General features: G+C 35.8%; 9 protein-coding genes and 1 pseudogene across 23 annotated transcripts; 7 read left to right on the forward strand and 3 right to left on the reverse strand.

Annotated features, from left to right (window-relative positions):
- Positions 1 to 8051: 8051 nt before the first annotated feature.
- Positions 8052 to 18909, reverse strand: LOC133853852 (aspartic proteinase-like protein 1). Of its 3 annotated transcripts, none has more exons than XM_062289879.1 (10): positions 18479 to 18907; positions 18201 to 18339; positions 13149 to 13390; positions 12775 to 13002; positions 12503 to 12641; positions 12354 to 12424; positions 12172 to 12271; positions 11704 to 11764; positions 11019 to 11090; positions 8052 to 8503 (listed from the first exon to the last, which is right to left on the reverse strand). In XM_062289879.1, the coding sequence occupies exons 1-10, from the start codon at positions 18775 to 18777 to the stop codon at positions 8247 to 8249; spliced, it is 1608 nt and encodes a 535-aa protein (XP_062145863.1). In that variant the 5' UTR covers positions 18778 to 18907; the 3' UTR covers positions 8052 to 8246. The 3 variants fall into 3 exon arrangements, with proteins under 3 accessions (XP_062145863.1, XP_062145873.1, XP_062145867.1); XM_062289889.1 differs by having other exon boundaries at positions 13149 to 13424; positions 18479 to 18617; XM_062289883.1 differs by lacking the exon at positions 11019 to 11090 and having other exon boundaries at positions 18479 to 18909.
- On the forward strand, positions 15895 to 17025 carry LOC133858354 (trans-cinnamate:CoA ligase, peroxisomal-like; annotated as a pseudogene).
- Positions 18910 to 22480: 3571 nt separating the features above from the next.
- Positions 22481 to 25033, forward strand: LOC133868277 (large ribosomal subunit protein eL30). Its single transcript, XM_062305125.1, has 5 exons — positions 22481 to 22619; positions 22714 to 22819; positions 22956 to 23057; positions 24579 to 24647; positions 24740 to 25033. The coding sequence occupies exons 1-5, from the start codon at positions 22599 to 22601 to the stop codon at positions 24778 to 24780; spliced, it is 339 nt and encodes a 112-aa protein (XP_062161109.1). The 5' UTR covers positions 22481 to 22598; the 3' UTR covers positions 24781 to 25033.
- A 7636-nt stretch (positions 25034 to 32669) lies between these two features.
- LOC133863259 (uncharacterized) lies at positions 32670 to 33473 on the forward strand. Its single transcript, XM_062299219.1, has one exon. It carries the CDS (start codon positions 32675 to 32677, stop codon positions 33281 to 33283), a length of 609 nt encoding a protein of 202 aa, XP_062155203.1. The 5' UTR covers positions 32670 to 32674; the 3' UTR covers positions 33284 to 33473.
- Positions 33474 to 41421: 7948 nt separating this feature from the next.
- Positions 41422 to 42000, forward strand: LOC133860905 (uncharacterized). The gene has a single exon (XM_062296569.1). It carries the CDS (start codon positions 41422 to 41424, stop codon positions 41998 to 42000), a length of 579 nt encoding a protein of 192 aa, XP_062152553.1.
- Positions 42001 to 48272: 6272 nt separating this feature from the next.
- Positions 48273 to 51077, forward strand: LOC133853868 (F-box/kelch-repeat protein At1g22040). Of its 2 annotated transcripts, none has more exons than XM_062289894.1 (2): positions 48273 to 48520; positions 49334 to 51077. In XM_062289894.1, the coding sequence occupies exon 2, from the start codon at positions 49433 to 49435 to the stop codon at positions 50852 to 50854; it is 1422 nt and encodes a 473-aa protein (XP_062145878.1). In that variant the 5' UTR covers positions 48273 to 48520; positions 49334 to 49432; the 3' UTR covers positions 50855 to 51077. The 2 variants fall into 2 exon arrangements, with proteins under 2 accessions (XP_062145878.1, XP_062145880.1); XM_062289896.1 differs by having other exon boundaries at positions 49351 to 51077.
- Positions 51078 to 60809: 9732 nt separating this feature from the next.
- LOC133853914 (membrane-anchored ubiquitin-fold protein 6-like) lies at positions 60810 to 62919 on the forward strand. 2 transcript variants are annotated; one of them, XR_009896759.1, is made up of 4 exons: positions 60810 to 61464; positions 61707 to 61877; positions 61964 to 62128; positions 62580 to 62919. XR_009896759.1 is itself a non-coding variant. In XM_062289939.1 (3 exons), exons 1-3 carry the CDS (start codon positions 61335 to 61337, stop codon positions 62633 to 62635), a joined length of 357 nt encoding a protein of 118 aa, XP_062145923.1. In that variant the 5' UTR covers positions 60810 to 61334; the 3' UTR covers positions 62636 to 62919. The 2 variants fall into 2 exon arrangements, 1 of the variants encoding a protein (XP_062145923.1); XM_062289939.1 differs by lacking the exon at positions 61964 to 62128.
- Positions 62920 to 63351: 432 nt separating this feature from the next.
- On the reverse strand, positions 63352 to 85011 carry LOC133853882 (uncharacterized). 10 transcript variants are annotated; one of them, XM_062289909.1, is made up of 13 exons: positions 84798 to 85011; positions 84140 to 84269; positions 83330 to 83434; positions 82122 to 82269; positions 78912 to 79112; positions 78605 to 78727; positions 78344 to 78381; positions 78140 to 78269; positions 72361 to 76890; positions 66760 to 66915; positions 66437 to 66538; positions 66215 to 66357; positions 63352 to 64003 (listed from the first exon to the last, which is right to left on the reverse strand). In XM_062289909.1, exons 4-13 carry the CDS (start codon positions 82197 to 82199, stop codon positions 63721 to 63723), a joined length of 5784 nt encoding a protein of 1927 aa, XP_062145893.1. In that variant the 5' UTR covers positions 82200 to 82269; positions 83330 to 83434; positions 84140 to 84269; positions 84798 to 85011; the 3' UTR covers positions 63352 to 63720. The 10 variants fall into 10 exon arrangements, with proteins under 10 accessions (XP_062145893.1, XP_062145896.1, XP_062145904.1 ...); XM_062289912.1 differs by lacking the exon at positions 84798 to 85011 and adding an exon at positions 84548 to 84651; XM_062289920.1 differs by lacking the exon at positions 84798 to 85011 and adding an exon at positions 84447 to 84537.
- A 7001-nt stretch (positions 85012 to 92012) lies between these two features.
- On the reverse strand, positions 92013 to 98109 carry LOC133869535 (probable LL-diaminopimelate aminotransferase, chloroplastic). 2 transcript variants are annotated; one of them, XM_062306594.1, is made up of 10 exons: positions 97985 to 98109; positions 97845 to 97870; positions 97460 to 97536; positions 97125 to 97241; positions 95214 to 95276; positions 94514 to 94618; positions 94343 to 94393; positions 93907 to 94227; positions 93516 to 93722; positions 92013 to 92439 (listed from the first exon to the last, which is right to left on the reverse strand). In XM_062306594.1, the coding sequence occupies exons 1-10, from the start codon at positions 98059 to 98061 to the stop codon at positions 92146 to 92148; spliced, it is 1338 nt and encodes a 445-aa protein (XP_062162578.1). In that variant the 5' UTR covers positions 98062 to 98109; the 3' UTR covers positions 92013 to 92145. The 2 variants fall into 2 exon arrangements, with proteins under 2 accessions (XP_062162578.1, XP_062162650.1); XM_062306666.1 differs by having other exon boundaries at positions 92014 to 92439; positions 97460 to 97527.
- Positions 98110 to 105097: 6988 nt separating this feature from the next.
- On the forward strand, positions 105098 to 108893 carry LOC133853919 (tRNA (carboxymethyluridine(34)-5-O)-methyltransferase). Its single transcript, XM_062289945.1, has 3 exons — positions 105098 to 105234; positions 106524 to 107630; positions 108310 to 108893. Exons 2-3 carry the CDS (start codon positions 106546 to 106548, stop codon positions 108395 to 108397), a joined length of 1173 nt encoding a protein of 390 aa, XP_062145929.1. The 5' UTR covers positions 105098 to 105234; positions 106524 to 106545; the 3' UTR covers positions 108398 to 108893.
- Positions 108894 to 111946: the final 3053 nt, after the last annotated feature.

Genomic DNA, 111946 nt, shown 5'->3' on the forward strand with positions numbered 1-111946 from the left:
GGAACACGGAAGGTGAAAGTAAACAGCAGTTCAGTTTGAGAGCTATGGTTGTGGTCTGTGGAAAGAGATTCGTCAAAAGTTTGAAACATAAAATAAAAAAGTAGTCTATAATTAAATAAATGCACAATAGTAGGGGTGGGATGGATTTGGCATGGAATAATTAATCAGCTGCCGCGCAGCAAGTGATCATCCAGGTGACACTTGGATAGGAAGAAATCGAATGGCAGAAACCGGAGTCAGGTGGCAACAAATATTCTATCGGGGCAGGTGCATGGTTGCTTCAACCTGTTGACATGGGTCTCGTTCGCTGAATCGCCGCCAATACAAAAGGGACGTTGTTCCATTTGTTTCAAACTTATGGGTGATTGGGAGTAAAAAAGGTCGTATGATGGGGCGGTGGGACTGTTGAGAAAAATTAAAAAGAATAAAAAAGGAAGATAAAGAAGAAGAAAAAAAGAATAAACAAAGCCGCAGATGGGGTAGGCGGCTGTGCCAGGTGGCTGAAAGCTAGAACATGAGTATTTTAGGGTGCGTTTATAACACTACAAAAATCACAACAATTGGACGCGTGTCTACAGTACTCGGTACTGTAGACACGCGTCCAATTAGACACGTGTATATTAATACACGTGTCTAATTGTACCGTGTCCACAATTGGACACGCGTATTAAATACGCGTGTCCAATTGGACACGCGTATTTAATACGCGTGTCAAACTGTTATTTTTTTTTAAATATAATTTTTTTAATTAAATAAAATTTCAACAATTGGACACGCGTATTTAATACGCGTGTCCAATTGGACGCGTGTATTTAATACGCGTGTCCAATTGGACACGTGTATTTAATACACGTGTCAAACTGTCATTTTTTCCAAATATAATTTTTTTTTAATTAAATAGAATTTCAACAATTGGACACGTGTATTTAATACACGTGTCCAATTGGACGCGTGTATTTAATACGCGTGTCCAATTGGACACGTGTATTAAATACACGTGTCAAACTGTTATTTTTTTCCAAATATAATTTTTTTAAAATTAAATAGAATTTAAACAATTGGACACGCATATTTAATACGCGTGTCAAACTGTTATTTTTTTCAAATATAATTTTTTTTTAATTAAATAGAATTTTAACAATTAGGGACGTGTATTTAAATACACGTCCCAGATTGGGCACGTGTACTGAGTACACGTGCCCAATTGTTTGGTTTCTCCCGGTTAAAAGTTTATTTTTCCCGCTTATATATATATATATATATATATATATATATATATATATATATATATATATATATATATGTACATACAGATCGGAACCGAAATGGGTTCCGATCTGAATTCTCTCTCTCTCTCTCCCTCTCTCTCTCTCTCTCTCTCTCTCTCTCTCTCTCTCTCTCTCTCTCTCTCTCTCTCTCTCTCTCTCTCTCTCTCTCTCTCTCTCTCTCCCTCTCCGTCACAGTTTCGCCGGCCAACGTCCGGCCACCGCGCATCAGCCCTTCCCGCCGGTGAGACGCCCTCTCTCCACCTCTCTCTGCTCGGTACAGTATTCTCGGTCTCTCTCTCTCTACCTCTCTCTCTCTCTCTCTCTCTCCCTCTCCGTCACAGCCGCAGCGGCCAGCTTCCGGCCACCGCGCATCCGCCCTTCCCGCCGGTGAGCCGCCCTCTCTCCAGCTCTCTCTGCTCGGTCTCTCTCTCTATCGCTCTCTTCCTCTCTATCTCTTTCTCTCTCTCTTCCTCTCTATCTCTTTCTCCTCTCTCTCTACCTCTCTCTCTCTCTGTGTATCTCTCCCTATCTCTCTCTGCCTCTCTCTCAGTATCTCTATGTCTCTCTCTCTACTCTCTCTCCCTATCTCTCTCTGCCTCCCTCTCTCTCTCTACTCTCTCTCCCTATCTCTCTCTGCCTCCCTCTCTCTCTGGATCTCTACGTCTCTCTCTCGAAAATAATAAAATTTGGAAAAAAAAAAACAAAAATTTATTAACCCAAATAAATTTAAATAAACAATAACAAAATTAAATTGAAAAAAAATTCCAAATTTAAGTTTTAAAAATTCAATTTGGTTTTTTTTTTTTAAAAAAAAAAAAACGTTTTGACACGTGTATTACAAATACACGTGTCAAACGGTTTGACACGCGTATTTAAATACACGTGTCAAATTTGACACGTGTATTTCTGTACACGTGTCAAAATGTGCAATTAGAGTCTTGCACATCTGACACGCGTAAGACGCGTGTCAAAATACTCGTGGCAAACATTTTGACACGTGTACAGTGCCGTACACGTGTCAAAATGCACGTGGCAATTTGACAATATTTTTGTAGTGTTAGTTCGTAGTGATATTCAATATTCGAACCGGGTTTTTATTCAAAAACCCATACCCGGATCCAAGTTGAATAAAACTCATGGGTCACTTGAATAAAGTTTGAATAGTTTGAATAAACCCATCATATATTTTTTTTAATTATTTTTTACCATACCAATCATTATACACAACTTTTCATACAATCCAATCATTTCCAATCATTTTATACTATTATAAAACACTTTTTTAAAACTCATCATATATTTTTTATTATTATTTTTTACCATACCAATCATTATACACAACTTTTCATACAATCAAATCATTTCCAATCACTTTATACTATTATAAAACACTTTTTTCTAATCTTTCAAATTCAACACCCAAACACATATTCAAAAGAATCTAAAATTATATTCAACATCCAAACACATTTTCATTGCCTTGAAATCCGTGATCAGATTCTGAATATTATTCATATTCGAAATATTCAATACCCAAACACACCATTAAAACTCCATCTTTCAGAAATACGTACAATTCAAAGTCTCCTACTTCTCTCTCTTCTCCATGAAAACGAAGGTTTCGTTCGTTATGATCTCGATCTGTTCGTGAGAGTCAAGTACAATACATATACTGATATACCATCGAATTCTTATTTTACGTACTATAGAATATTAGACTATTAATTAAATAATTAAATTAACTTTTTTTTTTTTATAAATCCAAACCTTTTAAATAAATAATAATTTAACGTGATATAATATCGATCATAGCAACTCCCAACTTTATTTTTCACCTTTCATTTTAATTAAATATTAATTGTCAACCAAATATTTTTAAATAAAGAATTTATCTTAATTGAGTTTCTCTCTCTCTTTATATATATATATATATATATATATATATATATATATATATATATATATATATATATATATATATATATATCACTATATATTTATAACTAGAAGTACTTTGCTCATAGTTTTCTCCAAATCACCAGATCTAAGAGCAGTCAACCAGAAGTGTACGTTTGCTTGTATGCCTGCATATTCGTCCTAATTGATGACTTTGTAGACATATCTATATATATATATGGTGCTCCCGTAGATATGATCATCTGATGGGCTATAAACACAATAATATTAGATTTTCAATTACTCATGAGATCAGGTAGGTCGATCAATCTGATTACTATGTCCTAACCACCTGATTTAGATGAAGCTAGCTGCAGTACTTGTCTTGACAATCATGCATATATGCATGCATTTGCAAGCAAACGTACAAATCATAAACATGTGTATTTAATATGTATTTGTTACCATCACATCATTTTTGAACAAGACCAACATCGATGAGAACACGGGTTATTGTTATATATATCAGTGTGTTGCTTTCTTTGAATATCTATTTTGTTAATTACTAGCACCTATCACATAATTTTTAAAGAAGAAATACGTACATTTAAGATCGATCAGAACGGGTGGAGATTATTGCCACTAGTAGCTTTCTTAATTGGTGTTGACCAGGCCTGGCGGTGCCCATTTCCAAAGACACATGACATGCCGCAATCGAAGGCCCCAGCCAACAGTACTGTACCATATATCTACAGGCAATACGCATGCCATGCCTTGATATAGCCATACATATATGCATGCAAAAAGAAAATCACAACAGGGATGCCTGCTAGTAGTTGGTGGAAAAGCTTTTGATGCTTAAGTCAGTAAATTTGTTAAAAAATATAATAGAAAAAGAATTTTAGAATAGAAGAAGATCTTATCTTATTTGAAAATGGTTTATATCTTTTATATTAGACTCTTTGTTTTATTGGCACGTGGTGGCCCGGATATGCAGTAGTGATATATATATGTAAGTTCAAACGAGTTCCGAACGCCACTCCAAACAAAACTCTTTGGACCTAGCTCATCCAGAAGCCTTCCTAGCTAAGACACTCGATCTAAAACTCGTCTGGACACCAATGTCAAAAGCTGTTTTGTTTATAAACTCAAACACAGCCCGATTTAGACCATCCTCCTCAGGTTGGAGGGATTTTGCCCTTGAATTCACATTCTCGTTGGAAGTATCTCCTGTGAACGAAACAAGATGCTTGACATCGAATACATTAAACGTCTTGATCATGTGGCTTAGTAACATCAACCGGCCGTATGCATTTGAATTGATCTTGTCTATGATTTCCACCGGTCCAATATTGCGAGCAGCAAGCTTAATTGTTATACTCCCCAACTAGAAAGTTATCTTTTGTCAAGATTGCCCATACAAAGTCACCTTCCTCAAACTTCATAGCTCACCTCTTCTTAATTATATACACTTTTGCCTTATGTTTTGCTACTGAATCTTGCAAGTTCTTAACCTTAACCTTCACCTTCACCTTGTACGTGAGTTGTGAATTAATATCTATGCTCTAAAAGTGTATAAAATGTTGATAAGGTATATAAAGAAAAATCTTAATTAGGAATACTGTCTTCGCCTTTAGCTAAAGGAAGTACTTGATCAAATATTCGGCACAGGTCAACACATGAACTTGTGTATGGCTAAAGTCGTCAATTGTGCTATGTGTGTGGACTATGTTCCCAAACACAGAGAATTGTTGTCACTAACTTGGAATATAGAGAGACGAAGTCACCTATATATACTATCGGTGGGAGAGCATATGGTAAAGGGTGCAGTCAAATAAAGTAGTGACAAAGTGTGCACACATATATATAAGCAAGCCATGATCTGACGTTGATCAGTGTTTTCAAATTGCAAGTAATGGGGTGCATTTTTTAAAATGTACAATTTTAAATGTTAAAATACGATTTTAAAGATCAAATTAAATTATAAACCCAAACAAACTGGGTTATATATACGTGGAATATAAAAAATAATAATAAAAAAAAAAATAACGACCAACTGAAATCCTCATCAATTAATAAGTGGATATATATAGATGGTGATATATATATGTGACCACCGCCGCTGAGCTAAAAAGTCCTCAGCCAGTGAATGACAATTGCTTAGATCCGGTGCACCGACTTACCGTTGACGCGTAACCACCGCCTAATCCTGAAAAAGTGGCATCTGCCATGGGCTTGGTAGACACAGTCCGTACCTAATCGTCCAATTCAGTGGATCTTTGAACCATATCTTTGCCGCCGTCCATTTGAATATTATTCAAGATTTCAATTTTAATATTTTATTGTGACTGATGATAGATAAACCCTTCCCTGTTTGCTTCCAAATATGCTATAATAAAAGAATAAAATAAAACCTGTCCCCATCCAGGTAATTGGGGGTTTGCATCTCCTTAGATTCGCTAGGATACTATCTATATCTATATCTATTGCTAAAATATTTCAACAAATGCTTTCACCTTTTCAACAATAATTTAAACATAAACATAAAAGCATAGATTAATTTAAACGTCGGCTACATTTTTTTTATAAGTGCATTTGGCCTCGCAATTTAATAACCCAATCGAATATAGTGACATATTCTTAGAACATGTGCTTTTATTAATGTTATTAAAAAAAATATATAAATATATAAGAAGCACTTACTTTCTTATTAATGCTATTAAAAAAAAAGTGAAAAACACATGTTATTAAAAAAATAAGTGTTTCTCTTGTGGTTGTTTGCCCTCCTCTATTGTCATCTCCTTAGAGGTGGGTGCATCTTCGAGAGGAGGTGATTTTGACGGGGTTGGTGGCTCTCCTGGAGCCGCGACAGATGTTAGGTTTTATTTCCATACTCTGGGGGTCTCCCACGAGGGGAATGTTAAGAGATTTTTTGGATTTATTGGCCCAAGTTAATGAGAAGCAATGTCAAGAGGTTTCAGCCTCCACTCCCAAGTTTAAAGGAAGTAGAAATGTGAAAAACTTATAGTGTTCGATTAATTATGATGCTAGGGGTTTTAGTTCTAGCCGAGGCAAAGGCAAGAGGGCCCTTGCTGTGATGATATGGTCTCTGGGTTTTGTGGACTGGTTCCTGTTGAGATGTTTGGGCTTTCTATTGTTTTTGAGTTTTTGCGGGTTTTTTTTTTTTGGTTAAATATTTCATCGGTACCTGAGTTTTAAGTGTTTTTAAATTTAATACCTAAGTTTTCATTTGTATCATAGATAGTACTTGAATTAGGAGTAAAAACACATTTGGTACATCTGTTAGATTTTTCGTCCTAAAATTAACGGTCTGCCACATGTCAACCTCAAAAGGTTGACATGTGGCACTATATAAAAAATTAAAAATTAAATATATATATATATATATATATATAATAAAATAATACAATTTAAAATAAATAAATACATAAATAATTTTTAAAAAAAAAATTATGAGTTTTGGCCCTTGGGGTGGCTGGTCCGTTTGGGTGTTGGATTTTTTGAAATCAAAATTCAATTTTAATTCATTGCGCAAATTTTGAAGTCTGACTTTGTGAGATAAAATTTGAAAAAATTTGAAAAAGTCGAATAAAATATGATTTATTTTTTAAAAAAGTAAAGAAAATTAGAGAAAAATCAAAATTAAAGTCTGTTCCCAAACAGACCATGAACCACCCCGTGGCCCTTCAGGGTGGTTCGGCCACCCCCAAAGGCCAAACCCTCTTAAAAAAAATCGGGAGGGTTTGCCCATGGGGTGGCCGAACCACCCCCATGGGCCAAAACCCAATATAAATTTATTTAAAAGGCCGAACTATGAGGATGGTTCAGCCACCCCAAACCAGCCAAAAGGTTGCTCAGCCACCTCTCTTTTTTGTTTTTTTTTAAATTTTTTTAAATTTTTTTTTTAAAAAAAAAAATTGTATTATTTTATTATTTTTATATAATTTGTTAAAGATTTTTATTTTTAATTTTTTATATAGTGCGGTTGACACGTGGCAAACCGTTAATTTTAGGACAGAAAATCTAACAAATATACCAAATAAATTTTTACCCCTAACTCATACATCACCTATAATACAAATGAAAACTCAAGTACAAAAATTTAAAAACGCTTAAAATTCAAGTATCAACGAGGTATTTAACTATTTTTTTTTCTTCTTTTTCTTTTTCTTTTTCTTTTTCCTATTCCTATTTTGATGTTATTTTTGTATACTTCTTATATGCTTTGGGGCGCCTTTACGATATTTATATATTTCTCTACTTCAGTATGTTCTAAAACAATAAAAAAAAAAAAAAAAAAAAAAAATATTTCTCAAATGTTAAGAGACATATTACTTTGTTAAACTATGGTTTGTAAGAATTAATTACAAATTAGTTTGTAACAAATTTATGTCCTTTTAAAAACCATATCTTCATTAATTACATTTTAAAATCCAGTAATGTTATATGCAAGACTCTTGTCTCTTTTTTATCCCCCCAATTATGACATGACTCTTAAAATCACTATTAGAGCAAAATCTAATAATAATTTTAAAAATCATATCACATTTCAAGAGATAAAAGCCTAATAAAAATCTAGATATATCATTCTTCTTTAAAACCGCTATTTTTAAGAGATATGATACATCCACAACTTCTATATAACTTTTGTACAACTCTAACCACCTTTAAAAAAATTAAAAAAAAAAAAAAAAAAAAAATCCAATAATTGTATATGTAAAACTCACGTGATCGAAAACAAATTCAATAATTAGTTTAAAAAGAAGTTAGAGTTGTACAGAAATTATACAAAGATTGTAAACGTATATCATTTTTTAAACCACATGTTTGGACTCGTTAAACCAAACAATCACTAGGTAAAACATGTGGAGCACTCAAGATGATTTTGTAGTATTAGAACCATTTAAATAATATATAATCATAAAACAAAGAACACCTATAAACTGAAAGTAGAGACCAAAAAAGATGGACTATTCCCATCAACCACCAATCAAAACAATAACCTAAAAAAAGTGCATCCATTCAGAGTTTTAGGAGAGGCTTGACAAGAATAGATAGGATTTACAAGTCAAAGAGAGATTTGATTAGGTGACCGGCACACAGAAATAGTAGCACTACTAACGAACTCATCAAACAGAGCCTGGAGGGAATTTGACAGTGCACAGCTACAGAGGAATTCGATGAAGCCCTCCCAGCAAGAGCAGGCGCAACTGCAGGAGTCTTGGGAATGCTCTGCTGCTGGGTGGTTGGCAACGGGTTTGGCGATCCATCATTTGGCGGAGGTGTGAGATGGACTTCCTCACCAATCATATCTTGACCTGTAGATTCAAGGTGGGTTACCATTAAAGAATCTGAGATTGAAAAGGTCGGAAGATGAGGACAGATCAAGATTGGTTTCGCCCTAAAATTATAGAGGATCAATTGATGCAGCGAATAAATATATTAAAAGAAAAAACCGAAAAACGTAACACAAATGATAGGGTTCTGCACAAAATTAAGTTTTATTCAAAAAAAACATATGCAATGCACTTGGCGATACATAAGACCAAGATTACATATAATGTTGACAGTAGGTCAAAGCAGAGAGGGCTTTGGCTGATGTATTCTTATTTAACATGTACATGGCCTGATGGCCATTATAAATTTCCACCTCTTCCCAATATTTGCTTTCTACCTAAATAAAGAACACTTCAATATCAAAGCATTACTTATTAGAATCATTAAATAAGCCACTTAAAATACATTATGTCAGCCGTTGTGAAATATGTGTGATAAATTAGTGCGAAGAATAATAGAGGGCCCAACTACCAACAATGCCTTTAAAAAGAGCAGTCCACCAAAATTGCCTAGAAGGCCAGCGGCCCACGAGCCAAGGGCCTATGAGGCCAATGGCCTACGACAAAAATATAAAGGGCTGACAAGACAAATTCAAATTCTTATGATTTTATCAACACACTAGTCAACCAAAGAAATATGGGGACTACTAGAGGGCTCAACTACCGATAGCACCTTCAAGAAAGGCCACCCATCGGAAATCATTGGAAAGATCAGCGGCCCACAAGCCAAGGGCCTATTAGGCCGACATCCTATGATCGGAATTCGATGTGCCCACAAGATTATAGCCCAAACGACCCAACAAGGACTTGGACGCACTGTTTCCTAAATGCAGCTCCTAGCATCTGATAAGGGACCCCCCCAACTCAGCCAACAGCCTGCTCATGCCATACATCCCCCCACACGCGCCCTTCTAACAAACCTAGGAGGAATCTCCACGTCAATAACAAATTACTGGCAGGAGGTCTTAAAACCCTAGGAGAAAGGATGAGAGACGAGGCCCGAAAGCCTATGAAAAGAACCAAGGGGTATTTGCTGAGGCATGCCTTTTACTCTTCCCTTACTTTGCCTAAATTTTCCCTGCCTTCTAGATGCTGACTTGAGCATCGAAGGGGTTCTGCCAAGTCCACCACCGGCCACCTCTAACCTCTTTTTCTTTTTTGCAGCTCCTCCCCTGACTGGGGGCGTGCGGTCACTGTGTGAACAAGTAGCATTACTCTTTGCCATATGCTCCCACGTAACGCATTGGCATAACTTATACCTTTAACAACCCTTCCAAGCAACAAAAGACAACAGCCACAAATAAAACCACGCAAGCAAAAGTAATTCAAACTAACCATCATAGATGAACCCCGCCTAGACATGTAAGACCTTCCTTCTACACCCCAAACACTCACAAAGCTAAGGCATAGAACAGTAAAATCCAGACTCCAATTTAATTGCAGCCTGATAACTGATGTTTGAAGGGCCCATTAAAAAGTATAGCATATATTAATGGGCCCGCCTCTTTACCCCAACTACCATCATGGAAAGCTGCGGAACAGGCATACATAGCAGAAGCACGCACACAAGCTTAGTCACCCAATCTGCCCAAAGGGACTAGCTACTTGCGCTCTATGAAGAAATTCAAAGCTCTAAGAGCAGATACTGCTCTTTTTTCTCTTTTTTGAAAAAATACTCTGAGAGCAGATGCACTCAACTTGACAAAATTGAAAACTCCTGCATTCATGTTTGCTAGTAGAGAGAATTTGCACCCAGCCACCAGTCACCAAACACTCCTTGATTTGTTAAGATTTCAGAAGTTTTCTATCTGCAACCATACTTGTGGGATGTTGAAAACAAGTATTGTTTTTCCTATTTTGTTCATTTTTCCTTTTTCCCTGTTTTTCTTGGAAGATGGAGAAAATATGGACAGGTAAAAGAAGAAGAAGAAGAAGACAGAGATGGAACCTAGCAGATCATAGCATGGGTGGAGGCTGCAGGGAACAACTCGTCAGTTTAAAGTTTGCTTTATTTACTGACCTATGAAACTCCCTAAAATTAGAAGTGTTTATTGTTTGAGTATTTTATTTAGGTACTCCGGGGGCAATGCCACCCTGAACTAGGAAACTAGGAAGTCTAGTAATGGCCATATGGTGTCAAAGTTGAAACAGACTTTGAACGGCAATAAAAGAGGAAACACTGTTAAGATTTTTACTCCAAGCCTCACACAGAGAAGACCCTATCCTTCAGATAATATCGCTTCTTCACAAGCACTTTGAAATAGAAAAGAAAAAACTAAGCAAATCAGGAATTCAAAGGATCATCTCAACAGAATTTCTGCCAATGCCCTGCTTCAACCTTCAGAGCAATCTCTAAACCATAGTCACAAACTCTGCTTGTGGAAATCAGCTTAGGAGTAAATGAGAAGCAAGTGCTCTCCTCAGAAAGGATTAGATAAACCAGTGCTTAAAATGATCATAATCCAGAAAGTTCTATCCAAAAAGCTTCAGTACTTACAATTGGATTTTGACCAACCCAACTTCAAATTTTCCCTATCAAAAACCAGATGATAACCCATCATGAAGTTTTCTGCAACAGATATGTTAAGCCAGAGTCATCAGTACACTGTGTATAGATATAAGTGTGCATGCATGTGACACACAAAAAATGCAATAATTTGTCATCACACTCTCTGTGACATATATGTTAACCTAGAATTACCAATACATTGTAGGTGATATTAGAATATTAATTAAATAATTCAATCAAAGAGATAATGTTAAAATATTAATTAAATGATTAAATCAACAATTTCCTATAAGCTTAAGATTTTAAGAAGCATGATATCAAAACAAAGGTTTTAAGTTTGAACTTTGTCTCTGTCATACACCTCGCATTCAATAAAATATTCTATGTCTTGAACCTCACATATTAAGTAAAAGTTTAATCCTACACGTAAGGGGGAGTTAGAATATTAACTAAGTAATTAAATCAAAGAAAAAGTGTTAAAATATTTATTAAATTATTAAATTAACTATTTCATATTAGCTTAAATTTTTTAAACAACTGGTGATTTAACATGTGCACACAAGTGTACAATTGTGTGCCCATGCACCACGCACATGGACGCACCCACAAGGCAGAGATGGACAACAAGATGGCAAATGATTCAGTTATGCGAAAACCAGAGGGGTATACTCACGGCCAATAACACCATAGTCAGAATCTGCGCGTTGTAGAGTTAAGCAGAATATAGTAAATCCCTGCACCACATTCCAGAAAATTGATATGTTTCCATTACAACCACATCCCATTATATGAGCAGTCCCTGCATCCAATCAGTGCAGAATACTTGTAGAAAAAGGATAAAAGGATATTTGTCACACTTCCTGGTTTCTAACAATGGAGATTTTTTGAGGTTCTTTTTGGACACCCCATTGACATGACAACTTATTTAAGTGACGTTAACAAACAAAGATTTTAATTGAGGGGTAAAAGAATCAATATCCATTTCCTGATGGGAAATGCATGAAATGATTAAAAACCACAGATAGTTCAAAATCAGGAGATAAAGGGTTAATGGCTCACAACACAACCCACTAGTGCTTGGACTAAATAGCCCCATAAGTTTATGTTCAATCGAAGACAAGTTGGAATTTAGGATTATTACCTGATTCACGGGGAAGGAATAAAAAGGATTATTGACTATAAAGCTTTGGTTCATAATAAACATGAGTCTCATGGTAGGAACGCTATGCAATTCCTGTGAACTGTTACACAAAGGAATAGCGGACTATCAGTTAGGAAGAAATAGGTAAAGAATTTCAAAAGCTCTCCTCATTAGCATCCAACCTGACATTATAGCAGTACTCCCACGTGCTTTCAGATTGATTAATCCTGGTAGCAGTCACTTGTTTGTCAAACTGTAATTAAGAAACAACAATCTTTCAGGCCATATTAGAGAAAAACTTATACCTCATAAAATTAGAAACAGGAAGCACCTCCGAAACAATTTTTTCATAAATTTTGGCTGGAAGATAGGTGAAGGATGAGCCACTGTCAACCAGTGCTTGGAACTGGGTTAGCTTGAGACAGAAACTCCCAACACAATAATGCTCTAATCCAACAAAATAGGTGTCACTGAAACAAGGAAGAGACTAATTACAGAAGGCATAGAAAGAATTCAAAAGCGTCTCTAGGACTAAGACCTGCTAAGAGAATTCACTTAGCTAATAGAATTAACAACAGTGAAAAGGGCATATAGATGGCATACAATTTTCCTGCAATAGGCAAGAATGGCGTAGATTGTTGGGTGGCAAGCCCTACATCCCCAAAGAAAATTCTCCCAGAATCATCCTCATCAAAACAAAGTGAAAAAGAATTTTGAACCAATCCTGCTTTTGCAAGCAAACTTGGAACTGAAATGGCCCCAGGTCCCAATCCCATTACACCATCAGGGGCAGCTCCATCCAGATAGCCACCACTTTGTTTCCTACCACAGCTGCATTAATAAGAATGGCTATGAAATAAGGAAATATAAAAAGTTTAAGCATCAGTAAGCAAAAAGCTATACATATCAGGTCCCAGAAAAAATAAATAAATGAAAACAACAACAAAGAGAAAGGAAGACAAAAAATATAAACACACCCCAAAATGACTGAAGCCTGCACATGATTTTGTGTTGCATGATCGCTAACGGATGCCAAATGTAACTTGTCCTCGACCAAAAATCCAGAACTTGATGTATTTTCAGTTTCATATTCAGCAATATATGGGCAGGGCTCTTTCAGACCTTTACAATTGGTACTCAGTTTGCACAAATTATGACTGCAAGGTAGGTGCTTGCTGGTGCTTGAGAAAGATGGACTATACTCACTCAGATCCTTATCCTGCATTATAGATGCCCCAAATACGAGGGAGCACCTGCCAATCAATCATTGGAATTAACTGCTAAACCTAGCTGAACCACCGCACAAGCACAAAGCGAGTACATTTAAAACCCTTTCCACATCTATTCAGCAATTCGAATACAGAATAATAAGTCTGAAGGGCGAGAGTAAATGGAAATTATAAGGAAATAATAAAAAATATAAATTAGAAAAGACATGTACACTTCAACAGCACACGAGTTTTTCCCATTCAGCCTCCTTTACAAAATAATGAATACAGTGCTCTTATTGGTGAACAAAAAATGTGTAACCCTAGAATCAAATGAATCCTGAGTGCCACTGACATGAATAAGCAACTAGTTAGAAATTATAACTTAGAATAGAGGGAAGAAAGTATATAGTATTTAATAAAGAAAAAACTCAAAGACAAAGAAAATCATATACAAATAAACTTAAAGGATTTTACTTGTACAGCCTTTTCTTAAAATATTAATCCATAAATTAAATTGTTCGGTATAATTGTGCTTTTTAATGATATTTCTCTTACTTATCAAAAAAAAAAAAAAATTTCTTAAACATCATTGTGTGAGAATGGAGAAAAAAAAAACCTGAGATTTATCACCAACTCTTGCAAGTAAAATCTCAGGTTTTTGATGGTGATAAATCTTTTATTTTTTGGGGCTCATAGTTTTTGAATCAGGATAGGATTTTCCTTTGATATTAGAATACATCAAAAAGCTGTAATTATCAATAATCTTCATGTTTTTCTTTACAGGACTTAATCATAGTAGTAAGTGTAGAGTATTTAATCTTAAGTGTACTTCACCTACCACATTTGTACTACTCTACTTCACCTGCCACACTATCACAGCTCTACTGCACTTGTATTACTATAGTACAATATATTGTCTATAAAAATCCCAACTGTAATACAAACTATATCAAATCAACAATATGCTGCCCTCTTGGCTTCATAGCCCATGGATGTAGGCCACTGAAGTTGAATCACATTAGTCTTAAGTGTAGAGTATTTAATCTTAAGTGTACTTCACCTACCACATTTGTACTACTCTACTTCACCTGCCACACTATCACAGCTCTACTGCACTTGTATTACTATAGTACAATATATTGTCTATAAAAATCCCAACTGTAATACAAACTATATCAAATCAACAATATGCTGCCCTCTTGGCTTCATAGCCCATGGATGTAGGCCACTGAAGTTGAATCACATTAGTCTTTTGTGTTCTCCTTTTTTCTTCTCTCTTCAATATTATTCTATCTTTTCTACATTTTATTGTGGGGTCAAAACCATGTTTTGCGGCCTCCATCTTTTACAATACACCATTCTTGTAGTCTAGCAATTCCGCCAATGCACCTATACGTCTCATAAACATTTTTGCGTAACCCAATGTCCTTTCCAATCACGTGTCTGACCAATAAACCTTGTTGGTACCGATCTACAATCCAACATCGATGTCAAGCTATGAACACACATGCACCCTCTTGTGCCTCCCAAAGCTTTCCACACTCTACTACACATGCTCCATGTGTCACCTCCAAATCAACTTCCAAATAATCGGTTCTACTTCTCCAGGAAGCAACACCAAAAAAAGCTCAAGGGCCGCCAGTCTACCAACTCTGGATATGCTGCCATCAAAGCAGCCACATGCGCCCTCATGTGTCATCTATATTTCGCCACTGTCAGCCTCATGTGCTACACATGCCTCAATCAACAACGCATCACAACCATCTAAATCAACAACACATCTCAACCATTGTCCTACTCCACGCACCTCACATCTTGAGGCACAACACGGGCACATGCTCCAAAATGTAACAAGCACTAAACATGGCCCCAACAATTTGATGTGCCTCACACACCAAGCTCAGGATCCAATTCTACCCATTCCTACCTGATCCTGCCGGCCCTGCCCTTGCCATCCAACCCAGCTCACTCAATCCTCTTAGCCACACTGTTTGACCCGACCCAAGTCGTCTTGACCTGTCTCACACAGTCCTCTAACTTTCTACCTTGAGTTTGTGAGGAATATTAATATATTCAATCCTACTTGCATTTCATCTTTCACACTTCACATGTTGGTGCTGCATTTGTATCATATTTCCTATATATATGTCAAATCAATGAAAAAAATGTAGGATATGTTTAATAATAATTTTGAAAAGTGTTTTTTGGTAACGTCCACATTTGATAAAATATTTTCTATGGGGTCCATTTAAGAAAATTCTTTAGTTGTGCTTTCAAAAAAAATAAGAGATAACTTCACAAAAGGGTATCGAATTATTGCGTTTTAGACAGAAGCATACCGAACTAGCAAACGTTTCAAACTGGGGTAGCCAAGTATCCAAACCCCTCATTTAAGGGTATTCCGTCAGAATTCGCTGTTTAAATCCTGACGGAGCCCCCATCACGTGCGACACACGTGATTTACTTAACATTAACTACCTGTTATGCCCCTCTACTAAAAAAATAAACTACTATGGACACTTCCATGCTCCATTGCAACGGGTGGGGCATTGCGGCACATCGCGGAACCAACGTGTGCCTCTGCAACACCACAGCCACTGACATCTACTGGAGCATTGCTATGCACAAGGTCACCCACGTGATGCGCGCCCATCATATTCAACATCCTCCTTTAGGCAAAGCCGAACGAGATAACGTTAACATCTCCGGTCCAAATACTCATCGGAGGAGCACCCCTGCCAGCTGCGCTGCTTGAAAAGATCGAGCTGCTGGGATTCCATGTCACGCATGCTTATGGCCTCACCGAGGCTATCGGGCCGACGCTCGTGTGCGAGTGGTAGAGGGAGTGAAACCAACTGCCGCGCGACGATCAGGCGAAGCTCAAGGCACGTCAAGGGATTAGTATATTGACGCTGGACGACATGGATGTAAAGGATTTGAAAACAATGGCAAGTGTGCCCCCACGATGGGAAAACTCTGGGGGAGATAGTCCTACATGGGAGCAGCATCATGAAGGGTTACTTCAAGGACCAAAAGGCCATGTTGGAAGCTTTCGAGGATGGGTGGTTCGTAACAGCTGATGTCGGCCTTGTTCATCAAGATGGGTATTTGGAAATCAAGGACAAGTCCAAGGTAGTCATCATATCTGGTGGTGAAAACATTAGCAACGTAGAAATGGAGTTAGCGCTATATAAGCATCCGAGAGTTCTGGAAGCGGCGGTGGTAGCAATGTTGCACCCTCACTGGGGAGAGAGTGTTGTATAAGCATCTGGAACTAGACTTGGCAGGTAAAGCATCCAAGAGCCACGTAAATCATTGTCGAACTGAACTTGGTATGTATTCTGGAAGTGGAGTCGGCACTGTATAAGCATCCGAGAGCCCCTGCGCCTTTGTCGCCATCGGGAACAACTCAGTAGGTAAAACCGACGACGTGAGAGAGGCAGAGATAATCTCCCATTGCAGGAAAAATCTTCCCCATTTCATGGTTTTGAAGAAGGTGGTGTTCCTGCTAGAGCTGCCAAAGAACTCAACGAGAAAGATTCCGAAAAATGAACTGAGAGCAAAAGAGCTTCTTGTCTCTGTGAATCTTTCCAACAAGCCCAGCCATGTCAATCCACAACCAATTCCTCCACTTGGCGAGTAGACTCTACAGGCCTTTTCCCATCTCTAAGAGTTTTTTTACTAAACTCGGAATTAAAAAATAAAAATAAATAAATAAACATGTACAGTGTGCTTGCTTGTGGCGTAAGCACTCGCCCTTCGACATCATCTTGCAGGAAATACCCATGGAAGGATTTGGTAGCCTTTAGTATTCCATTAAGCTTGTTTCCAACTCGATAGCACAACTTCCATGAGATAGAGATATTCACCGAACCTTCGAGTAGTTTATTTTTTTAGTAGAGGGGCATAACGGGTAGTTCAGGTTAAGTAAATCACGTGTGTCGCACGTGATGGGGACTCCGTCTAGATTTAACAATGAATCCTGACGGAATACCCATAAATAAGAGGTTTGGATACTTGGCAACCCCAGTTTGAAACGTTTGCCAGTTCGGTAGGCTTCCGTCTAAAACGCGTATAATTCGATACCCTTTTGTGAAGTTATCTCAAAAAATAAATACTAGACACGTTTATTTTGAGAAAACGTATGCAAGTGTAGAGTTGACTTCTTCTCTATAAAAAATAAATAAATAAGGGGTAGTGTGGCCACCATATGCGTTGCAGCCACCCCAATCTGATTGCCATCTCTGACTTGTTGCTGTGGCCGTACCCCTAGCTAGTCAGGGCAGCCGCATGGTGGCCGCACAGCCACCAGTCTCATCCGTTGCGGGTGGACGTGTAGCCACCCATCTCTAATCTTTCTTATCTTTCAATTTTTTAAAACTTAAGTAATAGATTTGATAAGTAAAATTTAAGTAATAAATTAGCCCCTGCATCTGAAAAAATTAAAGTACTTGTTCTCTCAAAATATTCTTAAGGTGTGAAAAATTTGCTAAAAAGTATTTTGTATTTTGAAAAATGTTTTAAAAAGTATTTTATGTTTCGAATTGTTTGTTAATGGCTTTTAGAAAGTGTGATTTTAGTTTTGAAAACCGTTAGCAATCGAGGCCGTGGCCTTTTGGTTTTATAACTTGTGAATGTCTCTAAGATCGAACCACGTTAATACCCCGCACTCTTTCTCCAAATATTCTTTAATTTATATGTTATAAATATGCATACAAGAGCCAAAATAAGAACCTAGAAAGCTTACAAATTAAAATTGCAGAAATAGAGCTGCAAAGAAACAATAATAGTAATAATGGTTAGTGATGGTAAACGTACCAACATACTATAGTAACTGGCAGACAAGGGAGCACATTGAATGCACTCACAAGGGACCCAAAGCAGATCGCTTCCAGCATCCAATGCAACAAGAAACGAAACATTCGGTGTCCCTATATCAATCCATGTGTAATGCAACCTGGAAATTAAAGATCGATCGGAAGATGAGGTAACTAACATTATGTTCTTAATTACAAATGCGCATTTCCTCTTTTCTTTCTTTCCTTCACTTTTCCTACGTTTTCTCGGGAACCAAACAGGCACAGAACGTGACTTACCAATCGAAGTCATTCCCGAAGAACAAGGTCCCGCTGCCCTCGGAAGGGAACAGCACCTCGTACTTCGAGCCGAGCTTCAACCTCTGCCGCTTCAAGTCGTTGCTCAGAAGCAACTCGAAGTACTCCAGGCTGTTCCTCCTCGGCCACGATCTCCCCTGCACATTCCCGCTCCTCGAGGCCCACTGCGCCTTGGCCTCCTCGGAGAACCTGTGTATGAGCTTCGACGAAAACGCCAGCCCCGCCGAGCCATCCACGAGCAGCCAAGCCACCACCAACAACAGCACCGCACGATTCTCCATGTAGAACTCGAAAAGCAATCCCTAACGTTCAAAATGTGTAGCGGAGCGAGCGAGAGAGAGAGAGAGAGAGCAGTAGCAGTGAGTGTGAAACCCGGGGAGTGTGCTAAAGTGAGCGAGGGGGTGTAGTGCTCGCCGAGTCTAATATATATTGCGCCCGTGAACGTGGCAGACCAGCAACAGGGGTTGCTACATCGAGACGTGTGTGCATTGCCCATCACATGCCAAGTAGTGTGAATTTTTTTGTTTAATAATTAAGTAATGGAGACTTTGAAAAAGATTGAAAAAAGATAAAGATGGTTGTTAGGGAGGTGCAACCAGGGAGCGCCGCGTAAGGCTTTTATGAGTACGTGTCAGAAAGTATGGTGGGGTGGTTGGTACCGCCACGTACGTGGGATTCGTATTTTCCGGCTTTTTCCAATTGCGCGCAATTAAGGGTCCGGCTTTTGGTGGGAAGTAAAGGTAAAAAGGAATTTGAACTTTTTATAATTATTTGTCTTAATTTATAATAAATTGAATAAATAATTGTGAAATACTACTTACACGATTTACGTGACCAAGTAAAAAATAGGTTGTTTAATCACTTATCCGCTCAGGTATGTCTCATAAGCAGTCTCTCACAATCATCTCTCTAAATTTTCTTAAATAGACTTTCAATTTTCACATTGTTTACTGTTTTTGAGATTTATATAATTTAGGTTAGTTTAGACTCACAAATAAGACAATAACGATGCCCGTTTACACTTTAGTCTTTAGTAAAACGCTCCGTTTCAATTATAAGTCTTTAGTTGAGTTACATTGACTGAACGATGACAGCTTGACTTTGAGACCTTAGCTTTATTATTGTTTTAAGAGAAAGATAAATATATTTTTCAACTGATCACAATTTAGAGAGAGAAAGTCTCGAGAGCCTTCTTAGAGAGATAGCCCATTTGTAGTGTTTTGGTCGCCGACGCCTCCCCCTCCCAGTGTTTGGTCTCCCCCTAGCCCTTTTCTGGTTGTTGTTTTTGTTCTCTCCCTAACTTGTTTTTATGGGGTTTAGCTTTTCACTCCCAGCCCTTAAGGTTGTGGAGGTTTTTGTTCCTCCCGATCTGATCTGGAGGAGGTTGTTTTTCTCCTAGCTTCTAACTATGGAGCTTGGTTGTGCTGTGCGATTCTCCCCTGTTTGGTGTGTGGGCATGTGCCATGGATCTTTCTCTCTGGTCCTGCGTGTGAGGGTCACGACCTACTTTTCCAATCTCAGTTGGTGATGATTTGGATTGCAAGAGAGTGTATGCTACAAGGAGGGATTTCGGAGTGGGCGCTTGCCCAACACGCGTCGACTCCGGCGTCAACTTTCCCGGAGCTGGTGGTTGTGAATTTTTTGCTTGAGTAATACTACATATCATCCTTTTGTCCTCCTTTTATTCCCCAAAATTGATGTGCCTTTTAAAATCACCATTGGATTAAAATCCTATAATGATGTATCATAAATCCAATGGTGATTTTAAGAGCCACATCAATTTTGGGGGGACAAATGGATGATATGTAGCATTACTCTTTTTACTTTGTATATTCTCCTGTGTCTACTGTTGCTCACAATGAGTCTACCTGTAATGCATAAATGTTTCATGGGCTTATTTGTTGTATGTGATAGACTAGATCAGCCCTCTAATCGTCTCTAGTATGGGCCTAATTGTATAGAGTGACTCTAATTGGTGTCTTTGTAATATTTGTATATTGTGTTTAGACACCTGCGTCAAGCCATACTTGGTTTCTGACTTAAGGTTGTTTAGAGAGGTCTTGTACCTCTATTATTGTATTCGCCTTCAGGCGTTTTCAATAATATATGGTAGCACATGCTATCTTGTTTTTGTTTTGTATTTATGTTTTTTTTTTAAAAAAAAAGAAAGCCAATTCACACTCACCCTCTCATATGGGTTAAGACCCACACCACATGGGCTCCAGCCCATGTGAGAGAGTAGGTGTGTATTTGATGTTTTTGTATCATTTCCCTTATTTTAAACTCGTGATCGTGAGTAATGGGTGTTTTTTTTTTTTTTTTTTTAATGGGAGTGTTTGGTAACCAACACCATCGCCCCTACTTTATTTTCATTTTTTTTTAATAATCAACTGAAAATATTTTAACATTTTTTACTTTTTATATCACATTAATAATTTTTTTTTTTTATTATTCAAATAAAAACCATCAAAATGCTTGGTACCATGATTTTTTTTTTTTTTTTTATGTTCCTTTGTATTGTTCAATGTTATCTTAATAATTTTTTAGTAGTTTAAATCTTTACATTGGATAACAAACTTGAAACATATATCATTCAATGTGTTATACTAAATAATTCACTACCTTCAAAGGGAACGGAAAACTTGCTGAGAATATGGTAGATATGAAAAATTATATTGTGTATTGATTGGTGATATTATCATTGATTATGCCAGCTGCAACATTAACTATTGCTTAAAGACCATTTTCAGCAATGAATATTATTAAAAATCATTTACGTAACCGAATAAGAGATTAGTAGATGAATGATTGTCTAGTTGCGTGCATAGAGAATTATATACTCAAGATTATTAACAATGAATAAATCATGTAACGATTTAAATTCATCGAGGACAATTGAATAAATTAACACTAGGCGTGACAAAATAAATTGTAAGTTACAATATATATTTTAAAAACTAATTAATTTTGTTGAATTATTTATTTATTTCGTTAATTATATTATTTAACATTTTAATATTAACTCCTCTAAACCAAAATTCTGGCCCACCATTGATCTCATGTGAAAATGTTAACGTGGAGCCACTCATCATGTTTTTACTTTTTCGTGGGCTAAGCTCAAACTTCGTCAAACGACAAGAGATTCTTCAATATCGGCATAAGTGACTTCTTCTTCCTCGTCTTCTAATGGCTCCTCAATTAAATTATCTTGGCCACTCTTTTCACTCACCTCTTCATCAACAACAGTCATAATTTTGAAGTTGGGACAATCGGAGGCTATATGACCAAATCCTTGGCACTTGAAACAATTGCAAGAGTTGGCATTAGATGAACGCGATTTGAATTTTAAAATATAAATCAAACTCCAAACAATACCTAAAAATGGGGTTGAATAGGTGTATGCTCGTTTACTAGTTAAGTAGGCAAATTTTTTTGTTCGAAGACACGATGATGAACTTAAAAATTTAAGTGGGTTGAATTTAACTCAAATCAGAAGATCTACAAGATGTGGCTAAGCCAAATCAATCAAGAGAATGAACAAATTAAAATTTCATTCAGTTGAGTTAAAAAATCGATTTGCCAATTCTAGATTAAACACGTCTCAGCGCTTTGACCATAAATTCTAGCTCCAGTATCGTATCGAAGTGAAACAAGTGACATTGGAATGCTAACTAAATTAATTTCGCCTTGTTTATGAGAATTTAGGATTGGTCACATTACCCATTTATTTGACCGGACAGAAATTTCTTATAACCCACATATAAGATTCACATGTGTCCCTTAGTATGTGATAAACGCTTATTGTTTTAATAATATGTGTTTCTTATATGCTTTTTTAATAGTATTAGTAAAAAAAACATACGCTTCTCACATTTTTAAATGACACATATCACACTTATATGTGAGTTGTATAAAATTTTCTACAAACTATCCTTTGCTCTGGGCCACCCTACGAAAAAGCCTCATGGGCCTTTACCCGTGCATAAACATTTCTCAGACATTCCATAAACCCTATATCAACAATCGCCGCAGACAGAACTGCGTCTTCTTTCTTCACCGACGCCACTCCATTATTCATCGCGTTTGAGCACCAGCAGCGAAAATGGTTGCGGCGAAGAAGACGGTACCTCTCGATCTCTATCTCTATCCGAAAATCTACTACTTTTGTTTTGATTGGCTTAAGGGTATTAACCAAATATTGAATACCATACGCGCAGAAGAAGACCCACGAGAGCATAAACAACAGGCTCGCCCTTGTCATGAAGAGCGGCAAGTTCACTCTAGGTTTCAAGACCGTCCTCCGATCTCTCCGCAGCTCAAAAGGTTCTTCTTTTATTGTGTAAAATGTTGTTGATATGTTTTTTGTTCTTTCGATTTTGTAGTATTTTTCTTTTTTAAGCTTTTTTTAGACAGTATTTTGAATATAGGTGACTGATTTTTGTTGGTCGGTGAAATGCAGGGAAGCTGATAATAATCTCCAACAATTGCCCCCCACTGCGCAAGTCCGAGATTGAGTACTACGCAATGCTTGCCAAGATTGGAGTTCACCATTATAACGGAAGTAAGTGGTTCCCTAATCAAACTACGTGACTATGCCATCGGCATCAGCTCCTTTCGTTTTTTAGTCGTTGAGCCTCTTTCGTTTCGCATTTCTGTTTGTGCGTTTTGTGGGTCTTTTCTGTATGTTAGCTTAAACATGTGAAATTATTGTTCTATGTTTGAATCTATAGTTTCCCCAAAAGCAGCGTAGTGGACATAACTTTCTTATCTGTTAATTAGTTTGATTGTGTTTCTTTTCGAGGGGAGATGCTTGTCGAACAGTAGAATTGGTGCAGCTTTTTTTTTTTTCTGATCCGGTCCTTAAATGAAAACTAGTCCAGTTTTTAACTAGTTTTGGTTTATCTGCAATTTGTTTAAACCATTCATAACAGTGTTTTTTATTTTTTTTTAAAACACATGTACACTAATTTTGGATACAAGAATGACAAAAGCAGTTCTATATTTTACAATTATTTGACAAACACACAAAAAAATGTCGTCATATTATTCACAGTTGGACTGGTTTTGTGATTTGCCAAGCACTCCCTTGGAAAACTAAAATAGGTTTGAGATTGCTTGGAAAACTTAAAAATGGGGTGGATCATCGTCATATGCATATGATGGGAGAATATGGAAAACTTTGAGAATGTCGCGCAGACTAGCTACTGATCTTAGAAGTTTATACTTATTGGGTAGGTCTGTTATTTTGTAAGCTTTACAAAATAGAGACTTATTTAGAAGCTTTGTAATAGACTTTGTTTAACTCAAAAATCAGCCAAATCTTGATAGCTTCTTGTTTATTTGGACCTAAAAAATATCCTGACATTGCTCAAGTAAATTATCCTGGTTCAAGATCTCTATTGATTGGGAACAATTCTTCAGGTCTTTAGGTAGGCGTCGACCTAGTGAACCATTGTCTTCAGCAATTAATTGTATGCACTGCACAATGCATGTGAGACCTGGCCTTTATTGAGGGGAATCAGGGTTTCAATAACATGTTTTCCTTTGACAAAACATGTTAAACGTGGAAAATGGTGTCTTACATATTGGCATTTAATGATTAGTTGTCCTACTGTGGTGTACAACGATGCCCTTTTCTGCCATAAGATGTGCAAGTGTATTAGGATGACATCAGGTTGGCATTGTTGATAGATCCGGGTGTCTTGAGTTTCTGTCATGCAGACTCCCTCATTATTTGAAATGCTTTTCTTATTCAATTGGTGTATTTGTTCTAGAAGATTTGAGCTTGCTTTTGTTCTTGGAAAGTACAGGAAAATAAAACACCCAAATATTGCTTCATCTCAGATTCTCGAGCATGTTTTGCATGAATTTTCCTTTGTTCCTTTATATAGTTTATAGTTGAGCTGAATGTTAACATGATAGATTATTGTCACTTACAAGGCATGAACTAGATCTGTACTGGTTGAGTTTCATTCATTGTATAAGTTGATAAGTCTCTTTATAACTAGATTGATATGGTTTATGGTACTTGATCTTTTAATATTTTTGCATTTTTTCCATTGTGGCTTTTTTGTGCTTCCAGACAATGTTGATCTGGGGACAGCATGTGGAAAGTATTTTCGTGTGTCCTGCCTTAGCATTGTTGATCCAGGTACCTCAAAAATATATTCTCCTTGTATGACTGTATAATCCCTGTGTCGACAGATTTGGTTTACTCTGTTTCCCTTTTGTTACGTTCCTCAGGTGATTCAGATATTATCAAGTCACTCCCTGGTGATCATTGAGAGATGCTTTTTGGTTAATGGTTATAATGCCCTCAATTCCTTAAACCAGTATAACTGTCTTTTAAGACCTCCGGTAGGGTTTCCCAATTTCTGCTGTTACTAGAATACAACGCTGCAACCTTCCATTAGCAGAAGTAGTTTTATGTTAAGGAGCTTGTGGAGACCCTGATTTTTTTTTACTTGCCCGAAGTTGTTTCTTGAACTAGGTGTGATGCATGTTTAATGAAAATGATTCTTAGAGTGTGTTTGGTCCCGTGATTTTGCAGGCCAAATTTGCATTTTTAAACAGAAGTGCAGAAAGTGTTTTGTCATTCGAGAGTAGGTTTTTAAAAAAAAAAGCAGTTTTAAAACGTGAAAAAATTCACTTCTTTTTGCGCAGCAGATAAATCAAGTGTGGGTTTTTGAATGTCGACATATGTTGGCCTTTAGTTTGATTGTTACAGAGGCCCAAGTCCAACATATGTCGAAGAACTTGAGTTTCTTTCCTCTGTGTGCTTAGGTTATGGGCCTTGGTCGCAGCCAGATGTAATCCATGTCCGGCCCTAAGATTGGCTATACGAATTTAATTTTATAAATATCATGAATGGAATCTCAACAAATTCTCTACTACAAACATATAGTAAGACCTAATAAAATATAGAAATGCGCTAAAAAACTGAGGCATTGCTACCTCTCAAAATTAATCTCTAAATGGTATGTTACAATCCTATGAGATGGTGACATATTTTTTAAAATAATAAACTACACATTTGAATAGTAAATTTTTGAAGGAAATTTTGAGAAATTTAGCGTTTCTATCTAGGAACAATTGTACCGTCGGGTTTTGTGGTTGATTTAAATTACAAATTACTCTTTCTGGTATCAAAATTAATTTAGAGATTTTTGTAATTCGCTTAATTTACAAATTTCTTCTTGGAGTCGAATTTCATTAAAATTTCGATAGATTCTATTAGGTGTCATGTCAGTACCAATAATATGGTGACATGTGTTGATCATAATAACAAAATATAGATATATTAAAAATATAAATAAATAAGAGTTTAATTTTTCTTTTTCTTTTTTTTTTCTTTTTTTTTTTTTTAAAAAAAAAAAAGATAGAAAAGTGGTGATTTCTGGTTGGGCCGAAGGCAGCCTCTCGGGATAGCTGCCCGTCACTACTAAATGCCTTTGAGGGTGGCTTGAAAGCAGCCTCTAGGGGTGGCCTTCAAGCCACCCCCAGCCCCTGGGATTGACCGTCGCCATCCCTTGTCTATTTGTATTTTTAATAGATTTATATTTTTTTTTATTATGGTCGACACATGTCTCGATTTTATTGGAGTTTAACGGGATTTGTCAAAAGTTTTAATAAAATTTAACTTCAGGGAGCGATTTGTATATTAAGCCAACCATAAAGATCTCTGAATTAATTTTGATATTAGAGAAAACGATTTGTAATTTAGACCAACACTAATAATACAATTTTTCCTTTTATCTATAAAATGAGCCATTGAAACCAGCTGTTGTGTTGCTTGAAAAAAAGGCTTATTGCGATGATATGAGATACTTGTCTTAATTTTTTTTGAATATATATATATATATATATATTTATTTATTTATTTATTTTTTTCATTTTTCAGCTTTCCACGTTTGCGGCGACAGGTATGACGCCTCTCGATTTCAAATCCTAATTAAAAACAGACTAAAGTCATTTTCATTTTTATTCTTTCCTTTAGTACACTTTCATTTTCAGCAACAATATTATAGGATTATATTATAAACCATATTTTTATTTTATTATTATCTCCCTATGTTGATGTGGCAATATCAATCAATTATAGATTTTTATTTATTTATTATTATTTCAAAACAAAGCCTAATCCAAGTGTTGATTACCACTGTGAATTAGCATGTAAAATAATTATAAGATAAAAATGTGATTTATAGTGTACTAAATAGTATATATAAGATAATTAATTCTAAAAACCACATTTTTATCTCATCATTATCTTTCTATCCTAATTAACATGACAATGCAAATCCACGATTAGAACTACTCTGATTAAAAAATAATAAAAATAAAAATTTAAAAAGTAAATTGACATTACCATAATGGTGCGATAAAACTGTAGCTACGAGAATTATTCGTACAAGTGGGTTACAATTATTTGGATCTTTATTGACACCCTTATCCAAACAATGGGTGTTAATTAATAACCTAATTCACCTTAAAATAAAATAAAATAAAATAAAAAATTCAAAATGCCTATTTGTTGTTGTGTAGCTAATTGATAGAAATATCTATAAAAAAAAGGAAAAAGAAAAAAGAAAAAAGAAAAAAAAAAGGGCTAATTGATAGGAATTAATCAAAAACATAGCACCCGTTGCATATTGATTAGAACAGCTGTTCAACGTGTAATTTTGATATTATATTAATTAATCATCGTAGTTCTAGAATCAATTTGTTGATATTTTTTTCGTTGCATATTGATTAGAACAGCTTTTGCCGTTCAAACGTGTCATTTTAATATATTATTATATTAGTTATCGTAGTTCTAGAATCAATTTAATTATTGATTTTTTTTTTTTCATTTGATTTGATCCATTTGTTAATTTTACTCGATTGCAGACATTTTTTAGAAATAAAATATTTTTATTTTTAGGAAATAATTCTATGTACGTGCGTTTGAATTATATATTAAAATCCTAATCGATCGTTAATTTAAAAACAAAAGATTTGGATTTTACAAAATTTATCACATTTTGAAATGGTTGTATCCTTAATCTTTTAAAATTTGTTATACTTCACAGACCATAAAGCCTGTATGGACAAAATATTAAATTATTTAATTTAAAACCTCCAAAATTATCTTAAAAAACCTAAAGAATTAAGATCCCAATTCTGATATACTCCGATAAACTAATCCAAATCCGATTGAAAATGCATGTATCGAATTGCTCCAGATTTTATATATATATATATTTAAAAAAAAAAAGAAAGAAAAAAGAAAAAATATAATCCTTGGAAGTCCAATACCATAAATAGCCCTGATCGGCGAAAAGCGCCGTTTCCCACTCTGTTATTCACTCTAATCCCTAAAACTCCGCCATCACTTGCTGCTATAATAACACATTCATATCACGCGAGAGACGACAAAGTTTGGAAACGACTACATTTTCTCTCTCTCTCTCTCTCTCTCTCTCTCTCTCTCAGGCATATGGAATAGAATAGAATCTCTCTCTCTCTCTCTCCCTCTCTCTCTCAGGCATATGGAATAGAATAGAATCTCTCTCTCTCTCTCTCTCTCAAAAGCATATGGAATAGAATAGAATCTCGCTCTCACATTCTTTGTCGCCGCCTTCCTATCATCCTCGATCTCCACGCTCTCTCAACGGTAACTTCACCAGATCGAGAACAAAAAGATCATCCCCATCCGGGTAAGTCTACCCGCATTCTTTTTCACGCTTCTTTGTTAAACTAAACGTGTTTTCTGTGCTGTTATTGTTCTTTTTTTTTTTTTTTATGTATTTGCTTTCTGGGTTCGACATTCGTGATAGTTTCGAATGATCAATGTTTTCGATGGATTCATGTAATGTATTCACAGTTAAATACACCAAAATAAAAAATAAAAAATCTCTAGCTAGCTCCATTTTACTTGAAACGAACAACTTAGAGATCAGGATGATCCCTAATCCCTATCTTTAGGTTATTTAGTGGTATTAGAGTTATTAAGATTCATAAAACTCCTAGAGTTCTGGCCTTGTTAGTTTCGGAAAATCCGGTTCTGATCACTATTTTATAGTAACTTTGAATTATTACTGTAATTAACATGCAGTGCTTTCTTTTTTCCCTTTTCTTTTTTTTACATGCAGAGATTGAAAGAGATTTTTTTATTTTTTATTTTTTATTATTATTTTAGTTTTTTTGTAGAGTCATGAATTGTTTGACTTGTCGAAAAGGGAAACAAACAAAAAGAAAAAAAGATTTGAATGGTTTTATATTACTGGTTTCCAGGCTTGCATGCCAGATCGATCCGCCCGCCCTATTTACTGCCAAGCGTTTTGGAAGCGTATACGCTTCCCTTTGTATTTTTCTGTTTATTTGTTATTCTATAAATAAGAAATAAAAAATTCAAGGAAACGTCTCGTTTTGTGATTACGGTATTTGTATTTTCAGCAAATATTTATTATGATGCGGTGTCATACTCGCTTGTGATATAATCAGATTAAGATTCGGTGGTGTAATACTTTTTCTTTTATTTATTTTTTTAAAACTGTGAAAGAAAAAACAAATTTTATAAGAAAAAATTTTGGGATGGTTATTGGGGGGCGAACCACCGACTCTCAAAAATGGTTTCTAAGGTAATGGATAGTAATTGTTAGAGTATATCATGAGTTTAAAAATCTTAGCTGCAGTTGAATAATGTGACCTAACTAACAGTGACCTAGCTAGATACCGTTGAAGACTATGACCTAGTTATGGTTGATGGCACAGAATTATGTAGGCGTGTATAAGCGGGACGGTTATTAAAAATTAGTAACCAACAGCCACCCCCAACCGATGGGGATAGCCACTAGGGGTGAGCATGGGGTGAGGGCTTCCCCTTTTTGGCCTGGCCCTACCCCGCACCCTTGTAGGTTGCATCTTTTGGACCCATAAACAGCAGTTTTAAAGGTATAACCGTGCTGTGCGGGTGTTCTTACGTGCGGGCGCGAGGCGGGGTTGCGGGTTTGATGGGGCGAGGCGGGTCCTGTGGAAGAAGTTGTGGTCACTCTGGACCTTTGGTAATCCTTATACAAAAGATCTAACAATACTTCATGAGAAATTCCACTTCAGATAAATGTGCAGAAGACCAAGAAAAATGGCAGGAAGCAAACATACCTGGGGCTTAACTTCGACAATATGTTGGCCCCTGTTAACAAGTACTGCGGGTTCATTAGCAAGTACACTTTCCAGATGAACTTGATGGCATCATAAATGCTAGACGAGATGGCTTTAGGCCTATATTCCCAGAACACACACAGAGTTTGAAGAGAAGAAGAAGGGAGAACTGGAGAAAAATGAAGAGAAGAAGAAGGGATGCGGTGCTGGGGTGAAGTATAAAGAGGTAGGGTTTTTGTTCTAATTTTTTCCCTTCACGTGGGACTGGCCGGGGATCCAAGAAAAAAAATTACTTAAACCCGCGTCGCGCCTTGCCGACACGGGTTTGTTAAAAAACACTAAAACTCTTGTTTTTAGGGGTGGAGCGAGGCGGGTGGGCAGATTTTTGCTCACTCCTAGTGGCCCCGCGCCACCCCTAGATCCGTCTGGGATGGCTACCCAACCGACAGCCACCCATTCACTATTTTCAATTTTTTTTTTTTTTTAAATAATTTTTAAGTTATATTTATTTATATTTTTTAACAGTAATAGACATATATCGATTTTTTATTGGGTATGACGTGACAAACTAACGGACTCTGTTAACTTGGTGGATGGAAAGCGGGTTCAGAGAGTAATTTGTAATTATAGTTTACTATAAGAACCCTCTATTAACTTTTTATACTACAGGAAGTGATTCGTAATTTAGGTCAATCTCAATGACCAATAGTGCTATTATCCCTTCATAATATAGTATACTCCTATTTATAGAGAATCCGATAATACAAATAGACTTTAACTACAATTAGTTAATAATTTTCAACTGTGACTAGGTGATAGATTTTAATTGTAGCTATATCAAAGTTTTCGTCTTCAACTGTAATTAAGTCACAGTCTTCAACTTTAGTTTGGATTCTTGAACTCCTAATATACTTTAACAGTAGTTTGATCACTCACAGATTCGATCAAAGGAAGTGATTAAACTACTCTCGAAAGCTTAGGGTAGCTCTGTTGCCTCTAGATTTGGCCACCCCAAGCCACTCAAAAGTTATTTTTAGCTAACCAAGATGGCCAAATTAAAGGCAAGGAGGTGATTGGCCGCCTCGAACCATCCGTTCTAGTGGCGAATCACCTACTTTGGGTGATTCGGCTACTCATTCCCAGCCACATTTTTAATAAGTGTACTTTGGACTACATGACAATAGGGAAAATCATTTTTTTTTTAATAATCTAATGGTTGATTTTCACAAGTTGTTGATAGTCGTGTATCAATTTACTAAATAGAATTACTCTTTTTTATTATTATTATTATTGCGATTTGAACCTCTTTATTTAAGATGAATGGCCATAAAAATAAAAAGGGAAAAAAGTCTAGATACCCCTTCAAATTACCACCCAATTGACAATGTCTCACAATGACAAAAGCATCCTTAATAAAATAAAATAAAAATCTAAAATAAAAAACTAAAACTAAGAATAATAAATAAATAAAAAAAGGAAAAAAAATCGAGTGGCTTAGCCAAATGAAGCCACTCCCTTTGGCCAAATGGGGGGTGGGTGAACTAGCCCCAGATATGGCCGGGGGTGGTTTGGCCACCCCCTTAGGCCAACCCTAAATGGCCACCAAAAAAATAAAAAAAAATAGATTGAAGGCCGGGGTTGGCTGAACTAGCCCCAGATATAGCCGAAAGGGGGTGGCCAAACCACTCCCTAGCCATTTTGGGGTTGCTGAGCTACCCCTAATTTTTTTGTTTTGTTTTTCTCCTTTTTTTTATTTTATTTTAATTTATGGATTATTTTTGTCTGATTGAAAAAAATTTATGGTTAATTTTTTTTTTCTTTTTGCTAACCTTGGGAATATTGTCAATTTTTTTAATAGTTTGGGAGGATATTATCCCTAATAAAAGTTTTATAGGGACATTAATTATCAATTAGTTAATAATTTGAGGGAATATGTCTACCTTCCTTTTTTAAAAAAATAATATTGTGCATGATGCAATACCACAAATATTGCATCATATGTAAATGAAAAATGTTTGGTTTTTTTTTCTTGTACTTTTTTTACTAATCTTAATAAAAGAAATGTGCAAATTCATTATTGAATCTATAGAAATATGAATTTCACTTTTTTAATGATAAATTTGTAATTAATATGTGTATGAAATGGGAGGAAAATGACACTATTTACATTTATATGTAAATTGCATATAATGAAATACTTGGTATATTAGGTTGCAGCTTTAGCATTTCAATGATTTTTTTTTTTTTTGGAACAGTAGCATTTCAATGATTATGTGTATGATGACTGAGAGAACAAGATTCAATCATGTGGGCCCGCCAGATGGGCGACAGTTTGGAACTGTAGAGGGTAAAATGCATGAAATATTACCAACACGTGGTGCCATATATCATCCCACGTGTATGGCTAATCAAAACGCTAATGTTCCTATAAAATTAAAAAACAAAACTCACACTGCCTTATATTAGAGCTCCTCACAGGTTGTCTTTCTACGTTTTAAGCGATGCTAGCTTGTATTGGAATGTCTTTTATCTAAGTCGATTTGCTGGGTTACCTTATTTGAGCTTCTACCATTAAATTAATTTCATAAACCCTTTTCAAATTCATGATTTTTTATTTTACGTTTTAATTTTTCTATTTTTTTTGTTGAATTTTGCAGGATAATCAGAGAATAAATTCAGATTCTGGGGCCACGTAAAAACCCAATCTTGACGTCACAGATATTAGCTGTCTCTGATCCCCTCTTTCCCTATCTTCAATGCCACCCCTTCTCGAAAACGCACTCTATCTAGCTATCTCTCTCTCTCTTTCTTCCATTGATTTGAAAGCCGAAACACCATATTTACAACCAGCCAGCCAGTCTGCCAACACACTCTTTCCCCTCCCATGTACTCGATCTCCCTTATAAATATATATATATGCAGTCCCCAGAAGCATCCCCCCATACCTTAAAACTCCAATTACCTTGTACTAACAACAATAATCCCTTTGACATGTTGTCCTCCACATCATCCTCTGTGATGGGCGACTACATTGGCATGGAGAGCTGCCTTGATATCGAGGACGAAGAAGAAGTGCATGCATCAAAGGCGGCCGAATCTGGGGCCTACAGCAAGTGTCGTGGCAAGCGAGATCAACGGCTTGCGATGATAAAGAAGAAAGAGTTTCCGCCACCGATACCTTTGCTGGCACGTACCGAGAATCTGCCTTGTCGGATGCCGTGGGTGCTGAAGAGGCACTACACAAGCGACGGACGGTTGATCCTCACGGAGGAGCGGGTGAGGCACCACGAGTACTTCCGGGCGCACAGGGCCAATGGGCGTCTCACATTGCAGCTTGTGCCCCTCGACGACAGCGTTTGGCCTCCTTCCTCTTCTGCTGACGAGGACGAGTCCGACAAAGAGGAAAATGAAGAAGCCGATGATTATATGGAAAGTGATGACGTTGACGGTGGTGATCAGGTTGAGAGTGAAATCATCGTACGTAAGGATCGGATAAGTGTGGTTGAAGATTCAGCGCCGCCGGCGAATGGGAGTGCTGGAATTGGTGGTAATGGGGCGGGAAAGTGCTTAAAGTACAACAATGTGGCTTCAGGGTCGTCGTGTTTATTTGGGGTGCCAGTGCCGGCAATCAGGACGATTCATTAGTTAGCACAAATCTGCAGTTTAATGTTACGCAGATGAGAGGCTGCCATTTTTGTACGTACGAGTAGATCGAGCTTCGATGCTCTTTTTTGCTTTTTGTTGCCCGTTGTCAATCTTCATTAATTAATCAAAAGGTTCTTCTAGGCCGTTGTTTTGTGCTATTTTAGGGATGTTAAAGAGGGGAATGACTAGGTCCTGCGCGCATATGATTCATTATTTGATTAATTGGAGTTTCTTTTCAATTAATTGAAAAACGACAATTAAGGGAGCATTAATGCTCCATACTACATTCATCATTCTACTTTAATATGGCTGTATCTATCCGTTCTGGAATTTTATTTCCTAGCAAAATTCATAAGGACTGCTACATTAATCTAGTGGAATGTCGACCCATCCTACTTCAGATGTAGCCATATTTATCAGTTCTTGAATCTAAACCTAACCTACATCAGATGTTGTCGAATTTATAAATTCTTTGATTTTTTTTTCCTAGCAAGGGCTAATGAGGACTATTACATTAATCTAATGGAATGTGGGTGGAAGCTATTACGTAAATCTAGTAAAATTGAGGTGGTATGAGGGGGTATCCAGTGGATGTGTGAAAACTATAAAAATTGTCATTCTAGTAAAATTAATGTGGTTTTGGAGGTGTAGTATGTTGCACTAATCCTGCTATACCCTCCCCTCTCATTCAAAGGGCCAGCTCCAAACTCATAGGGGGTCTGGCTTTCCTTTATCTTATGGTCTGTTTGGGTTTGCGATTTCAAAAAGTGCGATTTAAAATTACGATTTTAAAATGTGCGATTTGAAAAAAAGTGATTTTTAAAAACGCAGTTAAGCGTTTGGCAAAATCGCAGTTTAGCATTTAAAATTACAAATTAGCCTTTAAAATTCTACATTTTCAAAAAAGTACCATCTTACCTGCGATTTGAAAAAGCAGATTTTTTGCATTTTCAAATCGTAACTTTTAAAAACGCAGTTCGCAAACGATTTATGTTTTGCGATTTAGTTTAAAATTGCACTTATTATCTATGAAATCGAAATTCCAAACGCACCCTTATTATGAATGGCTAATTACGCAATCAAACAAATAAGGGGCCAATGAAGAGTATATGGATGCATGTACTGAGCTCTTAAAATGATGATTAAATCTTGAAATTTATTATTTTTGAGATATGATTAGGGCTGTATTCGAGCCGAGTCGAATCGAGTATTGAATGTTCAAGCTCGGCTCATTTAATTTTATTTCGAACACGAGTCGAATTCGAATTTATCATCGAACGAAATATTCTGTTCAAGCTTGGCTCGTTTAATTTTATTTCGAATACGAGTTGAGCTCGATCTTATCACGAGCTGTTCAATTAACTTATTCATTTCTTATATAAAGTAAATACCATGATTGTTTATATTTTCATAAATCCATATTAATCATTAATTAATCAAGTCTTATTAAAATTTTATCATCTGAGTTCATTAAATAAATTAACTTGAATCTTAAATAATATAATCTCGAGTTTATATGTATGTATATAAATTTATTATGCACATAAACAAATTACATGTGTGCACACAAACACATATAACCACACATACTCACAAACACACTTATGTACACACAAATCTATAAAATTAAACTCACAACAATAATTCAAGCTATATCTATCATATTTGGATGATGATTCATTTTACTTAAGATGTTCTTATTACAAAATTAAAATAATACTGAGAAAAAATTGTAAAAATGAAGTTATACGAGTTTATACAAGCTTATCCGAGTCTATCCGAATCGAGCCGAGTTTATACGAGTATGTCTCGTTTAATATTCGAATATATTATTGTGTTCACGAACGGCTCATTTATTATTCAAGCCGAGACCGAATCGAGTTTAACAGAACCGAATCGAGCCGAGCTGACAAGTAGCCGAGCTCACCTTACACCCCTAGATATGATTTTAATTTTAAGAAAAGTGATAATTTATCGCAACATGTGACCCTCCTCTTAGATATTATTCATATTTCATACCCCCAAAAAGTTGAAAAGCCTTTGGAATCTTCCAGACTAGCTAGTAGTAGTCCTCTCACTTGTCCATTCGTGATGGTGATAGAGAAGTCGATCTTTGCAATTTGCAACAAGATCGAGTCAAAGCCTCATCTCCTTTGGAATACGTACACGATAATAGATGAGAGCTAGGGTTCATGTCATGCATATACCCATTCGATTAGATTTCTCTTAATTGGCTATATACTTTCATCCGGGCCGGGGGAGAGATCAAGCTCTATTATTTCGAACAATATTAGGGTATTTGTGTTCATTCTGATCGATGACAATTAAGAAATCTTCTTTTCTGATCGGTCCATTTGGTCCATTCTGACACTAGACTTTGGGAGCTCCCTCTCGATCGCTGTCCATGCTCAAAAATATCTCAGAGTCCCTTCGATTGCATCGCCAATCACCATTGTCAAATGCAATCACTCCATACCAGACAAACAGCAAAGGTTATAATAAACTTTATAAAGCAGAAGGGTTTTAAGGGAATAACTTAAAATTGCAACAAGTCTCAGCTTAAACAGTACTTGACAAGTGTTTCTCTAAGTTAAATATCGATGTTTGTTTAATATGTTTAATTTTGAGAAACGAAATTGTCAATTGTAAAAGTTGAAAACATAGATAAGTACTAATAATAAATATTTCTTTAAAATTGAAAGAAAGCCAAAAAAATGAAAATATCTAAAATATCCTATGTATCGTACATCATTTATCCTATTATATTTTATCTTTTTTATATAATATATAATAGTACAATCACAAGAGAATGAATCTCCTATAATGCTTATATGATATATAAGTGTAAATTGAAACATATTATAAATCTAAATCAAATAAGATTTCTTTAGTATCATAATATTAATCGGTCAAGTGTTATTAATATCCAAATCAAATAAGGAACTAAATAAATCATATTGAGGAATTGAGAAAAAATAACAAATTTAGTCTATCTAATATTCTTCTTTTCTCAAGATGGGAGATTAATTTTTGTCCAAAAATGTCTCAGATTTCATACCATCGTTTGAAAAAACTCTAAATATTTTTATTTATAATGAAATTTCAAGAATATTTTCGATGAAACATCTTAGGAAAGAATTGTAGAAAATATTTTCATTCCGCTTTGGTTTGGTCTGCTGGATCCTCACCAGGGAATGAGAAGTCCGCTCACGTAGGCCAATAAAAGGAATAGTGCTAGAAGTCATTTTTTTGTCACTCTTGTTGTGTCCCTCAAAAAATAATATAGTTTTTTAAATCACTATTAAGCTTGTAATTGATCACTATTAAATTTTAATCAAGTAGTAATTTTAAAAGTCACATCATTCTTGAAGGGACACAAGAAAGACACAAGATTAACTTCTAGAATTAATCCAATAAAAGAACTAAGCACCAAAGCAAACCCAAGAGAAGTCCATATTGTTTTCTCCATCTCCAACCAAAGCGAGCAGCTAACACTAACTCTCTTTGAAACACCTCAATGACAACGTTTCGATCTCCACCAACTAGCAATATGAGATTGATATGCAATTGTTTTTTGGGTGAGTGATGCTATAAAAAATGTGGCAAAATACTTCCCAAGAAAAATAATTAGTGGGAGAAGCCAATCAAGCCATGGCAAAAGTAATTGATTAGTTTCTTTTTATATAGCTTATCCTATATAATAACTACTTCCTTAGTAATTGTCTACTTACTTTTATTAAAATATCCCTAAAATCTGCAATTACTTTGGTCATAGCAAGGGCAATAAATTTATTTTGATTGTCTGACATTTCTCTTTCTTTCTTTCTTATAAATATACATATTTAAATAATTATATATGTAGGTACAATTCTCATGCACACTTGCAACTTTGCAAGATTGAGTTGGTTTCATTAATTTCAATTTGATGAGATCATATTGCTTCAAATTTTACTGTAGTTAACAGTGGTCGTTGTTAGTTGATGCTTACATACGTCCCTGGACATTATAACTTAATCCTTTGCTTTTATTTTGTGTAAACTTATATTATTCTCTCTCTCTCTCTCTCTTTTTTTTAAGTAATCATATGATATTTGAAAAACTTTTGAATTTTATGAATCGAGTGAGATGAATTGTTAATATAATAATGTAGAAAGGATTAAATTGTAATATATATATATAATTATTAATTTTTTTAAAATTAAATTATAATAAAAAAAATTATTAGCCCAAACTTATAGTGGGACATATTAGATTTGTTTGATAACGCATTGTTGGTTGGACATAAATTTCCTACAAAGTAATTTGTAAGAATTAAATAATGTTATAAGTCTCTCTTGTATAACTCTTGTATTTCTCAAAAAATGAGGTAACTTTTAAAATCATCATTGAGCATGTGACTGATCACTATTAACTATTGATCAAGTGATGATTTTAAAAACTACTTCATTTTTTTAGGGACACAATAGTGACACATGAGGGACTTCCAAAATTACTTATAAGAATGATATGTCTTATATAAACATGTGATAAAAGACATGCCATTTTTAGGAGTAATGCTAGAAGTCTTGGCCTTTTGTGTCATTTAAAAAATGAGGTGGCTTTTAAAATTACCATTGGTCTTGTAATTGGTCACTATTGAATTTTGATCAAATTGTAGTTTTAAAAGTCACTTCATTTTTAGAGGGACACAAAAATGACACATGAAAGACTTATAGAATTGCTCAATTTTTAGATATTTGTTTGTACTTTGTAGGATATTTTTGTTTTTTAACCAAAAAAAAAAAATAACAAATATCTTCTCTCTCTTTTTTTTTTCTTCTTTTTTAATCTTCTATCAGTTGGCCTTTTAAACTAAAAAGAAAGTACGTACCCTCCAATTTTAATTTTTTTTTTAAGAAAAACTCATTATTTAAAGTAATTTTTTTTATGTTTGTTTGAACAGATAATATCACAAATATTATTTAAAGTAATTTTTTTATTAGATAATTTTTTTATTTTTTATTTTTTTGTAATATATACCATCAGATAGTTTTAGTTGAGAGAGTTTGGTGTCACACTCGTCAAAAAATCCAGACCGCCAGGCAGTGGGGTGGCAATTTCCGAGGTACCCTATTGGTTTTTGTCGTTCTCTGGTGATGTAGTAATCATCATCATGTAGTACAGCTATCACTGTCAGAACTCATGATTGGGCTGCCCTGCCTCTCCCTACCGCTTCTCATGCAGCTTTACGTAATTCAACCTTCAGAGAGCCTGACCCCTGACCGGTGACGGCTGACGGCTGACGGGTACGTCTACCAATGTTCAGGTGACAGCTCTGACTGTCATTTTCAAATTTATATAAATAAAAGTTTCTCTTTGAAATTTCGGATAGAATAATGATTCAATGCCACCTAAATATACAATTTTTCACCACCTTGCCTATGTGGCAAGGTGGTCCCCCACTACTTTTTGAATTTTTTTTTATTTTTTAAAAATAAATTAAAGTGGCCGGGGGACCACCTTGCCACATAAACAAGGTGGTGAAAAGTTGTATATTTAGGTGGTAGTGAATCATTACTCTTTCGGATAACCATCACCGTAATTAAATTTAGATAAATGCTATCTATTTAAAAATTGGCATGTAATAAATGAGAATTTAGTATACTTTTATTAAGTTATTGCCCTTTATTAATATGTTGAAGAAAGCTTTCAATAAAAAATTATCTTTTAATTTTCTGAAAAGAAGTATTTATGCAAAAGTCAAAAAGGAAAAAAGAAAAATCAGTTTGCGAAGAAAATTCTTTTTTACTACGTTAGTTACATGCCACATTTTTAATAAGTAGCATTTTCAAACCTTTCAATACAAAGAACAGGTTAGATTTTGGTAATTTTAGAATTTAAAAATTCTAGAGGCCCTAGGATCCTTATCCACGGTGGACACTCCATTCATGGATGTTTGATTCATGTTCATGCTCTAATTACCTTAACACCCAGATAATATTTAAAAGGATTAAATATCTTACACCTCATGTGGTTTAAAACTTTTTTTTTTTTTTTTTTCTTTCAGTTTTTCTTTTTTTTCATAAGTGATATTTGTGCTATGGAAAAAGACGGAGATGAAACTTTCATCCAAAACTGATAGATTTCCACGTCAGCGATATGTAGCACCATTAAAAGTGTGACATGTAGCTGCCCTATATTTTTTTTATTTTGAGTTTTCTTTTTTTTTAAAAAAAAAATTAATGGTGACTCAGGACAGTTTTGGGGTGGCTGAAACCACCACATTTGGCTTGGGCCACCCTCATTTGTCCTGGGGATGGTTCAGCCACTCTCGAGGGCCAAAGTGAAAAAAAAAAAAAAAAAAAAAAAAAAGTTTTGGCCCTTAATTGAGGGTGGCCGAACCACCCTTAGGCCAAAGCCACCCTCTTGGCCAAAATAGGGGTGGTTCCTAATTTTTTTTTTTTTAAAAAAAAAAATCTTAAAATAATTAATAATAATAATAATAATAATAAAAATGGCAGTCACATGTCGCACTTTTAATGGTGCCACATGTCTCTGACGTGGAAATCCCTCAGTTTTGGACGAATGTACCATCTTCGTATTTTTCCATAACACATGTACCACTTATGAAAAAAAGAAAACTGAGGGAGTAAAAAATAAAAGTGTTAAACCACAATAGACAAAAGGTATTTAACCCTAATTAATAACATGTTTGTTTTAGAAAAATATGTCTAGATGAAAAGAATATGACAACACTGAACATAAAAGAACATGGGATTAAATAATAAGAAGGTTGATTAATATGTGTCCCATTAGGTGGTCAGTGAAGGAACAGACTTGACATTGAATTTGAACATGGATGCCAGAATAGGGAACCTGCAAACAAAATCAGTTGATATGGTTCAATGTATGATCCTCTGCGCACATCTACTCTGTTCTATAAAAGGTTCTTCTTCAATCCAACAGCAACAGGCAACGGAGACTGATTTTTATGCGCAACAATATTAGCTGCATGCCGGTTGCATGAATTAAGAATGTTTTCTTTTGCATGAGAACCAAGTCCGAATATAGTTGACGTTTTCATAACAATTGAAACGATCGACCTTATAGCCTTAAGAAGTGTTTGGTCGTCTAAGTTCATCAAAAGTACAGTGACTAAGGTAACGCGACCCTTATAACCCTAAGCTATCTCTTCTAAATGGGAGAGAAAATGCAACATACAATGCGCAGTCATGGAGTTAGATGCATGTCTCTCTTCTTTATTTCTCTCTATGAATTGCCAATGTCATTTCCTCCGTAATTCCTTTTCTCTATGTGGTGTGGTTCTTGTTCTCTTTTTTTCTAAATGTCTTTTTCCTTTTCTTGGCTGTTTTTCGCTCTCTTTGCACCCCATTTCCAAAATGATCAGTCCATTTTAGTGCATTTGACAGAGTATATAATTATATAGTTCATGCAAGAATGACATTGGAAGAGGGGTTATTTGGGGCGGGGTTAAATTCCCTATTGACAACCAAAAGCTAGAATTAATCCTCAGTGTGTTCTTGCTTCTCATCGACGTTACATATGCTTGGGTGCGATCATACTAACACTAATGCAATAAATTTCATCAGAATTCTGCAGCTAAGCATGTTTAAACGAGAGTGGTGTAAGTATGGATGACCTCATGCATGTGAAGTCTTCTTGTTGCATCATTCGTTTTACTTTTTATTCATCCAAAAAAAAAATAAACATTACATATGCTTTGTAATTTGTAATTCAATCATTTCATTAGAATATTATCTAGATCGTAATCATGGCTCTGTTTAACTCTCTTTTTTTTGAATGAATGTTATTAGGTCTATCTATAATGGTTTTGTTAAGCAGAATAATTATCTGGAGTACGTAGCCATGCATGTTTACAGAAAAGTACCAAAAAAAAATAAAATCAATCACTTAGATGAGCGGTGATGAATGTAAAAACAAACCTTTGTGTATCAAAATTTCAGTTTCAGCCAGATAGATCTAATCTGTTTCTACTTTACCTCGCAGGTTGTTGGTTGGAGAATTTTAAAGGGGCCAAAACTGTTCCAAGCTTCACCCTACAGTCTCTTTTACAGTACTCGATCTTACCAAAAATATATAGCTAGGGCTAGCTAAACTCTTAAGGAGTTAAGGTTCGCATGGAGTTCTTGGGCGCCGCAGGCATTCTTGGTAAGGCTAGATCCATTGTTTCATCCATTCGTGGACTTGTGCAACGGGAATATTCTGAATCATCTTCGACAAAGGGCGATTTGAGCTGTAGCGAAGATGAGATAAAAGACTTGGAGAAGACAGCTGATCAGCCTGATTACACTCGTCAACATGATGACAAGCTGATGATCGATCGAAGGTGTGCAATGACAAGGGATTACCCGCCCCCAATACCTCCGCTTGCCTATGGGAATTTGACGGCTCGCATGCCTTACGTTTTGACCAGACATTATGCTCATGGAAAGCTCATCCTTCAAGTCGAGAGAGTGAAGCATCATGGGTACTTTGAAGCACGTACGGAAAATGGTCGGCTTATCTTAAATCTCCTAACCCTTGACGGCAAATGTTGTCACGGTGTTTGCGAGGACAACGAGGAGCTCGAACTAGAAGATGATCTCCAGCTCGTCGAAGATAAAGATAAAGAGGAGTCAGAAGAATATCAAGAAACTGTAATTGATTGTGATTACCTGGGCCGGCTAGATGGCTTTGCCATTGAGGTGGTAGCTTAAGGCCCCCAAGAAAATGAAGTTCCCTGAAAAAAGTGTTAAGAAGTCCCCCATAAGGGCCTAAAAAGTAGCAATAAAAAGGCCCATCAATAAATAAAGGGTGTTCGTTAAAGAATTTTGTGGTGATTTTTTTTTTTTTTTTTTTGAATAGAAATAAGAAGTATTTGATGTGATATAAAAGTGGAATAAGATTTGAATTTTCTGTGAAAAAAAAAATAAGTTGTTTGGTAATAGCTTATTTTAAATTGACGTTAAATTTTTTGAAAGAAGTAAAAACAAAAATAAAAATGTTTGCCCAATGATGCAAGAAGATTCCTACATAGTTGTGTTTTTATTTTTATTTTTTTATTTTACTGAGATATTATTAAAAACAAAAGAAGCCCACATGTGAACATGAAGTATATATCAGAAAACACCTAACTATAAGAATAAAATATGTAGAGCAAAGAAATCGTGATAACCAATCACGAAGGGATAAACAAAAGCTGTTGTCCAAATATACAAAGTATTCAAAAAAAATAACAACTTAAGTTTCTCCAAAATCCTCTCATGTTCCTCATAACTTCTATCATTTTTTCCCCATAAACACTACAAGAGACGTGAAGGCACTATATTCCACTGAATAGCACTCCCGACAATCCACCAATATGCATATAAGTCAACTACTCGTCTAGGCATAACTCAAGACAATCCAAATTGACTAAAAAAGACATCGCATAAGGCACCAACAACCTCACAATAGAGAAGAAGATGGTTCACGGACTCCCTGTTGCTTTCTTCACCTTCCCATCTCACTCTAATTAAAGACAACACCTTGAAGAAAGAGGCAAATACATCAACTTTTCAATCATGAGCCGTCCTAGTAAAGGTTATGTCCTACTATGCGAAGCCACATGAAGACTCCAAGTGTGTTGCAAGAGAAGCATCTTTAGCACACTTAATGCCTAGTCTTTTTAATAAATGATTACAAAATAAAATAAAACTACCTTATAAGGTCATAATGTAAAATAACTTGATTGCCTTTTGTTATTTTGATGCGAATGTTTAGGGGTACTTCAACTTTAACTATAAGTTCCTTACAAACTAACATGACAATCTACATAACACTTACCATGTTAACTAATTGAAAATCTTATGAGTTTGAAACGTATATAATATTATTTAAATAATTAAATTCATAATTATCTATATGCTATTCTTTTGTGATAACAATTGATTTAACATAATATCACATCGATGGTTATAATTTTGAATCTTGTCTCCGTACGTAATTTACCTTCTATTTTAATTTAATATTCAGTGTGTTTGACCTCACTTTATTTAGGAGGGGTTTGAGTCCTCGTGTGAATGAGAGTATTATAATATTAATTAAATAACTAAATTCATCATTTTTTGTCAACTTAAACTTTTAAAACAACTGATGATTTAACAGAGACAACATTATTTATATGGTTAGAGGGTTAGGATAATAGCTAGTGTTGCTTTATCAAGAAAAATGCTCTATATTGTTCTTTTTCTTTCTGACAATATTATAAGCTTTTAGGTATAATTAGTGAAGTACTCTATAAAAGGAAGATGCTATCTATACATTTTTTTTTACCCAAATATCTTGTGTATACCCTCTAATTTTGTTTTTTTGGGATCGCCTCAACTGACACGTAGTGTTTGGGATTTAATATCTGTATAAAATAAAGTATAATCTTGTAATTACCCACCAATCAAATGGTGGCAACTTGCCTATAGATCATACGGGGTAATAAGCTCTAAATTTGGATCGAAATCTTGTGCAGTGAAGTTGTTTATTGCATGGTGCCATGGGCAACATCATGTGAGAGGGTATTCAAATCTTACCCGGCCCGTTTGGATAGATGCTCAAAACGTCTGAACATGTAGGCTAGGACTACTTGAGCTCTTGCCCGATCAAAGGTAACTTCTCACATATAATTGACATTGCATTGCAATGAACAATCTCATTGCACCTGATTCTTGGCCCTTTTGGATTCATAGTACTTGACCATATAATGGGGGCAAGTGCAAATTGGGCTATAATAGCTGACTCCAGCAAGTTGCATAAACAGTATTGGACTCAACAAAACTGGATCTTCGGCCTTGTTGTTTTGAACAGTGATGAAAATTAAACTCTCTTGTCTTCACCCAAAAAAAAAATAATAATAATAATAATAATAACAACATAAAATAAAATAAAAAATCTATTTTATCCTTCTTGTTCTTGGTGATTAGAATTTAAATTACAGGAAATCAAATCAAAGAAGAAAATAGAAAAGGTTGAGATAAAACTGCAGACCAAGAGTCATTTTCAAAATAGAAGAGAAACATGCATGGTATTATTGATTTATGAAAAAGGGTAGTTAAACTTCAATTGAAATTTCAAAAAGAACATATATTAGAATAAGATCATCTTCATTATTTCAAATGAAACTAGAAAAATTATTTTATTGTTAAGTTTAATTAGAGTCACAAATAATGTAGCATTATGTATATTGTTAAATACGACAAAACGAAATATTGATTATAAAATAGTTTATCTTGATTTCACGAAATGGAAAAGATCCTAATCCCATTTATTACTCTTATCAAATGAATTTAAACATTAATTATCATTTATTATAAAAATGAGATATGATACGTTTATAAGTTTTATATAATTCCTATACAATTTTAATAACTTTTTTGTCAAAATAACTATTGGATTTGTTTTCTATCATTTATTCATGTGAGTCCTACATGTAATATATCTAATGTTTTATTTGAAAAAAAAAAAATTGTTGGAGTTGTACAAAAATTGTATAGAAGTTATAAACGTATCATAACTTTATAAAAATTCATATCCTCCTCTATTTTTTTTTTTTTTTTTGAAATCCATCTCCTTCTTTAATTACTTAATAAAAAAAAACAACTTTCAAACCTCATATCACATTTGTTGACCGTAACGAAATAAAAAAGTTTTAATTTTTTTTTTTTTTGCCCATAACATCTATGACAGCTTTTCTATTTGAATGCATTCAAAACAACCCGCTTTCTAGATGATCCCTATAGAAGAGGGGGATTATAACAATTTTTCTAGTTACTTCGTTCCCTATTTCTATTTGAAAGAATCTCTAAGAAAAGCATTTTGTTTCCTTTGGTCTCTACCAGACCACAGAAGGAAAGCCTATGCTCTCTTATCCAAAGCCGAACTTCTCTTTGTCTAATTCATATGCTCCTTCGGACTCCTCATATGGAAAGCCAAAAAATAGATTGATCCAGGAAACCAACTACTTTCTTCTCCCCTTGTTCAACTAAACAGTGGCAACTAAATACGAGGGTTGCGCTCGTTGCGGAACTTAACCCAACACCTGACGGCACGAGCTGACGACAGCCATGCACTACCTGTATCCGTGTTCCCGAAGGCACCCTGATAAGTTTTGAATTATTCGATTCAAGACCCCTTAATTTGCATTTGTTAGACCTATTTCTTGTTGTATATATAACGTGTTGTTGTAGTTTTTATATTTTGTCTTATTTTCAGGTCTTAATTGAAATCAAATTCAAAACACTTGAATTAGACTTGGAAATACATCAAGGGTATTTTAGTCATTTTCAGAGTTCGAGATTGTTTATGGGAGCTGAAGAATTGGCTAAGGCAATTAGATTGATCGAAATAAAATTAGATCGATCGATCGAATTTTTCGTCTTCCAGAAGATCAGATATTTCAAGATCTTTTGAATTTTTTATGCAATTCAAATCATAAGTTGGATTTTGTGGACAGAAATGGACGCCGACCAGCTCTGAATACTTGGCTATAATTAATTCTTGATGGTTTTTTGTAAATCTAATTCTCTATATATATGAGATTAGGGATTTAGGTTTAGACATGCATTTTTTGGGAATTTCGGATTTGCTCAGGTGTATCACTTAAATTCTAGTGTTTTTCATTTCCTTTAATGCATGTTTTCTGGGTTTAGTTCCAGAGAGCTTGTCTCCTTTCTTTTTCTTCTTTGTTCTTCATGTTCTAGCTTAGGTTTTATTTTATTTTTTGTAATCCGAATTTTATGATTTTAATATAGTTGTTTTTAGTTCATTTTAATCTTGTTTCCTTTACTGTTTTTGATTAATTTTAATGCTTAGATTAGATTCCATTATGCATAGCTAAATTAATCCTTAGGGTTTGATCAAAATCCTCTCCAAAATTCATGAAGTGTTCTTGAGGTTCTTAGGATTTTTTTTGAGATGTTTGATGATTGTTAAGGGCTAGAGGATCTCAAAACCCATGCTAAAATGTTTTGTTTTCAAGATTCCAATTTAATTATTCATGAAAAACAGTTAAACTTGTCTATGGGTTTTCTTAGATTTCTTAAGTAAAACCAACGTTCTTGGAAACAAGAACGATGTCTTTTGCAATGGTTCTAATTTGACATGATTTATGTTTACCTATTAGAGTAATCTTATAGGGTATACTAGGGAATACCGGTCGTTTCACACATTTGGTAATTTAAACCGTTTTTCAATTATAGTGTAACTTTTACGTGATGCGACCAGTGTGAAACTAGATACCTTATCATTGTGACCCAGTTAGGGTTTTCATATAGAGTAGTAAGCTAGTAAGCATTAATCACTCCACACCTTTGGTAGAATAAACGTTTTTCAATTGTAGTTTAAATCTTTACGTGGAGTTGTTTAATGTAAAACTAGGTGCTTTATGATTACGTCTTAACTAAAGTGTTTTCGTGTCGAGGTCGTCGTAATGGTTGACGCCCATTACGCGCTCATATCATGTATGTTAGGAAGATCCATATAGATTTTAAGCATTTCATTGGTTGAGGATTGGACAAGATCAATACCCTAAGTTTCTTTTAAGTTTGTTTTTATTTATTCACCTTATTGTTGTAGCTTCAATTTTACAACTTTACTTTTGTTTTTATTTGCAAAGTTAAGTTAAATATACTCTTTAAGTATCCCGTTACGCAAAAAAAAACCCCCAATCTCTGTGGTTCGATAACCCTTACTATAGTACAATTGATTCGTACTATTACGAGTGGTAAAACTATAAATTTAAAATCCACGTAGTCGAGTTGGCTACCACACCCCTCTCTTTCAAGAGGATTCGCGGCATATTAAGCTCTGGTAAGATTCTTCACTTTGCACCGAATTAAAACCACATGCTCCACCGCTTGTGCGGGCCCCTGTATTTCTCTTCTTCAATGTGTAATTCTAATTGCGAAGCTTGCAGAAATCAAGGACTGGACTGAAGTCTTTGATGATCCCATCTTGAGAGAGCATGCCTTTCATTCCTATGAACGCTTACGTCAGCTCTACTCCGATCTTGTGGTCGTGAGAGAGATGAAAACAACGATCGGAGAAAGGTGCGTCGACAACTTTCGAACCTCATATCACTTTTGTTGACCGTCTCCTTCTCTTCATTTCTTAATAGAAAAACACGAAAAGTCTATCCAAGGTTAGGCCTAACTATGGAAAAGAAACCTCAATTTCACAAAAAGAAACAACAGCATGACCATATGGTCAATACCTTAAAAAAAAAAATAATAAAAAGTAAAATAAAACGACGACGACAACAACATTACTGACGACCGTCAATATTGACTCATGTTGCCCTTGCCTCAATGCCTAACCAACTCAAAAACTCATAAGAAATGATTTCTGCACTCAGGGGCGGAACTACTCTTTGGCCGGGCCCTAAGCCAAAGAGTTTCCCAAAAAAAAAAATTAAAATTGAAAAAAAATAAATAAATAAAATTTTATCCTTTATTTTTATTTTTTTTATTTTCTTAGTTTTGGCCGCCCCAATGTTTTTTTTTCTCAATTTGGCCCCCCCAATGTTTGAAACCTGGCTCCGCCCCTGCCTGCACTATCACTATACATCTCTAACACAACTGCATTCAATTCAAAAAATAAAAAAAAAATAAATTACTTTACACTAAAGTCGATTGTGTTGAAGTTGTGCTAGTCGTAGCGTAAGAATTATTTTTAAAAAATATATGATTTTTACATAAGGAAAATGTTAGATTTACAACACTAATACAACAACTGTACAACAATCCCTTACATGAGGGTGGGTCCTACATACTGGGGCCCCTCATATGAGAGATTGTTGTACAATTATTATATTGGTATTGTATAAGAATCAAATCCCTTTACATAATTATTGTACAAGAATGAAAAGACATGGATGAATCCCACCTCGTAAGTTTCACGTGAGACTCAATTTATATCGCACACTTATGTTTCTCAAAACCCACAATCATTATTCCAATAAAAATGTCTACAAATGTGCTCCAAAAGAAACACGTGGACAGAAAGTGTCGATCCACGTTTCATCTTCCCAAAAAATCGCACATAGTACAGTTTGAGAGACGGGCATGCACATATGAGCAGGAATACATCGAGATCAAAGCTTCGCGACAAGAAAGCCTGAACGAGGCCTTTCAAATTTCGCTACCAAATTAGGGTTCTTGCATTTTGCTCGATCCAGCTTCTCCCGTAATTTAGATACCGATTTTCTTTGTAAGTAGTCTACGTGACCTATAATTAGAATTTCGAATTCTGTATTGATATGTAGTTGCCAAAGTTCGGCGAATTGTTGTTTAATCATCATTGTTGTTGTTTTTGGTTTCGGTTGAGTAATGGGTATTAGTGTCTCAGCGTGTTTTTTTTATGGGTTTTCTTTTTTGTGTTCGTGTGTGTGTGTTCGTGTGTTATTTGTTTGAATTTAATTTTATCGCGTTTGTGATTTTTTTTTTTTTTTTTTTTTCCTGTTTTGGTTTTAGTCTCAGTGTGTGTTTCTGTGAATTTGAAAAGGTTAAATGTGTGATTTGTATGTGGGTTTGGTGAGTGATTTAGGGAAAAGGAGGGTATCAATGATGTTGAGTGATTTTGGTTTTGTGCTGTAATTTTGCATGATGCCATGTGGATGAGGCATGAAATGTGGGAAGCAATTTTAGTTCAATTTTTTGAGGAGTATCGAAGAAGTATTAAAAAATATTATTAGTCTTCATATTCTCTCTTTCCATAGCATGTGAATTTTCTGAAGTTATATGGGAGTTCTTTAATCTTGGTTAATATCATTTGGCGCCAAGTGATGCTTGGTTTGGTTTTTGGAAAACAAATACCTGTGTTCTTTTCGTCTATTTCATTCCATAAAATTTGATACTTTCTTTTGAAAATTTATATATTGGTTTTCTGGCTACATTGTATAAAGGGTCATAAAAATGTCATAATTTTCATCACGCTGTCTCCATGGAGACGGGATTCTTGCATGATATTAATGTGGTTCTCTCTCTCTCTCTCTCCCCCCCTCTCTCTCTCTCGTCTGCCTAGCTTTTGCATTGATGAAGAGGAAACTGGCATTTGTTGGCACCGCTTGGACTAAATTCAAAGTTAGGTGTTTCTTCGGACATTGATCTTGCAAGGTTCTTAATGGGGGCATTTTTGAGTTTGGCTGGTCCAAAGTGTGTGACAAGTGACTACAACAAGATCTCTCAGAATGAGACCTGCAAGAGGCAAAGAATGTCATCAAGCTTTAGTGAGGAGAGTGCAAGGCTGATTCCAAGTCTTCCTGATGAGTTGTCAATCCAGATTATTGCTAGACTTCCTAGAATTTGCTACTTCAATGTGAAATTGGTGTCACGGAAGTGGATGGCAACTGTTATGAGCCCCGAACTATTTAAATTGAGAAAGGAGCTTGGAACGACAGAAGAATGGGTATATCTTTTGACAAAAGTCGAAGAGGATAAACTTTTGTCGCATGCTTTAGACCCCTTGTCAAGAAAATGGCAGAGGCTGCCTATGATGCCCAATGTTGTTTATGAAGATGAATCTAGGAAGGGTTTCTCCGGGCGTTGGATGTGGAACATGGCTGGTCCAAGCATGAACATTGCTGAGGTTATTAGAGGCTTGTTTGGGCGGAAGGACTCATTGGATCAAATGCCATATTGTGGTTGTGCTATTGGAGCTGTTGGTGGATGCCTCTATGTGCTTGGTGGATTCTCTAGAGCTTCTACCATGAAATGTGTTTGGAGATTTGATCCAATTCAAAATCAGTGGAGTGAAATGACTTCCATGACTACAGGTAGAGCTTATTGTAAGACAGGCATTTTAAATAACAAGCTTTATGTGATTGGAGGTGTAAGTCAAGGCCGAGGTGGTTTGACTCCTCTTCAATCTGCCGAAGTTTTTGACCCCTCGATGGGGACATGGTCCCAAGTACCGAGCATGCCATTCTCAAAAGCACAGGTGTTACCTGCCGCCTTTTTGGCTGATATGCTGAAGCCTATTGCCACTGGGTTGACTTCATACATGGGAAGGTTATGTGTGCCTCAAAGTTTGTATTCATGGCCCTTTTTTGTTGATGTTGGAGGAGAAATTTATGACCCGGAAACGAATTCATGGGTTGAAATGCCAAATGGCATGGGAGAGGGTTGGCCTGCACGGCAGGCAGGAACAAAATTGAGTGTCGTAGTAGATGGTGAATTGTATGCATTCGATCCTTCTAGTTCCCTGGATAGTGGCAAAATCAAGGTATATGATCAAAGCGAAGATACTTGGAAAGTTGTTATTGGAAAAGTTCCTATTTATGATCTTCGAGAATCAGAATCTCCATATTTACTTGCTGGTTTTCATGGAAAGCTTCATGTCATCACAAAAGATGCCAATCATCGTGTTACAGTTCTGCGGGCTGATTCACGTTCTTTGCCATCAAGCTCCACTCCTCTCTTTGATGGCTCCTCAAATGAGCACTCTGACTCAATAACAGAATCTGATGCTGTTGTTTGGAAGGTCGTTGCTACTAGTGATTTTGGGTCTGCTGAGCTGGTCAGTTGTCAAGTTCTTGAAATTTAGCATTCACATTAAGCTTTAAGGCCAACAATACTTTTAAGATATTAAGCTGTAAGGCTAACAATACCTTTAAGATATTGGTTCTTCATTATTATTCATCAAAAAGATATTGGTGTCTCAGGTATATGAGTGATCTGGATGGTCAATTGTAGTTGGGTACCATGACCCATTGAGATGTGTTTTATAATTTGCCTTTTATTTTGTATACGAGGAAATAATTATGATTTGTACGACTCTCTGATGAGACAGCTATATGCATGTTTACTATATAAGGAAGATATCTCCTCATTTGAACTTTAGTTCAAATAGCATCTAAAGATGATAATCAGTGTGTGAAGTAACTTGATGACAATTGACAATGCATGTTTCCTCAACATTTTATCTTCCCACAGATTTTAATTTATCATTTTGTCCGTTATCATACTGTCTTCATTGCTTCTCAATGATAAATATTGACCTAAAAATACAGCGTAGAGTTTTTAACCCTGTATGTTGAGGGTTTGCAACATGAATTGAGCTTCTTTGCTGATCTGCTCAGCTCTTTCAGAAGCAATTATTATTATTTTCTTTTTCTTTTTCTTCCCCCTTTTCCCCCCTGTACGGGGGATGTTAAAGCATGGTTTTGAGATACATTTGTACTAACTAAACCAAATCTTATGGGGAGACTCTCCTTTTTATGCCTTGAGTAAACTTGAAACGCACATCTAATACATGTCTAAACCATTTTAGGTGCTTACTTTTATATCTGTTGTGATTTAATCTTAGTTAAGTTATACTGTTGTTGATTTAGGGGGTGTTTTTGTCAAAACTCAAACTGAGCCATCAATGAATAGTTTAACTGGTTTAAAATTAGACCTTTGTTAAACTTTAGAATAAGGAACTGGTTTTTAGTCATATCTATTTTTATGGATTGGTTCTAAACTTTTACTATAAAAACCTTGTGTGAAATAGTAAATGAAGTCTAGAAAAGCTTTTATTATAAGCCTGAACTAGTTCTGAAGTTGAGTTGGATTTGTTTAGAACTAAATAGAATAAAATCCTTGGCTCTCCAAAATGTGCAATCTGTGACTCATCCAATTCATAGAGAACTTGTTACTTATCATCAGACTGAATTCTCTTTCTCCAATAAATTAAGCTTTACTGTTATTGGAGGTTCATGCATTTTGCATGATGACATTTCATACATATGTATATTATTAATTTTCTTTTTTAAGCACCAAAATGTGAAGTGACATGTCATCAGTCTTGTGACGACCCGTTAAGAATAAATAATATTCGGGACATCACAAGTCTGGTACTTGATCATATATAATGTGTGGTGTTTTGATGGGTAAATCTCATAAGAAGGGAAAGGAGTAGTGAAAGTATAACATTTTAATCTTTTTGTATAACTTATTATGGTAGGATGGGCCGTTGGACTTGGACCTTGTCAATTGTTTCTTATATTTAGTTTGTCCTTTTAGGTAGAATTATTCCTCCACCTTTAGCATGTCACCTCAGTTAAATGGAAGTCCAACTATGAAGCCCAAAACACAGATTACTTGTAGAAAATATTCAATTTTATGCTATGTTATCACTGTTGATTTAATTTGTGGATCCAGATACACATATCTATCTGTGGTAATAAGTGGGCTTCAAGTTGCGTTGACCTTTGATATAGCTTGTGAGTATATTTCAAGACCTGCAATTTTCACTTCAAATTTACTTTCACATTGAATTTTGTATTAGAGAAATGAGTAATCACTACTCAGCTCCATTCATTTCTAGTTATGTAAGCAGTTGTTTTCATGCGAAATAGGTCAGCCTCCTCGAAAAGCCACAATGAATTGTTCTGTGATTAGAGGAAACATAACAGCTGTTTAGCGGAAATTGCATTTGTGAAAGTGACTTCTGCAGAATCTAAATATTGATTTGGTGCTCTGAGTCAAATATGTAGATGTGATTGCTGGGCTGTAGCTTTCTGTAATCTTTTTCCTTGTTTGATGTCTTTTTTGATGATACTCTTAGTGCTTTGAGGCTCCGCGTGTACGGCCTCTAAATGTGTAGCCCTTGATGTTGTGGCTCTCATGCTGTCAAATTAGTTGGAAATTAGCCTTTTCCTGCTTACAGATTGCCAGATTAGACTGTTGGATTGAGAAGAATCTTCACTTACCAAAGGCTTTTGATGCTACTTAAATTTAGATTAATGTTACTCTTCACTCCTATTTATTACATTAATTTTAGTCTTAAATTTATGATGAGAAGATTTGACTCTGTCAAATTGATTTGAATTTTGCTGATTAGAGGTGTTGCAGATGAAATCTCTTGGATTTTGTTTTGAGTCGCACATTTATGTAAAAAACTATTTTGTGGTGAAGATGACGGCTGAAGCACAATATGTATGAACAAAATATCTATTTGGGTGCATCATAATGATTGGAAGTTGACTACAGAATCATGGTGCTGCAACTTGTGTCTCCCATTCTCCATTTTGAGCTGTTCAACTGTGATTCCTTATCCTTTGATTTGTTTTTAAGAATTGGTGGATGTCATTTTGTGTTGTAGGCACTATGCATGGATAATGTTAGTAGGCTTAACTTTCACCTCAATTACAATAATGTCCTTCCATATGCTACCTGGCATTGGATAATATCAAGTTTGTGTAACATTTCTGTTAGGTTTAACCAAAAATCCTAACAGAGGTGGCTATGTGAGAGAAACTAGTCATTTGAAAAGTTAATTGAAACTTCTTTTAGTTTTGAGGAATGTTGCAATTAAGGTAAAAATTCAGTAGGTAAGTGTATTATTATTATTATTATTACTATTTTTTGAGATCAGATTCTCTCGTTAAGGTCTAGGATTCATGATTGTTGGAAATACCATTATTCTTATTCTCTATGTTCCAATTTACTCTCTCTTTTCTCAGTGGTGGGCCATTTTATTTGGATGCTGACAGTATAAAGATATGCCTGATGTTGTTTGTTATGTAGCATCTATTTCACCAATATATATCAGAATTATGTTTGTGATATAGAGAAATTTAACAAATTTTGAGTTGAGTATTTTTGAATTCGAGTGCTGAGGATTATTCTATAAATGATTTTATTCGTTTTATAAAGGCACTTCTGCTTAAATTTATAAGGTTCTATTCCTCACACATCCTACATTCTTGGTTTCTACCTGTATTGCTTTGATAGGTTTTCTGAGGATAAATTATTTCTTGTCGTTAGTGCACCCAGGATGGAATCTGTAACCTGTAACCTGTTGCTTCTTGATTGTCAGGTGGGTTTCCCACATATTATAAATTGAAATGAGGAAGCAAACATTTAAGAAAAAAGAAAAATTCTGAATTTGGTCGGGATTTGGGCTCTGTTTGTTAATTTTGTATAGATTATGTGTTTAGTTTGAAAAAGTGTTATTATGTAACGTAAAAGTAAAAATAGTTTTGAATATTTTGTGTATTAGTTGTTTGTTTAATGTTTTTATTTTGAAAAGAGAAAACAGAATGGAGAGAAAATATTTTATCAAAGATGTCTTAATTCTTTGACAAATAGCTCTTTTAAGGTATAAAAAGTGACATAAAAATAAATGTGTAATTTTATACAAATTACAATGAAAAATAATCAAAATTTATATAAAGTGAGTTATTTGTCTTGTAGGCATAACACATGGAATAATTTATCACTTTTAAATCACATGGAATAATTAGTTACTTTTTAAATTTCAAAAAGCTATGTCAAAGGATCGAATGTAATGGACAAGTTTAACAAATTTTTTTTTTTTTAAAAAATAAAAAATAAAAAGGAGAAAATAAATAAATAAAACAAATGATGCCTGGGGCCTGGGGTGGTGATATTGATGGGGAATTGATGTTGAAAGCTATCATTTTGGATTGTGTATCCAAGTGATATAGCTTTTTAAAGATTAGAATTCTACCAAATTATTTATTAAAATTTGAAAAAATTTGGATAAATAATTATAAGAGACCATTTAAGGGACTCATCTGACCGGATAAATAGTTGGGCAAACTAATTTATGTTCGGTCAGATGGATCCTATAAGTGGTCTCTCACAATTACTTGCCTGAATTCTTTTAAATTCGGATAAATAATTTGAGAGGATCCTAATATGCTTTTTGAACAGTTACATAAGGGCTTATTTTAGGAAACTTCAAGGAGTGAGTTTTTTTTTTTTTTTTTTTTTGGGGGGGGGGGGGGGAAAGCATTGGATTTCACAACTTCTTTCATTTCTTAAAAGTTTTTAGAAATGCGTTGAGTTTTGAATTTTGAAAAAAAAAAAAAAAGTAAAAATTGATAGTTATTTTAGTAGGATTACATTTGAAAAAGCATTTTTTGAAAATTTGTTTGACAATTTAAGAAGTACTTTGTAAAATAAAAAAAAAATATTGAAGAGAATTTTTAAAAATATATTAATAAACAAAATAGAAAAAGCTAAAATTATAATAATAATAATAATAATAAAAATTGAGTATGCTAGCTAACCTCCACACCGTTGTGAAGGCTATTGGATCTCTGAGTGCGTCTTCGGTCCGGTCGTGGCAGAAAAGAGGGGTTTTATGCCCACCAATTATCACTTGACACATCAGCTAAAAGCAAAAAAATGCAAAAAATGAAAATTTTGGTGAAGCAGGCAATCCTCTCCCAACAGTACCAACATTCCAAAAAAAAAAAAAAAAAAAAAAATCCCACTGCACGTCCGCCCAACGCCCACTGCACGTCCGCCCAACGCCGCCCGTCCGCCGTCCGCCGGTCCGCCGGTCATCCAGCTTGCCGGTCATCCAACGAACGTCCGCCTCGTAGAGAAAATCCTCTCACAACAGTACCAACAATCCAACATTCCAAAACAAAAAAAAAATCCCATTGCACGTCCACCCAACGCCGCCCATCCGCCGTCCGCCCGTCAGGCGGTCCGCCGGTCCACCCCTAATCCGCCCCAAATCACCGCACGTCCGCCTGGACTGAAAAAATATGAAAAAAAAAACCGAATCTCCTCAACCCAACCCGTCAGCCGACTGCCTCTTCCCCGTCGCCGGACAGCCGGTCATCCAGCCACAGCGATCCGGCCACAGAGATCCGGCGACCACCGGCGAGCCTCCAGATCCGGCGACCACAGAGATTCGGGGTCGAACGCCGGTTTGATTGTTTGGGTCTGGGTCGGGGGTCGATGGTTGGGGCTGGATCTCTCATCTCTCTCCCTCGATCTCTTCATCTCGGGTCGGCCCCGTGGTGGCGCGGCTTCCATGGGTACGCCGGGTCGGTGGTTGGGGCTGGGTCGGGGTCGGGGGTCGGTGGTTGGGGCTGGGTTTCCATCTCTCATCTCTCATCTCTCTCCCTCGATCTTCATTTCACAGCAAAGAGAAAAAAAATTGGGTGCCGATTCGTTCGAGTTCCGACGCCGTGGAGTTGCCGATCCGGCCGTGGAGTTGCCGCCGAGCTCGAGGTCCGGCTTGGCCGTGTGGGGCAGTGGCTGGGACTGGGAGGAGGATTTTTGGAAGGAAGGAGATGATCCGGTGGAGGATTTTTGGAAGGAAGGAGATGATCCGGTGTTTTTGCCTACACTTACATTTTTGTATTTTTTTGTTTCATGCTGATTTGTCAACTTGCTATTGGTGGGCAAAAAGGTAGTGGATTCTGCCCAGACCGAATTGAAGTTATCCCCTTGGATCTCTACAATGACAGCGCTAACATATCACGATGGCAACCATACAACGCCGACGGTCATTGGGGGGTTGTTGGATAGATAGTTGGCCACTAATGGCCATTGTGGGGCTATTAGATAGATCGATGGCCACCAAAAACAGATTTGGCAATAGCTACTGTAGTGGCTACAAGACATAATTGGTGGCCACCATGCAGATTTAGCAAACACGTAGTTGCCAAACAAATCGATCGACGACCATTGCGATGGTTACCATGCAGAAAGTGGCGGAGCCATAAAATGATTATTGTGGGATTTGAACCAAAAATATGATAGACACCAAGGTAACAGAGTACGTTTCTCAATACTGAAACTGACAAGTACTCAGCGTACCAATAAGGTATGCCACTGCATACCTTCTTGTATTGTTTTGCACCTATGCAGTGTTTTGCACTTACATTATTGGGATCGACACTTGGATTGTTTTGCACTAATTCAGTGGCAGAGCCATATGTAGAGGCTGATCGATAACCCTGCGGTGGTCACCATATATACAGGCATCAATGTGGCTCCGTCACTAAATGCAGATTTGGCAGCAACCACTACTGCGACTACTTGGCAAATCAATCATTTAATCATAAAGAATCAATTCAAAATTTCTCCATCCACTACTTTTATAATTGTATCCTGGTCCTCTCTCAAAAGCAATACAGGAATTTTGGTGATATGTTCTAATGTCTAGCTCCATCTAACAACTAGCTTATCCTTTTCTGATTTGGTCTGATTTATATAGCATGAATAAAAATAGTATGTACAAGGCAGTTTTCGATCTATAGTATACTATCATACTTTTTTTCTTTTTCCTTTTCATCAGTCATGTGGTAAACTCAATAGCAGTTTCGATCAATAATAGTTTAGACTTGACCAATTTAATGTTTACTCCTTTTAAAATATAGTAAATATGAGTTTGTAAAATTTTAAAATTGGTAAATATGGTGGAGATTGCTTTGGTCGAGGTTGAATTAAATAGTTGAAATTTTAAGAATTTCATAAAATCGAGTAACAAGGAGTTTTGAAATTCTTACCCAAGTTTTCAATAAAATTTTGAAAAGTCTGGGTAAAATTCTTAGAAGTGTTTTGGGTTTTGAAGAAGATAAAAGTTAAGATTTGATTTGGTAGGCCCACATTTGATAAAAGTTGAAAATTGATTTGGTAAAACGTTTGAAGAGTGTTTTGTAAGAATTAATATATTGAGAAATATTTTTATAAAATAAGAGAAAATATAAATTAAAAAGTGTTGCACCACGGTGGCAGTGCCAATGTGCCACTGTGGTGGTGATTCGGAGGCCTTGGTGGGAATCGTCAAGCTGCCTGCCATAGGGGCCACCACATGGTGGCCACTGGCATCAGGTAGCTGCAACACCACCTCATTTTTTTTTTCTTTAATTATAATAGTTTATTTATTTATTAAAAATGTTTTGTGTTTTATTTTTTTTTGAGAAGTGTTTTATAGTTTGTTTTGAAAAATGTGTAAATGGTGAGAGTCACATCTGAAAATTCATTTGGTTTACACTAGTATTTGAGAAAGAGTTCAGCGTTTGAGAAGTGAAAAGAGATTTGTAACAGCCTACCAAACATGCCCGTTACTTCTAAACAAAAAGTGAAAATTTTTGGTAAAAGACATCGTATTTATTATTTATCATCCTATTTAAAGGATATTTGAAGTTCATTGACGTAACCAGGATTTTGGTTCAAAATGGGTAAAATTAAAATAAGTCAAGGAAAAAAATTGATTAAAAATATAAAAGAATATAACTGACAAAATAAATAACAACTCAACATTAACATATTTTATAATTTCTAAATATTTTCTCTTTATAATTTTTCTTGCCATATTATCATATTTTATGTTTTTTGTGATCATTTATGTTTTGCACAGAACAATGTACGGCCAATTAAATTTGCTTGCATTTCAAAAAAAAAAAAAAAAAAATTGCTTGCATTTTTAAAATACATTTTCACTCATCTTAGAAAATTTATAATGAGCTATAGTATGAGAATTATCTTGTATAATTTTCCATTTTTTGAAAGAAATTTGGAAAATAAAAATATACATTTTTTTTTTCCTGTTGTACAGAGAGAGGCCAGAGGGCAGTTCGAAGAAAATTAAGCAAGATACATTTTCTTTATTGTTTTCATATTTCTTGTTATTGGAAAGGAAACCAAACATAACTTTAATCACATAGAAATTGAAATTTTCATTGGTGAAATTCTTTAAGGGAAGAACCTTTCTTGAAGAATGGGAAGGCTTGTGTTAAAAGATATCAAAAGATAGAAGTTGAAGGACTACCATTCTTTGTTTTGCAATAGTATAGAATCTACATATTAATTAGAATAAACTTTGTAAAGCATTTTTACAACTCACATTCATGGATCAGATCCTCTCAAATTATATGTCCAAATTTAAGAGAATTCAGGCAGATGATTGTAAGAGACAACTTATAGGATCCACTTGATCAAATAAAAATTGAGTTGCCCAACCCCCTGACTATAACTCCATAAGTTATCTCTCACAATCACATGCTCGAATTCTCTCAAATTCGGATAGATAATTTAAAAGGATCCTAATCCCACGTTCATTGAAGGATGTAATCAATAGGAAATGGATATAGTGTGTGATCTTTTTCTTAATGAACTATCTGGGAACATATCTTTTCAACTTATTTATTGTCCTTCTGCATTATGTCTGAAATAAAAATCCTTCCCTTTATAGACTCTCATTTATTTTCCCATCATATTCTCGTTATAAAATTTCATCTAGGATAAGTTTGGTACACGAAATGGGCATTTCTTTAAGAATAAGAACGGTTATTATTGAGAATATAAGGAGTTGGAATTGAATGATCATCCATATTCTTAAGTTTTGTGACAATAAATATTCTCTCGCTACAATATAATCAAAATGATTAAAATACCCTACATTTATTTTTTTAAAAAAAACTAGAAAGCATTTTTTTTTTTTTTTTTTGTTTTTGGCGGCCAGCCACCCATACCATAGTAGGCTCTGTTTTTATTTTTTTTTAAAAAAAGCATGTTTTTTCAAGAAAAAAATTAATGATTATTTTTTGAAAAAACCCATTCGTTCCTCAAAAAAAATAGCTATTCATTTCATTTTTCTTAAAAATAGGTATTCCTCTATCTTTCTCTCACGTAAATATTGGTGAGATATACGACAAATGCTTGTGTCACTTTTATTTTTTATTTTTTATTTTTTTAATAACTAAAATTTTATTCAAGAAACTCAAAACAAGACGCCTAAAAAGTAAGAATGGACCTACAGAATAAATGCCTAGAAGGTTACAAAAAAGAGGAAACAAAAGTAGTGGATTTTACATTGGAAAAACCCATGACCCAACTTGTATTTTGTATCACTACTTCAACTTGGAAATGTACGGGCTACAGCTAATGATCAATGAAGAAACAATAATTAAATTGAACGTGATTAAAAATTTAAAATTAATCTAATTGAACGTGCCTTCCACTTCTCACCAATACTAATAAAAGTTTCCATTTTTCAGCTTTACATCATCAGATTTTCATATCTTACAACTGCATTATTTTCTATTGCAGAATTTTTCTGAAATGTATCACTCTATCCTGACTGCAAAGGTAAGTCTCAATATTTTATTTTTTTAAATAGCCTTTTTAAATTTTCACTCCTGAATAAGGGATGTCTAACATATAAAATATTTAATTAAAATGAGAGGTGAGTGAGTCAATAACGGAAACAAAATTAAAGTCAGGACCTTTGCTTTGATATTATATTAAATCACAGTTTGTCCCACAAGTTTAAGCCCATAAAAAGTAAAAAATTTAATCATTTTAATTAACATTCTAACCCACGTAGTCATTTTCTTGAAACATGTGAAAATAAGACCCACCAAATGATGGATTGGATTTCATGTCGGAATTTCAAAATATTTTGAATAGAGAACGATAAATGAGATTGCCCGGCTACATTGGAACCCGAGTCTCTTATCTAATTCCGTGGGCAGAAAATTTCAGGATATCCCGATCACCAAATGACTAAGTACATTTTGAATTAACACAAAGAAAAGAAAAGCAAAAACAAATAGTAAACATTGGATGTTTTTTCTTATCATATGGACAAGCAACCAAACAAATGGACTTTTGAAGAAGGATACTGTTTGTATATTTCTTGACAGCTAGCAGTTTCTAGGCGGATCTTGTGGGTAATTGGTGGGCCACGGCCTATAGACATCTCCAATTAATATTGTCATGGAACCAATATAAGATGGGCGACTATGTTAAAAATTGTCACTTTCTATATCATTAGGTTTTTCAGTTAGATTCAGGTAAAAGGATCTGACTTGTGAAGTTTCTATTCAGGTAGTTCCTTTCTTTCTTTCTTATATTATACATCAAGCAATTGGAAGGAAGCTGTCTCTATTCAGTATTCTCTATTCCCTATTCCACAGAGAGCTCCGTTCAGTTACTGTTCTTTGGTTGGCATGTAAGATAATTGGATCTGGGTTTTCAATATTATCAGTTGGAAAATAGTGTGTTTCTTTAATGGATTCTCTCTGTCCTCGTTGAAGATTTTGAGCCAACTTTTTCGTCTTGATCTGGGTTTTCAATATTTTCCTCTTTAATGTTGAGTTTCCTTGTTCTCAGCTCAAAATCATCTTTCTAAAGAGAGAAAAAGGCTTTGTATTAGAGAAATTTTGAATCTTTTGTGGGAGGTTCATGAGTCTCTGATCCTGGTTATGAGAATTTGAGTTTGGGGCTTTTTCCTTTTCTTTTTTTCTTCTGTGGGAGGTCCGTCAATGGCAAGTGAAGATTTGATTGAGCTCAGATTCAGGCTAGCTGATGGCTCTGACATCGGGCCGAGCAAGTACAGTCCAGCTACCACTGTGGCATCTCTAAAAGGGAAAATACTTGCACAGTGGCCTAAAGGTTTGTAAATCTTTTTCTCATCCTATTTGATTCCTGTCATCATTAATTCCTGTGTTTGTGCTGTTCCAGGTGATTGTCTTCTGTACCTGTCAACAATTGTGCGCTATATTTGTTTCACTGTTTCAGAAATATCCTGCATATAATGTTGACTTGTTGTGTAGCTTAACGATCACAATATTTGTGCTTAATTTGTTGTTAAATTGATTATATTTTTTCTCATCAATATCGTCTCTATTTGGTAGAGAAAGAAAATGGTCCGAAAACAATAAACGACGTGAAGCTTATTAATGCCGGAAAGATACTGGAAAATAACAGGACGCTTGCCGAGTCCAGGGTCCCGGTTGGTGAACTCCCAGGAGGTGTCATCACTATGCATGTTGTTGTTCGGCCTCCTCTTTCTGACAAAATCAGTGGTAATTTATAAAGCATTATGGATCGTAATATGTTTGTCTCCAAGGTGCACTCTATATTGATGTGCTTGTGTTTGTGAATATGTCAGTTTGACTGCAGTCAGGAACAGAATCGGGATTTCTCATGGGGGCCAAAGCATGGATGGGGAGGCCATATCCCCCTGCCCCCTGGTTCCGTCCCTGACTGCAGCAAATGATTCACCTTGGCCGTAATAACGATCACGCCGGGGCGGGTACATTCATGATAACGAATAGTTCAGTTTCTTACCCATGTGACGCATTTTTGTTTGTCAAATGCTATTGTTTTGATGAAGCATGTTATTTCAAGCTTCTTTTACTACCAAATGTCGTCTTGGCCCATAATTAGGCAGAATCAAGCCCTTGATATCCCAATCCAACATTCTGTTATTGAAATTTCTGCATGATGCATTTATAGATCTCTATGCTGCTCTGTGGGGAGCGCATTTATTTTCCCAGACCAACTAGTTTTGCTACATTTTAGCATACCTGTGAACAGGCAGTGCACCATGCTAGGTATTTGCATTTTGCTTTATGCTTGTGGCATTTATTTTTAACTAGTCCTTGAGCACCAAATCGTCACGTTTATGAAAAGCTTTCTTTCATGAATTCATGGATAAGCATAAAACTGAAAGATGTGTAAAATGCAGCTCCAACCAAACAAATAACACTTGTAATTCTTGACAGACAAACTGCACAATGATTCTTCAGAGAAGACTTGCTGTTCATGCTCCATCTTGTAGCTCCAAGTAAGAAAAATCAACGGGGCTTCTACAATTACGTTCGTGTCTCAATGTGCGTCTGTTAGATCCTTGCTGAGACGCAGTTCAGAAACTATCAGTTTGATTTTAAGCTGGTGGAGAAACAAGAAGCTTGGAGGTTTCTCCCCCAGACATCATTTACTTTGATCTTGTGGTTTCCTTCTGTAAAACCTTGTGGTTCCTTCATTGCTTGTGAATGATAGAAACGAATAGGGCAAATCACTGGATTTGAAGCGTAATTTATTAAGAGAGTTTTCTTGGCACAATGAGAAGAGGATTTAAGAATAAAATAAAATAAAAAAGAGGAAGAGCTACGAAGAAAGCATTACTAGTTTGAGTTGGGGATCCATTATCAGACTGCTTACAAGAACAAGGCCCTGTTCTTAAATTTAGGTTGACTCGTTTGATCCTTGATAAAACATGACCAATCTTGTTGCCTTTTGTGCCGCTCACGTGAGGGCCAACATACAGCCTAATGTTTTACAAGTTTTCTACATCTTCTAGATCAAACAGCAAAGTATAAATTTACTCATTTTTACCGCTCTTCAAAGATATTCTACACAATAAGCACCCTATCCACGTCACTACCAATAAAGGGGCAATTCATGTGTAAAGTAAATCTGAATGCAATGGTCAATTTCCAGAAACAAAAAAGAAAATGTTAGGCAGAAAGGCATAAAGCGCGGAGGACAAATATGTTCTTGTGATTCTTCTGAAGATTTAAATAGAATTATTGTCGGTACAAAAATTTTGATTTACTATACAGCTGAATGAATTGCACCAGTGAGGCAGGAAAAAAGAAGAAGCCAAGATGTTACAGGGATCTATATTTTTTATACTAGTAACCAATGAAATTGGTTGGCAAGCAAAGTTTTATTTACACAAAATACTTGCTACTTAGCTTTTGACATCCCATACCAAGCTTGTAAACAGTTGACCATTGCTGTAGGATTTCCAGTCTCTGGGTCTTCAGTCTATCTCTGTGGGGGGCATTTACTTCTTAGCTCGGCAAACGATTGTCTCTGGGATCGTGCAAACAAGCAAGATGGCAGCAGTCGCTTATGTGGCTAGGAGGAATTCTCCCCGGGCAAGGCTGATGAGGAGCGACTAAACAGTAGGGCCTTCTTGGATGCCCGAACATTCTTCAGAGTCATCATGAGTTTCTGTCTCTCTCCTTCAACCTCGGCAAATTGAAGGCTTAGTTGAGAGTAACGGTCATGCATCTCTTTTAGTTCAGTTTCCATAGCTGAATGCCTTCCCTTCAGTTCCAACATGTCTTTTATCAGCTCATTGATATCTCTAAAGCTTTGGAATACTGCTTCCTCGTCACTGTGTTGTCTCAGGAAAGAACTGGATCACAGAGCAGAATATCATGTTAATTAATTAGATGAATACTTTGTCTAGCTAGTTATATAGGGTGAACTACCTCTGTCCCCTAAAATTCTAAGATCCATTTCTATTCTGAAACTTCTAGTTTAGTTGTATTATTTTGGTTGCATTAGCTATCCATGCAGGCTGAAGAAACACCAAAGCGGTAAATATTCAAAGATTGCTGAAAATGACTTCAAGGGGGGCTGTACAGTGCAGCTCATCAGCAGAAAGCACACTGCAGAAATGGAGGGTCATGAATTTGGATTCACCAATTTGGAAGATTTTATCCGAGGGAAGTTCAGTGAACCACTACCACTTGTAGGACTTGTGGGCTAAACCCAACTAATTGAAGTATCCTAAACAATAGATTATGCGCTGGATATATAGAATTGTCCATAAAAACGTTTTCTCAAAAATGATAAGGGGAAAGAATCAGGGATGTAAATAAGTATTCAAATGTATGTTTTTGTCACCGGTAGATTATCCCAATGGTTGGTTATTCTTTCATAAATTAAAAAAGGAAACCTAAGCAAGGATCCCAAAAGTATACTAGATTGATTGCTAGACAGGAGTATAGGATCACCTGGCTGGTGACCAGTGTGACCCAAAAGAGAACGTATCCTGTGCATAATCTATCAAAGAATGGTGGATGCCACAGAAACTATTCATATCTCCTGTTGTAGTGGAATACCACCAGATATCACTAGGGAATGATATATCCTCCTAGATTTTCTTGTTTTTGGCCTGATCACAAGAGGCAGTAAAGCCAGCAGGCATTAATGAGATAAACCCCAGGTCTTGAAGAGCCCAATTTATGAGAACATGAAACCAAGCAAAGAAAGAATGAAGATATGATACAAATCTTGGGTAGAACTCACCCTTGAAAACCGGCATGCAAGGGGAGGGTGCCCAAGAGTTTATATAAACAAGTTGTACTTAAGCCATGTGGACCACTTAGGATTGTAACATACCACCACGCTCCGCAACCGATGTCTATGGCGGCCCACTCTATCCTATAGGTCGCAACCTTGGCAACTCAAACCCATGACATGGTGCATAGCTTTAATACCAAATGATACAAACATCAGGTAGAACTTACCCTTAAAAACCGGTTTGCAAGGTGAAGGCGCCTAATAACTTGTATACACATAGTTAAGATTGTACTTAAGCTATGTGGGATACCTAGGATCGTAACAAGATATCTAGAAAATAATTCTACTATGCAAGCAGATAGAATAAAAGAGAAAAAGGCATAAAGATACAGCAAGGTGAGAACTCGTAGGCAGGTAGTTGAGATGACCCAAAAGCTTAAGCTAGTAAGTGGGCCCCCCAACTAATCCATATCAAGTCCCAAACCCAACCAATATGCAATTCCTTAAGAACCCCTCTCACTTCAAGCCCCAACAAAAACCAAATATTGAGACAAACGAACCCGAGAATCCAACTAAAACCAAAACAAAGACAATAAGTCTGGTACACAGTCTAAAAAAAATAAACTGGACTCTGATACGATACTAGAACATCCAACCCAAAAATTTCAGCTACCAGGTAGAGAGGCCCAACTAGTACACAAACCAATATCAAATTCTAAATCCAGTTAATGTGTGATTCCTTAACAATCTGAAGTAATATTACATTGACAACTAGCAATAATGCCTGGCAGAATGAACATTGGAAGAGGCAGTGCCAAAACACTGCCTGATCTTAGGAATACATATTCAATACACTAGATTAGTTGGGAGGATGATGAATAAACAAGAAGCATACATAAGATCTGGTGGTCATATTTCTAGATCAGCAGGGACAAGAAAATGATGGAACTTCAAGACCAAATTTCATGGTAGAATAGAAAAACACAGGCACACAGACACACACACGTGCTTTATTTGGGCATAGGCTTTTTGAAGTTGAGTGGCATGGCAAACTTTTTGAAGCGAGCCTCAGGGCCTAAGCTTTACAGGACCCCCTATAATAGTGGTTTGAGCCCTTGTTAGTACTTTACATTTGAACAAGGCATGGTTAAGCTTTTCATACACGAGATATTGCTTTTAAAGTACAAGACCCACACACACACACACACACACACACACACATATATATATATATTCTGACAAGAACATTTTGTGCTCCCAACAATGGCAACTGCAGGTCAATTAGCTAGGCTTATCACAGGTGTAAAGCATGGTATACCTCTGAAAGTGGATGCTTGATTTCTTCTTTGATTGGAGCGCTTCAGCAAGCTCAATTTCCAGGGCAAGCACTCTTTCCAATGAATTACCACCGCATGAAAATTCATTGAACAAGGGGTATATGCTTCCCAGTTCTTCATTTGCCTGAGAAAGAAGCAGAAATAAGTGTCTAGAATAAGGAGCTAATATACTGTAAGGTTGTCAAGGCTGCAAATTAATTTACCTTGCGTAAGAGCATCAGTTCTCTTCGTAAACCTGGAAAAATTGAGTATAAATCACTATGATCTTGGGGAAGAAGTGAATTCTCGTGTTTCATCATTTCCAACTGCAAGCAGAAAAAACTAAAATTAGATACATTTTTTTTTTTTTCTAATGTATCTAAAATTAGATACATTTTATCAGAATATATCCTTAGCAAATCCAATGTCTGGTCCTAGAGGCTGTAAATGACAAAAAAAATATGCTATATTTGTTCCCCCAGGCCTTCTAAGAACATATGAGAAGTGATATACAGGCATCTTATCATTTCCCTTCACAATATATTACCTCCTTATTTAGGTGGTCCATGCTAGACTTTAGACTTTGGGCTTTTAAGTGATCATTGGTAAGAGATAAATGCTTCTCGTCATTGTGTAGTAAGTCTTCTTGATTTACAAGTGCAAGACTTGGAATACAATTTGCACCTCCAGATACAAGAGCATCCTGATAAATCATTATTCAAGAAATTTGTTAGTGACCAAGCTCTCAATGTGTCGTCATATGAAAGAATACACCAAATGGATGAAGATACAAGCAAACAATCTTTTCTTGAGACATAGATACACATGATTTGAAGCTACTTGACGTAAGTTAATAGTTTATAAGTAATGCAAAGAACTACTAACTAGTTCAGGACAAGAACTTGACAATCAAGTCTTAAAACATCACTGAGAAACTAACGATTTTGAGCAACACGAGAGAAATAAAATACCAACTAAGAAAGATGGCATAAATAAATCAACTTACAGTCATCTTTCTGCAGCAAAGTAAATTGCATGACTGTTTTGAAACATGAACTTTTCAAACTGATGAGTTACATACATCAGTTCCTACAGCTAAGGCATTTAGCCACACAGAAACGTTCCCAAAGTGGTCACATATTTTTGCAAAGAAGTCTCAAGAGTTGCCTAATTTGAGGATCTAGCACAACACGAGCCCATGAGTGAGGCAAAATCACTTAGTATAACAGGAAGTAGCTCAAGTGCCTTTTTGGATACTAAGTTCAACAAGTTCTTGGCTTTCCACTCCTTTGCAGCCATATAAAAGCACAAGCAACTACAAAACGGAAGGGCACCTTCAGTCAGTCTCCATTCTGTGGTCTCTAGAGAACCGAACTCCTTATCTGGCCTAACCAAAATAGCAACCATTAAAGTTCAATTTCAATTGCCCTGTGGGGAAAGCAACCCATGTATGAATTCCAACCAAATATTAGGAAACAACAGCTTGCCAATCTTAAGGTAAAGGGAAATTCCTTAGAATCTATGGATTGAAAAAAATCCAGAAAAAGCAAAGAAATTTGATCCGGCCAAACATATCCCAGAAAGGATCCAATTCCTTTCCTATGTACAAGAAGGTCATAATCCAAACCGATTTGTTTCCAGAATCTAGAAGACGGGGGAACTAAGAGTAGAAAGGATGTCCCCGGGAACCAAGGCTATCAAAGACTAGCAACCAATCAAAAAGAAGAAACATAGTAGGGAAGGAACTGAGATATAATGCAAAATAATATTTTCACTGGTCTCATTACTAGGCTTCGCCAGTACAGGTTTGGCTTGACCCACTTTACTAAACTTCTCTGGCCCAATCGAGGTCATGCCCTCATCTATTTTTGCTAAAGCCCGGTCCACTTCCCTAACATCTCCTTCAGCTGTCCTTTGAAAATATGAAGTGTCCCACTGACACCTGCCAAAACATTCCCTCGAATGAACCCTCACTGACCGGGATCAGACGCATCTACATACCCTCCACGAATGATGTCCTTTTGGTACTGAGGTATGGCCCCCACGACAGCAACGATCCTTGCATGGCCTCCCCTGCCAGACGACAAGCCTTCCGTACACATCGCAGACTCCCCCATCCCTGCAGTTCCTGCTGGCACTCGTTTCGCCACCACCCTCAACGTTGACGGACCCTTTTGCCTCAGCTCCACCCTACCTGCCACCTCCGCATATGACCTACCGTTAACATCTTTCTCCCACGTTTTTCTCACTGCCACCAAAGGAACGCCACCCACGGCGTTCGGCAGCGAACCACCAAATGGGCTGGCGTGGGTATGAAGCTTTGCGCCCCACGCTGAAAGACGAATCGAGAAAGGCCACCACCTTTCTCAACTTGGTGGCACAGGTCCTCCAGCCCCTACCTCCATGCCTCTCTAGGACTACAATGAACCCTCACTGACCATCACCCCCATACTCTGCCACCGCCACCACCACCACCAAATATCGACCATACCTATTAAAGCAAGGTTGTGCTAAGAAGACCTGTTCCCCTCCCTCGGCGATTTAAAAAAATCAGTCAACTCTGCTCCCTGGACTGGCATCTCCACCATGGACAGCAACCGTGCAACAGTCACCTAACCCAAAAACACTGATCGAGAAATCCCGCAGCCTCTTTCAGCCAAACACAACACTGATAATCCTAGCTTTGGTTTCTACCAAAAACCGACTCAAAAAACCCATCACAAACAACCAACAGCCTAGAACTACAACCCACTATCACAGCCACAGCCACAGAAAGCTGATGTCTCAAACGCGTTCAGAGAGGCAAGGAAGAGAGAAGAACAAGAAACAATGAGAAGGAGCAGCAGCCTTTTACATGATAAAAAAACTCATCGGGATGGTTTTTTGCCAAGGGAGCCCTCTTTCAGGCAATTGTCTAAGCAAAGGCTTTGACTTTTTGAGGGACTCTGGCATTATATGAGAGTTGAATCAGTTCGTTGTTTTTTGCATGCCTTTGCTGCATAAGTTGTAGTATGCTATGAATATATCACCATGTTTGACAAAATTATTAAATACCATTTCAATCAATTTTTTTTTTTATTAAAAAATTGAATTTCATTAAAAAGCGCAAGAACAATTCAAGTACACAAAATGTATACAAGAGAAACACCTAACCAGAAACAGAAAAAAAGAGCAAGAAAGTAATCATAGACAGTTGCCCAGTGGTATAGGGTACTAAGGAAAAAGAGCCTTTAAGCCCACCACCATCCTCTCGTGATCTTCAAAGCTACGGTCATTAAGTTCTCTACATATACACCACGTTATGCAGGACATACTCATCTTTCACAATGCTGCAATATGAGAACTACCAAACTGACATCTCCAACAAGCAAATAGATCTACCACTCGTCTAGGAATGACCTAGGCTAACCCAAAGAGACTGAAAATAGAATCTCATAAGGCAGTAGCAACCTCAAAATGGAGTAACAGGTGATCAACAGATTCTCCACTCTTCTTACACATACAACACCAATCTACCACTATGATATGCTACTTCCTCAAATTATTTGCAGTGAGAATCTTCTCTAACGCGGCCAACCAAACAAAGAACATCACTCTCAATGGAACCTTATTTCGTCATATACTCTTCCAAGGGAAATGAGTGCTATCAAGGGGAGATAGGACTTTATAGAATTATCTAACATCAAACAAATTGAAGAACGAAGTAAAGAGGTCCATCTCCCAGTCATGCGTTGCTCTGATAAAATTAATTTTCCAATTACAGGGATGCCTTTGCCCCTCTTCCTCTCTCAGGGGCTTCTGAGTTGGGGGAGAAGATTCGTTCTTCCCTTCCCTTGTTGTACATTTCCAAACCTTTTGAGCAACATTACTGGAGGGCTAGGAAGCTCAGGGAAGGTCACTCTGTGAAATGGAATGATGGGTTGCTATCAGATTCCTAGGAAGCCTTGAAGATGACTGTCGGCTTTGTTAACAAGGATACAATTGCAGAACCTCCAGTGAAGAAGGGCCTGCTTAGGAAGGGGTTTCTCAACCCTCGCCCGATTGTGTTAGTCCCTCCTGCTTTGTCTCGGGAGGTCAACGATGTCGGGGTGCTAGGGCCTCCCTTCCCTCCGAGTGGTTGTATCATTCCTTCATCCATAGAGGGAAATGGCTTCTCCCAATCTCAGGAATGGCCTATCGATTTTGATCATAACGGGGAGATAGTGGTTTGGGCGAAGGACGATGATTTATAGGATGGGTTGTCCTTGGATTGGGCGTTGGATGGTGTTTTTGGTGAGGAGTCCTTGGCTATCCAGGATGCCATGGAAGAAGATTTCAACCGGACAAGATGATATCGTACTAGAAGACCAAAGGCAAGAGGGAGCTCCTGAATTTCAAAAGCTCCATCAATTATGGTGACGCAAACGCTTCCTTTAGGCGTTGGAAAGGCAAGGCTCACATGACATATGGTTGTGTGCCTTAGTGGGTTTTGTGGGTTGTCTTTCAGGTCATAGGGTTTATTTCCCCGTGTTTTAGTTGGGTTCCTTTGTGGGTTGTTTTTGGGTGTTCTTTTTCGGATTCTAGGGTTTTAGTTCTGTGAGTTTTGTTGGGTTTTTGTGGGTTAGCTTTAGTTATTCTTGTGTATACTACCTGTGTACTTAAGGGTGCCTTACGCTTTTTTTTTAATAAAATTTTGCTTACTTATCCAAAAAAAAAAAATTCACTACTGGGAGTTACTAGAAAACTCCAAATAATCTGCCACAGAAGCATCCTTACAAAGGACAATACTAAATAACACAGGGAAAGCTGCCTTAAGGGACTGATTCTCACACCACATGTCATGTCAAAATCTAATCTTGGAGCCATTACTTACCTCAAATCTAGTATGACTAGAAAACTCCCCCTAACTCCATTGGACCCATGAACTTCATTAGAGCACCACCCACCTCACAAGCTACCATATTTAGAATCCATTACCACCCTCCACAAAGTCTCTTTCATGCACATAGTGCCATAACCATTTCCCCAAGAGAGCTTGGTTGAACTGAAAAAGATTTTGGACCTCAAGCGTCCTCAATGATTGACCATTTCAATCATTAAAACCCCAAAATGCCCTTGTACCTAGGAAGTGTTAAGAAAATCACATAAACACATGAATTCTAGAGGAAACCTATATTGCAGATCACACAAATCACATGAATGCTCGAGATAAACCGCAATCCTGCGTGCACATTGTTTTAAGTGACAAGTGAAAAAAAAAAAAAAAAAATTATGTAGGCCATCAAGCCTCTGGTTATACATATATGAAGCATTCCTGTGGGAAAAAAGTAATTAAAATGTAATTAGCTCATTTTTTTTAAATTTGGTTGTAATATGCCATTGTATTAAGAGAGCATTGTGCTTTTGTGCTAAATTTAGATTCCAGCACTCAAGCCAGTAATAATGTAATTTAGATCGATACATTTCTCATTTCAAACCTAATATGAAGACAATGTTCAATCATTATCAATAAAAATCCAAATGCACCATTTTTTATTTATTTACTCATTTTTTATTTTTCTTCTTTTTAACTGTGATTAATTCGCAAGACCACCGTTTACATTTATGCTAGTATTAAAGACCTTACAAGTTACAAGCTTCTGGTTAAGTTCTAAAAACAGTCTTTACTGAAGGCCAAAAGGTAAATATGGAGCACAAAAGATCAGGATCAAAATACACTGGGAAAAGAAATGACAAAAAAATACTCTTTACATGATTATATAAGTAATCACATTTCTTTCTTTGTTTTTTTGTTTTTTTTTAAAGGTCTCTTAGACAAATAGAACACAGAAAAGTACAATTAGTAAACCAGAATTGATGCTTGTCAAGTAACATAAGATGTACTCTATCCTAAATATTTCTTTCTTCTGTACATCAACATATTGTGGGCTTCCTAATCCACATATAAATGCCACAGTTTCAACTTATCTGCTTAATTGATAAGAACTTCACGAATATGTTCTCTTAGGAAAATCAAATCAGTTCATACATAAAGTTAAACTATACCAAGGCACACACATGTATGCTACATGTAACCTTTGATACCCATTTGCAAAAGTTACAAAGGTAAAAATGAACTACCCTGATTCATCTGAAAGGATGCTTCCAACCAAAAATAAAAATGAAATACCTGTGTGTGTTGCACATTCATGATGGCACTTGCATGGTCAGCTTCATCCACAGAAATTGCACATGCATGTTCTGCTTCCTCAAAATTCAATGAACTATCTTGGTCAGAGAGCTTACAAAACAGTTCCTCAGTCGGACTCTTCCCGGGAGCCACATCTGAAATTAATCTTCCATTGCTTGGAATGCCTGTAATCAAACTTTTCTGGAGTTTTCTAACAACGGGCTCATCAGACATGCAATCCACTTTGAGTAATCTATCATAGCCTTCCTTCTGAATATTTATCTGGGATGTGTAACTTTCTAGCAAATCTTTCATCAACGTCAGCTCTGCTGCAATTTTAGATTTTTCATCGTTGCATTTTTGCAAAGAAACTTCAAGCTCTTGCTTTTCTTCCTTACAGCACTCAAGGCTTATTAATGAGCACTCCTTTTCAGCCTTCATCATGTCACAGGCATTCACTAGTTCACACTTTTCAGTTAGTGCTGACTGCAACTCAGCTTCAAATTCCAAGATCCTTAATCTCAGCTCTTCATTTCTTTTCAAGTGAGAAGCCTCAGATTTCTTCCTATTCTCAACTTCATCAATTGCATCTTGCAATTTCCACAGCATTTCCTCACTGTGCTTTTTGGAGAAGGAAATCTGATGTTTCTGTTCTTGCAGCTTGGTCTCGTACTGTTCTTTGATAAATGCAATTCTCAAAGACTCTTGCATGGCAACTGGTGGTCCTTCAGGTTCTCTCTTCTCACGAGCCTGGAGACACTCAGCATCAGCCCTGTCTTTAAGCTCCTTCAAATGGATGGACAAGTTCTTAAACTCTTCTGTCTTTAAAGCCTGTTCAGCAAGCCTCGAGCAAAGCTCACTACATTGCTTCCGCAGCATTATCAGTTCATCATTATGTCCTTCCAACAAGGTTATATGCACAAGCTGTTCATCCAACTTGGCTTTAAGTACAAAAGATTTGACTTCTAGTTCCTCCATGGAGAACATCAGGTTATCAACTTCTTCTTCACAATTCATTAACTTGTGCTCCAGCCTTTCAACCTCAAGAGCATGCTGACTTTTTTCCACATAGAAAATGGCCTTGATATTTTCAGTTCTATTCTTGTGTTCCTCAAGCTCAGACGTTAAAACATTGTTTCTATCAAGAAGTACTCTGTTCTCAGCAATAGATGCTTCTAACTCAGACTTCAAGGAATCAAGCGTTGTCAACAAACTAGCATTCTCTTCAACGTAACAGGCTTCATTAGCAAGACAACGATCATGTACTATCTCATCATTAAGATGCTTCTTGTGAAGCTCAACAAGGTGCTGATCTGCAGATTGAAGTTGCTGAATGAGATCCTCTATCCAGGCGTCACACTGAGTTCTTGTGAAAATGAGTCTAACATCTATACCCATAGAAAATTCATGCATTTCAGACAGCTGCATTTCCACAGAACAGCATTCTTCCTGGACACTTTTAAGGCATTCTTCAGTGACCAACAAAAGATGGCAGACTCTCGTTTTTTCCAATTCTAGATCTGATACCAGTTGCTTAAGACGGACCAGTTCAGCTTTCTGCTGATCAAGATGTAGTAACTGGGATTGCTTCTCATCTAATTGGGAATTTAGTTTTAAGACTGTACTCTCAAATTTATCTCTGGAACTTCTCTCGATATGCAGCTCATCATGCATAGATCGCAAACTTTCTTTCAAATTATTAAGCTCCATTGCAAGCTTGGCAGATTCCTCCGTTTTATCCTGCAAAGAAACCATCAAAGTGTCTTTTTCTTCCATAAATGCTGCTATGGTCAACTTACACCTTCCAAGGTCATCAGTTACAGTTTCTAATGCGAAGATCTCATGGGCAAGATCCTTGTTTTTAGAAGTAAGTTGTTGCAGCTCAACTTCCAAACGATCTAGATCAGATAAAAGTTCTTTGTGCTGCTGTGTGTATCCTTCTTCAGCTTCAGAGCTAACCTTGAGTCTGTTAGCAACAGCCTCAACTTCTAGTTGAAATTTTTCCAACAGGGAATTAGACACATCTATTTTATCCATTATAGCTTGCATGTCATGTTCAAACTTCTGTTTCATGATCAAATTATCTGATTCTGCTGTTCTTAAAGACACTTGAGCCAAATCTCTTTCATCCACTAGAACTTTCTTCTCCTCAATGAGTTGGAGAATCTTTTTAAATGCAGTATGATGAAGCTCTTCTAATTGCAACAGAACACCTGTTAAGTTCTTTGACTCCAAATTCTGGCAAAAAGATTCGCTCCAGAGAGACAGTCCACCACACTTTTTTTCAGAAGATGTCAACAGATTCGACAATTTATCTTGCAGAAAGTTGATAGTATTCTGTAGATTCTCCTTCTCAGAAATCAGCTCATCAAATTCCACTCTGACTGCTTTCAACTCTTCCTGAAAAGAGGAAATATCATTCTCAAGATTGCCATTTTCTTGGGTTTTTTTGTTCAAAAAATTTTCCAAATCTATTTTTTCTTCAGCGCAGGCCTCATACTTTCTCTCATAACTTTTGTATTCTGTCATCAAGGCTTCCCATTCAGTAATCTTCTGATTGAGAAGACGATTTTCAAGGGTTACATTTTGTAAATTTGATTCTAAAATTTGGTTTTGCTGAGCCAAGTCATTGCATTTTGCAATGCAAGTTGCCTTGTAATCATTAAGGGAATGAACATCATCCATAGCATCCTGCAGCCCAAGCATCAGTAACTCCTTGGACTCAGTTGAAAGCTCCAGCTGCTGTTTACATTCTTCAAGTTTCTCTTTCATGAGTCTAAATTCAGAACTTGCTTCAAGCAAACTCTCCTGTAGAGTTTTCGAAAAAATATCCAAGTATACATTCACCAAATGAATTTCGTAGATTTCATCGTCAACCTTTTGGTATAGTCCTTCCTGCAAGAAGAGTGATATTTTCGAATCCTCAGAAAGAGCATATCCACCCAAGTTCTGTTTTTTTGCCCCTATATGGTTACGCTGACACTGCAAGAGTTTGGAAGCATGATGTTCCTCTGAATCCAATTTCTGGTTCTGCACTGTTTCTGGGTACGATTGAAAGATGGGTTCTGGAGAATCTGCAAAAGCTTGCTTGATAAGGTTCTGATTAGTCTCAAACATAGATAGAACCTGAAAAGATAGTTGTTCAAGGTCCTTCTGTAACTGGTTCACAGCAATAGAGTAATTCAAGCGTGCCCGCTTAAGAGCTGCTTCTGCAGTAATAGCCCTTCTTTCAAGGTCCTTGTTGAGAGATTCCAAATCACGCTTGTCTTCAGCGATTCTTAGTAGCTGCTCATTCATGTCTTGGTGCGTAGTCTCCATCTCTGCCTTAGTGGATGAAATTGTGTACATGCAAGTAGAATGCTCATTTCTGAGACTTTGCAACTCTCCCATCATCTGCCTCTGCGTTTCCTCAAGTTCCTGAATGAGAGCTTCATAGTAGCACTCCATCTGGTCCATTTTCCTGGCAAGGCTTTCCTGTTCAGCTTTTGACTCATCCAACTCCCTTAGAAGTTCAAAGAGCTTTCCTTTCAATGCATTTGTCGCATCAACAGAATCAGATTCGTGAGACACCAGACTAGGAATTTTAAGACAATGAAGAATGCCTTCCGGTTGATACAAGTCTGCATCAAATCCAGTTCCTGGTACAACTGGCTCACTTCTACGTAAGTTCATTTCTCTCATTTCCATTACACTTGTAAAGTTGAGCCCTGAAATTGCCTGTCCAGTTCCTTGTTTGAGATCCTGCAGAACACCAAGCAGTGCCTCCAAGTCTGAGTGCAGGAACCTGAAGTCTCCTTCATGCAGTCCAAAGCATGCCTTGTTTTGAAGCTCTCTTATCTTATCCTCCACTAATAAAAGCCCCTTTAGCCATCTCAACTGTAACTCTTGAGATAAGTGATGCTGGTCTGTCTCAATAGATTCTCTGATGGTAAATGGAGGGCTTAATTTAGAACTTTTAAGCTGTTCAAGATCATCTTTGAATTTAGAACACTCTGATTTCATTACAGAAACTTCTTTTGCCAGTTCTTCTCCTGAAGCAATCTCTGCAGCAAGTTGCTGGGCCAATCTTTGTGCTTCAACACCTATTTCATCAGCATGACTATGTAAAGAGCTTACCTCCAGCTTAAGCTCAAGAATAGAAGACTCAGCTGCTTCCAAGCTTCCTCTAAGTCTACTATTCTCTTCATAAGTGATTGCCAATTCATTATCTGCAGAATAATCAGAACTCCAGCCATGAACCCAGTCATTAGTCCCTTGAGCCAAAAACCTATTATCAGAAGGGTCCCCTTTCTCTGGCTGAGGACTTTGACTAAGGGAGAGTCCACCTAAATCGCCTGAGATTGTACTCTTAAGGCTGTCAATTTCATTTGTGCTGGACATATCATGCTTCTCAGCATACAAACTTTCTGAAGTATTGGATGAGCCATCAAACCCAACAGCTGAATCTGCGTACTCTTCATTCAGTCCCACCTCTTCTTCAAGCGAAGGCAGCTCTTTAGGTTCTTTTTTGAATCTAACTCTTGCAGTAACCTATGAAAAATCAGAGAAGATAAACATACTTGTCAATCATAGAGAAAATACTTGAGCCAGGAACAGGGCTTTGCATAGGAACACTAAATTGTATTATTCCATATCGAATAATTTAGGCCACTCAAATTATCATCCCAAACTACTAAAAATGCCTTTAAAATATCACCAGTAAGAAAACAATACCAGATTTTCTCCTTCTACTCACTACAGGAAAACTTTTGTCAATTTCTTTGGTAACTAGTTAACATCTTCTAGGACCTCCAAAAATAAATAGGAGATTAAAAATATACCATTATGAAATCTCTACCAGTACTTTGGACGTTCTAGAGAGAGAAACATGTTCAAGTATGTGTTCATAATTTATGTCATCCAAGACAACAGAGGTGAGGGCCATTTCAACAACGAAATGGCCTAATCACTTTAAGATAGCCTGATTTCCGTTAATAGCACTGGCCTTGACATTGTGGGATAGATAGGTAGTGAAGGACCTATTGCAGCAAATTTGTTGAGCGCTTAAGAAAAATAAACTCCTTCAGCAGTTCTTATATCTGTGTAAAGGATTTTAAGATAATCTTCGAAGGTAAGTATCTGAAAAATGTGTTTTGGTGAGATAGAAAAATCATAAGTTTCAAATGGTTTTTTTTTTTGATAAGTTCATAAGTTTCAAACGTTTACCTTTTATCCTTTCAATATTCTCAAGTCAACAAGATCAAAATGTAGTCCTGTTGGGCAATTCTTACAGTGGACGTGGGCCTTTAAGGCCAAACCACTTCAATCCTTGTGCTTTCTCTTATCTCCCTTTCTAAATTTTGGTAGTGTGAATTTATGTTAATTGTTTTGCATTCATAAAACAGCATAAGAAAGAGCCTAAGTTGCTATTTTTCTACGTAACCATTGAATGCATTGAAAGAGGAATTTTATTGTGTCAGACAACAAAAATTCTTTCCTAGACACATGTCTGAAACACCTCAAAAGCATTGATAATTTTAAAATAGGCCTTTTTAATTATCATACTGGCAGCCAGCATTGCTCAGGCTAATAGTGGACAAATCAATATGCATCTTCTGTTATTAAAAAAATATTAGGAACTGATTTGAAGAGACCAGAATTATGACATGAAATACATGACAGAAATTTTTCTGGTAGAAAATTACTTGACTTATTATTGTACAAAAAGAGAAAACATAAAGAATAGTTTATGCATAGACTATATGTGGAAAAATACAAAGCAAGAAGAAAATGATCAAACCTTATCCATCTGATCATTGACAGTCTCTCCAGAAGATGATACTTTTCTACCAGCAGATTCATAATGACTATTTTGGTCAGAAGTTGTCTCCAGACCCCTCTCTCTCAGTTCCCTCTGCTGCTCAAACTCTCTGAAAGCGAACAAATAGAATTGAATGCACTGAAAATAGCTAAAGCATGAAGAATGTATTTCGAAATGAAGTACCTGAAACCGGTTTTAGAAGTTAGCAGCTGTACAGTGACCTGATATTGAATAACAAAACCAAAAAATGTTATGAGGGAAAGCACTACATCTCTATGGGAAATACTTTATAGCAAGCAAGCTATAATGAAACTTTGTTACTGGAAGCTACAAAGGAACATAGTCGTTGCTATTGATATATGACCTAGCAAGCAGAGAAATAACAAAATACTTTTCTCAAGATAGTATTATGTCAGAGAGAAGATGAACTTCAGAAATCCTCACATGTAAGATAGTTCCAGAGTCACATCCATGAAGTGGCAGTGCAACAGCAGAAGGCTTTAAGGCATCAGCATAATCAGCAAGGTTGATGTTAGCCTCACCAAGGATGCTGGAACGTGAAGAACCCTGATTTCAATGAGATTTAGGCCAAATATAAAGTCAATCTCGGTTATTAACAAAAACAAAAGAAAAGATCGAAGGAAAAACAAGAGAAATATAATAACTAGGACAAATAATGTTAACTCATATAGTTCAAATATTGATTACATTAGAAAGTATCATTTAAGGTAAGAATATAGGAGGAATTTACCATTGCCAGCACGAGTTTATAGAGCTTCTCATCATATTGTTTTGTTTTGATGTCTTGAAGAAGTCTGGTAGTTTCATAAATAGGATCCCCCCATTTGCATGTGCCATTTCTCACATTCGCTTTGGTTGTCTTTGCGGTTGCCTTTCCAGAATCCGCAGGAATGAAAGATAAAAACAGCTTATCCCATCCAGTTTGTGGAATCTAGATCATGCAAAAAGAAATATAAATTAAATGCATATACAACAAAACCAGATGGATAAACAAAATTCACATATGTAGCATGCTTTTTTTTTTTATATATAGATAAATGATATTTATTCATTTAAAGAGTAGAGGGGCGCAACCCTAATACACAAGGAGTATACAAGAGAACCCCTAAATTATAAAAAAAGAGAACATAACTCCAAAACTCAGAAAAATTGGAGACATGCACACTATTCCAGTACACAAGGAGTAGATAGCATGCATTATAAAAGCACTTTAGCCCAACTGCCAAAACAAGCTCAATATAAAACGTCCAAAAGAACTTTGAGCCAAACTTAAAGCCACTTAAATAATTTCAACACACAACTTGGGCTTCATTCCAGACTTCCTGCTATACTTGAACAAATTTTGATACATCTTTCAATACCAAGACAAAATCAAAAGTGAGAACAAAAGCTTTAGGCCTTCTTACTCCTATTAACCAAGTTCTTGGAAATGTCAACGATAAGAACTCTAACAACAGAACACCACATTGCATGGTGGACATAAATATACCCATGGGGACACAGAAAACTTAGGATTGTGCAAATTATCCTGATTCCTTTATTCATTTATGTATTAAATAGAAAATATGTGCACAGGATGTGCCTTATCCTGATTCCTGTACCTCACATAATGCATGTGACACCTTAAGTTTAATATCATAGTCTCCAATACTCAAAACAAATTCTGTATACTGAGATAAATAATATAAAAAAATAAAAAATCTGAATTTTTGGAAGAAATAAGAAACAGTTACAGAAAAGCATAATATCAAGGTAATACCGACGATACATGTGCTCTCATATATAATCATATGCCAACTAAAGTTATGTAACTCAATGAATCCACTTATCATTGATAGGTCTGGTTTCTGTACAAAACATAAAATGCCTGCTGATAATTATATGGCTAGATTTTGCAGTAAACTAACTGCATTCCCATAATGTTTTTTAGGTCTTCAAATATTTTTGAAATTTCCAGTGGTCTTCAATGCAGCATTGTCCTTATGCAAGACTGTTAAGAAGCTAATATCCAAATATCACAATCAGGATGATTGACTCCCGCCTCATTTACTTCAGTGTGATTAATTCTCTGAAAGGAGCCAAACAGAGGTGACAGAATAGTAGCAATTGTTGGATATTCTCCGTATAAAAGTCAGAATATGGTTCTTATGGGTGGTTTAACAAAAACATGTTTTTTTTTATAAGTATTTAACAAAAACATGTGCTGATTACAAAAACAGCTTTTTTATTAGAATTCTTCTTCTGATTAGGTGTCTCTCTTGTATACGTACTTGGGTGCTGCTGACATTTGAAAAATTCCTCAACTGTTGCATAGTCACAACAATCTTGCACTGAATTGTCTTTTCTCTCTTTTTTTGGGGGGGGATGGGTGGGGGGGTAAGGGCGATAACTGCTTGTTTAACTTTGAAGGTTCAGTCCAGAAAATCTTAACTGCAAAATGCTAGTCACAAACCCAAAGAAACAAATGCTCGAAGTGTACTACATACAATTGAATACCGAAATCAGGCAATCGGTGTGAGATCAGCTTGCAGAGAGAGAGAGAAAGAGTAAAAAGAAGTAAATCCATGGGCAGTCCTAAGAGCGGGATAGCTTGGATTGCTTTCCAGAAAAGATTTTCTATCTGAAATCAATAACTCCTTAAACTTGTCCACGATCAATTTCATATTCTGAAAAGATTGCATGATCGCCTTAATATTAGTCCATAATCAATTGAAAAATAATACCTTGAGGGAAATGCTCTACTTCCCAAATTTTTGTCCCCAAAAGTGGTTCTCAAATGATGCGTCATCATCTCAAGATGATGACACATTTCGTAAAATGATAGATCACATGAGATTGTGACACATCATTTGGGAACCAAATTTTGGAAAAAAAATTTGGGATGTGTAGCACTTCTCATACCTTGATTAACCTCAACACACGTTTACAGCATATAAATTCATATATGTTTTTCTTTTTTTAAAGGGACAACCCAAATTAACTAAATAGGAGTTGAGTAAAGTTAGCAACAGTGATATTAATATGATATCTAATTCAAGAAATTTATTATTTTAAAAAACAAATATTAAAAGACCTAAAAGCTTCAATTTAAATTCTCCATAATAAATTACCAATTGTAATTATAGCAAATAAATCATGAGAGGAAAATCCTAGACCACTATAATATTCTATGTAAATAAGCAAGTCAATAGATGCCATAAATATGTAACATTTTTCATCAAATAACCAAACAATCAAATTATGGAACTCAATATATAGATGATGGCCTATGTTTTAAAAAAACAAACAGATTAAAACTGAGGCAAAAAAAGTTCAATTTAAATCTTACCATTTTTCGAGGATAGTTTTGACGATTTTTTCGGATTTGGGTTTCACGTGGGTTTTGGGTGCTTTCTGGCTGGGAGGGTTCATAGGTCATTTTGCTATTTTTTGGGTTTGTAACAGCTTTATTGTATATTGCCTATATACGTAGGGATGCCTTATGCTTTTTCAATAAAGTTGTAACATTATCAAAAAAAAAAAGTGACCACACCTTCTATTTCCAGGAACCTCGGGTGCAAACAATAGATATTTTAAAAAAAATTAGAAATTATGAGCCAAAACTTTCAGTTTAAGAAATTTTAGTGGAGGCAATTGCCCACACTCAGCATACCTGGCTCCGCCTCTAGCTAGATCAGAACCCTACAACAATTACAGAATTGCACAAATACTGAACACATTTGCTCAATAAATCGCCTTAGAGTTTACTAGTTCACCTTATACTGCTGTATTTTGAATCTATGTTGGTAATTGTGGTTGTCTGTTTGTAAGTATTAAAGTGGTGAAATTCTAGCGTACAACGTAAATTAATCACAGGCATACATTATACATCGGAGGTCAACAAAGAAATTGATAAATTAAGTTTATCGAAATGTCTTTCAGTTGCAGAAATTTTACTCACATGTGTAGCATGGAATTGTAGCCGGAAAACGACTTTTACTTTTGTCTTCTCAAGCTTCCACTTTGCAATCCTTGACATCACTGGAAACTTATATTATGGTTGGCTGCATAACATCAGGGTTCCACTTCATTCCCCGATCCCATTTATTCTAAATCAACACAACATGGTTGTAGTATTCTACAAATAAATAAGATGATGATGATACATGAAAAGCAGAAAAAAAATGTGGAAAGATGAAAATTGCTGTCTGCTGGATGACAAACATCAATACTCTAGCTGTAAATTATTTTTCTCAACTAAGTTTAGGAATTTACTAGAACAAATGCATAGAAAAGGAAAATTTTGTCCATTGTGCAGGGAGATTACAACTTTAAAAAGGCACAGATGCCTTGAACCAGTTTGGAGGTCACTAAGATTTTATAAAAAGAGCAGTTTCAACAGCAGTATTTAAAAAAATAAATAAAAAATTAGGGCCAATGACTAACACTTGATGGAAGCAACAGAAAGCTTGACAAGAGAAATATCATAAAACATTTTTTTTGATAAGTAATATCATAAAACATTAAAATGTAGTCAATGGGATCAGATGATGTATTTGCATATTTAAACACTTAGCATGCTTAGAATTCTAATAGAAAAGAAGACCAAAAAGAATGGTGTTTAAGGCAACCATAATTAAGTCCCATGTGGTAGTACTTAAAAGTAAACTCTGAAAAAGGAAAACATCTATATGGGAACCTGACCAAGATTCTAGAGCACTGAAACCACCTTTGATTTCTATGATGCTGCAGGATATGCATGTGGAACAACACCTAGATGCTGACTCATGCAAGCTCAACTGGACAAATAGATTTAACATGATAAGTTCCCTTATTAAAACATGAAACTGTGGAAACAATGGAAAAACTCTTGATGGAAGGAGCAATAGACAAGAGTCCAGTCATTGACATGGTCCTTACAACAGGACTCGAGATTAAGAACTTGAAGCCAGACAATCCAGTACACTACATTTAATCGGCGAAACCTCAAACCTACCTAGCTGTAATTTTTTACAGTAAACAAGAATAAACCTTAAAAAAAACCTTTAATTGAACATCATATCCACTAATTCAACCCTCAAAGCTTTGTAAAATTAAACATGCAGTTGTCCTTGAACAGTGGTAAAACATCCTAAGGGGTGGGTTCTACCTAGGGTTTAAGGCACTCACCAGAATTTACAACATTTAGACAGGAAAATTGATAATTCACAACATAGCAGGGTCAAAGGAACACAGGATCACTTTCCAATATATGCTGAATTTCGGGTCAATATCCTGATGCATCAAAATAAAAGTACTCTCATCAAAACAAAAAGTCAAAATTGTACATGCCATGAAATTTCCCACTCCAAAATTCAAATTAGAATTCATTACTCGGCACAAACAGTTGTTTAGGCAACTTTCATTTAGTGAGATTTAGTGAGTTGCACGCTAATTGGCAGGCCCTAATATGTATATTTATTTAAGTAAATAAGCAAGTTCGTATATTAAAGAGCAATGTACATCAAATCTTATGTTCAAATTTCATTAGCCAAAAAGAAATCAATAGAATTATTACGAAAAAAAGGTTTTAGCATTGAGATCCTACAACTCCCTGGGCTAGAAGGAACCAGAAAATAATGAGGATGAGGCTATCATAAAAACCCACAGTTAAAATCATTAATAAACTCGGTCAAAATGCAGATTTATACAAATCGAGATCTTCAATTTACATTCAAAAACACTAATTTCACCGTTTGGTTGCTTAGAAAATATACGTGAATGAATTATAACTTTGAATCCTTAAAGGCAATCCCTCAGGAATCAAAATGTAGACAGTCCATTCAACTGGACCTACTACAACAACTTGGTCCAGCTGGGTCAAGCTCAACAATTTCATTTTCCTCTAATTTCTCAGCAACCAAACAGAAAAAAAGAGGAAAAAAAATTGAACTAGAAACCAATATAGAAACGGAAACAAAAGCCAATTACAGCCCATACCTTGTTCGACCGGTCATAAACTTTCCCAAAACGCCAAACCCAGAGACAATCCCAAATGCCCACTTGAAAGGAGCAAACTTAACGCCTCCAAGTCCAAGAAAACACAGTGAATCTTAGCTATTTTTTTCACCTTGGAAAAAAGAAAAGAAAAGAAATAAATGAAGAAAACGACAAGAAACAAGACCCGGAAAACACGTTCAAACAATGCCGAAAAAGAGTGAAACGGCGAAAAGAGAGGAATCGATTCAACCCAAATGCCTAGCTGAAAGTGGAAAGAAAATGCAATCTGAAACCTAAAAGGCACTACTGTTTTTCTTCAACAAAACGTCCACCAAAACCCCACCAAAAAAAAAGAAATTTTTTTACCAGATTTGACATGTGGGACGTCGAATTTAAACCAACTTATACCATGAAGAAAACGCCAAAAGAATGTGATTTTTCTACGCCCAGTGCTGTGAATGAACAGGAACACAGAGAGAGAGAGAGAGAGAGAGAGACGCGCACATACGAACCCGCCCCCCCCCCCCCCCCCCCCCCCAGTAAATGTTGACATTTAAATCGTCAAAAATTCAAAACAAACAACGAAAAAAAGATAAAAGAAAATATATTTAATACAATGGGATTAAAATAATGCAGGGAGCGCAGTGAGGGTGGGTACCTAGCTGCGGATCTGTAGGTGCTTAGGGCGGAAGGAAGAGCAGGAATCTTTACAGCGAAGGCTCTGAGACTCGCAGAGACTTTGAGGGATTGTGGGTGTATTTTTGTGTTGGCGTAAATAAGTGGTTAAGTGTAGGGGGGTATCGCCATTAATAAGGTGAAGTGGAGCTTGGGAGTTTAGCTCGTATATCAACCTCAAAAACCCGCCAAATCCTGTGATTGGCCTCCATTATTACTTTCCCAATTAGACAAATAAGGTTGTCCAGTGGGGTTTACTTTCACTGCCCTGGAGGGTAGCGTTGGATTCTCTGAAATGCCCTCGCCTTTGACTCATTTCCTGCTCTTACAGAAAAAGTCGTGTTTGTGTTTTTGTTTATTCCCCTTTTTTTACGGATGGCTGATGATCGAATACGTTCGGACCCCAATTGTTTTTCAATTTTTTATGGGAGTCCTTTCTACGCATCGTTAAAAAACTAAAATACACTGTGCATAAAAAAACACCCAATATTTTTCCTTTTCAACGAGTCCACCACCTGTTCAGCCACCCGCCGCCGAATTCTGCCGACGGCCACCGCCAAATCATTGTCGAATTCCGCCGCTAACCAATCCTCCAGCCACGTCACGGCGACCCGTTCTCCGTCCAAAACAACAGGATACCAGCAGGTTGGCCGGGATCCACCGGCCAAAACGGCCGGATCTGGCCGTTTCCCAGCCAAAACGATCGGATCTAGCCGGAATCTTGCCCCTCCACGGCCAAAAAAGGCCGGATCCCGGTCAGCCGAGATCTGGCCCCTCCCCGGCCAGAACGGCCGGATTCCGACCAATTGGACGGGGAAACATGCTCGGGAGTGTCCTTCCGGCCGGATTCCGGCTTTTTGGCCGAGAAAACGTGCTTGGGAGTTTCCTTAGAGAGTGAGAGTGCTGAGAGGAGGATGGATTTAGTGTTTTTAGGTTTATAGTATTTTTGTTGTAATTTTTATTTTTTTATGAGTTGTTAATCTATAATTTGATGCTGTAAAACCTTTGTTTTACGGCCGATCATTATTGATGGTAAACTCATTTTTTATTAGGTTAATTAAGAAGATTTTAGTTATTGTTTTTAAATTAAAATGCTTGAAATAATGTGACATTTTTTATATCTTTAATATTTATCATAGTTTAAAGTGCATAAATGGTAATAATGAGAATCAGATCTGAGACTAACTATTTTACTGTCCAAATTTTGTATTGTTAAGGAAAGATGCTTCAATTTTGTGTTTCTCATCAATTTATACCCAAATGAGCATTAAATACCAAATGGGTATGATTCAGGATTTAAAATGAATAATATATATTTATAGCCCAAATTTAAAATCAATACATCTAACATTATACATAATGTCATATTATTTTTTTAAAAAAAAAAAACTCAACTTTATTAACATTATTCATACTATTAAATTTACAAATTTAAAATATGACTATAAAATAAATATTATTCATTGTATTTGAAATAGAAAGGATGGTATTCCATTTAGCATTGGGAAGGAATGTAGATAATGGGCTAGAAGAGAAAAATAATAATTTTCCTCGGAATTTTTTTTTTTTTTTTTGCTCATTAATGAAATCCATAGATTTTCCTTTTTAAAGCTGAGGAAAAGACTGGATTGTCCCTATATTACAATTCAGCGGTGCCATTTCATACAATTTCACATTAATTTTTAATAGTCTTAAGAGAGATGGCATAAAGGAGATTTGTAAAAACCTTCATAAAATACTATTCGGAGGAGTAATATTGAATATTATATTTTTATTTCAAAATGTTGGTGTGGTATTCTTAACTAATCATTTGATCGGTTCTTATTAAAACAACAATGTCCCTCCAAATTACTAATATTGTTAATCAGGGGCCGAGCCAGCTTTTAGGTTTTGAGGGGGCAAATTGAAAAAAAATAATTTGGAGGGCCAAAATTATAAATTTTTTTAAAAATAGGAGTAAAAATATAAGAGTCGAGATAGGAGTATGTGAGGCCGGACGGGGAGTATTAAATGATTAAAATTCACCATTTCACACCTTGGCATTTCTCTTGTATTAACAAGGGGACAATGGGGTGCAGCCAAGACATGGAGCAAGTGTGGCAGGAGGAGTCGTCGGACGAGTGAATGCAATATTGAAGTCGGGCATGGGAATGGGCACCGGCGGTGGGGTCGCCCTTTGGGTGGGACTCAATGGACACCGTGCACATGGGTTGGGTACTGCGTTTCAATTTCTATTCAAAGTGGGCATCATGGTGTCAAGCACAGCTAAGCTCGCCTTCCTTTTATCACGTGATACGTTTTGACATCACGTGCATCAATCTGGACCACCTTTTATTTATGTTAAAATGTTAAATTAAATTCATTTTTTTTTTTGTAAGCGTGAAAATGGCCAAAAAGAACCCTCGATGCCTTTTATGTATGCGTCGACGTGTGATTTGATGTTACGTAAGATTAGAACATGTTGGGTCCTACACTTTGCATAATTATCAATATTAGCTCAAAAGTATTATAATCATCCAACACTTAATTTCCGCCTCCTCATCCTCTAAACTTAGAATTCATTAGGTTCTTGCTGCACTCATTAACCCCAACGACAGACTGCCACATGGCAGACCCACCCACGGTAAATGCTTGGGACACTACGGTTTTACTACAATTTTTTTTTTCATAATTTTATTTGATAGTATTTTAAGGAAATTAAAAAAGCAATCAAAATTGTCAAGTAAATTTAATTGTTTATTAATTTTTTATTTGGGTTATAATTATAATTTTATAATATTTTGAGATAGAATTTGTACGAATTGACATCAAGAGATTTAAGATAATTTTTGTAATTCAGGAATTAATTATTCGATACAAGCTTAACCCTAATTTTAAATATATTATGCAAAACTGCGGAAACTCGTAATTTTTGTATAAACTGCATGTAGAGAATAGATTTTTAGCATAAATAAATGACAAGGAGGTTTTGGTGGGGTGGGGGGGGGGGGGGGGGGGGGGGGGGGATCCACTGGCTTATGAAAGGCCACTGTCTTTATATATTAGCAATTTGATGGTGAAAGATGTACCGATCGAGTCCATTGTGGTAAGTTTTAAAACACAAATCTGATTAAATTTAAATAAATGGGTAATTATCTTTTTTCTCCTTAACTACCGTGCGATCATTGTCAATATACGACCATGAATTGACACCCTCACTAAAAGAGAGCGTGAAACTACCATTCACATACCTAAACTCTCATTCCGTCAGTCAACATTCTAAAGTGACGTTCGATGTTACGGTCTCAACAAATTTTTGATTTTTTTTTTTTTTTCAACTATAACCAATCAATAGTTGATTGAGACTATATATATATATATAAAGGATAAAAAAGGTGCATTTTACTACAAACTTGGTAATGAAGATGCATAATCCTCAACAATTATACAAAAACTTTTGAATGCGGAGGTGAAAAAGAAAAAATATCAAGCATCGTACTCCTTGTTAAATAGCTCTGATACCATGTTGAGAACAAAAATAAGATGGAAAACTGAAGACAGATGGCGGAATATCACAGGATAAAGCTCAGAAGACTACAATATTATACTCTTATTATTTTGATTGTCTACAATACAAAGGTCCCTATTTATAGGGTTTAGAATAAACACTAATATGGTAATCAAATCATACAATTCACCGTAAATAAAAAAATATTACGATATCAACCAAATATGTAATATATGGAAAATAAATTATATTTTCCGTATATTCTAACATCCCCTCTCAAATTCAAGGTGGAAGATTCTGGAACATTGAGTTTGAAATTAAAAGCCGGATTTAAAGATATATAATTATACACAAACCCAACCGGATGTATAATTATACACAAACTTAGCGAATGTATGCAGCAATCAGGATTTAGAATCCCACGTATCCGCTGCTTTTCCAGCACAATCCATTGTCGGAGAAGTAGTGTTTGGATGGATTTTCTTGAACCCCCAGAAGAAGCACCCAGTACTGGATTTTTTCTCTTTGAACTGATCAATCACATCCATTTTATTGGCTCTTTCTTCCTCTTCCACTATCTTCATTTTCTCCTTGTGGAGCTTTCTCAACACGTAGATTTCAGCCAGACCATATCCCGCTGCCATTGCCAAAGAAATGAATATTCGAATTAATGTCTAGCTTGCTGTGGAAGGCCTCCAGAGTGTTGAGACGGCGATTTATAGGCGTTTGAATTGGCTTGGGGGCCAAGTATATATGAAGTATTCATTTTGACTGTTTCATGGCGGCATGGAATCCTGCAGGGAAAGTCAAAAGAGAGGTACGCGGCATGGAGAATTATTGGGGATCACGGGGTGGTGCTTTTGGTTGGAAGGTGGCGTTGGCTTGGTGACCAAGGCAAGCAACCAGTAGGTTGCTGTGTGAATTGTTGAAACGTGTTAGATATGCGTAGAATTTTTGGGTGGACGCCGTCAGCAAAGACGACACAATTTATTTATTTATTTTTTATTTTATATTTTGTGTTTTGCACCTTATATCAAAACATGTCCGGAGACAGAGGATGCACGCGACTTATAAACTTGTTTATAATAAGTTTATAAGTCTTTGATATGGTAACGCCGTAACGTGGGACTTTTTGATACGTATCTTTCAAGTGTGGTATTATGGTCAAATATGTGGACAAAAATAGGAGAAAAATCGTCCAACAATACACAAAGAACCTGCTTTAATACCATGTTAAATTACCACTTGTCTTAAAAGCTTAAGTTGATAGGAAGAGGTAAATTTAATCATTTAATCAATACTTTAACACTCTCCTTCATATGTGGACTCAAACTCTCGTTTAATAGATAAGGTCCAACACGTAAAATATTTAATTAAAATTGAGTAAATGACGGAATCAAAGTTTGAACTCAAGACCTTTAGCTCTGATATCATATTAAAGACTACTAAACCTAACTTACTATCAAAAGACGTTTTGAGAGATGAGATATGCACATGGCTTATAAACTTCGCAAGTAAGGAAGATCTTGACAATATGAAGGGAAAATCCTAGCAACGTGAAACTCTTAAACACCATAGGTTTTTCTTTTTTCTTTTCTCTTTTTTCTTTGAATCTGGTGGATGTATATTGAGTACACTACAAATAGCTAAACAAAAGTCTTGAGCCTGGCTGATCATAGCAGTAAGTACAGAAATTGAACCAAAGTGTCAAATGGAAAGTTGTAGAATTGAGCTCATGATGGCATTAGGGGACTTTTGTGTGCAGCATTTTCTGAAATATTTGGTCTCCTTTTGAATAACATGCTTAATGCGTTCTCAAAAAACAGATACGTTGTAGAAATATGACAAGGATTAAGTTTCAATTGTGATTTATAGTTTGGACAGAAGTTAAATAATTAACACATGGTTAAATATTTGATCAATCACTCAAAAATTTACTTATATCCACTCGGTGTACTTGTCCGATCTATGATCATGAACTTTTTGGATTTTGTACCATCCGAGTGCACCCTTTTATGGGGAGCACTCGTACACCTATCTTTAGCTTCAAAATTGTGCACTCTGTTCTTCCTCTGTTTCAAATTAAGCCATAAACTGTGCAGTCACCTTCCTTTTGAACAGTCTTTGGCATTTTCGTGCTTAAATATGAGTTTTAGATTAGATTTGTGGCTTTATCCGTTTCGATTATTTGTAGAATGTTGTGAGGAGTACATGTTCTGAGAGATACACTTCAAGGAATTCTAAGAACTTGGGATCATAGTTCTGCAATCAATGTGCTTGTCACATATAAGCAATTCTGAAAATCTGAATTTGGGTTAGCACTCTAGTTTAAGCTAGTGACAAGTATAAATTTTAAAAAAATTGGTTCCAATTTCTATAAGTTATTTTTGTTTCAACTTAAAAGGAATTGAATATCTTCTTTCTATTGCTGTACTAGTTTGGGATTCTTGTTTCCATTATGTCTTGTAATTAAGTACACCTTGTTTTGGAAGCTATAATCTAATTTGCTTAGAAGTAAGTAGTGTTAATCACCATTTAAGAGAATATGTTGGATTTCTTTCACACTACCTGCATATTCTCCAGCTGAATGATGATTGATAGCGCCGATGATTGTTGTAACTATACTGGTGAGTGTTGCATCTTACATTGAGAAGATATAAAGAAAAATAGGAGTTAATATACTTAAGTGGACCCAAACCCATTAGTTTAAGCTTTTGGTTAGAGTGGTATCCAAATGGCAAATATGCATACTAATGTATTATTGGTGGACTCTCCCTAACAACTAGTATTAGAGTTATGGTTACCTTCCATTGATATGAATGCCTTAGTATTTGACATGTTTGGTTTAGCAGTTGTGTTATGTGGCCCGCCATTGGAATAACTCTTGTATGCATGAGACTTTTGAATTTGTAAATAATGACTCACATAAGAGGGGGACTTGAGTCAATATAGAAGAGATTCACAAGTGAGAGAGAGATTTACTGTGACTGTACCTGTGAGTGTTATGTCCCGACCCAATTAATTAAACATGTCAAACCCCTCAACTATAAATCGCTAATTTCGTGCTGAGCTCGTATCAAGTTCACGGATTGTATAAAAATTTGTCAGCTCTTATGTTGCGTATCTAATTCGGGTCATGTCGATGAATGAGCATGAAACTATATAAGTCATCATTGATTAAACAAATCAAACTCTTTCACCTTTACTCATTAATTTTATATTAAATTTACGAGTCAAGTCGCGTAGATTCAAAAATCTCAAATCCCTATTTGAATGGTGGTTGTTAGTCCTCTCGTGGTCGTTAGTCTTGGTCCATCATGGTGGTCCATATTTCGTTTATTGTAGCCTAGTCAGACATCACAATGATATGACACACCCATGTTTCAAGCTGAAGTCACCATGTCACGTGTCTCGTGATTTTAGTATTTTAGCCTTAAATGTTCTTTTCCCCCTTTCCATGGGGAGATGCTCGTGTTCTCACCAGCATCCCACCCCATTCCACCACACCCTAAGTGATTTTATTTTTTTATTTAATAATTTCATTTTCAGTTTTTTCACTTAGGGTCTGGTGGGATGCTGGTGGGAACACCAGCATTTTCCTTTCCCTGGAGCATGAAAATTATAGCATTCCTATTGATTCAATAATATTGTGTGTTGCTAGGCAGTAGGCATATCACAATGTTCTGGTGCTCATTAGAATCACACACACACATATATATAGAAATATTCTGATATTGCTCTTCCAGAGCATAATTTTAGGGAAAAATAGTAAAATACTCCAGTAATTTTATTTTGTTATCAAACCCTTTTAATTAAACTCATAAAAGGAGTGGTGAAATGATTTTCACTTGTAAAGATTTTTCAGCCTCCTTGAAGCTTCCAAAATACATTCTCTGTGGCCAAATGCACTGACTCTGATATACTCTTCGCCGCCGGGACCAAATCCTCTACCTGGGACTGTCACGATGTGTGTTTTGTCAAGAATTTCCCTGAATATATCCCAAGAACTATAACCCGGAAAGCGCACCCACACATACGGTGCGTTTCTGCCTCCGTTCACCTTCAACCCAAGTGACGAAAATGTATCAACAATTATTTCAGCGTTGCCCCGGTAGTAATCAACCACGCCACTTAAGGCCTGCAGAAACAAATTAAAGTTTCAACAAGGAAACTATTTAGCTCAAAAATATTCTAAGACAATTCAAAAGATCGATGTCGTGTGTTATGGCTTGTTCTGTCTCGTCCACACATCAGTAATGGGACGCACGACACCCCCACTTGGGCCCCTTTGTGCATTGGGCAATTGGCACCAGACACAAGCCAAAGCCATCTAATTAGAGTATGGCTGGCTTCCTGTGTCGTGTCGAATCTCTACCGGCACAGAATATAAGCCAAAGCCATCTAATTGGAAAATGGTTTGCTTCCTGTGTCTCATTGACAAATCAGTAATGTGACGCGTGATATTTAGAGTTAGACAATTATTTACACGATTTGTAAATTCGTTACGAACCCAATACGAAATTTGTTAATTATAATTGAGGGGTTTAACCCGTTTAGTTAAATGGGTCGAATTATTGTTGACTTATATAGTCTTATACGTATCCATGGCTCGACACGACCTGAACTCGACACGCGACATTTAAGGCTAATAATTTTTACACGACCCGTAAACTCGATACGAAATTACCGGGTTAGGGCTGAAGGGTTTGACCCGTTTAATTAAATGGGTCGGGCTATTATTAACCTATGTCAATTTGGGTTTAAAATTTCAAAAAGTGCAATTTCTAAACATAATTTTTAAAATCATAGTTAAGCGTTTGATAAAATCGCATTTTAGATTTTAAAATTGTGTCTTTTCAAATAAGCACCACATTGCGTGCGATTTGAAAAATAAGATTTTATAAGTTTTCAACTCACAATTCAAAACGATTCACTTCTCACAATTTGGTTTAAAATCATATTTTTTATCTACGAAATCTTAATGTCAAACACACCTGATAGTCTCTTATACCAATATTTCAACACAATCTATACCCAACATGCGAACAAGAATTGCTACCCGTAATGACACGACGCTTGTGCCCCTTTGTACAACGACACAAAGACACAAACCAAAGCCATCTAAGTGGATATATTCATAATCTGGAACTATGTTATGAAGAAATATTTTAAGAATCAGTAATTGCAATAATAGAGAGGGCGGTAAAAACTAACCCGGTAACCTTCTTCGGAAAGGCATGCCAGTCCACCAGCTTGAGCAACACTAGATGCACCATTGAAACAGGTGCATACAATGCGATCATAATCCTTCATGACAGGAAATCCATTCGCGTACATGAGATCTTCAGGAACCACTGTCCAACCAAGGCGAACTCCTGTAAACCCCGCAAATTTGGAGAAGGACGAAACCTCGATGGCAACCTGTATTCATGAACGAACCAAGAGCTGTCATGAAGGCACAACATGATTCATGCAAGTCACAGGATTTAAAAAACGTGCCGTAGTTTTTTCAACGGTCCAGCGTGCAAGAGCTGTCATGAAAGCATAACATTGATTCATGCAAGGCACAGGATTTAAAAAACGTTGTCGAGATTTGGTGACAAACCTCTTTGGCTCCAGGAATTTCAAAGATTGATCTTGGGCTCTCATCTGAGATGTAAGTAGAATAGGCAGAGTCGAAAATGATTATTGATCCATTTGCCTTGGCAAACTCCACAAGCTGCTTTAACTGCTGCCTCGATGCGGCATAACCAGTTGGATTGTTGGGAGAGCAAAAGAAAATGATGTCTGTTCTTGAAGTAGACGATAAGTCTGGAAAGAAATTATTCTCAGGCCCGCATTTCATGTACACAATATTCTCATACTTCCCGGTTTCCTCTTGGAACTTGCCAGCTTGACCAACAATAACACTGGAATCTATGTAAGCCTGTGTAATAAATATATATATTTACATATTAATTTTGAAAATGCTTTAACATGTTCATGATCAGTAAGGTGACCAAAAAACCAGAGATTTTTGTTAAAAGGGGAGGAAAAATTACCGGATAAGATGGGTCCTGAACAGCCACTGAGACATTCGAACCCAGAAGCATCTGCCAAGGAGGAAAGAAAGCACTGATCAAGATTTATAACATATTTTTCATTTTAAATTAACAATAATAATTGGATAGTACGATATATATCTGCTACAGAAAATGATTTTAATTTCTTACCTGAAGACGGGAAATGTCACATTGTGCACCATCTGATACGAAAATTTCATTTTCTTTAACACCCAAATCTCTGTAAAATGTTTCTGCAATAGCCCTTCTTAATGCCTGCAGCAGGAAAATTCAGTTTCGGTACTGGGATATGAAAAGGAGAAAACAAAAAAGTGGAAGTAGCCCATATAATTAAGAATGCACTTAATTAATCCACATACACAGAATACAGTGTTAAACAATATTCTAACATCTTTGACCCTATAATTACAATGAAATATTTCTAATCTTTACTTAGGGCTGCAGGCTTTCTTTGAGCCAGACATCGATCGGAGTTTGTCTTCTTGCAATTCACTTTGTTTAATACTCGATTGGACGACAGAGACTTAATATTAACCACATGACATGTACTGCCAATTGTTTGTGAAGTACTAGAGAATTCTGGTTTTATTTCTTTTATTATGACAACGAGCCTTCAAATCTTCAATATAGGCAGTTGGGTAAGCTCCGCTTACGCAATTCCGTCTCTGTAAAAACTGTGTATCAGTTGAATGAAGACTCGAACGGTCAATATTGTGGTTTTAACCAAACAAAGCGACCTTTCGATCTTCTGTTTTTCTCTCCTTTGAGTCGGTATCCATAAAAGTGTAGCAATATATACCAAACCAAAATAATGAATTCATAATAAGCACTAAAATTGCCAGTTCTGTACCATGTTGCCTTGCTCAGCTCCATACCCTCTATAACCTTGAACCGTTGATAAAGCATGTGCATGCTACAAAACAGAAGAAAACAGCATATATTATAGTGTTTTCAGAACTAATCATTTATGGGATTTGCTGAAGAAAGCCCTTCCAAAAAAATTCAGATTGTTAGTGCAGAAATTGAAAACAGGAAATTAAATGATCTTAAGGTGTGTTACTGAGTCATTTTTCTTAAGAAATTATTTGTGTCCATCAATTCTGATGAATTGGTATGCACCGAATTACAGCAAACACTTCTCCAAGATACAATAGAGCCCAAAAACTTTTGTAGTTTAGTTGTGTTTTGCACAAAAATAAAACAAAACGAAACGAAACAAGAACACCCTCAGATCGAGTTTCTATTCTAACAAGAGAGTGAGACTCGAATTTTAAAAATTATATAAAATTTTGAGAGACATAGAAGAAGAGGGAATTTTGAATAGATCATAATTGTTAGTAACGATTACTTAATCTCAACCGTTAAATTATACTTAATTTAATTTTATATTTGATTTTACCAACGGTCAAGTAAATCCAACCGTTGGACCTACCTCAATTAGAAGCATCCAACGATTCAGATCAAATCACTAAATCGTATGATGATCATGATTGTCAAAAAATGAAGTGTCAAGTGCACCATCAAGGTACTACTAATGCCCTATATACAACCATACCCCCACTGCCAAAGCAATTGCTTGATGTGAGTTGAGCCTTATAAATACATATTAATTTATTTATCTTTTTTTCACATGAGACTCTCTTCTTCCAAAGGCTCTTTTAAGCCTTTTAATTTCAAAATTAATACTCTAAACCATATATATATATATTTACTAATTTTGAAAATTCTTTTAAGATATGCATGCTCTATGATCGAACTATTATGCTGAGATACACGTCTCATAGCATCTTCAGCAAACCCTTTATATGGCTCATAATAGCTATTCACTAAATATAGCTATTATGAGCCACTTTAACCCTTTAACAGATGCTTTAAAATAGAGCATTTTTATCCATTTTGCTACAGCAAACTTTTATATGAACGTTTACTGTAGTACATTTTAGCCTTTTTTTTTTTATTAATATTATTATTCTTTCCGCGCATCTCCAGCAACAGATCTCTTCCTCTCCCTAACTTTCACAAAAAAAAAAAAAAAAAAAAAAAAAAAAAAAAAATCATTAAAAAATAATATTTAAAAAAAATAGAGTGAGATAGATAATCTGTTGAAATTTATATTAAAAAAATAATAACTAAAATAGGATATATATATATATATATATATATAGTTAAAATAACTACTAGTACTGTTAGAGATGCTCTCAGATTATCGCTAATTATTTTCAAGGTGAAAGCAACCTTTTATATACATATTTAGAATAATTATTATTACTGTTGGAGATGCTCTCATATTATCGCTAATGATTTTCAAGGTGAATGCAACCTAGCCTTTTTGGCCGCTAGCTATGAGTTCCTTTCTCCCAACAGTTCAACTCCTCCTTTTCTATCCAATTCTCTACGATTCAACTTAATTATAGGTTGAAAACACTAGACCAATCGAGAAAAGACATACAGCCACAAGTTCTGTCCCACAAGTTGGACTTTTAGTGGTACCGGACATGGAAACTGATGATGACATGCATAAATCGCGGTACTTCAACCACTACACATAGAAGTACACATGCAGTGAACTGTATAATATATATATATAGATATATCTTTCTACACAAAAAATAATTACCAAATTAAGATATTAAAACCATGGCACAATATATTTCAGGAAAATCTTCTAATTATAAATCTTGCTTAGCCAACCAAAAAAAGAAAAGAAAAGGAAAAAGATATATATATATATATATATAACATTTGAAAGCCACAAATCTACCTCCGCCATAGCAGATGTTATGATGTCCGGTATAGGCTCTGTGGTATCACCAATGCCAAGTCTTATCAACCTTGCATGCGGACACTTCTGATTGTGTTCCAACTCATGCCTTGATATCTGCTTAAGTTACCATAATTAAGGTATATCGTAAGATTAAATTAATTAGCAATAACCGAATTGAAAGGCAAACAAATGACCATTAACGATCGAAACAATTCCAACCAGCCAGGAGGATATATATATTCACCATGAATGAGACAGATTGCATAAGAACAAAGAAACAAAAGTTGTCAAAAAAAAAAAACATGACAGTGGAAGATTCAGAAGCCGCTGACCTCGGGAAACAAATATCCACTTCGCAGTTTCTCCATATTGGCATTGCGTGGGACACTTGTGCAATGACCTGTCATACCTCATTACATTGCATATAAGTTAGTCTCATCCATTTTATAGTCTGCAAAATTCTGCCGCTGCTTAAATAAGACAGCAGATCCATTTATTTACTTATTTCGTGTACCGCCCTTGAAGGGCAAATATTTTAAGGCGTTCTAGCTAGCTTCACACGGATCGGAACGGGATTTGAACCTTAGACTTAAAGGGATGCCACAAAGTCCAAGGCCTTCCCCGATTGAGTTAGTAGAAGAGCTAGTGAGATTTATATATATTGAGAACATTTGAGTAGGGCTTTAGGCAGTTGCATTAATGCGCGCAGTAACTTACCACTCTTCTCATTGCTGAAGTTTGAACTGTAAATCATGCACCCAGGAAACAAGAATGGAGCTAAATGATCAGTACCATAAACAGAAAAGTTATAAGTGATCAGACGATAACATTTATCTAAGGTAGTCTTTAGCAACAACCTGGTCCAAGTTGTTCTAGGTTGTAATGAAACTGCAGAAGGTACGCAAATGCGTGATGACAGTTGAGAGTAGAGCATATTCTAGCTGTTTCAATATCAAACCCCTCTACACTTTTTTCTGAATAGAGATCGAGATAGCTATTGCATGAACGAAGGTGTGTATATATATATAAAGTCGAGGGTGTCAAACACACCACGAAATGTTCCTGAAAGCAATCCATGTGCAACCTGTGACAATTTTCAGTTGTGGATATGAAACAGAATTTTCTTAGGTAGTTCCAAGAAACAAACAAATGTGGAAGATTAAGGCAGCAGTGCACTAGGTTTCCTCTTTTCTCAACATCTTCCTGGACCATGACATTCAATGGACGGTTTGTTCCAATGAGCTGCCGCGAAAAGTTACTTTCCACACAACCACCCCATGTATACGTACCCTTTTGGCGTGGAAAAGATTAATACAAGGTCTTTTCTCTGAACCTATCCCACCTTTTTCAAGTCCATATCTATATACTGTCACTGACCAAGCCTCCAAGAAGAGAAGTCCCACGTACAACTTTCAAAGAAAGTTGTCATATTATTATAAAAACCAATAATGCGACTGAGGGAGGCTAAATTGAATGCAAACAAAAAGAAAAATTATTTGGCCACGTGCTGATTGGCTGCCAAAGAAGTCGTGGTGCATTTGGCCGGATGGATTGGGCCTTACATATATAATTTCCAAATGATGATGACTTTACGCGACGCCCCACCACAAACTAAAAAAAAAGTATTCGAGTTAAGCTTCTAAAAAGCAAGTGATCATTACTTCTCTGCTAGTTCTCTTGAATGAAACTTCAACATACTTTAACCACAATTTCTCAGGAAACTACATTTATGGTGTAAACTAATATTGTAGGTATAATTAAATAGTAATCGATCGCCAGGGAACAAAAGAAGAACAAATTTTTTAAGGAGTCAACGTACAGATCCATAAATAAATATATATAATGCATGTTATGTTCCTACATTATATAGTTGAAAATAATACACAAGATGCATTAGAACCAGACCCCAAAACCCATTAGAAACTGTCAGCATGCACGCTTCCTTGAATTTTTGAAGGGGTTCAACGTTTCTGGACGCGATTTCAACGTTCAAATGAATAGAAAATGATTTTGAGCCTAAAGTCGACCTGTTTTGTTTTTTGTTTTTCGTTTGATGACTTCTGACCAAAATTTTTCAGGTATCACGATTAAACAAAATGTTTTCAACACTAATGAAAGGTGCCAATTAATACAGATGCATGGACAGCCACGAACCAAATTAATGCAAAATAATATCATTCATCAATTAAAAAACTGCATTTGCCTTGCTATTAATTTATTTTATATTAGACTATAGACTATTGAGTATTTTCAAGTAAAAAAATCGATCTGTTCAACTTGTCAAAGCCTCATACTCTTCTTTTGAAGAGATCCTTTGCACGTTGCAGGAGAGATTGTTTAGATTTTAAGCAATTAATTAATTATTTTAGGTTGTAACTAATTAATTAACAGATTTCAATAGTATAAACGTCAAAGCCAATAAAATTATGGCACATGTCTTATTTAAGTCAATATCAAACTAACAGAATCTGTTAAGTCAGTAGACATAATTATTTGACCATAAGAGTAAAAAAAAAAAAATTGGTATACATTATGGACTTCTTAGTTCATTTTGATGCCACATGGAGCTAATTAATTGCAAATAAGGTAAACTACAATAACTGATCTTGCATTTTTTTTCCTTTGTAATTTATAGGGAAAATATACTTATCATTTTTTCAGCATATATACTCAACTGACGTGACATGCTCAATCTATCTTTTTTCTTTTTTTTTTTTTCTTTTTAATTAAAATTGATCCACAGTAGATTGAACATACCACGTCAATTGAGTATGTTGAGAGAATGCTAAAAGAATATAAAATAGCATTTGTCTATTTACAATTACCCTCAAAACTTTAAAAAATGACAATTAATGATTTTTTTTTTTTTTTTTTAAGAATAATTGACAATTAATGATTCTCTTAATTAAACTACACACCACCTACCCGTGTATTAACATTTTCTGTTTTCTCAAAAAAAAAAAAAAACATTTTCTGTTAAATTATGTGGAAGATTCTCCATTTAACCTATATGTGACCATTGAACAATTTTGACCTAAACTACCCATTACACCCCGCATCAGACATTGAAATGTCATAATTATCTTCCCATCTGATTGATTAAATAAAAAGTCTAAAGTAACCTTAATATTATATTATGTAAAGATAGAATTACCCTGATAATCACTGTGTGAAATCCAAGTAGCTAGATCTTTGATCTTGTTGTTACATCTTGCGAATTGAACCGATCGATCGATCATCAGCACTGTGTTGACAAAAATCTCAGTTTTCACTTAATATCCTTAATTTGATCTAATTAATCTTTATTTGAATTTGATTTTGGAAAAAGTCCCTTCGAATACAATCAGCTAGTTTCCATATATAAATTGGTTTTCAAATTTCTTGTTCAAACGAGATCATGGCTCTATCGAATGAGATTCTTCAAATTTGATCTCAGTCGTTCGTTCTTTTTCCGTGTGTGCTATATATGTTACTTGCACGTGAAGATTCCTTCTAGTTCAAACGACTTTCAGTCTTGTTCTACCGAGATTACAAAAACCTAAAACTTTAGGGTTAAATAGGCTAGACATCCCGGTACTTTATGAACTTTATTTTTTGTCCCTTCAGTTTTGTTTTATACCAAAATTGGTACTTGTGGTATGGGAAAAGACGGAAATGGTACCTCCGTCCAAAACTAACGTCTAACCACGTCATCCTACAGGTGTCGACGTACATGCGCGACACTTGTCCCCGTGGCACACGTCAACGCTGATGTGGGTACCATTTTTTTATTATTATTTTAATGATTTCTTATAATAATAATAATATATATAATATATTTAAAAAAAAAAAAAAAAAAAAAAAAAAAAAAAAAAAAAAAAAAAATTTGGGGTGGCTGCCACCCCCATTTTGGCCTAGGGGGTGGCTAAGCCACCCTCAAGGTACCATTTCTGATACTTATTCAAACCACAGGAGGCACATCATGAAATTTATAAAACCACAGGGGTATATATGGGAAAAAAAATTGTGTTTAAGTAACAAACATTTAGTCATTTTTTGGGTTATATCAATTGGTCACGCATATAATTTTGTGTTTCCAATTGTTACACATGACTGATTGTATTTTGTTTTGTCTTTTTTTTTTTTTTTTAAGGGTTCAATTCTTGTCAATATGTTATTTTGATACACAACAGGTATACATGTTACTTTTTGTTTAAAACAGGCATACCAAATATACCAAATACTATTTGTGTATAAAGTACCATTTATGATATAATTACAAAACTAAAGTACCATTTCTGATACTTATTAAAACCACATGGGGCACATCATGAAATGTATAAAACCACAGGGGTATATATTGGAAAAAAAATATTATGGATTTTAATTTTAAGGTTTTTTTCTTTTCATGATGTGCCCTATGTTGTTTTAATAAGTACCAGAAATGGTACTTTAGTTTTGTAATTATATCATAAATGGTACTCTATACACAAATAATATTTGGTATATTTGGTATGCCTGTTTTGAACAAAAAGTAACATATATGCCTGTCGTGTATCAAAATAACATGTTGACAAAAATTGAACCCTTCAAAAAAAGAAAAGACAAAACAAAACACAATCAGTCATGTGTAACAATTGGAAACACAAAATTATATGCGTGGCCAATTGATATAACCCAAAAAATGACTAAATGTTTGTTACTTAAACACAATTTTTTTTCCCATATATACCCCTGTGGTTTTATAAATTTCATGATGTGCCTCCTGTGGTTTGAATAAGTATCAGAAATGGTACCTTGAAGGTGGCTTAGCCACTCCCTTGGCCAAAATGGGGGTGGCAACCACCCCATATTTTTTTATTTTATTTTTTATATATTATTATTATTATTATTATTATTATTATATATAAGAAATCATTAAAATAATAAAAAAAAAATGGTAGCCACGTCAGTGCTGAGGTGTGCCACGGGGACAGGTGTCGCGCATGTACGCCGACACCTGTAGGATGACGTGGCTGGACGTTAGTTTTGAACGGAAAATTGGACGGAGGTACCATTTCCGTGATACAAAACAAAACTGAGGGAGCAAAAAATAAAGTTTGTAAAGCACATGGGGTAAATATGTATTTAACCCAGAACTTTATCATTCCTTTGATTAAAAAAAAAACATATATGAACAAGCTAATGTGATGTGATAGTTAGTTTCAATCGGTTGATATTTTCTCTTTTTAATCTCTAGTTACAGATGATATATATTGAACATATTCAATCTCGATCTAGCTATATATGTTGCCTTGTACTATGTACCATGTGACTTCAACTGCTTAGCATGTGTCTTCCTCAACCGATCTGCTCGAGCTAATAATTAAGGTTCTTATGTCATATTAATTAGTATACGTGGAATATTGCATTTTATCCATTCATGTGGCATCATTACAAGACCAAAAAAAAAAAAAAAATCCATACTAAAATCATAACATCTTATGCGGCGAAATGGGTAAGTACTTAAACGTGCTTCGCGCACGCATAGTTTGAGGGGATTGATTGTCATTTTTGAATGTCTAGAAAAAATACTTACAATTATAACCCCTAAATTTTCATCCTTTTAATTAAAAGAATGTACCTAAACTTTAAAACGTTTCAATTTAGGATATCTATTTTTCAGAAAGTTTCAATCACAGTCATCTGTTAGAATTTTTCATTAAATCCTGTCAAAATTTTCAAAATACTCATCCTTTTTTTTTCTTAAAAAAAAAACCTACGATTTAGGTGTTAGTTAGAATTTAACAGAATTTACAAAAATACTCATGCCTGAATCTTTAAAAAAATTTATAATTTTTTTTTCTTAAAAAATAAATACAGTGCTATTTTGAAAATTTTGATAGAATTTAACGAAAAATTCTAACGGATGACTGAGATTGAAACTTTCTGAAAATTGATACCATAAATTAAGACATTTTAAAGTTTAAATACCTTTTTTCAAATGAAGTAAATATTCAAAGGTTATAAGTGAAGTTATCCCCTAATGGAATGTTAATTTGAATAAAGTATGTATAGTTTCCATTATTTACGGTTAAGACTATCTAGGTTTTAACTAATTATTTTATGGGTCTCACATGGGATAATCCATTTTATAATTCACACAAGTCGCCTAGCTATAAAATAGCTTGAAGAGAAATGCTCCTAGAAAGCCATCTTTTTAATTAAGAGCAAAAACTCCCTATAGGATCAAATTGCTCTACAAAATGGGTTACTCTTTCACATACAATTTTCCAAGTTTTAATCAGGCAAAAACTAAGCATGACAATATATAGAGTTATTAATATGGGAAAATGTACTCAATTCCCCAAACTACAATCCTTTTGGCACTCAAAATACCACATAATTAAACTTAAAAAAGTAACACTTATCACCCTCTAATTACCACTCCTTTATAAGTTATATCCTCCGTTAGAATATGACATTAAAATAGATGGAAATGTCACACACATGACGTGCACATGACTCTCTTTTTTTCTTCTTGAATTGTCCAAATTATCCATAAATTTTTTTTTAATATATATAAACATTTAAGAAAAAAAAAAAAATCTTGAGGAATGACCCAACCATCCTTTAGTCATAAGGAGATGGTTCAGCCACCTCCGACCGCCTTACCAATTTGGGAGTGGTTAAACTACCCATCCCTATTAGTAATTTGGGAGTGACTGAACTAGGGTAGCTCAACCACCCTCGAAATAATCAAGATGTGGTTAAATCACTTTCATAGTCTTTGAAATGGTTCTGTCACCCCTAATTGGTTAAGGGGTGGCTAAACCTTTGCCTCATGACTGAGGGTTGGTTCGGCTACCCTTTCAATTTTTTATTTTTTTTTTATTTATTAAATAATTTTTATGAGTAATTCAGACGATTCAAGTATAAAAAATTAATGTGTTCGTCACATGTGACATTTTTCTGTCCATTTTAATGTTAAATCTTAATGGATGGTGTAACTTGTAACATTGTATTGTGTGCTAGTTGAAAGGGGCGAAATTAAACTGTTTAAGTTTGATAATGTAAGTAACAAAGGGGTGGTATTTTGGGGGTTAAGTTATACGATATTCCAACTCTCTTGCAGGACGTCAAGGTGGTGACTCGGCCCGTTGCTTCTTCAGGCAATAGAGTGCCGCATCAAACCACTGAGTGAGCTAAGGTTTAACTGGACTGAATTAATTTTTGGCTCATTCTTATTAGTTTTAAGATCTTTCTGTACTCTATATATATATATATATCATGGTTCTTTAAATATTTGTTGTGTTGCTCGCCTTATTTTGTATTGGATGTTTGATGTATGCCCTCTTTATCTCTATCTTTCCCTTCTCCTTTTGTAATTTTGTAATTGCTTTAAAAATTATTAAATTTTTTATTTTAAAAAAAGAAGAAGAAAGGAAAAAAGAAGGCGCATTTTTCACTATTAATATTAAGGGATAATTTCACATAAGAGTGCCGAAGATTGGCCGTTTTGATTTAGGGGTACTAAATTTTCGAATGTCTCAAATTAAGGTATTCAATTTTTCAAATGTCTCAATTACAGATACTCCGTTAGAATTTGTTTTTAAATATTGTCAAATTCTCAAAATAGCTCTATATTTGTTTTGGAAAAAAAGAAAAAAAAAATTGCTAAGATTTAGGTGATGGTCAGAATTTAACGAAATTTGTAAAAAATACACATGCTTGAATCTTTGAAAACTTTTATAAATTTTTTTTAAAAAATTATCATAAGGGTATTTTAGAAATTTTGGTAGAATTTAACGGCAAATCTAAACGAATTACTTTTTATTGAGACGTCTGAAAATTTAGATACTCTACTTTGACCTACTTTGAGGTGTTTGGAAGTTTAGTATCCTTAAATCAAAATGGTCATTATTCGGTATCCTTACGTGTAGTTATCTCTATATTAATTCTCTCGTGTCGCATATAATATACTTGCGAGCTGACGTGTCATGAGTCTATAGGTCACAAGAGAGTCAAGAGGAGTAACGCTTATCTGACGGGCACCAAGGAGGAGCTCATGTTATCTAACATACGCCTCTCTCTCACACTCAAAACCCTAACCCTCTGTTCCTCACCGAGTTCGAGTTTTTCGGATCAGGTCAGTGTCTCATCTCTTCTTCAACTGTATATTTTCTTTGATTTGCATATTTGTGAAAGCCCTAGGTTAGATTGTATTGTTTTTGCTTGTTTTAGTTCAACTGAAGAAAATGCACTCTTTCGCATGAAATTTTACTAATTTTTAACCTTCAGTGATTTTCTGAAGTGAAAATGCGCGTGTATCATTGCATCTGAGAAAAAAAATGAAAACCTGCACTTGATTGATACAATTACTAACTTATTTGATAATTGAAATTATAATATTGTGAAATTTGGTGATTGAAATCAGACAAGGACCAATTTGGGCCAACTTATTTGATTTAGCAAAATAAATCTATATGGTACTCCTTGTCTGACTTCAATCACCGTATTTGTAATGTCCCTACCAATCTAACATTAGGGTTGCAATACCCTTTACACGACCCAAAATGACAAAAATATTAGCAATATTATATTACTGTTTATATAGCATAATAGGAAATCGGGGGAATTTAGTAAAATACTTCCTCAACTATGACTCTCATTTCAGTCCTCACGGCAGCATGGGTAATAATGTTTGATATGCATAGAGCATGGGGTTTCAGAATTGAAGACTGAAATCCATGGGAAAGATGCTTAGAGTCAGGCATCTCTTACAAATTTATTGGCATCTTCATGTATCATGAAAAGTTGGTTTAACGGTTTAACTTTAACCTAAGCACTCCCGCTTCAAGTTGCCAAAACCAATTATCACTGATTTCCCCGTGTAAACTTGAAAACTGTGTAGTACTTGGTTACTTTCCTACAAAATCAAGAGTTGCTTTCCTGATAGATTTTAGGTCCTTGGTTGCTGGGAAGAAAGAGAACTCATATTGTGCTTGATAAAAATATAATTGAGAAATGAGCAATTATATTTAGGGACAGTTGACGTGCTAACTAATTTGTGCCTTTTCTCCCCTCCTGACCTAGTTGCAACGTTGATTTACTTAAGCATAAGAATGCTATCGTTTGCAGCTTCTATTATGATTTTTCTGGTTCCCCTAATTTTCCTAGTTATCGATTTTTGCATTTGATTTATATCACAGGATTCAAAAACTGTTTGTTGGGGATACAGTTATTATATACAAGATTACATTGCTTCTATCATCTGTATAATAGGTCCCGAACCTCATCTCTTCAGATTCATGACATGAATGTCAGACATTGTTAACTTATTGTCATTGGTCTTGTATGATTGGTCCCTGAAACTTCATCTCTTCAGATGACGTGAATGTCAGAATTTGTTAGCTTATTATCCTTGGTATTCTGCAGGGTCATTTCTGATTACAGTTGGATGCTTTATAATGTTCTAAGAGTAATTAGATGCTTCTATCAATCCCAGCAGGCCTGTAGTGTACTCACTATAGCTCAGAGTCTCCATCAGTCGGGAATCTTCAGCACTATGAGGGAAGTCAACATAAAAGGTGCTTCTGGTTTGTGTACTCTTGTATCTGATGGACAATCTGATATCCCTCAATCTGTGTCAGATAGTGAGAACATGGGAAAGTCATCCTTTAGTGTACAATCCACCCCTGAAATTGAAAAGAAGTATGTCCATCATGTTTATGATGCTATTGCTCCCCATTTCAGTTCCACCCGGTTTGCTAAGTGGCCAAAAGTTGCTACCTTTTTATCATCTTTGCCTTCAGGGTCTCTCGTCCTGGATGCGGGATGTGGCAATGGTAAGTACTTGGGTTTGAATCCTGATTGCTTTTTCATAGGATGTGATATAAGTGGCCCCCTTATCAAAATCTGTGCTGATAGAGGGCATGAGGTTCTGGTTGCAGATGCTGTAAATCTTCCATATAGAACTGGTTTTGGTGATGCAGCAATCTCTATTGCTGTATTACATCATCTAAGTACAGAGATTAGGAGAAAAAGAGCAATTGAAGAATTAGTTAGAGTTGTCAAAAAGGGTGGCCTAGTTCTGATAACAGTTTGGGCTGTGGAACAAGAGGATAGATCATTGGTTGCCAAATGGACTCCACTTACAGAAAAGTATGTTGAAGAGTGGATAGGACCAGGTAGTCCTCATGCTCGTAGCCCGTCATCTTTGCCATTAGAAAGCATCCCTGAAAATGAGGATAATGGTTTGAGAGACCATATAAAAGATTCCAGGGAGAATTCAATGGAGGAGATGCCTGAAACTTCGCATCTAGCCTCTAAAGGTAAAAATGATTCACTGTCCCTTAAGCATGAAAAAAATACCATGAATCAACAAGAGTATTTTGTTCCTTGGCACTTGCCTTATCATCGTGCTGAAGTAAGTGGTGCTTCTGCTTGTGCTCTTGCAAATGGTCTTGCAAAGAAAGATGATAAAAAGGGTGCTGTAGTGTACAACAGATATTACCATGTTTTCAGTGAAGGCGAGCTTGAAAGGTAACTTATTGCTTTCTTTAATATGTTTCCATGTGGATTTAACCTTTTTTTTTTAAATTAAATAAATAAATAAAAATCTATTAATCGTTTATTGTATAACTGCTTGTTAATGTGTGATTTTCTAATAATTGGTTGTGAATAACTTAAAAGGAAATTCTGGTCTATCGAGCAAGAGGTCTATCGATTCCTCTTGCTCGAATTGTCTTATATGTTGCTAGCTGGTATAGAATATGTTGTGCCACTGGGACCATCCATAATATAAATCTCTGAAATCTATGTATCATCTGGACCATACTGGATTTAAATGTATAGCATGCATGAATATATTGGATAACACTGAGATGCTTTGGGAGAGTGAAGCAGGCAAGATACATGAGGAGCAGCCCAAGAGGACATGCATATAAGTGACTTAAGTGATAAATTTACTTTAATATGTTTAGCAATATCATGGTAACATTTGATGATCTTTCACCACTTTCAAGCATGCAACTGGAAATAACCCTTCATGTTTTTCCCAGATTTTTTGTTAATTCTATTCCGAGCTTTCTGAATAAGATGATTAAATATTTTGCTTTTGTTTGATTTTATAATCTCAATTTTTTTTTTTTCCCTTTGTTCATCCATGCCTTGACATTATGCATATGATATTTCTTTCCTCATTTATCATACCTTTACGCAGGTTAGCATCTGGTATGGACAATGCAGTAATTGTCGAACGATTTTATGACAAATCAAACTGGTGTATCATTCTTGAGAAAATATTATGACCCATCAAACTTGCTGTCTTGCTGAGACGTGTAAGGATCTAAATGGATCTATGTGAGAGACGGTTGATCTTTTCTGGAAGGGGATGGCCTCTGCAAACTCTCGCACGTGGCAAGAAAAAGGGACCCATGTGCACCTACCACAGGAATTTGGGTGTTATGATGCTAAGAGCACTGATTATTTCATTTGTGGTGAACGCTTTGCCCCGAGTAAGGTGGCGAAACACTGGCTTTTGTGTTTGTGTGTGGTCGAGAGGTGTTTTATGTTTTACCCCTTTGGGGCACAGGGAGAGAGAGCAGATTGTAAGGGAACTATGCATTGGGCTGGCTTCAAAGCGATGCATTCTACCGTTACATGGAGAGTTTGGGTAATTCGTGGTATTTTACCATGTATTTACCTTGTAAGGGATGTTGTTAAAGGTGTCTCTATGCCTTTGTACTAATCAACATTTGGATCAAATTTATCTCCTGCAATCGAATTATTCTTCAATTTTTTTTATTTTTTATTTTTCAAAAAGATGTAAGATACCATTAACACTAAGAACATCATAAGAATGCGAAGAACGAAGAATCCTTAAACAAACTCAAAAAAATTATAGATTCATTCATGAGTTCATTGTAATCCATATTTGAAATTCAAATAAAAAGGAAACTGATTTTATTCATTACTATGTACTAATTATTATCGAATGATGAGGAGTGTTTTTTTTTTAATTTTTCAGAAAACTGCTCATTAACTTGTAAGAACTTTATCTGACTTTAATTAAAGATAAATAAGTTAAAAATCATTCCATACAATAGTTAAAGAGCTCGTGACTCTCTCTTTTCCTCTCTAGTGACTTACCCATGCTAATGTCTAATTCCTCGCGAGTGTCGACCAAAGAGGAGAGGAGAGGAGAGAAGAGCTATGTCTCCTCCCTCTTTCCTTCTCTCTCTCTTTGTCTGCAACTTGAAAGTGAGATTTATTGTTCATCCGCTCCTTCCGTCTCCAACGTACCTCCTCCCCACCTTTGTCGGCCCTAGATCCACTTGTTGCATTACCCTTCCGCCGTGTGTGTCATGCATGCGTCGCCCCTTTGTTTTGCCTTCTAAATCAAATCTCTGGCTACTCTATTTTCTTTTGCCGGAGTTTCCATAATTGGTACCCCTCTTTTGTCTGTGAAAACTTCAAGATCAAGTTACAAATCCATACACGATGTCCCATGTGCTTTTTATCATTGAGTACCTCCTTCTTCGGACATTATGGCGGTGCTTCGCCTCATCAACTCCAATACAGCCACTACCAATGCTCTCTTTTTTAATGCTGTGGTTTTCAATTTTGCTTGTTGCTACATGAAAATCCACATTTGGACAACCCCTATAAACCATCATTAAGGCGACTCCTTTCTTGGCCAATGAGCCAAAATTGAATGGATCGGTCCATTCATTTGGCCAATTCCTAACAGATTTTAGATTCTTATTGCACTGTATTAGTTGTATTTGGATCTTTGTTGAGCTGCCCCATCCGTAATTTTTGTTCTTATTTTGATGTATTTTCCCTTACCTCATTCCCCTTCTATTTGCTTAGGGAAAAAAGAGGTTAATAAAAGTTAATTTATTTTGGAATCTTCCTTAAACGTGTAAACATTGTAAAATGCATGTCTTAGACTGAAATTTAAGATAATATCAAAATCATTATTTTCTACTAAACAATATATGATGTACCAAAATCCATCATACTGGGCTTAGGCTGAGGGGTCCTATCCTATCCAGACCAAGCACCCAAGCCTAAGAAAACAGCAACCAACCAGGCCCAGTAGATCGATCCGCCTCTCAAACCAATGGGTCAGAACAATTGTGAAGTAGAGGATCATGATCATCCCCCTTACCAACCGAGTGTCACGTCACGACATCGGTTTAGCTAGTGATCAAGACTCAAGTGCCACGTGGTCTGGACCATGCAGAAGGGAGGGAAGCCCTTCGTGTGTATTACAAAAAAAAAAAAAAAAATAAAAACATATTACAAAACACATTAACAAATGAAACAATTTTAAAATCCATAACATAGAATCTCTAAGAATCAGAGCAGCCCAATTTGACAGGATTGAATCCGTCCTTCGAGGTAGGGGTGGGCGCGGGTCGGATTGGACCGGATTTGCATGTTTTTCACAACCCGCCGCGCAGTGAACAGGTTTAAAAATCAAGATCCGCAACTCGCATAGTGAATGGTCAACCCGCTGGGCCTTGGGTAGTGCGGATCAGGACGGGTTCGGGTTTTTTTTATTATTTTTTTTCTGGTCTCAAAACCAGAAAAATAATTCACAATCTTGTTAACCCAATTCAAAATTTGAAAATCCCAATTGAATCAACCTCACCAGCAAACAATAACAAGAAGAAAGAACCAAAATTACCAACAAATCTAACTGTAAAATACTTTTTTAGTCTTTTATGTGATTGTAGATTGAATGTGTATGTGTATTTGAGAATGTAGAGATGAAAGTGTATATAAGAATGGAATAAGAATAGAGATGAAATGGATAGTGCAGAATTGAATGAAATCAAAGGTACACAATCTGGGCAATTCGTGACTCTTATAATTTTTTTGGAGAAAATTTGATGAAATCAAAGGCACACCCCTAGTCATAATTCTTATAATTTTTTTGGGAAAAATTTGATGGTACAAGTATAAAGGGGTTGCGAGGCGGGGCGGGTGTGCGGGTGAGAAAAAATTTAATACCGCAACCCGCCCCATAAATCACGGGTTGGCATATTTAGGATCCGCACCTTTTTAGAAATGTCTTATATCCGTTATTGACGGGGCGGGTTGGTGCGGTGCGGGTTTGCGGGTGCGGGTGGATTTTTCACACCCCTACTTCGAGGCATACCATAATTACCACTCATGTTTGCCTAGGAAAATGATAATTGGGGGTGAACCAACAGGCCTCCAACATGCCTTTTTATAAAAAAAATAATATTTTTAATCCCATCAAAAGTTGCTTTTGATTATAAAAATCATCTTTTACCGAAAAGGGACAGAAACCGATTGGTTTGCCCCTACCTATCAATTCTCGTTTGCCTATGCTTATAGGGACCATATTATTTATTTTTAGATTATGCTGACGAGACATCTAATAGAAAGCATTAAATAGTTTTCTTAAATTTAGAGCATCCTAATCCAAATCGATTGAGCGGCTCACATGTTCCTGGATAATGATTTCTAAAAGAAATTCATTTAATTAATTAATACAATGCAGGAAATTAAATAAAACTGATTGAGCAATAAAAAGGCAGGTAACACCTGCTTTGTAATTGAGTCCCTCCACCTACCACGTTTCTGTGTTTGTATTTGGGACCCTCTTTTATTTATTTTTGCTTCTGTTTGTGAGGCATGCGTTAATGAGCTTTTAATGTTCCCTTACAAAACGCTTATTTTTCAACAAAATGACAGAAATAAATAGAGGGAATAGAGTTTTTAAAAAATTACAGTTTAAAAATTGTTAAAATAAGTTACTCATATTCTTTTTGAATATAGAGAATAATACGAGAATATTAATATAATGGTTAGTTAACGAA

Source organism: Alnus glutinosa, chromosome 1 (assembly GCF_958979055.1).
Source record: "Alnus glutinosa chromosome 1, dhAlnGlut1.1, whole genome shotgun sequence".
Taxonomy (NCBI): Eukaryota; Viridiplantae; Streptophyta; class Magnoliopsida; order Fagales; family Betulaceae; genus Alnus; species Alnus glutinosa.

Excerpts from the sequence above, each read along its gene's own strand:
- LOC133868277 (XM_062305125.1), top strand. The coding sequence starts at position 22,599 with ATGGTTGCGGCGAAGAAGACG. Across the intron at positions 22,820-22,955 it reads ATCTCTCCGCAGCTCAAAAG|GGAAGCTGATAATAATCTCC; the intron begins GTTCTTCTTTTA and ends GGTGAAATGCAG. Across the intron at positions 23,058-24,578 it reads AGTTCACCATTATAACGGAA|ACAATGTTGATCTGGGGACA; the intron begins GTAAGTGGTTCC and ends TTGTGCTTCCAG.
- LOC133853868 (XM_062289894.1), top strand. The coding sequence starts at position 49,433 with ATGGGGGCATTTTTGAGTTTGGCTGGTCCAAAGTGTGTGACAAGTGAC.
- LOC133853914 (XM_062289939.1), top strand. The coding sequence starts at position 61,335 with ATGGCAAGTGAAGATTTGATTGAGCTCAGATTCAGGCTAGCTGATGGC. Across the intron at positions 61,465-61,706 it reads ACTTGCACAGTGGCCTAAAG|AGAAAGAAAATGGTCCGAAA; the intron begins GTTTGTAAATCT and ends TCTATTTGGTAG. Across the intron at positions 61,878-62,579 it reads TCTTTCTGACAAAATCAGTG|ACAAACTGCACAATGATTCT; the intron begins GTAATTTATAAA and ends AATTCTTGACAG.
- LOC133860905 (XM_062296569.1), top strand. The coding sequence starts at position 41,422 with ATGGAGTTCTTGGGCGCCGCAGGCATTCTTGGTAAGGCTAGATCCATT.
- LOC133869535 (XM_062306594.1), bottom strand. The coding sequence starts at position 98,061 with ATGCTCTACTCTCAACTGTCATCACGCATTTGCGTACCTTCTGCAGTT. Across the intron at positions 97,537-97,844 it reads CTTCAGCAATGAGAAGAGTG|GTATGACAGGTCATTGCACA; the intron begins GTAAGTTACTGC and ends CAATGTAATGAG. Across the intron at positions 92,440-93,515 it reads TTTCCGAAGAAGGTTACCGG|GCCTTAAGTGGCGTGGTTGA; the intron begins GTTAGTTTTTAC and ends TTGTTTCTGCAG.
- LOC133853919 (XM_062289945.1), top strand. The coding sequence starts at position 106,546 with ATGCTTTATAATGTTCTAAGAGTAATTAGATGCTTCTATCAATCCCAG. Across the intron at positions 107,631-108,309 it reads AGTGAAGGCGAGCTTGAAAG|GTTAGCATCTGGTATGGACA; the intron begins GTAACTTATTGC and ends ACCTTTACGCAG.
- LOC133853852 (XM_062289879.1), bottom strand. The coding sequence starts at position 18,777 with ATGGAGAATCGTGCGGTGCTGTTGTTGGTGGTGGCTTGGCTGCTCGTG. Across the intron at positions 18,340-18,478 it reads TTCGGGAATGACTTCGATTG|GTTGCATTACACATGGATTG; the intron begins GTAAGTCACGTT and ends TTTAATTTCCAG. Across the intron at positions 11,765-12,171 it reads ATTCCTTCCCCGTGAATCAG|GGATTTACTATATTCTGCTT; the intron begins GTAATAATCCTA and ends AATGTGGTGCAG.
- LOC133853882 (XM_062289929.1), bottom strand. The coding sequence starts at position 82,199 with ATGTCAAGGATTGCAAAGTGGAAGCTTGAGAAGACAAAAGTAAAAGTC. Across the intron at positions 76,891-78,139 it reads TCAATGATCAGATGGATAAG|GTTACTGCAAGAGTTAGATT; the intron begins GTTTGATCATTT and ends GATTTTTCATAG. Across the intron at positions 66,358-66,436 it reads AACTGATGCTCTTACGCAAG|GCAAATGAAGAACTGGGAAG; the intron begins GTAAATTAATTT and ends CTTCTTTCTCAG.
- LOC133863259 (XM_062299219.1), top strand. The coding sequence starts at position 32,675 with ATGGAGAGCTGCCTTGATATCGAGGACGAAGAAGAAGTGCATGCATCA.